Source organism: Ciconia boyciana, chromosome 1 (genome assembly GCF_034638445.1).
Source record: "Ciconia boyciana chromosome 1, ASM3463844v1, whole genome shotgun sequence".
In the NCBI taxonomy this organism is placed as follows: domain Eukaryota; kingdom Metazoa; phylum Chordata; class Aves; order Ciconiiformes; family Ciconiidae; genus Ciconia; species Ciconia boyciana.
Genome location: NC_132934.1, coordinates 92,277,833 through 92,422,011, shown reverse-complemented (window position 1 = coordinate 92,422,011; position 144,179 = coordinate 92,277,833). Strand labels below are relative to the sequence as shown.

The following is a 144,179-nucleotide window of genomic DNA, read 5'->3' as shown; positions in this document are numbered from 1 at the left end:
CCTCATTTCCTGGAATATCCTGCTGCAGTTTCCTGAACCCTACCAATCGAGATTTTTCATGGCAACATTCACTGCGGGACAGAGAAGGAGATACATGGGAGGACATAGGGGTGCAACTGGTAAATGATCTGAGTTTTCAGCTAAGGAACAAAGGAGCTGGACTGATGCTTGCTGTAGAAACAAAGGGAACAATAGTGAAGAGTATAATTTGAAAATTAGGAAAGTGTTCCTATGGGTGAGATCCCAGGAGCTGGAGAACAACCTTCCCAGGAAAGGGGTAGCAAAACAAGCCCTTGGGCTTGTGTTTCACAGCAGGTGAGCAGTTCAGACACTAGAAGGACCTGTACCCAGTGGAAAGTGGGGAAGGAGTTGGGCACTGCTGTATGACTTTTGCAGACTTTCCTTGTGTAGCTGTATTGCCAGGAAACTGCAGACTGCAGAGGATAAGCAGTGACAGTGGCAAGATGAATTGACATGTCTGCTGGTACCAGTCTATGCAAAAATGACATCCATTACGCAATTGTGCCAGTCTAGGAAAAACGCTGCTAAATCCTACAATGTGCTGTGGGCACAACCACTGCTATGTGTTATTGAGATGCCTCCCACAGTACAAATATAATGAGGAGAGCTCATGCCTCTGAATGCCTTTGGATACAGATGCAGAACAAGTTATCCCAGATAAAAGGTATCCCAGGTTAAGGTGTGATCTTTACAGTGTGACAGCACACTACCTGCCCATGGACATACTTTTACCCTACAGCCAAGTGAGGTAGTTTATTTGACAAAGTAAATGGGATAAGTGACTCCACATGCAACATGGAGAAACAATGTACACGAGGGCCATTACGCCAGAGTTGCTGATGCTCTCCACAGGGTCATACCATAGCTTGTTCTGGGCTAACTTCTCTGTGTGCTGGTATTCACAGATACCTGGGGAAGGACTGTTCAGTGTGGGTGGTTAGAAGCATATGGAAAAGCTACAGAAATGGAGAAAAAAATAGTGCCCTTATAAACCATGAAGCTGTCTCTGAAGAGAGGGGACCAGGGAGTTATATGGGGACAGCGCTGAGTGAAACCACTGTTGTCTTGGAAACTCAAAGAGAAAAATTAGCATACAGAAGGATTTTATTTTTCAGAGGCAATCTACACACACACACACTCAATAGATAGATGGACAGATAGATATTCATGCTCTTCTGCTTCTTTGCTGATGACTTTCTCGCCCAAAGCCAGTCAATATAAGAATTCATTGTGTCTGATTTTAAAAGTGAGAATAGGAATGAACCCCTATTCTTTCTCTTCAGTATAATGAGAACTTATTTTGTGTTAGCAATCCAGAGAAACAGCTGTTACATATATGGATGAATTAAAGAACGTATATGGATGAATTAAAGATAGAGATAACAGCTTAGCTTTCTGATCCTCCCCAGAGAAGAAAAGGAAGGAGACCTATCTTGGATTATGAAGATGGAGAGCTGTGGGCATAGCTTAAAGGCTCACTCATGCATCACACTGAAGTCTGAAACAGCCAGGAAGTCACTTCCCTCAGGTAGCTGCTATCACAGGGATGATGGACATTAGTGATGGAGAATGCTTGTGACCATAGCTATCCCTACAGAGTGCTTCCTGGCCAGTGAAGCAATTTCCCCTGTGCAGGAGGGAGAATGGCAGGAGGGACCTGCAGAAGACTCTGGAGTCATCTTTCAGCACTTTGGGAGTACAGCCCTTGCCAGCAGGGACAAACTTGTTGCTGCCTGAGCCCGGAGGTGGTGACAGTGTGCGTGTACCTGAGCATGCACAAAGCGAGGGACACCACTCAACTTCTTTGGCTGAAGGCAGCTCAAGCTCAGATACCTCCTGTCCTCCTCTTGCACAGTTGAAATGAGGTGCTATGAGGAAGAAGCAGTGGAGGATTTGGTCCTTCAGCTCAGGTTTATGAGTCTTTAGACCAGCTTGCCAGAGACAGGCACTGGCAGTGAGAGGAGGAAGAGATCTTGTCCAAGGGAGAAGACTGCTATCTTTTCTGGTTCTCTGGCTTACTGAATGGGTAGAAAAAACATGTTGGATTCTCCCTTCTGAGGAAAAATAGGTGCCCATTTTGTCTCCCCTTGCCAGAATCTCAGGGAAATAGATCTGTAATTTCCCTCTTGCCTTGTTGTGCACTGGTTTGGGAAGGCAGCTAGCAGCACAGATCCAGGCTCTGGCATATGCATGCATTCTACAATGGGCAATGATCTCCTTTCAGACAGATTTATTTCACTGCTTCCCATGCCACCTCTCTTTGCCTACAGCAATGCATTATCACAGCACCCATAACAACTAGCTCCTTTAATCACTAGCCTGTATTTCTAGCTCTGATCCTAATGGCCTGGAGTTCACTCCCCCATCCTTAATGTTCCCATCTCTCCCGATATCAGCAAGGAGCCACACTGTGGTTTTAAGTCTGAATTAAGTCTTTTGGTACCCTGCATTGCCCTCTGTGGGGGTCTGTATCTGCCTTGGTCTATACCACACTGATGTTAGGACCTGGAGACTCATGGTCTACAGAGATGGTCCACTGCAGCTCCAATGCTTGGCATGCCATTCGGCTGTGATTTCCTGTGTGGATCCACAGGAACCTCTTGTCTTTTTAGAGATGCAGCTATTCTCAAACTGCAGTCCTTTTATGACTAGCTGGTTGAAACTACTTCCAGCGTTAGGTTCTCTTCTGCTCTCCATGCTCCAGGTTGTGGTTTGTTTTCCCAAGTGGTCTGGGCCTGGGAGATGACAGACACAGGCAGTGTGAAATCAGGTAGCCTGTTATCAGAAGGGAATATGCAGCCCACCTGGAGTCTAATCTACCCTCAGAAAATAACTTGGTGGAGACAGTACAGTTGATGGTAAGGAGCACAGACATTGGTGTCATGAGTACAACAGTCCTCGTGGCTAAGCCTCCTCTGGTGCCTCCCACCAGGAGATGTGAACAGAGGCTGACCCACTATTAATTTAGAACAGCAGCACCCAGCTCCCCCTAAACCACTGCTGATATCTTTCTGACAGTCTCCTTATCTTGGGAGAAAGGCGCTGATAAAAGCCACATTAAAGCAGTCTGTCATCAAACAGAACTATCTTGCCACTGTAAGTCAAAGCCACTGATTTACTTGTGATGGTTTATGAAGGAGCATCAGCTGCCACAGACATGACCTCAATAAGGAGTGTCTGTAATAACACTTGGGGCATGGGTAGTCCCTTTCAGGAAAGGATGCCTAAATACATGTTCTGTGCCTCGTGTGGGAGAAACCGAGGTGGTGTTGCCCTAAGGCATCCCATCAGTTAGGCAGCAGGGCTGACTCTCCAAACCACTGTTCCTTCACTCTAGCTGCTGCCTCTTGAACAGCTTAAGGAGCAACCCTCCAATGCTCACTGCAGTGTTGAGTATGTGTAAATTAAGCAACAAATTTCATAGCTTACCTAACACTGCACTTGGGCCATGCTCTCTTCGTGTAAAACCGAGACAGAGCCATTGGCCCCATGGTACTAAGTTGGCTTATGCTGCCGAGTGTCTGGCCTGTGCCTTCTGCTGGATTCACGTTAGCAAGTGGATCTTGCAAGCTCTACCCTGGGGAGAGGGAGCTGCAGGGCAAGGGCAGAGGAAAACCTCCAAGAGAAAACCAGAAGAAAGCAGTGCTGGGGGTTCACACATGATTTCTGCTGTGCGATGGGGTTACTGAGTTTCCCATGATATCCTCCCTCAGGGTTGCTGGGTACTTAAGGTAAGGTGAGTCAGAGTATTATTTCATATCCTGTGCTTTACCATGGATCAGCAAAGTGCTCAGCCCAGGCGCTCTTGTGTAAGAGTTTGCTTGTCTGAGAACCATTTCTTACATGACCTCCCTTCCGGCTGCACCAGGGGAAGGAGGGGCTCTGGCTTCGATGAAGACAAATCCCAACTCTAGTCATCTTCACAGAACGCCCCTGGGGACTGCAGCTGGTCAGGGTTCCTGGAAACCTGCTTTGCATCCCTCTTTGCATTTGATGGTTGGAGCCTATGTTCCAGATGTGACCTTTGTGTGGGTGACAAAGGAAGGTCTCCTTTGTAAATCTAATGGCATCCATTATCCAGCCTGCATATTTCCAGAGTTCAGAGATTTCTTTGTGCATCAAGAAACAGAGTGCTATGCTTTCTTCCTGTATATGCTTCTTTCTATTTTGTACCTTTTTATCCCCAACTATTTTATATCAAGGGCTATTCATCATAAAGACTATAAAATGAATCCTCACAGGAAATGGGGAAATGTCTTGGCATCAACAGTTTAGTAATGGGTTAGACAGCCTTTTCATGTGGAGTTTGCCAATATGAATCCAGCCCACACCAGCAGGGACTGCAAATTTCTATCATGTGCTGACTGGCTGTCAGCTGATAGGAAATGAACTCAGTCCCAGTCCAGTTCCTACTCGATCAGTGAGCGTCAGAAATACCACCACTGCTGGAAAGTGTCTCCCTCTTTCACTGGCAAGCCTGGCAGAGAGGCTAGGAAGTGAACAAGCTGCAAGCTACTCTCTCATCTCTGGGGATAATACCTGAGGCATATTAGCATCAGGAGCTGTAGGAAAAAAGCTTACTCAAGCATTGCTAGTACTCAACCTGTTCTGTGTTGAGGCTTGTTGCTGTTAATTTGAAACTTTTCACCAGCCTCATATTTAATACAAACATACAGAGATTCTCAGGAAGAAAGAGAAAAATTGCAGGTGGCGCCTCAATTGGAAAGGCACTAAATGAGTAGCCTAGGCAGAGTTTTAACAGGTGAATGCACTTTCACACAAGAGCTTGAAGACGTCCCAAATGCAACAGTTTTGCATTCTGAAGCTGTGCCAGGGAGAGGCAGAACTGCTCAGATGTCACAGCCCGGCCTGCTTGGGAATTTTTCAGCTGCATTGATTTTATCAAAAAAATGCCAGCTTGCTAAACCCCAAAATTTCTCAGTAGTTCTCATTAAAATTCAGTTAGGAAGGATTTTTCCAGTTTAATGATTGAATTCCTACCCAATGTGATTTTCTGTCTTGCCCTAAATAGAGGCCACTAGCCAAATGCCTTCTGGTGCTACACACAACTTCACATCAAAGAAAGGCACACAAGGAGCTGCAGCGGAAAAGAAGAAAAGAGCCAGATGAGAGTGTTGACACTGTGCCACCCCCCTGGCACAAAGACAGTTTGCTTCTCTCTTCACACTGGCACTCTTGCAATGGCCCGAAGGAACACAGGCTTATCTTTCATCTGCATTTTCTCAGCACTTCCCAGCATATAGGAACAGGTGTGGAAGATCCCTCCAAAGTTTCTTTCCACATTGTTTTAACTTTTGGATTGAGAACTCTTAAAAACCAGACAGAACAAAACTTGTGTCTGCGTAAGCACAGACCATGTGTATGCATAACTGTGCAAAAGTGCATGTGCACCACACACCACTGAGGTTCTGCTCTGAACACTATGAGCAGAGGATGCTTTCACCTGTGGTTTTGGTACCCGCTCAGGGCTTTCCCCCCCCCCCCCCGAAGAATTTCTTGTTGGATTCATTGCTTTGACAACTGGAAATGACAGGAAAGGTGATAGCTGGTTTCATTTGCCACCAGTCTGAGATTGCATTTATGTAGCATAATGCTTCAGAGCACTAGTAAGCATCGCTGCGTCAATCGCTGCTGAGGGAGCCGAGGCACAAAGTCTTGTCCACAGCCATCAGAGATAGTACCAGAACCAGGACCAGGATTCTCCTGGTACCTCGTTCCCTGTGCTAACTGCTCAAATGCTGCTTACTCACTCTGCTTATAGCACGCATCCTGCTTTCATTGCCGCTTTCACATTCTTGTTGATCTGAGCTCTCCCTTTAGCTATGCCTTTCAAGTTGCAGAAGCTGTAATGAATATGTATCAACATTTCAAAGCCATAGATCCTGTGGTGGAGAAACAGAAAGGGGATGGGAGAGACAGACACACATACAATCTAATTCATTTTTAAATGTCTGTAATTCATCCAAGAGCATTATCAATAATTACTAGAAGAAAGCAGTAACTCACATCACGAAAAATCAGTGCTTTGGCAAAAAGCTGGCAGCAGGCCTTACAGATATCTTGCACATGCAAAACCTTTCTTGAGCACGCTAATCAGCTGGGGGGTGGGGGGAAGGAGACCGTGCTGTCTGTTCACAGCTCCGGTGGCCTCACCAGGGAGGAACCCTGCTGTTCTGTCAGCATTGTGCCTGCGTCAGGCACTCTGTAGCCTCCTGCAGACAAACTTGGTGGGTGCATGCTAGATCTCATCCCTGTCAGGAGGTATGGGTTTTCCGATGAGCTTTATGGGAGCTGGATGCATTAACTTCTTAAGCCTCCCTTAAAAGATCAAGCCTGGATGCTCATTGAGTATCTTCTTGGGGTCTCACCACTGCCTCCTCTCAGCTGCAGTCATAGCTGTCCTATGCTCATGGCAGGGCAATGGGCATCTCCGATAACCTCTGTTATGCCATGTTTAAGATCATTCCTCTTAAAGCTGTGACTAGGAGATAAGTGGTGGCCTGGGACATAGCAGTGGAAATGCATCCAGAACTGCATCCAGTTTGCAGTCCCCAGCAGCTACCTTGCGCCTGCAGACCAGAACCTCCACCATAGACAAAACCAAGGTAGGCGAGACAGATGGGGGAAAGGGAGAGGGGCACTCAGAGAAGGGAGGCTGCTTGTGTTAAAACTTGAATATTTTTTTCACCTGAAGCCACTCCTGGCTGCTCAGTTTCCGGACATGAAGCTACCAGGGCTGTGGCATTTAGATCCGTTCCCATCCATCCCATTTTCATGGCCTGCCAAAACCTGCTTTGAACGTATGGCCCCGGCAGGGCTGGGAGTGAGGTGTGGGGATGCTGTGTCATTTTGCAGACTTTTGTGTTAGTCCGTGGTGCTGAATGATCCTCTTCCTCCTTCCCCCCACGACACCATAACTCATGTGATGCACCTCTGATTCTGGGAGAGGGGCAGCTGGGGCCTGTGACCTCTGCTGCTGCCACACACCACCAGTCAGACTGCTTTCCTGACTGCTTTTCTCTGGGCTTACCAGCACCATGGGAGCCGAGATGCTGGCAGAAGTGCCACAGGGCATCCCTGCTGTCATGTCAGACCTCAAGCAGAAACACAGCTGGGACTGCAACGTCCTAAACCCAATGGTTAGATCTGCTGGGGCTCATCAGTCTGAGACTTGAGCCTCCTCCACAGCTAAGGCTGACCAAAAATCTCATCGCAGCACAAACAGTCACAGCATTTGGGTCATCCCCGGTACAGTCCTCTGTGCTGGGCTACAAGTGAGGAACATTTGGCAGTTTCAGGTAATATAATGGCAGCTGCTGACTCTGTGGTGTGTGTCTCATGAAACTGCCAAACACCTGTACTCTCCAGTTGGCATCTAGTTAATTAACGGATAAAATTCAAGAGATTAGCTTTCTGCACAAAGACCTATATGCTTTAAATCCTGCAGGTGCACCTGGCACTTCTAACAGATATGGAGAAGGTATGGTGAAGACGCTTTGGTATGGAGACACCTGCCCCAGTGGCCTGAGAGGGCAAGGACAGCCCATGGTCCATAGATGGACAAACAGCTTTCAAAGGATGCTTAGAGAAGTTGGGATTCTTTTTTTCTAGATGCTGCTGTTGAAGTCTTTATTTGAACCCTGCCAGTGTGTTAGAAGACAGACTTCTTATACACTTGGCAAGATTTCATATCTTTATATGCACCTCACTGGCTTGACAGACACATTTTATTTAATCTCGTCAATCAAGTGTTTGTAGTGGCCCTTGCTGTTTCCCATTTAATGTCTGATGCTCTGTGTCATAAATGGGCCATGTTGCACTGGCCTGTAGCTCAGGACTCCATATGCTATACAGACACTCTTTGCCTTAAGCTTTAGGGGATCAAAACAGGGGCATTTCCTCATTGACAAATATCCATGTTTCCTATGGAGAAGAGACTCGGGGCATATTCTGGGTCTGTTAGGGTTTTGGGTTTTTTTCCCCCCATTAAATCAGGTCTAGTTTAGCACTTCAGCACTTGATCAGCTTGTACCACAGCCTGATGTTTGTTGACGAGAGCACCCAGCCCCGTGATGTCATTGCTGTGCTGGCTAACAGCAGGTGACATCACACTGGAGGGCAAGTCTGACTCCTAGGACTGAAAGTACTGAAAGTACCCCATGCTTTGCGGATGTGCAGCTGCTTGGACAGATTGGATGTGAAGCTCTACCCGGATGCACTGGACAGGAAAATGGAAATCGAGGGTTTGTTATTCCAGCTCTCCTGAAAGCTGTGGCACCACCACCACAATAAAGGCAGTGAAATGCTGCGTGGAAATTGGTTAGATTTAGCAATCCCTAACATTGTTATTGCAGCACAGTCAGAAAGCCAGGCCAGAGCTGTGCTTTGTAAGCCTAGTGAGTAATGATCTGAGCTATAGATTAGCAAGTAAATGAATACTCAACTGGTATGTCATGATACTGTCATTCCTGAATGCATTCCACACAGTAGTATATGTAAAGTTATAATACTGTCTGCATAATCAGTGGGTGGTGTTGCTATTTTTTCCCTTAAGCATATGATGGACAAACAGCTTCTCCACTGTACATTTAAACCACTTCCATCATTTCTATTCATCTGGCCAGGATAAATTATATAGGAAAAGATGTGTAGGTGATGAAATTGCCCTCCATTTTTATCTGTTGTTTTTTTAACTGACAAAGGAGAGACAACAGATGAGGTGTGTGTTGACACAGAAGTGGGTGGAAAACATAAATAACTTGTGTCTCCAGAAGCAAACCCTAAAAGCCAGCTTGACTTTTTGGGGAGTAGGGCTAGGGGCAGTCTGTGCGATAAGATGTTGGCGTTCTTGCCTTCTTAAAGCTTTCTATCTAGCTTTGAGATCTCTCAGCTATTTTTTGTGGGTTTCTTAAAAAACAAAAACAAACTAAGATCCCATTTCACAGGGATTAGAGTTTCCATGGAGAGCTGTAGCCCTTGGCGCCTGTGGTAGGTTGTGGCGTGGCTGTAATGACAGCCCTAGCCCGGTCCCGCCAGTCCTGAGACGTTAGTGTACGCACAAACGCGCACACGGAGGAACACATGCACTTCATCTTTAATGGGTTTTTAATTTTGTGCATGTGGGAAGTGCCAGATAACAACCCTGGAAGCAGAAGTTGATTGATCACAGATCTGGTATGGGATTTGGGTGGCACCAACAAGGCGCTTGGTCCCCTTGCCGGTCTGCCTGTGACGTGCCAGTCTCCACAGCTTGGTTTGTCATCAGCCTCTTCAAGAAAATGACCTCTGAGGATCAACAGCACCAGTGGTTTTTCTGATGTGGAGGTTGACCACTGAAACTAGAAAACCACTCTCTTCAAACTTCCTACTGTTTCTTTCTCTGGCCCTTCTGTGTCCTACTCTCCAAGGCTTCTGGCCAAAATCAGCCCGGAGCCGAAGGGTCAGCAGCTAAATGAAATTACTAGGCTTTTAGAGAGCCCGACTGGCTGGGCACAGGGCCTGGCTCAAAGGAGGAGTGGAGCAAATGGGGTAGAGACCAAGGGACAGGGACCTCGCAGGGAGATGGGAGCTGGGCGCGGGAGAGGAGGGGAGGGGGAGGCTGAGATCAGATCAGCAGGAAGGAGGGGGAGATGGAGACCCAGGGATGGGAGTGGAGAGGGGCTAATGCAGGAGCTGGCTGGGGGGGCTGAGGCGTCAGAAGGATGCCGCAGGAGGGGATCTGCTCCTTGCTCTTCTAAAACCCTGGTTTGTCACACACACGAATCAAAAGGAGCAAAGGGTTCAGAGAGAAGCACCTCCAAGTTAAATACTACCTGCGCAACCTTCACTAGGCTTTGTAGCATATACGTACTAAAATACCATGTTTGATTACATGCTTACCTATGATTTTATTGCACAAGGTGGGCTCTGCCTTGCAGCAGCCCAGGCATACCTTGCTGCCTGTGCTCCAGGCAGCTGCCCTCTCTCAGAACGGCGTTCAAGCCTCACTGGCGGCGAGTGCTCGGCGTGGGTCAGCGGCTGGCTTCTGCTGCAACAACGGTCCCTGCTCGCATGACAAAGGCACTCGAGTGAGAGGAAGGCTTCCCTGCGTTATTGTGCCAGCTCTATAGCTCTAGCATGTTTTAAGGCTAAGAAAAATCCTCAAAGTTTGGACATTGATTTCTGTTTTTTTCATACGTGCTGACTGCACTCTTTGGAGGGAGCCTGCATGAGCAGCTAGGGGCTCAGGAGCTCTGCTGGGCTGGGGCAGCTGGGGGGGCAATGTGAGCGGGGTGCAGCCTCCTTCACATCAAGGCAAGGTGTCCAAAAACTGGACATGGAAACATGCTTGGGCGATAGAAGAATAACATTATTTTACCCAGCCTAAGCTGAACTGGAAATTTGTGGAACCAAGTGACTGAACCCATAAATAACAAACTAGTGACCAAAATAGATAGACTGGATATCAATAGTTAAATAGATAGACTATAGATAGATAGATAGATAGATAGATAGATGCTATGCTATGGTATGCTATTCATTCCTTCTTTTCTCTGCATAGGATTTTCACAGCTGCACCATTACTTAATTTATTTATTGTAGAAGATATACGTATTATCCCCATAACACCTGCAGTCTGCTGTTCTCCTGCTGTGTTGGCTCCCTGCATACAGGCATACCTAGTTCCTGGTAGGAGGCAACGGGGACTCTGATAGAAGGGACTAAAGCCAACTCAAGGTTTATTTTGATGCACTCAGTGTGTATCAGGGGGCATTATTTGCAGCACAATGGTAGTATGTAACTCTTGCAATGTAGGTAGGCACATGTGCTTGGCAGCTGGAACAGCAGGAAAATTAAGACTTGATCGGTTTCCATTTAAGGCAAATGGGATTTTAGTCACTGACTTCAGATGGAGCAGGATTGGGATCTGAGAGCAGAGTCAGTCTGGCAGTTTGTTGTTTGCCTACTGATCTCACGCCAATATTGTCTGCACTGGTGCAGGGGAGCGCAGAAGCCCCGTCTGAGGCAGGGGGGAATAGTTAGCAGCGCTTATTAAAAGCTATGGCGATTATTCATTACAGCTGCTGCTGGCCACCCTGCTTCAACAGCATGAGCTCCGGAGTCGGAGGCAGGGGGAGGGGGAAGGAGAAGTAAACGGGGCCTCCTTCACTCTGGTGTTCCAGTGGCCGTCTCTTTTCCAGAAGACGGATGTTGCGCTCTAAGTACCTCTCCAGAGAGCTAATGGCCGACATGGCATTATTACCAGCCTGCGATGAGCTCCATTTTTTTTTTATGATAGTAATTTGTTACACCGGTTTGCCACATGCCCGCTGCTTCCTTGTTAATCCAATAATCTATATGAGAAAAGCAATTTGACATTCCTCCTTCCCATCTGCCACCCATCACCCAATCTATATCTTAACTATCAGTGATTTATTAATGGTGTCTGCATTAAGCACATCTCCGCTTCATTGGCGCCCTGGATTCCCTCCTCCTAGAGACACTCTCTGGATACATTTAGAGAGCAGAGTCAGCATGGAGATGAAAAGCAACAATGAAAGCAACCAAGTCAGGAGATTCTGGGTGCTTTGGTCAAATGATCCACGTGCTCCCAGGTGAGGGAGTCTAACAGCCCGAAGCCCACTCAGCTGAGACCCAAGTGCATGCTCAGCCCCCCTGCTCCTTGCAAAACATGACGCACTGGACAATGCATAGCTTTATCAAGTTTATGCCTATAATCCCTTTGCCAGCATCAGTTTGCATCCTCTGTGGGTTGGTGTTCACCAGCTGTTAGAAGGGGCTTTTGATGGGGCTTATTCCAGGGGTTGTTGGGCAATGCTTCAACAAGGTAAAACAACCAGATCCGTGATCTGTGGAAATAATGAAGTACAGCATCCAGCATCCTGGATTCCTTAAAGTCTGGAAAGAGTGGGTTTGTTAGCCTTTCCTGTCAGTGGCAGAACAGCGCAGCCTTTATGTGATCACCTATTTTCATGACACTTGTAAGAATACTATACCTTCAATACCTTCAGCAAAGTTGGTTTGAAATCAGCCAATGAGCTCTAAAGCTGTTGGAGGTGAAGGGCATCTGAGAGGCTAACGTACACACACGCATGGACACACGCACTCCTGTGTGCTTACAGAGGCCTTGTTTCCTTAGAAACCAAGCTAAAAATCTACTGGCAATATTTCAGCCTGCTTGCCAGTATCAGTAAGGAGCTCAGGGACTACTTGAGTCCTGCAAAATGAAATTCTCTTTTCCTTTCTAAGGAATTCTCTGCTTGAAATCAGATTTGGGAAGCACTGATCCTCGCACAGCTTGAAGCTCATGCTGCTCCACCTGCATGGGTCACAGGACTGGCATTCCTGGTCATTCACCTTTCATTCTCAAAATTCAGCTGGTGTCCTTGCATATGCTGGCTGGGCACTGCAAACAGGTTTCATTGATTCAATTACTCCCCATACAGCAATTGCATACGCACTTACAATACAGCTCAGCATCTTGCTGTATTTCCGTGTATGCAAAAACACTGCTTAATGACTTCTAATTTAACTCGCGTGGGAAAAACAAAAAAGACATTTGAGTTTACATCGAAGTTCGTCATGCACATCTTTCCTGCTGTACTCCTGGAGATTTAAAGATGCAGAGTGCAGAAACCAGAACTTGAGGATTACATAATTTAACACGACCAGATTTCATCATGTTAAACTCTCTGTTATATAGACAGTTCATACTGCAGGTTGGATACAACACGTTTAGAAAGCATGGGGTGTGGACAACATAGCAGATGACACCTTTATTTCATTTTCACCAACAGCTCTTTTTAAAGGGCCTTCATTTATTCAGAATAGCCTAGCAGAACCTTTTCTGTAATTATTACTATTTTTAAGTTCCAGAGGAAAGTCATTAAAGAACAAAGTGCAGTGAGGAGAGCCAGGTTCCCAGGGAACAGTGACAATGTGGAAATTAAACAGTTATAAGCAAAACTGAAATGGATTTAATTGCTTTTTGAAGCCCAGTGCAAAGAATGGGCAAATAGCATCCGCCTGCTCTAGATGTGCAGGGGCAGAGGATGTTCTGTGCCGGGCAGGGGGAACACACTGTTGGTGCTGCCAAGTTGCCTTCTGAGGTAGCTGGCACTACCTGGACTGTTCCCACCCAGCTTTTTTCCTGGCACAGGAAAGGGTAACAGGAAGGGTAACTGAAGAAAGTTTACATTCACTGGGGTCTGTGGTAACTGACTTGGAGGTCCCACGAAGCAGCTCCCACCTAGCCTTGCAGCCTTGCTACATTGAGCAGTGCTTAGTTTACTTCTGAATTTTTGCCTCTTGGTGCTGGTGAGCTGTGGTTGAGACGTTGCTCTTCCCACTGCTCGGCTCCCCAGCCATTTTCAGTGCCTCAGGATGCCAGTCTTAATATTGTTGAAGGCTCCCAAGGTGATTTTTTTTGCTGTTCCCTTCCCCTAAGGCTGAGATTTTCATTGGAGTTTTAGAACATCAGTTAACCCACATTTATCAAATGTCAGTATCATTTGGACTAATAACTCTTTTAGGCATAATGAAAAATCTTGGGATAAATGGACTGGGAAGAACTCAGGTATAGACTCATTGTTAGTAACTGGGTGATCTTGTTTGGGGGTTTTTTTGTGTTTTTTTTTTTTTTTTAAAACTTTTCCACTGTTCAATGTGTCAGTGTAGTGTCAAGAGGCCCTGATGAACTTTAGGGTTTTAGTGTAGTCCTGTGCAGTGACTGTACTGGATCTCAAAAGTGCCATCATCGATTGAAAGAGCTTAGCATGTAATTCAGAATGAGGCTAAACCAAATGTTTTTGGTGAATAAACTATTTCTTGATAATCATGAAGTCAGCCATGGCCATGCAGTAATTACCACTAAATCTGCTGAATAGCCAAAAAGAGGTTTGGGTTTGGTTTTGGTTTGGTTTGTGTTTTTTTTAAAGGAGTAAGAAGCTAAATTCCTAAACTGGAGGATGACGAGGAAGATCTCATGTTAACCCAGCTGTCTGCTCCAGGCATTCACTCACACTGATGGAGGCACAGACTCTATCCCTGCGTCTGCCTCATTGGCTTGAAATTATATTTCTACCCCGGATTTTCTGGGGTAAACCTCTTTTATTCCCTCCTGCTGGAGCTGTTCCACTTTCTGTTACATATTTAAATCCTTTTTGTACGGGGTTTATAAAGAGGTTGGTTACATGCATTGCATGTGTAGTACAAAGCAGAGCAATGTGAAGATTGTCCTTAACTTACCTAAGAACCTCCTATAGCAGAGGAGGTAGATCTAAAATGGGGAAACCTGAATATTTCACGATCCCATCAGATGGAGAAATCTGCCCCTCTGTGCTTTGTGTTTTTTAACACTGCCCTGTTGAGTAAAGCAATGTCTGCCTCTAGTCTTTTATTCCCATTGTTTGTTTCTGTTAAACTTACTGAAAATGGAAAGGGAACATTTCCTTTTGAATTGAATGAGATGTTTTCTTTGAGCCAAAATAAAGAAAAAAATATAGTTTGTTTGTTTGTTTGTTCATTGATTTGGCAAGGAAAGTCCCCCAAGCATTTGAATTTTGGCTCAGATCAGAACTACTACAATGCTTTGTCTTTTTCTTTTTCACGTTCATCTGTCAAACAGAAACAATAGTTCTCTACACAGGCCTGCTGGAAATGAGATGCAACGGCTCAGGGTACCAAATGACTGGATAAGGGAGGGTGTGATTGTATGATAGGACAGTTTTGGCTCTTCAGACCTAGTGTGTGCATGGCACAGTGATGCCACTTCAGCTGAAGAGAGTAAGGCTGAGTTGCGTGGAAACAAAATGTACGAGCAAATCCACTCCTCTCCCTCCTCCTCCCCAGAGTCATTGCTTGTAGTCCCTGCTGCACTCCCTTCTGGAAACACAAATATTTTGAGAACTTGCCCTGGTTTCAGCTGAGATAGAGTTAATTTTCTTCCTAGTAGCTGGTATAGTGCTGTGTTTTGGATTTAGGATGAGAATAATGTTGATAACACACTGATGTTTTAGTTGTTGCTAAGCAGTGCTTACACAAAGTCAAGGACTTTTCAGCTTCTCATGCTCTGCCGACTGAGAAGGCGGGAGATGCACAAGAAGCTGGGAGGGGGCACAGCCAGGACAGCTGACCCAAACTGGCCAAAGGGCTATTCCATACCGTATGACATCATGCTCGGCACACAAACTATCGGAAAGCTGGCTGGGGGGCTGCTGCTCGGGGACTGGCTGGGCATCGGTCAGCGAGTGGTGAGCATTTGCATCATGCATCACTTGCTTTGTATATTCTATTATTATTATTATAATAAATTATTATAATTATTATAAGGAGGTTATATATTATATATATAGTATATATAAAATATATATATTATTATAAAGGAGGTTGTAGCGAGGGGGGTGTCAGTCTCTTCTCCCAAGTAACAAGCGATAGGACAAGAGGAAATGGCCTCAAGTTGTGCCAGGGGAGATTTAGATTGGATCTTAGGAAAAATTTCTTCACCGAAAGGGTTGTCAAGCATTGGCACAGGCTGCCCAGGGAAGCGGTTGAGTCACCATCCCTGAAGGTATTTAAAAGACATGTAGATGTGGTGCTTAGGGACATGGTTTAGTGGTGGACTGGCAGTGCTAGGTTAACAGTTGGACTTGATGATCTTAAAGGTCTTTTCCAACCTAAACAATTCTATGATTATTATTATTACTATTTTGTTTTATTTTATTTCAATTATTAAACTGTTCTTATCTCAGCCCACGAGTTTTCTCACTTTTACTCTTCTGATTCTTTCCCCCATCCCACCGGGGGGGGAGTGAGCGAGCGAGCGAGCGGCTGTGTGGTGCTTAGTCGCTTGGCTGGGGTTACACCATGACAGAACTGCATGACACCGGCTTCTCCAGCTGACTTCCTCTGCATGAGAAGAACAAACCCCCAGAAAAAAAACCACAGGAATAATCCTGGCAACCATTTTCATAAGGGTCCTATAGGCAAAGATGGGAAGCACATCTTTGGTGTATGATCCTGCAAAACTGTAAGAAGAATCTGTATATTTGCTCTGGGCATTCCCTTAGGCTGCTGTGTCTTAATGGCACAATCTTAAAGCAAACTAATGCTGGAAAAAGAGCAGAGAATAGGGAGTGCAGGCAGGAAACTCTGGCTGAAGTTAGATCCTGATTTCATGTATCCCCTCCTATTCCAGATAACACCAGTTTGCTTGACCGGTAATCATTACAAGTTGGGGCTTTTGATAAGCCAGTGTTTTGGGACCTGGAGTTTCCTGAGATTTTCCCTTTCACAGAATAGCTCTTTAGCAAATATTCCAGAGAAATTATGTCAAACTTTATATCATTATCTATATCTACAGCCTTACGTGAGGAAAAATTTAAAAGTCAGCATTTTGTATTGTAAGACTGCCTGGTGCTGAGTATTTCATGAGTTGCAGAGGGGCCAGGTGATGGATTATTTGTCCTTGCTGCTGTGTATAGAACAGCTCATTTGGCGGTATCGTAGGAAGAAAGATTTCATTAATAGCTGCAGAAAACACAAGTGAAAGCTGAGAATTATTTGGGGTGGAGGAAAGGAACGGAAGGAAGGAGGTTAATCTCGTATTTGTAGCTCTGTAGACCTCTGCAATTACCTTTTTAGATATGAAGTTATTTCCCCCTAATAAACTGCTCATGGTGTGGTTTTTCTCCCAAGGAATATTAAACGTGTGTAAAATCCTTACAATCAAATGTGAAATAGCAGTGCTGAAAAGATAATGGTTTGACAACAGCCAAGCTGCCCCAGGCTGCCATCACCTTGCATATTACTCCATGAGGTGTCTGAAACTTTTTTCAGTGGAAGATTCAATGGAAGATGTAATTACAATTATATAATTAATCTTTTCCTTTGTACTTTCTTAAAAAAAATAAAAGACATAGAAAAATCTCGAAAAGGTATTTTTCCTGTTTGTACTGAAAACGTTTTTGTGTTTGATGAAAGCTCTTTTTTTTACAGTGAGCCTTTAGGTAAAAAAAAAAAAACCCTAGCAATTCATATTGTTGTAAAAATGTTTCCAGAGAAAAATATAATAGTTTCTGACTAGCTTTAGTTATAATGTATTTTCTTATTAAAATCCCCATCTCTTTGCATTCCTGCTGCTTATTTGACAGTCTCTGCTTGTCTTTCCTATACTTGCTCGTCATCATTTCACAATCTCTCTTTGTACTCCACACTTCCTATTTTTAATTGGAATTTTCTTCTTTCCAATTCCTTAACCTTTTCTGTATCACAATTCTTTGGTGGTAGATGATCCTAATAATATCTGAGTTGGAGCTGAACTTTAGACCCATGGTATACCTGAGTTGTTTTGAGCTAGCTACAAATTATTAGAAAGAAAAAAGGAAGACATGAGACATTTTTTAATATTTTTACCTGATTTGTGTAAGCGGAAAGGAGATGCAACAGCTTCCGCTAAAATAGAGTTCACATTTCTCTTCTCTAATAAGGACTAGACTTTGTTATATGGGAGAATATACCTATTTTTAATATATTTATATATATTTATATGTTTATAATGAGTACTTTGCATTCCACTTCTTTTCTTGCCCAAAAATGTGTCAGAATCGGAGAATAAAGGAGGTGGGAAGGGACCTCCGGAGGTCTCTAGACCCACCTCCTGCTGAAAGCAGGGCCAGTCAGACCAGGTTGCTCAGGACCTCATCCAGGCGAGCTGTGAGTATCTTCGTGGAGAGAGATTACACCGCTTCTCTTCGTGCACCCGCAGCAATCTGTTGGGACAAAGCAGAAGACAGCTTGGTTTGCAAATGTGGTCTGGACAGGAGGACTGAAGCTGCACTGGGCTAAGCTTTGGCCTCTCATTTTGTTGTGTTGTGCTCATGCCCTCTCCATCCCTCAGCTCGAGGCAAATCAGAGAAGCAGTTCTGATTTTGGCCTCTCTCTACTGCGTAAGTGATGTTCAGGTTTAAATTAAGTAGATGCAGCTGACATGATCCCGTGCAACAGTCTTCAGAAAAAAAGGAGAAGAAGAAATACTCTCACTGAACCTGCCAGATGGGCTATAATGGGCTATGAGACCTCACACCCTGCCTTTGTACTAGAAAGTGGCATAAGGCAAGGGAGAAATAGTGAGGGAAAAGAGCTTTGGGCTTTTTCCTGCTTTTTGTGGGCTGGGAAGAAAGGCAGCACCCAGGAAGGGTGGATGGTTGGGATGCTGCTGGCATCAGACAACCACGGCCCTCTCACCTTGTGAGTGCAAGCCCTTGTGCTGTTTTCCATTCGGGTGGCCACATGAAAATAAGGTCAGACTCTCATATCACGCATTGAGACAGAGCTCCGTAGCTCCACAGGCTCTCAGGGGAAGGATGTGCTTCTGCCCAAAAAGCAGTGTGTTTTGCTGCATGGGCCAGAAGACAGTGAGGCCAGAGGCCTCGCCCTGCAGGTAGGCCCCAGCACTTGCGGACACCTACAGCGACCTCCATCAAGCCATGGGCCCTCCATTCGGGGGAGCCTTCAGGATCAAGGCCCGGCTGAGACAGCTTTACCATATGGACTTCTGTGACTTCTGCTTTACATCCAACTGGAATAACCTCAGCATACTATGGAAAAAAAACAGCCTTGTCAAAGTTCAGCAACGGAGGAGAGATTTAACAGTCTGGCCACCTTCTCTTCTGATACAATTTATATCTACTCTTTAAATCAGAGTAATAACCAAATTATATATGTTGAAAATGGTGAGGTCTAGAAGTGCAAAACATGTGAAATGAAACCTGAAATGCAGTGAAATCTGACTAGTTTCAGCTGTCGGTACAAGCTTAAAACTCAGGTAGGGCTCATTAGGAAGTTCATCTGACCTTTCTGACTGAACCCAAGGCTGATTTTATGTCTGATCCATAGAGAACATATTTTTTCTTTTTTTTTTCTATTTTTTTGCCTAGATGAAATCTCACTGATTATGTCTGAAAGCTCCTAAGTTTGTTCAAACCCAAAGTTCAAAGCAAGTTCAAAGTACAGGAACCATGTAGCCACGAAAATGGAAAAAGTTGAGTTTTGAATCCATGAGATCAGAGCAGTTGGAATTTGCACTTTGCTGAAGCTGCCTGAGCCAGAATGCTCTGAAAAGATGAGAGTTAAATCCTGATGAACAGAGAAGAATGGAGGAGGCCCTGGCTTTGGCCTTGATCTTCGGCATGGCTGCCTTTCTTAAATGGTTTTGCAATACAGATGAATCCTATCCACTAAATATTTGGGTAGAAACTGTCGTGAAATACACTAGAAATGGGTAAATCAGTGCATAGGAGACGAGCAATAACGTCTTGCCTGTCTGGCCTTTAAGTAGAAGTATGGTACGGCTAGGAGAGGTCTAGCTCCATGGAACAACTAGTTTAGTCAGGACTTGTCATCTCAGTAAAAGTCTAAGCAACACTGTTTGCAATCTGCTGTATGGAGCGTCCAGACTCACACTATGGAGCGGTGAAGAAATCAAGAAATTGCCTTGCTAAGCTCTGAAGATAAAGGCAGAAAACATGCACCATGGTTGCTAGTGGAAGTGAGTAAAACAGGTATGTGTTTGGGTGCAAGACTGCTCCCATTTGGGGAAACAAGCAGCTGGAGGAGGACAAATCTTATGATTCCTTTTCCCCCTTTTCTGAAAACGTTTTGTGTTTATACCTGCTCTAGCACAAAGTATTTTGCATAGAAGCTTCAGTGTTGCATTCTGCAGCTCCCTCTCTTATGCTGAAGTGCAGGGTGAAGCTCCCCCTTTAGCTCCTATGTATTCTCCTGGAATGGGCTGGTACTGGAAAATGGGAGCTGGGACATAATAGCATGGATAGGTCTGCTTCTTGTCAGTTTGTCCTGAGAAAGACTCGTGGGAAGGAGATGAATGCAATGCCGGCTGAAAACACACAGCACAAAGATACCGGGCAGTAGCAAGTCCCGTCAGAAGGAAAAAAAAAAAAAGAGAGGGGAATAAGGAGTGAGAAAGAAAAGGACCTGGGGAAGATCCAGTTCTGAGGGCTGGACAGATCCACCTGTATCATTTTGCCTGATGTCATTCCCGACAGCAGGCATGGAGCCACATCCAGCAACCGACCTGCCTGATACAGAGATATGTGGTTGAACAAAAGTGTATGATTTTAAAAGTCCTCATCATGCAGTTTAGCACAGGCTTGGTGCTGACAACCTGTAGCTCTGGCTCTGTCATCAGGGATATGGGACAGGACTGTACTGCGAGCTAATGTGACACACTGCATTAGATAACTGTGACTTCTTGTGACTAGCATGGTCTGAACTTCAGCAAGAAAGACAAATTGAAACTTTAAGGAAGAGAGCTTGCTTACTAATAATTTTGTACATTTTGGTGATTAAATGATGGTGTTTTCTCCACAAGCTTTTCAGGTCCTCTTCTGTCTGACTAGATTGCTCTCGTCATCATAGTGTTGTAATTCATGCTAGCCATTCAGCAATTAGGCAGTGCTGCCTACAGCAATACCTCATCCTCTCGAGGGATTGGAGGCAAAGGGATAAGTCACAGTGGTCTCCTAGCACACTTCAGTATATATTTCTGGTTCTCTGCAGGTCTCTGCAGCCCCTTGCAACTCATACAAAAATCAATGATCTCTCATGCTTTGATATAACACACTGGCTCTGTCTTTGGCTGTAACATGGAAAGCTGTGGGTGCTTTGAAGGTGGTAGAACAGAGGTGTGGACACAAGTGAAAAAAGTTGTTTTCAGTACCCCAGGACAAGGTTTTCTGATTGTAAACTGCTGCTCCCCCCCCCAGTTTGAGTCACATGTATGCCTGCTCAATGGTATGGGTCTCAGCCATCCAGCACTTGCTTATTCTTCTGGTCCTGCTGGTAATTCAATCAGAGAGGTGCTCTTTCTCCTGCCCCAGGAGCAGAGCGTTCACTCTGGAATGAAGAAGAATAATGCTGGCTCTTCTGCTTGTACCCTGCCTCCATTTCCCTCCTGCTGCTTCTGAACCCTCTGACCCTTTCAAAGGCAGCTCAACAGCCTGCTCCATCTTTTATTGAATTTAATTGCAAATCTGGAGAGGCCGCAGTGGGAGCAAGCCATCCATTTCAATTCTGTGTCCCTGTTGTCCCTCCCATGGGACCAGGGCAGACCCTGAGGAAATGCAGTCAGCATTTGTTGATTGAGCCCTCGGATGAGATTAACTTATCGTTTAGTAAGCAGTCAGTCATATGGTCCCAGCTGTGGTTGGTCCAGCCAAGGCTGAGTCATAAGACAGAACAAAATTTCTGGAGCTCTGCATACCCTAAGCGACTCATGGACAGTGTCTCACCCTTTCAGCAGTGTTACTGCAGAAGCAAACTTGCAAAGCTTGACTCACCATCTCTGCCGCCCATTAGGAAAAATGAGGCAATAGCAGGCAGCCAGCTTAGGACAACCTACCTACCTACCCTATGACAAGAACACTTCTGACATGAGCACCCTTCAGCAAATTGCCTTTCTGCTGAGGAACCATGGAAGATGGATGACCAATGGGAAGAGCACCATGACCTGCAGCACATGCTGCAGAGAATTACAGTGCCCTGATCCTAAGGAAAGCAGCACAGACATCAGCCCCAGGGTCTGTGTCCTTACTTAGAGTGACTAATTCTCCACCTGACTGCCAGAGGTGAGGGGTCAGAGGGAGGGGTCAGAGTGGGTCACAGATCAGTGGAGAGAATACAAATCAAAAAGAAACCCTTGGCCTTTCAGCTTGGTTTGTATTAGCAGTTGGAGCTACCTTTTTTGAGCTCCAGCCTTGATTACCCTTTGGAGCAAACTGCTTTCCTCTGAGCACCTGCAGAAGAGCAGTTCAGAAGATGGCAGCCACACTCACAAGGTTTATGCTTGACATCCCTCTGTGGTGACCCTGTGACAACAGGATTTCACTGCTGTGTCTCCCTGGAGCTGCTCCCACTCCTGTTGACTTCGGTGACAAACCTTCTAGCCTTTTTAAGCCATGCAAGACTTGCAATAAATTGCAACATGTCATTACAGTGGGTAGCTTGGACAAAGCCCTCCTCTGTGGTGTGCTCGGTGGCACATCAGCCCTTGTGTGGTCTGCTCGCCACCCTGCATTCATCTTACGTGAGCCACCAATGCCCCCTTCAGCGCACTGTGGTTATAGTGTCACTTGAGATCATTCCCTTTCACCATTACTGCTGTCCCAAGGGTGCTTGTTACTGACTCTCAGGGACTAGGTGTGGAGAATACAGGGAAAAGGACTTATTTCCTCACTCTGTGTCTCAGCCTTGGTGTGTATATGTGTGTTTATGTTTATCTTTCTTTTAGTGATGATAGCAACTGAACCTGCAATCCAGTTTCAAAATTAGGAGTTGTTTGGGGTTTTTTTATGTTTGGAAGGTCTTTTTCTCTCTAAAGCAGAATACTTTCAATCTTGGGTACTTCTGTGCCACGTCCGCAGCCCTAATTGTGGCTGTCTTGAAAACAATAGTTCAATTTTGTAGCAGATTTGGAGTCTTTAAGATTAGGTTTGATTCCAAAACAGAGAATCAAAAGGAACCTTCTGGCTATTTCTTGATAGAGAGTGCTTTTGTCTCCAGCTGACCACTAGCTCAGTGGGACTGACATGTCCTGATAGCATGGGAGTGCCATGTAATGCAGAGTTTGACCCTGAGCCCACTCCTCCATGTGGGTGGCTGCTCCCTTGTCATGGCACTCATGGCACGCTCTGGCTGGAAGCTGCAGGAAGGGAATGTGCTGCCTCACTTTGCTTTTTTTGTTAGTGGTTCTTTCTGAGGAGATGGTAGCTCCTTCTCCCCTCCCCTCCTTTCAGGTGTGTTTGATTTGGTGGGTTTCATAGGTGCTGTTTAGGGTCTTTCCAGTCCCTTGGGCAAAGATGTCTGGCCCTGGGGGACAAAATTGTCACAGTGCTGCACATTCGGAGACATTGATGGGGACCAGGAGTTGCAGGTTTTGGCTTAGTAGGGGAATGTGTTCTAGCTGTGGAGAAGATAATTGGTTGTAAAAAACATATGGCACATCTCTGTGTGAGCAAGGCAGTTGTTATGTTGACAAACTCAGCCTTGCCGACAAAATGGCTATGGAGCATATTACTGTATGGGGTATTCTTTATCCTGTTGTACGTTTCCCTGTAGCTACTATTAGAAGTTATTATCTTTAATATCCCTCTTGTCTCACATCTGGTGAGAAATAGTAAGGTCAATCGTCCTACAAAGCATCAATGTCTCAGCAAGCCCACTCTTTTTTTGTCTTGACAACAGCCAATAAATCTCAGAAGGCTTCCTTGAAATACAGGAGAGAGGAATCTGTTTATTGTCTGTATGTTGTTACTTAGAATATTCATAGAATCATAGAATCATAGAATGGTTTGAGTTTGAAGGGACCTTTACAGGTTGTCTAGTCCAACCCCCCTGCAATGAGCAGGGCCATCTTCAACTAGATCAGGTTGCTCAGAGCCCCGTCCAACCTGACCTTGAATGTTTCCAGGGATGGGGCATCTGCCACCTCTCTGGGCAACCTGTTCCAGTGTTTCACCACTATTACCTGCTTTTGTTGTGGGAATAATCACTTCTAGCTGAGCTGGAAAAAAACCCAGACTGTCCCAGGAAAAGGTGGCCTTGTTCCCAGGAATGTGGTGGTTTCCATGGCGATAGATTAAGATGGGCTGTCTAGGGCCAAATCAGATCCCATCAAGCTCCAAAGGTATCTGGGGCGTTGGTGCCCACTACAGTCTGTAGGCACAGGACCATGGTTTCTGAGTCCCTTTGCTTAGCTGTGAAATAGAAGTTGACTTTGCAGCTTCTTAGGGCTTTACATTCAAAAGATGCTGCAGCACTGACTGACTTGGTCAACACTGCTGGAAAAAAAAAAAAACAGTGGTGAACTTAGTGGTGAGGGTTGTGTTTTCATAGGGAGAACAGGGTAGAGCTAGTCCTTGAGTCATGGCAGCTCCTCTCTGTCCTCTCTTTATAGGCTGGTCATGACTCTCAGCATGGGAATGTGGGAAAAGGAGTTTTGGGATTATTTGGTCCCATATGCTTTGATACAGGGATTGGAAATTTAATGCTCTTACTGCGTGTAGGTTTTTGCATGAGACTAAACAGAAACTTGAGATAGAGGCATTGGGTTGGGAATGTCAGTCTGTTTTCATTAGACATGTGTCTGCTTTGGACATCTGCAAATGGAAGTAGCTCCAATAATGGGCAGCCAGCAACAAATCATCAGTGTGTTTTTTTGAGGAGCAGTAACAGTAGGAATTGCTTATTTGGAGATATTTTAGCATGCCTGATGTAATCTATCTTCTATTCTGATTGTAGGTTGTTGAGATGAGTGATTCTCTGCATAGGAAGAAAACTATTTTTTTGAGAAGAAATCTGGTTCTAGTTTGACTACTTATTCAGTATCTATGTGGATATTTCTTTTCTGCACAGCTTCACACAGAAAAAGGTAACAAGACTGCTGCAGTCTCTGGCATAAGTATTTCTTACTCGTGACTTTAATGAAAGTATGAGTTTTACAATCCCTTCCTAGACAGGCTGCTTTGGTTGTTGTCCAGAAAGTAACTCCAAACTATGTATTAGCAGCTTGGGCTATTTTTTAACAACAACATCTTTTTTATATTAATAATTTATGTGCCTAAAAATTTCCCTGTCATTCTTCCCCTCAGAATTGGATTTCTTTTATTAGCTCCCTGTTGAGCAGATTATGTTTTGATTTGGGGAGAGATTATAGTTATTCCTTGATGAGAGTTGAGACAGGAATTATTGGGAACATCACTGCATTTCTTACAAGCAGTTGGATGCATTTGGCTGAGCTGATGCTGGATGACATTTTCACTCCAGTGTAAGACAGCACATGTGGTTGAGTGCTGGTGTCCTGCTGTGGGGTAGGACATAACCTAAAAAACCTTTTTTAGGACATAACCTAAAAACTGACACCTTGGCACTGGTAGTAAGATTACCTTGTTCAGTTTTATGTTTTCAGCATGGCCAGTTCTAAGTACTGAGGGAAGGTACAAGGAAGAGAGCAAGTAATGAGCAATCTTTTCTAAGCACACCTTCCCAACTCCCAACCATTAGCAGATAAGGAAATTCAAAAGTGACAGACAGACTATAATGTTGCATCGTCACCAGTGGTGAAACTGTCTATTCCCTTTCTGAATCCATTTCTACTCCTGACCTGAACGACTTCTTATAATAAGAAGATACAAATGTATTTAAACACCATGTGAAAGAACTACTTCTATCTAACCCTGTCAATTCCGATGATTCTTTATTGGGTGAAACAACAACTAATTGTTCCTTAAGTACTCCTGGCTTGTAAGGTTTGTTGATAGTCATGTTGGTTTATCTTTAATGACTTCAACCATAAGCTATTATTTAGGCTTTTGGTTAACACTGTGCTATTTTCATAGATTTGTTGATGGTCCCAGTTTAGCGGGGTCAGTACTTGGCTGCAAACTCACTCCAGGACTTGGCTGCAAACAGTGTGTAAGCCTCCAGCTCTAAAGATCTTAACTGGAAGGATCTTCACATGCCTGTTGCTGTCAGTGTATCTCTGCATGTGTCTTTTCCATTTGCTTTCCTTTTTGTGAGGAAGCAGGAGGCTGTCTCATTTCCCTTAAGAGCCAAGCACCCTGCCAGACATCATTGCTCGTGATGGCTGTGGCACACAGCTGCAATGGTGATGGAATCTCTCTGATTGACACCAGTGTGTCTCATGGGACAGGCAGTCCACCTGAAGACCCCAGTAGGTAACATGAAATAGGAGCATGAGACATTTCATACTGTCATTCCTATAAGACACCATAATGGCACTTCAAACTCAAAATTTTTTTTATTGTCAACCAGACCGTTTTGGTTCTGGGATAAAATAGTTTGGTTTGCAATAATTGATAAGGAAAACTCAAATTGTTTCACTGAAAATTTTGATTAAATTATTTTTCCATTTTTCTCTTTTCATTGAGATTTTCTATTAAAACACCTGACAGCAGAGTTCTGATGTTGCCAGGTTGAATCTCTAAGCAGGTGTTTCTACCTTCCCATAGCAATTTCTTGTATATTGAATGGAAACTTTTGGGCAACTTCAGTTATATTGGTTTTCCTCGCTCCCTTGCCCCACTGTCTCCTTGTCTGTCACAGCTGAAAGAAAAATACAGGCTAACAATTTCCAAAGCAGCCAAGTCCCCTGAGCCTAAGCTTTATTCAAGGCCAGCGTGATTAGTGCCAGCTTTAAGCACAGCTAAAGCAGGCAGTTGCCTAGGGCAGCAGACTGCTGGTGGCAGCAAAACAGTCACTGTTCCTCTGCCTACTTTTCTGTGTCAGAGCCATGGAGACTGAGCTGCCTGCTATTGCCAAGCATGTGAGCCAAGGTGTGTGAGGCAGTGGCTATGCCTGGGTGTGCATTGTCTCCCTGGGAGCAGTAATTGCTGCCCATCCTCCTCCCACTCCCCTGGCATCATCGGGCACCCCTAAGGATGGCAGCTCTCCCAGCTCCAGTTCTGCCCTCTGCTTGCCATCCCCAGGCAGTGGGCACCCATCCTTGCTGCTTCTCCATGAGGTGGCAAAATTGAACTTCATTTGCACCAACAAAGGGCTTTGAACAGGCTCTGGAGGAGGTTCAGCCATGTAAGGTCTGCCTTACTTTTACAAATGAGACTTAGGTTCTTCAGTCACGCATATCCTTTGGAAAACTTTACCACAGAGAGAGTATTCCTACCACTGGATTTTCTATAACTACACATAAGTCGTTTGAATGGTTGTGAGGCATGGCCTTGGTACCTTCAGAGAGCTTTTATTTGTCTACGCACTTGTTTTCCACTTGGATCCATATGTATACTTGTGTGTGTGTGGCTGATGGGAGGAATATATGTTTTACACATGCATTTGTGCACGAGCGTGATTTTGACCAAGTCTGTGCTTATTTAATCATGTCTGGTGACGGTTTACATAGAAGGTTTAAAACATATATGCTGGGTATATATTCTGAAATGTATTGGGAAAGGCCTCTCTGTAGCTGAGTTTTGCTGAGTTCAGAGAACGGAGGTGCAACTCTGGCTCCTGCACTCTCTATTGCGTGCTCCCACTGAATGGAGGAGCAACTCCAATTCCTGACAGGGGCTGTAAGGCATCACACACCAGATGAAGAGGGGCCCACTGTAGTTAAGCTCTGCAGTACCTCTGGCGCATTGCCTGGGCTGGACCTAATAATGATGAAGTTGGTATACGAGGCAGCTACAGAGTCTTCTCCAGATTAAGAGTCTCCCTATTCCAAGAGACACTTGAGGCGGATATTTCTAGCCAGAGTATTATTACTCATGCCACCTGCATGGTGGGCAGTGGCCGCAGCAGGGATGTGTGTAGTTACACAACATGGGCCCTGTTTGGTGCAGTGCCTGTGAATGACAAGTGATGTTGCAGTTCAGCAGCAGTGTTTCAGTGCTGCACAAAAGATGCCCTTGCACTGCGCTGGTGGGGGGCCATGAGCGTGGACGTGGTGGGCAGAACGTGCATGGGGAGAGGCATGGGCCAGCTTTTTATTTGTGTTGCTTTGCGGGGTGGGCCATACGTTGTGTGCGTGCTGACAGTGTAAGTGTGGACATGGCGCCTGCAAGGCAATAATCTGGGCAGTAAGAGGATTACATGCTCGGTGTCATTTGGGTGGCAGGCATTGTGCAGTGCGTTGGGCCTCAGCAAAGGACAATAGCAAGTCAAATGGAAACACTGTCGCTGTGAACACAGCACAAGGCAGAGCTGTATCTTTGCTTCAGTCCTTCACGCTTCTTCCCATGGCTCTTTCCCTTTCGTTGTTTTCAGGGCAGGGAGATCTTCATTTGCCAAGTGACCTCCTCATTCCCTGCTTGCAGCGCTGTACAGAGATTAGCACAGATGAGAAAAGACAGAAGAAACCTGCTGGAGCCAATATGGGAAAGTCTGTGACAAGAGGAGCAATCAGCAAGGTGTCTGAGCATGGCTGGGTTGTCTCTAGGGGACACAGACACAGGATGGTTTCAGGCCCTGGCACCACTGCTCCAGTGGGGAATTGCAACCACTTTAATTGGGAGCTAGCTTTAGCATTTCCCCAGAGCAGCAGGAGAGGGGGAGACAAGAAGCCCCTGGAGAGGAGAGGGAAGCTGGAAACAAGGAGCAAAGAACACAAACTGGAATAGATTTTCTAAAGAAAGTATCACTGTTACATCCATGGATACCCTGCACCTGGAGATCTTCTAGAAGGCCATTGAGAAAAAACAGAAGCAGTTGCAATTAATGCAAAGAAAAGCTGGTGGGGAAAAATTTTCTTGTTCCAAATATCAAGAGTTCCCAAGTCTGTGGATCATCGCATGCTTAAAGCATGGTTGCCTTTAGGCTATGAGGTCTGCTGTGGGCTACGTACCGATTCCCTCACTCGGCATCTTCATTTGCAGTGCAGTGCCTGAGAAATTGCTCAAGGGCCACCCTGAGCCAGTATCAGGCTGAGGTGAAAAGTAGGGCTGGGGGGTGGGGGAGCTGGCATATTATCAGAGCCTGCAATGAGAGACTGGCAGTGAGGACTAGGACCACAATTTCTGAGGACAGAACTGGTTCTAGGCTTGCAGGATGTAAAAGTAGGTGTGGGGAGGAGCAATTGGATCATGCTGGGTGAGCAGGCAAAGAGGGATCTCTGGCAGAATGGGCAGGATATGATTAGCCTTCTCCCTGCAGCCAAATCTTGTCTTTCTATCGCTGGACATAACTTGCATAAAAATGGCTATTCCCTGGGCCCTAGCCAATATATTAAGGGTTAATGCATTGTGTAGTGATAATAAATTTTGCTTGTATGACAGAGGAGTGGGCCGGAAATGTTTGCTGAGGAGAAGCTGCTGTCAGCATCGTGCCTTTTATTAGTCTGTACATCCTTCCTTCCCTCTAATGAAATGCCCATTGACATTTATGGTCTTGTCATCTGGTGAGAAAGCCATCGTCACCTCCACACTGCCACTTCTCCCATCACAGCGGGTCCCTTTCTAGCACTTGAAAGTCATTGTCGCCTTCTCTTAAATGGACAAACCTTTCCTGGATGGATTTTCTTGCCCTTTGAGCTGGCAAAGATTACCTCGAGACAGAGCGGACCTCTATGGCGTTGTTTTCTGTGAACTGCACCTGCACTCTTCTAGGGACACTCGAGGAGCTTCTGTTCATGGGCAGTGGCCATTTTGTTCCCTTACATGCTGTAGCCTGTTGTAAAGGATCCAAATACTCCCTCCTCTCTAGTGACTTACTTTTACTCTCTCTCACCGCTGTCTTTTGCCTGCTTTTTCTTCCAGATAGCTCTTGATCCCGTTGGCTGTTTTTGTGGGGAGTGCAGGTCTCAAAAGACAGGCTTTGTACACTGACCAGGCAGATAAGAAAAACCATCTCAACAAGGAAAGGACAGCAATGTGAGCTCAACCCTTATTAGCCGTCAGAAACTCTACACTAGAGAGAGCCCTTGAAGGTATCCCAGATGTGGAAAAAGCTTCTCAGTTTCCATTCAGTTACAGGATTCAGATGGGTAGCAAACTGTGCTTCGATAGTAGTGGTGTTTATGGAGCTACTTGCTTTATTCCAAAGTAATAGTTCTACACTGAAGGTACATGGCTGCTCTGCGTGCACTGACAAACAGCTACACATTCATTTGTAATATGGCTTGGTCAGACATGCACTCATGGGTTTTCTTAAGATAAAATCAACCCATATTGCTTCTCATTGAAGAGGTAAATAATTAGTCTTTGCTCAATTGTCTTTGGTATCTTTCATTCTCCTTTTTGTTTGTGGGGTTTTTTTTGGGGGGGGGGAGGTTTTTGGCTTTTTCTTTCAGGATTTCTTCAACATTGTTAAATCCCTTAGCATAACTGGGAACCTACTTCCACAGCTGGGAGGGTAAGATCACAGAAATCTTTCATGGTCTCTCAGAGGAACTCCCAGGTTGCTGGTAGGAGTCTATAAGCAAGGAGAAGGCTTGATGCCAGTACCATCCCCTCCTGCATGTGCAGCTCTAACCGTCAAATTTTTCACAACCATGGGGGAAGGTGTTTGATTCTTAGGTCCAAGTGTGCTGCCCAGGCAGCTGTTTCCCACCTCCTCAGAGGAGACATGGTGGGCTGGAAGGAAGGCTGGTTCTGGTCTTCAGGCTGCCAGCTGGACCCCTCTGGTGTCATGTTTACATATGGACAAAGTACAACTCCTGTATGTTCTCTTCTGATGGTTTATTTCTGAGTATGAAAAAGAACAGGAAGAACAACTCCTAAGTCTGGAGGTGCACAGGTCTCCCTACTTCTCATGGGATCTGAAATAAAAAAATCTTTACTCCTTCGTATCATTCCTTGCGACAAAGGTGAGAAGTTTCCTATGAATTTAAAGGCATGATATGCAAGAGAGTTGCTTCATCTTGTTTCAGTTAATAGCATGCATATACTACACTTATGAAAACATAGCCTTTTATTGATTTAATCTTCTGGCAGATCAGTATTTATGTTGTGGCTAAAACTGTCTGCCAGAAAGGACTGTTCCTCATTGCTGTCCTGAATCTGGCTTCAACAGTAACATATTCACTTACATCTTCCTTAGGCCAGTAAAGAGCAGAATCATTTAATCATTTTCTTTCCAGTAACTCAGGCCTTTTCCCCTCTCTGAACCTTTGTCTTATAATAACTGAACCATGGGTCATCATTATTTTTCTTTCAGCCTTTTCTAGGTATAACACTGGCTCTATACCCTTTGACAACACCTTCTTTTCCTCCTCTTTCTCTCTTTTGTTATTCCATAACTAACTTTCTGGTCTAGACATAAAATCCTGTGGTTTATTTACTCAAAAGAATTTTTTCTTCCACCTCTTTTGATAAATCCCATACAAGTAAATCAAAATTAATCTGTAAAATGGTGGTTTAAAAATAATGTAGTCAGAGTTTTCTGCAGGGTCAACAGCAGCAGAAACTTCTAAGACAGTACACTTAAAACAGGTTACCACAATGTTTGAATGTTTGTTCCAGGGCTCTTTGAAGGACTTGAACAAAACTTGCTGCTAGTCCATCTGACAGTAGGTGACAAGCAGGCAGTGGACTGCTGAATTTCTTTGAAGAATAGTTGGAAGTTTCTCAGAAGGTAATGGACAGTCGCTGGCAGAGGCAACATTTTAAACCTCAGCCTTATTGAAGTTCAAGGCATAATTCCCATTGGCCAAAATTTTACCCAGGGTATACAAGCAGGCCATAGGCAAAAAAGCATACTCTCTACAACATCACTTCATAGAAGAGTTGCTTGGTTTTGTGTTTGGGTTTTTGTAATAAAATCTTTATAGTCAAATAATAAAGACAGTGTTTTACATGTACAGGAGTAATTTCTTCACTCACAAACTTACAGTTTTAGGGACAGAAGGGACTAATACACTATCATCTAATCTGACACATGCCAGAGACATTTATCCAGCTGTTTCAGTAATGAGTCCAATAACTTGTGTGTAGTTAAAATAATGTATCATCCAGTAAGGCATCTGATCTTGATTTGAGTACTTAAAAAATGTGCCAAAGCCAGCATATTTTTGTACTTCATTCTTATATTTGTTAAAAAAACAGGTCTCATTTCTTGTTTGAATTCGTCTGCGTCTAGCTTAACGTTGTGAGCTGTTGGCCTGTTTTTCTCTGCCATACTAAAGACCCCGTAAGCACTGGGCACTTCTCCTAAGGTATTGACAAATGGTAAGTTAGACACCCCTTGGTTTCCTCTTTGATATGGTGAAGAGACTGAGCTATTGATATGTTAGTCTCACTGCCTTTGAGATGCGTGAGCTGCCTCATGTCATGTTCTCTTCTCAGTCCAGTTTTCATCCCATGGCTGTGTACAGAAACAACCGGGCAGCACAGAGTCCCTGTGCTTTGCCAATGCCATCTTTGGTGTCTATGCCTTCCCCAGCTGCGACTGGGCCTCCCGTCCGACCCGTAAGATGTGCTCTCTAGAGTCATTTAATTTTGGCTTGTATTCACAGCTTTTTGGGGGGGAATTCCTTCATATAACTGAGCCCAGCATTCTCTGCATGTTCCCATTTCCTTATGTGAACAATCTGCAACTTTTTCCGAGAGAAGGATTCTACATAGCAGCAGGTTCTGGAAAGCTCTTTCACCCAGCTATAAATTTGAAGAGATTTTATCTTTCTCTGGAAAAAAAACTTTGAAAACAGCTGTTCTCTCCATTTGAAAGAAAAGAGCATAGATAAGCCATCTATGAAACTGCGTAAGTGTGGAAAGTTGAAATAATATTTCCAGACATTAATAAACAAATCACTCATTTGTACTGTGCTTGGTGTGAAGTTCTGTGAGGGATGAGGAGGTTGTTATTTCATTCAGACCTCCAAAAATACTGCCATTGGCTTATACAATGTAAGAGGACATCCCTGCAGTAGCCTTCCTCTGTATTGCAACTGAAGACTACTTGAGGCTGACCTTGGATTCTGGTCCATTTAGAGGACCTTTACATACCTTAATCTGTCCAAATTCCTGAAACACCCTCCAAGCCACCTCCTCTTTGCAAGTCCTGTTGTGCAATCTCCTTCTTCACTCTGTGAGTCTCCTCGTAGGAATTTCTGAACAAGTTTGTCTTCATTTTTACCAACAAGTGATGCTCTTTGTGATCCCCTGTGGAGCTGTGAAGCTCAGGGTAAGTACTTGCTAGAGAAATACAGGCATCCCTGGAGCAAAGGACATTGGGAAGAGGGCCAAGCAACTCAGATGTGATGCATTTATTATTACGGGGCTGTAGGAAAAGCCCTCTTTCCTTTACCCACCCCAATTTTCTTTTTCATTAGCCTCCTGATGCTAACCTCTGAATAACTTCTAAAGTAAACAGCCCATAAATATTGCACAAGTCTCCAATACTAAAAGCTGATAAAGTTTATAGCACTTATAAAATAAATAGAAGGAAATGCTTTTCAGTTTCCTATTTATAGGTCTCAAGAGGGATCTCAGGTATGATTTATCACTTCAATTTTAACTGTATTAGTCTCCCCCTATCACATACACACAACTCTTTTCCTTGGTCATTCTTTTTTTCTCACACACAGTTGCTTCCTCTTTTCCCTGTAGATGTGCTCACACCCACACAGCCATTTGCCCTCCACATCCTTTGCTAACAGGCAGGAGACTGTGTGCTCTTTTACAGAGCGTTGAGTGCCATCAGTTTTCACCAGAGTCAGCAGGCGTTGAGGGTTCTCAGCATTTAGCAAAGGGCTCTCAACCACACGTAATCCAAAGGAAAAACTACTTTTTTGAAGTCAATGTGGCACAAGGCCAAAGAAGGATTAAAAAAGAGGGAGGCAACATTTTGGACGTGGGTGGATCATTAAAGCACAGAGAGTATAGTTAACATAGGGTATGTTTCTTTTTAGGGCATTCCTATATGCTTTCCAAGTGTTAATGTTTCTAAATATGTGGTATTCATCCTCAATTGCTAGTGCACTGCACTTGAGCAGATAAATGGACGGTGGCTAATAATACCCTTCTTCTTGAAGCAAATGAATATCATTTCTTCTATTTTATAGTAGGGGAGGCACACTTAGGGCCACATATCATGTGTCTAAATTAGCATTTTATTTTGGCACAAAGATGCACTTCTGAAGTAAATCTCCTGGTTGTCCCCATTTAGTTTGTTTCCCATTTAAATGGAAACACTTGTTTCAGAAATGTACCTGCTAATGGGCATTCAGCCCATGAAGCCAGACTACAGCTAGACCAACTTAAACTGCCCAAAACACGTAAATGGGGACATCAGATCCTCAGTGCCAGCTGTTTGGCTTTAGAGCTCCATTCCTATTACACTGCAGCATTTGCTAACATGGCAAGGCACAGCACCACCACAGCTTTGACACCACTGCATACTAACTGCATTTTCCTGTCCTGGTTCTGTATTAAAAAACAAACAAACAAAAATGCCTTTCATGATTGTGATTGAAATAATATCTTTATGTTTGAAATTCCCAGATACTGTACTTCAGGGTTTTCCTCCCCAAGCGCTCTGATTGATACTAGAACATGAAGAACGGTGAAAGAGAGACCGCCAAAAACAGGAGCCCACAGAGCTGGAGTCTAACTTGCTCCAAGGAAATAAGGGAATTAAAACTGCTGCTTCTGATACTGCTTATGTTAAGCTGCCCACCTCCTCATCCCAGGAAGGAAACTGCGGTTTAGATGACATGAACCTGCTTGCTAGAAGGACCCACACTGGATGGTGTAGGTGAGGGGGAACGGATAATGGAAGAAAGGTTCAACAGAGGAGGAAAAGAAAATGACAGCTGCAAACGTCTGGGTGCAGGGAAAGGGGAATTCTTCAAAAGACACAGAAAAAACTGATGTGGGGTGAAGAGGACTCTGCAGACACACAGAGTTTCTCTTCCCATGTGTCAAGAAGTGGCATTTCTGTTTGGAATTTGTAAGGCCCTTCTTACAGCTTCTTCATATATCCTCTGATACCAGTCTCTGCACATGAAAGGCAACTGACATAACTTTACTCTCAGTGAATCATGCTCAATTGCTTTGGCTTCAGTGCCGAGGGTCTGCGTTGCTGATCCTCCCTGTTACGAAATATTGCCTTGTCAGCACTGCCATTCTCCAGGGCCTGTCCCCTTCCTTCTCCAGTCCCCATCGCTCTGGCTAGGGCTATGCTGTTCTTGATGCATGAGCTCTCCCCTCAGCCACATCTGATCAAACTATCACCCTTTTGTTATTCAGCCTATTAGGTAGCATGAATAAACCTTTCATCATTTACTGCTTTATACCCCACTGACCATGCTGTTGTCTCCTATTGACAGCAACTACAGCTGCACATTTTTATCTGCTCGGGCCAAAGGCAACTAGTCAATTAATATCAACTCAATTCCCTTCCACTTCAAAGCTTACTCAAACTCTGTGGTCCCAGAGAACTATTTCTGGACACAAAAAGTCATATTCTTTTTGTGGTTTAATTAATCTTTAATCTTATTTGACAAATTTGACCTGCTGGATAATACTGAGATATATTCATTACCTTCAGGAAATATTAAAGCTGTAAGAAGGCACCTGTAACTTCAGCGGACTTACACTTCCACCATTTAAATCACCCTGTTGTCATCTTGAGACTGTTAAGCATGGGGTTTGTTTCAGCTGAGTTTAGCCACCTAAAAACCGGGTATATAAGCATGAGTTCAGGCTCCCTCTATAACCAGTGGGGAGATACAAGTAACTACACATGATATTGCTTCCAGCTGTTAGAGATACCTCTCAGGATGAGATGAATGCTGCTTAGGTTAAGAAGCTCGTTTGTCCATGTGGCCTATATCGTTAATGAAACAGGAGGGCTCCTGCAGAAGGGTGATTCAAAGCCATATTTTGCTGCTTTGGGATGCAGGAAGAGGCTGGAGAATGCATCGAGAAGGCCAGTCTGTAGTCTCAGGTCTGGCACGCAGCTAGCTTTCTGTGCAAATGCTTCTCTTGCTAAAAGATCCTGTTGAGCATCAGAAGGGTAGTGTGTTTTGGTTGTTGTCCAGCATCTGGTGCATGAGTTATTGAGGATTTTCATGGCAATAAGGGAATTCCCGAGCTTCTTAGACAGTAGCTGCTGGGCGATTCTTCCATTCCCAACCTTGCTGTCCATGGCTCACCCTCTGTCTTTGCAAGGCTTTTCTACAGCGCATACAGTCCTACAGCAGCAAAGAGGTTAATGAAAAAGCCACTTAATACAGTCTGCCTAGGATAACAGCAGACTCGGATGTTGAACTGCCTGGCAGATACTGCAAGGCCAAGTGCAAATGAATATAGGAGCAAAGCAGAAGATGTGCTTGCTCGCGGAGGGAAATGAACAGGGCCTGGAGATGGTTGGGGGAAGCAGCCTGACAGACAGGCATCAAAAGCCAGGTGGATTTATTAGCCTGCCAAGAAGCGATAGGAGGAGGGCAATGTGGTGAAAGCAATATGTAAAACATAAATGTCAGTAAGAAACATGAGCTATGGAGCTCTGTGAATAGCCTCTAAAGACCAAGCCTGATGTGCCAAAGAGCCTTTATTTCCAGAGGTCAGTCTTGTTGCCTGTCACTGAGTAGGGAGGATGGAGTGAGCTTTCCAAGTCCAGAAAATGACATGGTTCCTACCCAGCCATTTTATTCTGTGCATCCTTAGGGTGACTCATGCCTCTTGATGACCGTATCTCTGGCCACAAAGAACTGCAAGCATTACAGAAGAGCCCAGTCAAGATGATAACTCCTTTGGTCCTGCAGAGGAGATTGCTGAAGATCACAACAAACAGAATTTCCCTTCCCAAAGCCTGACAATTTGGGAACACGAGACCAAGCGCTAATGTAGGGCTTAAACCCTCCCTGGTTTCTCTCCTGGAAGAATGGGCTTTTGCAAGCTCAGTAATCTTCCTTTAGCCCCCTTGCTCCAAAAGCTGAAAGATACTTTCTTACTCTGGCTTCAGAATAGATAGGAAGAGCAGGCCACTGAGCCCTGTACCTTCCTTACTGTGCCTCAGCACAGGACTAGTGCAGCTTCTCTGCAGGAAGAAATATCAGCATGGAGACTGCTCCACGCTCTATTCAGCCTCTCCACTGAGATTGCCAATGAGAGTGAATGCAACTAGCTCCAAAAGAGCTGTGGTTTTAGTGGTATGGGCACCTGTCCACTAGGAAGTGCGCTGAAACCTCCGACGCATTTCATAGGTCCCGCCAGAGACCCATCAAACACTAATAACATTCAATGACTGCTAACCAAGGCTGATTTTGGACCAGATGCTTGGAAGTGAAATACTACCTATCCCACCACCGGTCCCTGCCATAAGTCAATTATACATTGTAGTATTTGAAACCAATAAAACAGAGCTTTTTATTATATGCCATGGCTTTCTTTGGAAGGTATTACAACCACAGTTGAGTTTGGAAACTTCACACATAGCTTATTTTATTTTCTTTAATGACTTTATATATATATATCTTGTTACCAACCCTTTTATCCACATGATGTTATTATTTTTTTAAAATTGCAAAGAATATTTTGTTTCCGTCTATTTCTGTTCGGCAATGAACTATATAATCTTATTCTTTATTTAGATGCATTTGTTCACTATTCAGACAGCATTAGTACTGCCCACAATTAGAAGTCAGTCTAATTCAAACGCCATCGCTTACCACACTCCAACCCACACAGTGCGGTGGCAGAGACATTGAAGCATCTTTGGAGAGAACCTAACGCCAGAGTCTGAACCGTGGTTTGGACCCATGCAGAGAGCTGTAATAACTCTAATGGTGTCTAGTCACTTTGGTGGGCAATCAAATGCCACCAGATGCAAATGTAAGCCACATGTCTTACATATGAGCTATGGGCTAACAGTGTTTTGTATTGATTTGGACTAATCCAAATGTTAGTTTCATGTGAGGACAACCTGCTGCTGGGTTCAGCTGGCTTTGAAAAAGGCCCTTAGGTGAACAAACCAGATCTTGACTGGAGCTTAGGTAGCTCTGTATGGTGAATAACTGTATAACACTGATGTTTCCCAGAGAGAGATCACCTGTCAGCACCCCATTAACTCCACAAAGAAGGAAAATTTTGAGCAAAGAGACAAAAACCCTGTTGTTTTAATTTCATCTGAATTTATAAAACAGGGTGCATCCACAATTTCAATGCTACAGTGGAAAAGAATAACAATCCCTAAGAGTGAGGAAGAGCAAAAATAAGAGTTGTAATTTTTATTACAAGAGTGATGGGGGGGGTGATAATTAAGTATAAAGTATCATGTGAAAGCACACTAAATGAAGAGAGAGATCCTGTCTGCCCCCCACCCATGTTAAAAAAATAAAATAAAATCAAGGGAAGCCGTTTTAAAAAAAATGCAGTCCTGACAAGGACAGGGAATTGTTGCTCTGTGGCAAGATGGGAAACAATTCCCACCTCACACTCTTTGGTCCTTCCTTTCTCCTGACTCTCTCACCTCCCTCCCCCCTTCGCCTTCCCATTCAGCAGCCTCCGGCCTGCCATCCCTCAGAGATGAGCTGCTGCTCTCCTCTCATCCTTTGCTGCCTTTTTGACTTTAAGCAGTTCCCTAGCAACAGCTGTTTTCAGCTGAGAGGAACAGCCGTGGACATTTTGCAGGCACAGCGGTGGGCAGGGCTCGGCCTCGGCTCGCGGGTGATGGCTGACCCCAGGACTGAGTGGGACATGGCGCAGCTCCAGGGCAACAATTTCTGCACCGATCTCTGCTTACAGCCTGAGTCAGGGGGGCTGCACCTAACTCTTACGCTCCCCCCGTTCTTTGTGTTGGTTAGCAAAAGGTTGCTCATTCTGCTTCATTGGAAACACTTACTTCCCCTGACCAAACGCTGGGCCTCGCCCGACAGAAAAGCCTCTCAGACATCATCAGGGTGGCAATCCTATGGTAGGGACATAGGTATTCAGACATGGCACGAGGGTCCCCATTCTTCTGGCTAAAAATAAGAGCTTTGATTTCTATGGGCCGAATGCTTTCCGGCTGACCCCCTTGCTGTCCAGCCCACCTCGCTACTGGAGGCTGTTATCTCCGGAGCAGAACAGGGAAACGTGTGCTCACACCTCAGCTGCTGCACTTCACAGCGGCACGTGTTAGCTGGAGCCATCGTGGGCTGCGTGCAGGGACAGCCAAGGACCCAGGCATGCATCCCCTTCCACCCGCTCTGCTTCTGCGGCAGCGACGCTTTGGCAGATGGGAGGATGGGCAGCTGAGGGCAGCAGCATCACTGCAGTAGAGTTACCGGAGCTCAGCTAAAAGAGTGCTAACTTATAATTATTACTGATGTTGTTGTTACTATTATTATTATTGTTATTATATTCCCTATTTAATTTGCCCCAAAGAAACCAAACCTGTGTTACTTTATATAGCAGTCATTCACTCATCGCCCACAAATGTCTCCCATCGTAAGTGCTGAAGTTACTCTGGAAAATATGATGCAAGTTTTTAAGCCATTTGGTAGAGCTTTTGAAAATTGGACCCCAAGTCATGACACTGCAATAATTTAGTTAGTCTAGAATAGACTAGTACACTAGTCAAATTTGTCAAGTGGGCACGTACTCACATAAACCTATAATGCCAAGTGATAAAAGCATCTGACAAGACCCCACAGTATAGTTATTCCAGTTGAAAACAGAAGAAGAAAAAAGACAAGGTTTTCTCCATTATCCAACAAAACAAGTGGACAACGTTTTTTATTGGGTGGCCACTGGTGTTTGAATTCTGTGATAGTATCTTGGTCATAGGTTTTTTTCCTCCTGTTTATTTCCAAGCTTCCCAACTATCATGTTGAATAAAGGTGCAGAACTGTCTTGCATGGTGGAAATTATATGTCTGGATGTGCTGTGAATCTGACCTCACTCTCAGTCTTGCCTTTTTTCAGAGTGGTGTTTTGTCTGTGCTTTGCTCATCCCTGTATGGACAAGGGCTTGGCAGCCCTGCCAGCTGGTGTACCTTATGTATGAGACACATCAGTTACCCACTGTTTCACCCCACCTCCCGCCACCTGGCACAGTGTCTGCATCTTCTACCTTGCCTGTTCAGCACTCCTAGCAGTGTCCCCCTCTGGCACCCTGCGTGTCTGCTAGCCAGCTGTGTCCAGGGTTAGGGGTCCCACAGCAGGAGAGAGGTTGCAGCCCTGCACAGCTGCTACGGAGTATGTGTCTTCTAAGGGGGTCCCACAGTCACATGTGCCCCATGAACGCATGTTTTTGGTAGGAGTAGACCTTCCCCTGCCAATTCCCATGTGACTCGACATACTACAGTGACTTAAGACTGCTGTAAGGTAGAGAGCAGTATTAGGGTGAAGCCTCGTAAAGGATAACTAGGTGCCTTGGCTCTCCTAGCCTGGAGAGGCCCAATCTGTACCCTGGCTGTGCTGTCCTCTACATCAACAGCAATCATCCTTTGCACTTGTATCCCCTTCTCCTTCCTCTACCATTTCCACTTTCCTAGCTCTGCCCCTGTGCCTCCATCCCTATGACAGAAGTCTCTGCTGCCTGGAGGAGCTGTTGTGCAGAGCAGCATAGGATGTGGATGGATGATAGATGGGACGGAGGAAGTACATGTGGGCAGAAGGCTGCTCGGCTAGAGAGAAGGGATTGTGGGGTTTAGGGAAGGGGGCAAGTTGGAAATAGAGCCCATGTACTCCAGGGAGTAAGGAAGGAGTAAAGGGCATCAGGGGGAGAAGAGGCAAGAGAACTGGAGGAAAGGTGACAGACCCCATCACCTATCTGTAGTCTCTTATACATCTGAAAATCCCACTGCCATCCTCTCTTGCCCACACTCCTCCTGAAAGCTACTATCCTTGCCATCACACTGATGCCACTCAAAGTACCACTGATCCTTCCCACACTCCCCCACTTTTCAGCCTTTGGAACCACCTTCCTTGCCCTTTTCCACTGTTGCAGAAACTCACTTTTCTTACCCCAAACGTGCCGGCAGCAGGAAAATTCTCTGAGGCTGAAAACCCTTGAGCTGCCAGGGCTGTGACCTGATGCCTGGGAATTTATCTCCCAGGCACCTTCACACCAGCCTCACAGGAGCTGAGCTGTGCCTGCTCTCACACCTCGGTGAGTTGCAAATGGCATCTCCTTCTCTGGTCCTACCCCCACCCCCAGCTGAGAGACCTCTCTGCTGGGGTGAAAACATGCCCACTTCCTACAGCCACACATTTTTGCCTTTTGTGTCCTTTCCAAACCTCAATTTTTTTTCCGGTCCCTGCTCTTCTGCACGTCTCTGCTCCTTTCACTCTTTACACATCTCCTTCTTTTTGGCAATATTCGGTTTTTGTCTTATCTCCAGTCCTAAGTTTGTCTCTTTGTCAATCACTGGGGCTTAGCAGCAAACTAGTTAATTCTGACTAAGTGCCCTCATTAGACTTAAAATGAGATTAATGGTAGAGTACAGGAGTTTGCACTTCTCAGGCACTGCTTTAAGCTATCCATTGTCTCAGGCAGAGACCACTGCTTTAGTTATACCAGCTCATATTTGATAGGTTCTCTCCCAAATCAGAGGCAAATTCTTTTGTTTTCAAAGGAATGCTTATATACTTAGAACTTGAATATGCCATTTGGGCCACATAAACGTATGTTGGCCAGATGTTTAATACCCCTGTTTCAATGTGTTTTGCTGACAATAAAAGAATAATGAATGTTCCTGCAGGACAGTTTGATGTAGATTAGGATACAACAAATGCATTTTGACATTTGAGTGTGTAAGAACAGCAGAGACAAACAAAAAATGAATGAAATGTAAATTCTGTTCTTATTTTTCCTCTGTGAACGTGACATTTTATCCATAGGTCTGAGTATAACATACATTATGAGTTGACCAGCAATATACTGTAAAAACAAGACAAACAAACACCCCAAGCCCAGTCACAATGAATGCCACATAAATCATCCCACATAATGGGTCTATGGAATTTGCCCCTCCTGGCTATACTCAGTGGGTATCATCAGCTGCATTCCAGCAAGACTGAATTTGGTCAAGTAAGTAACAATCTGGAGTGTTTATGTGTTCCACCTATTGAAATGATGAGCATTAAAAAATACTGACACTACAAGGGATCAAATTCTGCTGTAATTTATATATCTTTAAATCCTACAGGAGTTACTGGGTGTGCTTTGGTGTAACTGAAAGCAGCATTAGGCGTACGATTTATGGAAGCAGTTTAGTACAGCGATAAGCCTATCGGAGATTAACACACACACAGTTTCTGCATTTTGTAAACTGCCATCAATCCCCAGTACTGCCACCAGAGAAGATAATATCTTCTCGTCTACAATAAAATATACTCTTTCTAAATTTGGTACCAGAAATGTTTATTCCTTGCACAGCTCAACCATATGAATAAAGAACTCAGAATGACTAGATCAATTCCAACACAAATCTGTTGGTATGCAGCGTATTTTATGTCATATGGAGCACTTCAAGTTACATGCTCAAATATGACACCCACCAATGTATTGGGAACTTGGAGTATGAAATCCTGATTCTGCTAAAATCATGGTCTAGTTGTGCTAGTGCTTCCTATAGAGTTTGTCTCTGGGCAAGCCTCAGTTATATCAGTGCTGGAATCCTTTCACAGGCCATGGACTACAGATGAAACTGGTGGGTGGACATGGACGTGCTTGAAATGTATTGTGCAGCTACGACTCGTCCCTAATGGTGTATTATCTTCTAACTATTTAGCTCCTTTGGTCCTTAATGGCATTGCAAAAGGGAAGAAGATGGACACAGTGATACAGAGCTATAACCACCACCAAACGCTGAGCTGTTGTCCATTATCAGAGAGCAGTGCTTTTCACTAGAGGAAAGGGCACTCAGCCATGAAATCAGGTAGCACTGAAAATAGCAAAAAACAGCATTCTGAGCTAGGACTTAAAATAAGCCTGGGACTGGACTAGGTGACATGGCATGTGAGGTTTGTGGGGCTTCTTTTGGGAGTTAAGAGATGTGAACTGTTTTTCCAGCAGTTCCAACGGGACCAACATCTCCCCAGCTTGTGTTCCCTCTCTGTTCTGCTGTGCCTCTTCTTCTGTTTTTCTTCTTTTTTTGGCATCTAGTTCTTTTGAGGAATGATTTCTCTCTCTTCTTATAGGGTACTGCAGCGCACATTATAATAAAGACCTGATCTCTGTTATGACACTAAGATCATAAGGCAAATGAAATAATAAACGCTAAATGGGTGAACATGGAAGTGCCATCTCTGCAATGAGCTATAGAGATCCAGTGTCACTAAAAGCTGATGTCACTAAAAGTCTCTTTAGAAAAAGCCTGTTTCCCAAAGGTGGTATTTCCCTGCCAAGTGTGTAAACCCAGAAGACTAGTCTCAGCCTGCGTTATGTAAGAATATATAGAAACAGCTATAGCCGATAAAACCATTCTGTGTAGTCTAGAGTCCTGCCTCTGATAGTGGCCAACAGTGGTGCCCTGGTAAGAGTATAGAGCGGGGTCAGCATACAGCAACCCTTGCCCTGTATACTCTTCCAGCCTCCAGCAAGTTTTGGCTTAAGAACTCCCTGTATAATACAGCAGCAGAGCTGCATCAGGTAGCATCTGACGTTTGTTTCTTCCAGGACTGTATTTGATTACTTTTGAAACTCATATGAACTTCCAGTATCCATAAAATCCTGAGAAAAGGTACTCCAGAGCTTAAACGTGCATTACATAAAGGAGCTGTTTCTTTGCTCCACTTTGAACCTGCCACCTGCCTGCCTTGAACATGTGCTGTACTGTGATTCCAACACAATACTTCTGGCTTCTCCTCCAAGCTGAGGTGTAGGAAATCATGTTTGTAGACTCAGCAGCGTTATGTAGCACACAGCACATCAGAGAGACACACAGGAGATGGTGTTATTTTCATACCACTCCTCTTGGGCTTTCAAGAAGCGAAAGCCTCCTGGTCTTCTGGTCCACCTTATTGACTGGATCTGGTTTTCTGTTTTTTATGGATGGATGGACACGATGGCAAGCCTTCCTGGCATAAGGAGTAGCCTGACTATCAAAAAGGAATTTGAAGAGAGTCTGCTATGATTTTCTTCCTTCCTCTGATTCACAGTCATGTTTCATTTCACCAGCTAAAAGCCCTGAAGTGACACAGGAGGTTATTCAGGGCCATTCCATGGCAGTGCAGCTGAGTAAAAAGTATGGTTTCCAACCTTACTAGCAGCTGAGCATGTTAAATACACAACTGTCTTGCCAGCATGAAGAAGTCACGTGGCTCCACCAGCTTTTTCACTGTAAAGAGGATGGAATAGATCTTCCAAGCTGTGCACAAAACTGTGCCATACAGCCTTCTTCCTCCCACTGTATTGCTCTGCAATGGGTGTAAAGTAACACATTAAACACCTTTATAGCCATGTTAAGGCCCTTCTGATTTTCTGATAAAGCTTCTTGGTATATAAAAAAAAGCCCCTACATGCTTTTTCAGACCGGAGTCACTGAGGTTCAGTACTGTTTATTGCACAAGTGCAAATGCAAGCTCAGGTCTGCCAACACTGCTGCAGGGCTTAATGAGACGAGCACATTGGGTTGTGCCCTCCTATGTCCGCTCCTGCTGCCTGCCTCAGTACAGGCAGGCCTCTGCAGTGACCGCGACAAAACATCTGATAGCAGAAATACTAGCAACAACAGTGCATCCATTTACTGCTAAACTCTCACTGTTTTTTGTTTGCCCTCTCCCAAAACCCTCTCTGTTCCTCACTGAGAGAAATAATGCCTCATCCCCTCTTCCTCCTGAATACACTGCTCCATGCAGTAGAGTTGTTCCTATTGCTTCTCCCTCTTCCCTCTGCTTCTTGGAGTGCCACCATCCTACAGTAGGAAGGGCTGTCCTTATGCCTCACCCCTTGTGTCTCCTGTCCTCCCCTTCCCTTGCAGGAATGGGCTGTTTCTTCTCCCTCTCCCTCTAGTGCCTCCCTAATATGTCCTCTGCCCACAAATCACTGAAGCAGCACAAGTGCAGCACTACCTGTGTTTAATGTCTGCTGCATTGCCTGATGCTAGCACAAGCTGGATGTGGCAGGCAAAAGGCTTGTCTCTGGCTTATGGGTGAGCTTACAAAAAGAATATGACTGTGAGCTGTTTCTTCCCTGAGCACACTGTCCATGCCATGCGAGAGACTGTCTCAAGCTCCTTCAGCAAACTCAGATGAAAAACAGCTCTCATCTGCATTGGGCATGGGGTAATTTCTGCATTTTCCACTGTGTTAGGCTAGCCTGGGTATTAAAACAAGTCCTTCTTAGCAGAAGCACAGTCATGAGTATATTTGCATCTTACCCGCACCTCATATGCACGGCTGCTGGTGTGCAAAAGTAAAAGATCCTTTTTCTAGGAGTTTTGGTCAGTGGCTTTTCCTCTGGTTGTAGCCCAGAGAATACATTCAGGAGGCAGCTGGATCTGGCCACTGGCTTTCCAGAGACCTGGAGCCAGTCATCTCTACACAGCAACATAAAAAACAGAGAGTCACCAAAGGGGGGGAAGGATGTGTAGTGGGAAAAAAGCACTGTTAAGGGACACTTGAGGTCCTCTCTGTTCCGGAATATTTGGGAAAATATGTGAATATAGAATGAATAAGGATGTTCTACAGGTTTCAAATATAACACACAAGATTGCTGCACAGAGAGGGAGTGAGAGAAAGAGGGTTGTATATTTGATGGCTGAAATACTGCCAGTCTCTCTCCCCCGCCTCGAAATATGTTCATGACGCCTAGACATAAAGTTCAGTGTTTCATTCCATCTCAATAGGGATTTTATGACTAAAGTGCCGAGGATAAGAAAAGACCAATTTGTAGTTTTATTGATCAGGCTAAAGGTCAGGGGCAGACGTGTAGGTCATGGTGCTTCCTCGGAACACAGGACCAAGCGCCTACCTTCTGAAAGCTGAAGAATGAGGCAGGGGAGGGGGAACTTACACTGATGAAACATGACAGCTGAGATGTCAATCATGACCAAATTGGACAGGCTCAGAGATGGGAGGCCTCACAACAACCGTAACTTTGCCCCCATGCCTGCATGCTCTGGCAGAGGGGCTTGTACTATGTTTGCTCAGGCTGTGATGTGGTGTATGGGTAAACGCCAGGACACAATTTAATATAATAAAAACATAATTCATGCTGACGAAGTTTATGAGATCAAGTTTCCCAGTTCTAGCTGAACCACATAAAGCATATACTGTCACTACGGGCATTTTGGCTGAAACGGTAGGGGCTTCTGCTGTGTGGAGATAGCCTGGAAGGTATTCGTCATCATGGCCCACTCTGGGCTGGCTGCAATAGTAGAATAACACAAAACTACATTGATTCATTGTCAGGAATTTACATTTTAGACTTAAAATGTCATGAAGTGAAATGGCTTTCACAGCAATGTCAGTTTTTCTCCCCTACATATATTAATTTTGTCCTCATTTGCCCCTGTGAATCACCACTGAAAGTGAGACTTGGTCTCTGTAGTATATTCTGTTCCTGGTCTCTCTGTGTTATGTTTGCAGTGTAAAGCTGTTTATGGCTGAGACTGTGCTTGCTGTAAAAGACAGAGGAACCAACACAGCTTTAATTAAAGATGGTTTAAGTTAACTTTTGTTCCTGCTGATTCTGAATTATGCCAAGAAGCTGCCAGTGTAATGCTGATGGACCCACGTTCTGTCCTTAGTTTGCTCCTGCCTCCCTTTGGGGACTGGCTCATGTGTTCCAAAGCCCTGAAGCCAACATGATCTTCATGATTCTGGAAGACCTCCCTCCTCTGAGAAGGTCCTTATTAAGCAACTTGTGGCCTTCACAGCCCCTCCACATTGTTCTCATCTCCCTGCCTACCCCACCAAGGGTAGCAATGGAAGGAGGCCTTCATACTTTCCTATCATTTAGGATATGTGCAGGCCAGGTAAACATTACTGTAGGTGGCTTAATTTAGGTATTGCTTTTCCTGACCTTACTTCTTCAGATTTAGTCTGTACAAAGCAAAAACGGGGTTTTGTTTTATGGTAAACTTAATCTTCAGGTACAAAGGAAGAAGGATTCCTAACTCATAAGTGACAGGCTAACACAGCTAAGCTCTTTGAAGGGGATCCAGAGAGCTAAAACCTCCCCTTTAACTTCCCTTCCCTACATTAAGTAAGTTGAACGCAAACTAAGCCTGAAAACAGGCAAGGCTCCAAGTCCCTGAAGAAGGTATATAATTGCATGTACAAAACAGCTCTTAAGTATTTGTCCCATCACCCAGACTGTCAGATGGCTTCATTTATATCTCACCATTTTACTAAATTTGTAATGAAGGAAATAATAGTGGTCATTTCTTGGTTGTGGTGGGGAAGGCAGATGACAAGGTGTATTGGTATCCCTTTGATGCCTGTTTTCTCTGAATTTGGAATTAACAGAGAGCCAGTTAAAGGCCCTGGGAAGTACAAGTTCAGGAATGGTGTATGTTACACATCAGGGCTATCAGGAACTCAGATGGTCTAGCATACACACTTGCAAAAACTGCATGCCGAAACGGAGAACAGGCCTACTTTCATTTACACTTTCTTATTCCAGATCTCACATCGGATGAAGTTTTCTCTGCCTGCACCATCTTCATCCTGATGGTTTCAGAGCTCCAAACAAAATCTGGTTTTATCACACACACCCCCTCTTGCAATCTAATTCCTCATCTTTCTTTTCATGTTGTATTTTTTCTTCTACTTGTTGATCAGCTGAGTAATGAAGTTTCATGGTAGGTTCTGGTGATCATGAGTCCTGAGGTCTAATGTCTTGAAGCAGTGAGTTACTTAGCTAGTTACATAGCTAGCTGCTACACAGCTTGGTGGCTTCTAGATGCCTGCTGCACCAATTGGAGCTGCTTCTGGCCACAGCAATTTCATGACTGTGGTCAGCTGCAAGAGTTGTAAAAACACGTCTTGTCTAAGAGTTCATTCTAAAGAAAAAGGTGCAGTCCTATGATTAGACAAAATCAAATAAAAGTTATCTATACCTCAGTAGCAATCTTTATGCCTGGCAGACTTGAGGAGTCCAGTATAACTCTTAGCACTCATCTCCCTCTGATCTATACCTCTTCTCTGGACCATGGAGCTAGAGAACTGTCCTAACGTCACATAAGAAGGATTGAATAGCCTAAGCTCTGTGTGTATTTAAATTACAACCTCAATGCTCCATTAGTGTGCATTTCTTTTGCCTTCACTACTTATATATCTGAATGTCTGGTAAATAGGTTGTTCTAGTAAGGAAGAAGGAAGGGTCATATTTACTTAGTGTAATAAGAAAATATGAGAGGAGCAGAAAATAGAGAGCTGCCAGTGACTACACCTAGTGTTTTGCAGCTGAGAGGGTTTGCATCTAAAAGCCATGCCTATTAGACCACATCGGATCTTATAATTAACAGCAGTGGGGGAGAGACATTCCCTGGGTGAAGCCAAACAGCAGCTGCAGTGTCTGTGCTGTACCATATTGGGGGGTGACCCCCCAGTGTGAGGGTTTGGGAGGACAATATCAAAGAAGGAGATCCTGAACTGCAAATCGTTCGGTCTATGGAGGAGATGGGTAAGAGGCAGAGATCGTTAGAGGGAAAACACAGGGAGGGAGAGCTGGAGGCCACAGGCATCAGTTTGATTCAGAAGAGCAGATACAATAGGGTGGCCTCATGTACACCGGCAAAATCTTAGTCTCAGAAGCAGCTTATGGGTATGGAGAAACGCTCCTTTTGATCTCTGATGTATAATTGCTGGTTAAGGACACAGTGAAATATTACAGAGAAATTGGGCAGAAAGATTTCAGCAGCCATATAATCAGAGACATAAGTGAGAACACGATGAGATCTGGGAGAGTTTAAGATGAGGGCAGAAGACATGTTTGGGGCTAGAACAAAACAGAGTTATGGTCAAGTCCAAAACGGGGGCCCTACTTTGACCTTACAGGCAGGATAGGTGTAATGAGTCTCTCAGAGCTGAAACTGGAGATGATGTTTTGCTAGCCAGGAAGGTGCATTTGAGATAAGGGTGGTAAAAAAGACATGATTCACTATGGATAGTAAGACAGCAAAGCTGAATTTCCTATTTTGTTTCAACCTACTTTCAGAACATCCTTTGGCATATGTTTCCACCACCAGGCTAACTCTCCAGGCTGGCATGCGTATGAAAGCAAAGCCTGACCTGTTCCCACAGGATCTGCTATCACCTGTGCATTTCGTGAGGGCTTCTGGAGCAACTTCCCACTTGTTCTGCATGGCACAACTCTTCCCCAGGGAGCTGTGGGCAAATTTGCCTGTGCACGCACACATGGAAACTGTGCAAAGGGAGCTGGGGTCTGAAGGGGCTTGGGTGGCTAGCGCCAACTTTCACTACAAAGAGCGTGTGTTACAACCCCAAGCAAAAGCAACTTCCATGTTCTGGTCTGTATCTTAGGTTAGGTCAACTCCACCCAATGGAAAAAAGAGATTAATGTGTGTGAGAGGGGTTTTTTTCTGTGGATGAAGGACAGTTGCCACACCTGAGGAAAAGCCTGGTTTATCTCCCCAGGGAAGAGAAGCCCTCACCAGAACAGCAACCTCCACAGTGCAGCGGAAAGGGGGAGCCGCGAACGTTGGCAATTACTTTAACGTATTTGTGTCAGGGGCTACTGGTAGCAACGTGTGACGGTTCTGGAGAGCTTTTTAATCTGAAAGTCTTTCTCTTGGAGATCAGCAGAAAGGAGAACGAAGTCAGCTCAGCTCCACATCCCACTTCAGGGCCAGCAGCCATGCAGCCTGCCTCGGGCACACCCACCTCACCTAAACCTCCATTTTCAGGGCTTGATCGGGGACAACAGCACAAGGGTGGAAAACGCTGAGACATGAGCGTTCTTCCCAGCCCCGCCAAGGCAACCCCACTGCTCCCTGCTGAGCACAGACAGGGTGACCGGGCCCGTTTAGCAGCAGGTAAGGGCGGGCCCAACCGCCCTGCTTGCCCCAGCCACCACTCCCCGGTGCAGCGGCGGGACACGCCGCCTTGCCCCCTCTCCCCGAGGAGGGGCCGGGCCGCACGGCCTCCGCAGCCCCGCAGTGTCCCCGCGCGGGGAAGAAAATGGCCTCCCGGGGACAGGTCGCGCCGCCGTTGCGGCCGTTGCTGCCTGCCACCGCCTTCCCCGGCGACGCCGCGGCGGCCGGGGCGCAGCCGGCAGCTGCTCGGGCTGGTTTCCATGGTGATTCCGGCGGGGGGAGGGGGAGGCCCTGGCGGAGGGGAGGGAGGGGAGATGTCTGTGGGGACGTGAGGGGGGCGTGGGGGCGGGGAGAGATGGCGGGAGGGAGCGGGAGGGGAAGGCGGCGCAGGGGCGGCGGCGTTAACCCTTCGCTCGGGAGGAAGAGACCTTCCCGCAGGCCCGGGGGGGAGCCTGGGCTCGCTGGCTCCGGGTCATCTGCGGCCTCCCGCTCCCCTCAGGCAGGGCAGCTGCCGCCCTGAGGCGAGGCGCCTGAGGCTCAGCCCACCTGCAGCCGTCCCCACACACCACCCTCTCCCTGCCTCCCTCGGGCTGCCGCAACCTGGGGGGACAGGGGAGTTGGCCCCCACCCGTAATTCAGGACAGTGACAGGGTGTGCAGGGGAGGAACGGGAGGATGCAGAGAGGTGGGGATGCCGCTGCGGCAGGCTACCGGCAGCGCTGGCTTTCATGGAGGTTTGGCCTGGTGACTGCTCTATAACGGCTCTGCGGCTGCATCCTCTCCTGCAGCATGCTTGGGAAAGCCACCGGCCATTCTCCCTGTAAAATATTGAGGAGATCAGCCCAGCCGCATCCTCTGGTGGGAGCCCCAGTGGTGCCGGTGGTCATCTCGGAAATGCTCCAGTGCTGGGTTACCGGGTGCCGGAAGGTGCTTGGCGAAGAGTGGAGCTTGGGGTAGTCGGCAAAGCCTCAGCTGAGCTGCACAGGCAAAACAAACTGCGTGTGTAAATACACGGACTTGGTCTTCACACAGGAGTGAACTCCAGAGTTCAGGACGGTGGTTACCGTATAGAAAAGTGCTTGTCACCATGGTGACCGAGCAATGCTGCATCTTCCTGGGAGTGGAAAGCGCCAGTCCCGTTAAATGCAGCTGTCTTTACCTGTTGAAGTCAGGGATCACAATCTATGTTACAATTGTATATATGACCATGAAGTGAATTGGTTGGAATCAGCCTGGTACCCACCTGATTGCTACATGTACACAGGAAGGACACCGTGAGTGTCCACTGGAGTCCCTTGCAGGCGGTGTCTTCCAAAAAGAGCCTTGCAAAAACAAAGGCAGCAGCAGGGAGTGCGGCAGGGCAGGAGGGGTATCTATCCATCTCCAGGTGTACCAAGAGCTTTCCTGGTATTTTGGTTTTTTGTTTATTTTGGTTTGTTTTTTACCAGCAGCATACTGTAATCTCATAAAAGTTATTACTGCTCTGTAAAAACTTTGGTCCTCTTCAGGAAGTCCTAAGTATTCACTCCAGAACCCTGGAAAAAATCTCTCTGAAAACCCTAATCATAGGTGGCTTCCAAGAAGGGTGGCAATGAACCTCCCTGATCCACTAGCAAATTGCTCTCTTACTGCATGTAATAAGAAGAGGGTAGCTCTAAACATGGTCTAAGAGACTCATTCCCTGGTTCTCATACCTGGGAGCTCAAAGGCTCTGAACCAGGGGGCGGAAAAGAAAGAAGCTCTGTGGATTCTCCCTTATCCAGCACTCCTTAAGGTCACCATGAAAGAAGCTTGGCTGATGGAAGTAGTGTCAGATTCCGGAAGCATTTTGAGAGGATTTTATTGAAGGTGAGAGGGGCTTTGAGTCCAAGAACTGCTTGCACTGCAAAAGCCAGTGCCCATGAGGGAGGTGAAAACAACACTCATGGATGAGCTACCCAAAGTATGTTCAGATGGGTAAGGCAGTGCGGTACTGTGAGTACTTGAGCATGCACCAGATGAGCCGGTATATCTGTGCTCACCCATGCAGAGACATGAGCCCTGGAAGGAAATTAGCCATATCAGCATAGCATGACATTGAGGTTAATTTCCCCCATTTCTGAGCAGAATTCATTGGGTCTGGAAGCACATGTGGCTATATTGTTGCCAGCTCTGGAGTTATCTGGGGCAGAAGTACTCATGACCAACTCCAGGCAAAGTAGGCAGTAACTACAAGGGGTACTCAGATACCTCCAACCCTGCTGTCAGCTCTGCCAAAGCCAGGCTGGAAGCATCACTCAGAGAAAGGCTGAGTTGTGTAAAACAACATTTATGGCTGAGGGTACTGGCCTCTCAGAAACATCCTTGTTGCCTCTGTTCTCTTCCTCCTGGATTCTTGTGGGATCACCATTCCAGTTCCTTTCTGCCATCCTTCCCTTCCCAATCCTTTTTCTTTCTCTTTCGTCTCCTTGCACAGGAATAGTCCAGCTGAAATCCCCACATCAAAACTGAGTTTTACCTATACTCCTGAGAATCCGCCAGCCACCTCTGGCACTGCGTTGGGGGATTGCTGCTTGGTGTAGCCACATCCTTTGAGATCCTCCAGGTCAGATATGTTTGCCGTAGCTAAACCTGGCAGAAAGCCTCCCTCCCTTGTCACCCCTCCTCCATTCCCAGGACACTGTGGGAATGGCAGCAGCAGCAGAATTACCTGGCTGCTTTTCAGAAGAACATATCCCAGAGCAAAGTAAGGCAGTGGCCTCAACCACTCAGTGTAATTAAACACAAGCATCATTTTTGTGTAGCCTGTGCCGTGGCAACCGCAGCACTTATTCTCATTCAGCTGGAAGGTTTAGAAGGCAGAGCCATGGTATTTCACAAAAGATCATCCTTGCAGGCAGTGCCTTAAACCATTTCATTGAATGAAATACACTCGTGGAGCAAAGAGTGCCGGAAGGGGGAGAGGGGGTGGGAGAAAAACACACTGTATAGAACCACACCATTTCTGGCCGTGGTTCAATAACAGCTCTTGGGGCAGCACCTGATACACTATTAGCATGGAAAAGGCTTTTTATACATAGTGCTTTGGCACCCTGATAGCATCTCTGGTTGTTCTCCTTTCTTGAGTTCCCCAGAGAGGCAATATATTGTCTTCCCTCTAGTTAAAGGGAGAGGGGGCTATTTGCATAGACAGGTCACTGTTTCTGTTGAAGGTGAAAGGAAAGGGCTAGCTAATTCATGCACACAGACAAGAGGATATAGCACACTACTGTCAGCCATTACAGGAACCGTCAGTAAGACAGGGTGAGGGAGCTCAGCACAGTGCACACAGCACTTGCCAGAGCAAACCTTTGGGTCAGGGTAGCAGAAAGAGTGATGCTCATAAAGAAAAGCCAGTCAGAAAGGAGGGGAAAAGCAGAATAAAAGACAAGGGGTCAGATTTTTTGGCTGCTATATATGATGACCCTAAATTCTTCTGGCACCATGGTGGGAAGAGAAAGGGTGTGGCCACAGTACTTTTGTGTCCCAGCTATTCCGGGCTCTAATACACTTAACATACAGCCAGGTGGTGACATTGCCAAGGGCAGAGTAGCAAGGACAATCTGGGACGTCCCAAAGGGACTGTGAGATCCCTTGCCACCGAGGATGGGCTCTATCTATTATGCTGGAGGTCCTGAGACGGACAGGCAGAACCTGGGTCATGATCTGCTGAGGGGACCAGCAGAATTGGAGAGCCTAGCATTGAAGCTCCTGCAATTCAGGCTTGGACTTCTTCGGAGCTTAAGGGTTGGATACTGCTGCCAATGAATGCAAAGGAGATTTGGCAATCACCCTCAGCTACTGCTGAGAGAATAATATCACCTGAGTCTTACATAGTGCTTTTCATCAAGAGATCTCATGTCTATGTCAGTACTGCTAGTTTTTTATATCTTAGGAAACAGAGATGTGGAGAAGGCGAGCAGAGTTGTCCAAAATTGCCTGGTAAACTGGTGGTAAAACAAACAGGAGACCTGCTGCCTCACACTCCAAACTGAATTCACGTGTCACACACAAGGGAATGAAACATAAGGCTGCTGTCTTCCTCTCAGTCCTTCTGAGATAAAGCAGAAAGCTCTCTCTGAGGTTGTGGATACTGAGGTCTCCTGTGCCAGGATAGCAGATGCCTGCGCTATGTGGGTCCCATGCCCTATGAGGATCATTGTCCAGACAGCATGTCTCACTCTGCAACTGGTCTGAAGTATTCGTTCCTCACGTGGGATGGCAAATGGTGGGGAGGTAACTAAACTGATCTCCCTTGTAGGCCTTTGCCTGGGACTTGGTACACAAGTTCCAGATGGTACAAAGCCCCTGCTGCTTGGATCTGCACAAAAACCTGTGTCTTCCTCAACCTATTTCACAACATATTTGGCTCGCTCTCGGTTGGTTGCTATTTGTATGAATTAAGCTGAGCTGCCAGGAACGTTTGCAAACAGTGAAAAGCAAAGTGAGATGCACAAAGCAAGTCAAAATAGGTCTCAAACCTGGCAAAATGCCTGCAGGTGCTTATAACATTTGACTTACTCTAGCCCATATATTACACACCCAGGCACTCATTCATCCAGCTTTCTCTTGCCCTCACGCCCACACACGCTCACCCTTCAGATTCATTCACCTTCTCTTCTCCCTCCCCACTTTCTCTTCCAAACACAGTCATTCCCACACACAAGTCTACCTCAGACACACTCTTTGTTCCGCATGTACAAGCACACACACATTTATGAGTGCTGAGTGCAGTGTCTGTAGGTGGTATATATACATTCATATAGCAGACGATGCTGTAATCTTATACCTATGCTGTGAAAAAGCCTTCGGATTAGTGAGCTGAGAGCTCTGATTGCTCTCACTTTCACATAAAATACCACTGATCCAGTTTATGTGGCTGGCTGTTTCCATCCTTCCCTGCCTCAGCCTGAACTCTGCCATCATTTTCCACAGAACCTCCCTTTCTGCTCATCTTCCCCTTGCTCCCCTTGACTCTTTCTCCCTATGCTTTTCCTTTCCCATATTGCTCCCCAAGATCACGGTGTTTCAGGGAGCCTGGCCATCCCTGTCTCTCTCCATGACCTAACGCTGGCCCTGATTATCTCATTGGGAGAGCGAGCAGGGATGAACAATGAGGCTGCCATGCAGTGGTGGGGCACAGGGCAGAAAATCCTGCAAGGTGTGGTGAGATCAGAAGCAGAGACGGTAAGCGGTGGGGCAGACTGTGCTGCCATCCGAGCAGCGCTGAGTCTGCCTGGCATCGAGCCTGCCTCTAATGGAATGTGACCCACCGCTGGGAATGAGCTCATCTGTAATCCACTTAATTGAGTTTTATGCGCAGGGCTCTCACATCGGGGAGCCAGCCTGCCTTCTTCCTAGCACTCGCCCTCCTTTGCTTGCCGCCTGGGGAAGAGAGGGGGAGTGGGGAGTGCATGCATTGCTCCACCGTGCTGTTGATCATCTGGTTTCTGATTTTCTGCCTGCCCTGGAGAATGTGCAGGGAGCTGGACAGACATGCTCTTCAAGAGACCCACTGCCTCATGGTCTAATGTTGTTCACTTTTGCTGCAGGTAGTGATGCTCAAATTTCCCTGTGAATATTGGTGATGCTGTCAGGACTGCAGAGCCTTGAGTTCTCCCAGCTTTTTGGTCTCTGTGCCAGTGCTGGGTACTCAGAGGAAAGGCTCTGATGTGCCGTACAGATCTAACGTACGTATGAACCATCTTACCTGGGAGTCCAAGTGGGATGGGGACAGAGGCATTCTGATCTCACTCCTGCTTTCAATGTGCAGTGATCTTAGTGGTGGAGCTGTCAGGATCCCATAAGAGCCTTTGTTTACACTGTAATGTCTTGCCATCTTTAGCATCTGCATCATAATTTGTTTGTACTATGTGAATTGGTCACATAAGGGCCAGCAAACAGAGAAATGTCTGCTGTCTGCCAAAGGATTTGCAGACTTGACTCTGCTTGGTGAAAGATGCAGCCTTCTCTCTTGGTGAAGCAGAACAGGGGGAGAAAGAGAAAGTGAGAGAGGGAGCCTTCTCCCCAAGGGAGTATTACTCTCCTTGGAAAGAGCTAGTAGAGACCCTCTGGCATGCGTAATTTGGGATGTATTCCTTCCACTCCTGGCATAAATGCCTATATTTGAAATAAATGCTGGGTGCAACTCCTGCTGCTTTTCTATCGCTTCTGGTCTACCTTGTAGGAGCAAACTGTGACATGGTTTCAGATCTAATGTTGCATACACATTGCAGAGCAGTAGCTCAGCAGTTCCAGAAATCCATAGCTTTAAGGAAAGGTCATGGCATATGGAAGGGAAAGTGTCCTGACACATTAACACAAAGACATAACAGACCTCTGCTGGGAACAGCAATGTCACCACTGTGCATTGAGTGATACTTCAGGTGTTTCTTAAAATCCCTAGACACTGGAATAATGGAAATACATTATAATAAAATATTTCATTTTTGTACATGCGTGCTTCTAGTCTTCACTGTTGCAGACAATACTAAAAAATTGGACCAGGTGAAATCACAGAATCACAGAATCGTATAGGTTGGAAAAGACCTTTAAGATCATCGAGTCCAACCGTAAACCTAACACTACCAAGACCACCACTATATCATGTCCCTAAGCACCTCATCCAAACATCTTTTAAATACCTCCAGGGATGGTGACTCAACCACTTCACTGGGCAGCCTGTTCCAATGCTTGATAACCCGTTCATTGAAGTAAAATTTCCTAATATCCAGTCTAAACCTCCCCTGGTGCAACTTGAGGCCATTTCCTCTTGTCCTATCACTTGTTAGCTGGGAGAAGAGACCGACCCCCACCTCTCTACAGCCTCCTTTCAGGAAGTTGAAGAGATCAATAAGGTCTCCCCTCAGCCTCCTTTTTTCCAGGCTAAACAACCCCAGTTCCCTCAGCCGCTCCTCATAAGACTTCTGCTCTAGACCCTTCACCAGCTTCGTTGCCCTTCTCTGGACACGCTCCAGCACCTCAATGTCTCTCTTGTAGTGGGGGGCCCAAAACTGAACACAGTATTTGAGGTGTGGCCTCACCAGTGCCAAGTACAGGGGCATGATCACTTCCCTAGTCCTGCTGGCCACACTATTTCTGATACAAGCCAGGATGCCATTGGCTTTCTTGGCCACCTGGGCACACTGCTGGCTCATATTCAGGCGGCTGTCAACCAACACTCCCAGGTCCTTTTCTGCCTGGCAGCTTTCCAGCTGCTCTTCCCCAAGCCTGTAGCGTTGCATGGGGTTGCTGTGGCCCAAGTGCAGGACCTTGCACTTGGCCTTGTTAAAACCTCATACAATTGACCTTGGCCCATCGATCCAGCCTGTCCAGGTCCCTCTGTAGAGCCTTCCTACCCTCAAGCAGATCAACACTCCCGCACAGCTTGGTGTCATCTGCAAACTTACTGAGGGTGCACTCAATCCCTTCGTCCAGATCTTTGATAAAGATATTAAACAGAACTGGCCCCAGCACAGAGCCCTGGGGAACACCACTTGTGACTGGCTGCCAACTGGAGTAAACTCCATTCACCACCACTCTTTGGGCCCGGTCAGCCAGCCAGTTCTTTACCCAGCGAAGAGTACACCCGTCCAAGCCATGAGCAGCCAGTTTCTCCAGGAGAATGCTGTGGGAAACCGTGTCAAAGGCTTTACTGAAGTCTAGGCAGACAACATCCACAGCCTTCCCCTCATCCACTAGGCGGGTCCCCTTGTCATAGAAGGAGATCAGGTTGGTCAAGCAGGACCTGCCTTTCCTGAACCCATGCTGGCTGGGCTTGATCCCTTGGTTATTCTCTACATGCCACATGATGGCACTCAAGATGATCTGCTCCATAATCTTCCCTGGCACTGAGGTCAGGCTGACAGGCCTGTAGTTCCCTGGGTCCTCCTTCCGGCCCTTCTTGAAGATGGGTGTCACATTTGCTAACTTCCAGTCAGCTGGGACCTCCCCAGTTAGCCAGGACTGCTGGTAAATGATGGAAATCTGAGGACTCAAAACCCAGAGAGGAAATAAAAAGAACCCATATTATATGGTTCAGGTTTTTTTGAATGGCATGATTTTTAAGCCAATCTCACACAGAGGTGCAAAGACTTTCCATTGACATCCTGATGCTGAGACACTATAATGACTATTCAGGATGGTTCATTGCAGCCGTGCTATAGCTGAAGTGCCCTTTTTCTTCCCTTCAGCTTTCTGAAGTTCAGGACTCCCTAAATCAGCTGTTGCTTTTGAAGAGGAAGTCTTTTTGTCTCATGGGCACCTAAAACGTGAATCCAGCTGGGTCAGCAATTGTCCTGTCTTTCTTTTTTTTTCCAGATTCTTGCAAAATGAACATTGCAGGACTGCAGGGTTCTTCCAGTACCTAACACTGCACCTTCACCTCTCCCCTCTGTCCCAGCTCCCATGTCCACATATGTTTGAGGAAGGGTGTTAGAGCAATGACTGTACTACTCTACTGCTAGCAAAGTAACAGACAAATCTGCTGGAAATTGATGCTGAAAGACTGATATTCAGCTGGACAAACTTAGAGACTGCCTTGGAGTGAACAAAAATACTTTCATCTTTGTTTCCCCTTTCGTACCATTTACTCTAAAATCTGAAAACAATCATCCCAGCATTACATGAAGTCCCCAAATGGCCATGCAATCTGGATAGACGTAACACTTCTCCAGTGAATCCAATGCTGGAAATCTCTTCTCCCAACTTAAAAACATTCTTCTGCCATGTCCTTTCACTGCAAAACTTCTGACATCATGTTTGATACTATTTTATCCCTTGAGTAGTAGTTAGCTTCAAAAATGGCAGGAGACCCTCGGTATTGCCTCCGGCTCTCTCTGTTTATGGGATCCGCACACAACATATGGTACATGGAGAAAGGAAGAGCTGTTAAAAGGATGAAAGCTGTTCCAGTAAATGTGGTTGTTAGGAACCAGTGGAGTATCTGTCATTGATGAAAGCAAAATATTTTAGGATATTTGTACTATATGACACAAATGTTTTTTAGAGAAGTTTTGTAAAAATGATTTTTTTGAAAAGTAAACTGTCCAGCAAATTGCTTCTATCGTATCTCAGAGCACTGAAAATGTCAAAGTTTCTGCAAAGATCTGCACAGTGTTTCACTCCACTGCTGCTTCCAACCCAAAGAGAAGCTTGTGTGCATCTTTTCCTCCCTGTCCATAGTATTTGGCCTAATAAAAGATACTGACCCTCTCTACAGCATTTGCCTCATGTTTAGATGTTCAGGCAGTAGTGGGGGCTATCTTGTTTATCCAGGACAGGCAATCTTGAAGTAGCCAAGTCCGAAATAACTACTGCTCTTTCCTCTTCCCCACTAAATCTCTTCCCTCCATGACGATTGCCCAGATTTACTGGTGGGGCTGAGCTAAAAGCAGGAGAGAGAGTGCTGACAAGGGCTGTGCTATGCTGTGGAGGTCCATACCGCATCAGCTATGGAAGGTCATGCATCTCTCCACTCTCAGTAATAAATACACAGCTTGGCTCTCCAGCCTACCCCTCCCCTACGGAGCTCTTCACATACATCTGTAAAACACCCACTCACATGTATGTGTATAAACAAGCAAACAAATCACGCCACCTAAAAACTAATTGAACAATTCCTCCTACAGCCTGGGAAGGAAAAGAAGAAAGGAGGATGTTGGTTGTTTCTATTTCTGAAATATTGAAGAGCTACTTAACTACTATTGTGACAGAAAGATAGATAACTAGGTTGATTAGATGGTAAGAAAAGAAGAGGGAAAGTGTGGAAGACAGAGAGAGAGGAAGAAGCTTTGTCACATGGCTTTGTCAGCTTGATTAGTGGCTTTCTCCTGAATCCTCAATGGAGTGGCCCCCGTGGGTCAATCTCATTAGAGATAAAAATGGAAGAGCTGCAGGAGCCCACACTGAGCTTTACCTAGAAAGTTTGACGGCAGGGCCTCTGCTCAGGCTTGGAGGAACAACAGCGAGGTCAGGAGGCGACTGAGATGGAGATGGCAGTGACAGCAGCGCCGCTGACCAAGCGACCTGTGGAAAACCATTTGTTCAGCAGGGTACGGAAAAAAGGGGATTTTTCCTAGTGACAAACCAGTGGCCAAGACACCATGACAAGCAGATGCTGAGCAGACAATTTTCCAGGTGAGCTGACTAGCCCACAGGTGACATTTCCCTGCAAGTCCTCGGAGACTTGCTGAAGTGCATCAAAGGTGATTCCAAGAAATAAATCTGTCTCACAACCAGCAAGTAGGGTTTTAAGGTCAGCAGCCCTCATGGGGCAGGGTAGCGTGAGGCCTACCAAATTTTCTCAAGCAGGAATGACATCTAAATAGCATTCAAAATGACCAGGATCCCTGATGTTAGGGTATTTGATGTCAGGGAGAAGTTGTCAGGGAGAAGGAAAAGAGTCTGGAGCTGCTGAGGGAAGCTGAACTAGTCTCCTAGTCCGTTTTCTAGAGAATATTCTCCATGCAGCAGATGACCAGGTGGCTATCAGATATCTCAGGAAAGGGGTCAGGAAGCCCATGTGCTCTATTAGGCGTGCAGTTGCTACACGTAACTGCAGTGGGTTTATTACTGTAGAAAGGGGCTTAGTGATGTTTTCCTACCTCAGGGGCAGAGTGAGATTAGGTCCTGCTTGTGAAATGCTCTCTTATCCTCTAATGCAACAGAGCATGCCAGTGCTGTGAACAGCCTTACAGATGGGATTGTGGACACTTGGCATCTGTTCCAGGGGGCAAGAGGGGAAGAGGCACATGAGGGTATGTGGTGCGTGTGGGAAGTTTGCAGTGCATCTGCTCCCGCTCTATCAATTCTGTGGATAGAAAGAGGCTGACATTAACACTCACTGTATGGATTTTGCAAGATCTGTGGTGATATGTGCTTCCTGCAGTAGATTAGAGTCAATTTCTGTCTTGTCGAAAGTGGTTAGAAGTAGTCTAGTTTTGTCATGTGCTTGGCTTTAGGTATTTGTGTGGTAGCCGGAGGCTGGGCTGGCAGTGTCAGGAAACCACTGCTTCAGACTTGCAACGGGATTGTAGCCTAACAAGGGCCAGAATGCTGCTGGGCATGGGAGTTTCCCGTGATCTCTTCAGTGCTGCTGACAATGCACCTGTGCTATCTACAGGTGTCATAGCCAGGGGTACCACACTTCCACCCTCCTACCCTCTGAGAGCAGTTCTTCAAGCTCCGGGCTTTCATGCTCCTAAGATGGGATCTGGTGTCTCTCCTATTCTTTGCCTTCATCCCTCCACTGCAGTTGCCTGTGATCCCAGTTGGTCCTGGCTCAGCAGTCTTTCTGTTGGGAGCTGTGTGGCCCTGTGCTGATACAGGTAACCAGACAGTGTTCTCAAAGCAAGGTATCGTTAATCAGAGCAGTATCATAGGTCATAAAAGGAAAACCTTTCTTTTGGTCCCTTCTGGTAGTAGGACAGCTGCTTTTGCTTTTCCAGTCCCTCAGTGGATCAATTATTTTTGTGAGTTTGGGCTCCCCAAAAGTATTCCATTTCCCATGTCTCCAAGGAGGTGCTCTTAAAGCCATATTGATGCTTTGGCCCAAATTCTTAGGCAAAATCCCCTGTATGACCTAAAAGTAGCATTTTCCCAGGGATTGCCTGTTAGTGACCCTAGTTGTGTTTAGCCAAGGGAGCTTATTCAGAGCTAATACAATACCTTTGAAGCTGGTTTACTCAGATTTTATTAAAAAAACTTTTTCCTCTGCAGTTTTTCTTTAAAGCCTGCTCTGTGGAGGTAGTAAAAATCCTTGTAGCCCAACATGGCCCTGCAAAAAATTTCCTTTAGCTACTCTGTAATATCACTGATCAACTCCAGGTCCTTCACTGTATTTTCATTTTAATATTTGTTTCTGTTATGAGGTAATTCAGAGACTGGAAATCAGAGTGAGGATATGAAATTCACTTTTGCAGAGGTCCCCCCAAAACTATCAGCTAACTACCCTGGCTCCAAATCAATGATGTGCAAGAGAAGTGCTCCATGTTGCATCCTCTAATTCTTACTGTTACCACTCTCCATTGTGTAAAGGAGCTCGCAGAGGCAGACATTCTTCTAATATTCCCATTAGAACAATCCTGCTAATACAAGTGATTTAAGCGTAGACTTTTGTTGTAGAAATAATAGCTTAAGTGGAGGTGGAACCTCCTCTATACATCTTTCTTTTTTCCTTTTGAAATCTCAGGGCCTACAGCATATTATATGTCACAGGAAATATCGGTGTAACTGCATATTGTAATTTGCTTGCAGCACGTATCGTGGAACGTATCAATGAAGTGTTTGACAATGATAGCAATACAGAAATAATCTGTTTTTATGATCTAGCAGACATATTTTTATCAAGCTGTTTAAGACTCTTATTATTTGTTGGTGGTGTAATATCATAACAAGAAGCACTGTGTAACTAATACTGCATCCAAAGTGAAAATATTGCTTATAACATCTTCTCCCTTGTAAAACAGTCTTGCCAGAAAAGGCCTCTTTACCTGAGCACACAGGCGTTTGCGTGATCAAGGACTTCCCTCCGCATCCCCACATCTCTGCAAGCATTTGTGTAGTTGTGAGTGATGGAGTCTACAAATGAAAATGTCAGGCAGAAAGTGTTTATGCAATTTTGAAAATAATGTAGATACTGTAGTTGAATCTGAGAGAGATAAGATTACACTGTATGTGTCTGTTTGTGTGTCTGTGTATGAAAGAAAGTGAGCGAGAGAGAGATTACATTGTGTTAGAAAAAGGAATGACAGTATGTATTAGAGAGAGATAAAATTGTGTTTTCAGGGCCTCTGTGTTAGAAAGATTTCATTGTGCAGGTGTGTGTGTAGCTGTGCTTATGCTAAAGAGAAGACTTGTTTGTGTGTGTTTAGAGGGTGAGATTACGGTGTATATGCATTTTAGGGATGCAGCGTGTTATAGTATGTATGCATGTGTATGTATGCATATGAACGAGAGAGCCTACACTGTGTATGTTAAAGAGAAGAAGGTCATACTGTGTGTCCTTGGAGAAAGATAAAGTCACAATGTATGCCTGTTTCACAAAATGAAAATGTAAGTGTAAAAATAACACAGCGTTTATGTTTATATGTATGCATGCGTCTGTATGTATTTTAGATAATTTGTAAACTCTGTTTCAATTTTATTTACAAAAGGAACCGCTGTTAGTGTTTTAGAAACATTTTTCCAAAATTCTGGAATTTCCTAGAGCTTTTTATACTTTTTCACTCAAAGCACTTAGGCTTTTAAAAATTCCTATTAAAATATTTGTTGAAGATGCAAAACTATATCTAGGGAAATATGACTTATAAAATTCCCCCCTGAAAAAAACAGTCAATTGGAATAAGTGTTCATTTCATTGATGAACAGCACTTGGAGCAAACAGAAAAATCAAAAATTATCAGAACTTGTATTTTGCCCAAAGCAAATTTTAATGACACTTGTTGGGTATTTCATGATAAATTCATTCAAAACAGTAAGTTACCAAAAAAACATCCTTCCCTGCAGGAAACATGAACATGTACTGGTGATTCAGAAGCTGAAAGTTGTGATATAAACATGCATTTTTAAAAAGAATGCATTATATCTTTTTTCACGAGTAATTTGTGAATCTCAACTGCCTGCTAAAAGCACTCCTTTTTTATTCAGAAAGTAGTCACCTGAGTGGTGTTTTTATCTGTGTTGAGGAAAGGTAACATTTTGGATATGCTAGAGAAAAAGTATGACTGAGCCATATGATGGAGAATTAAGATACTCCTTTTTATGTGCTGAAGAGAGAAAAAAGACTTCTACTGTCTTCTCCCTGACTCAGACCTCCCCTGCATCTTGACAGCAATGCCTCTACTTCCCTATATCTTACCCATATTTAGCTCTCAGCTCCAGGCACCCCCTGTCTTTACAGCTCTCCTGGGGTGAGATGGCCCCTTCAGATGTGCCCACACTGTGTTCTGCTTCCATGGACAAGGGCTGAGTCTGCAAGGCAGCTGGCACTGGGACACGCAAAGCAGAGGCCACTTTCCATGGCCTTCTGTTTAGTCACTCCAGCTGTTGTCACCTTACTCAGGAGCAAAGTTGAAGTAGGCCACTGACAAATGCTTAAAATGTTTTAATCTGACCTTGGCTTCATCATTTAGGTGATTTAGGCTGCTTGTGTTCCTGTGGTTTCATATTGCTGCATACACATGAGAGGTGGTCTCCCTGTCCTCTCCTGCTTACAGTCCCTGAGGTGACTGGATACTCCAAATTGCTTCATGCAGTAAGCAGTGGAGAACTGGATGGTCAGGACTTGCTTCTGCTAATCTAAATGCAGCATCTGCACGTAGGCTGGTGTTCTCCACAACTGTGATTCATATGCCCATCACTTCCATGTCATGGCAACCTTAGGAAAAGCTGTCGGACTGCCAGGACTGTCACCACACAGGTTTGGAGAGAAGCACTTGGCATCCTCCTTCACACCTGCTTCTAGGAAAGAAAATCTGCCTCAAAGTGGGTAGAGACTTCTCAGTCCTGCAAAGGTATGTGCAAGGGGCAGGGAGAAGGTGGTAGGGGGCACAAAGGGAGATTCTTGTTTGGCCAGCACTGGTTCTTCTTTACCTGGGATGGAGTCCAAACCTTACTGCTGGCAGCCTTTTACTATCAAAGAGACAAAAATCATTAATTCCATGGGTATTCAGCCTGGATGAACTCCTTGGTATTAATGGGGATCCCTCAGTGTCATTCTATAAGACCCTTACTGTGATTCAGCAATAGTTAACTTCTGTCTGTAAGTTTGCCTTTTTGGCTGACAGCCATCTCACCTCTGGCTGCAAACTTGATGACAGGCTCGAGGCGTGAAGAAGGGTGAGACTCTGTGAATACTGAAGAGAAGAAAGTGAAGATAGAGCTCTTTCATCTGTTTCAGCACTAACCCAAATGCAAGCCATACTTCTAGCCATGCAGGATAGCCATCAAACATCTGTGCCACCTCGTGCTATCATATGATAGCATATGTCTCCCATGTCTCCCATGTCTTCCCTGTCTCCCATGCTTAAGTAAGATGATAGGCAGACATTTACTCAAACAGTTAATCTTCTCTGTGCTCATTCCCCAAGATAGCTAGTGTGTCTAATTCTGGATCATGCTCATTTCAGAGCTGGTGGAATCTGGCTCTGCTATGTTTTGACAACAGCTGTACACCTTGTCTTGGTGGATGTGTCTCTCTGCACAGAAGCACCCAACAAATCCTCACCTTTGTACTCACTCATGCACTTTGTAGTAGGTGTATCTGCTGGTTCTCTTATGTGCTCTTGCATTTATGTGCACTGCCAGCCTTGCCAACTCCCAGCACCTTCTTGAGATTCTCCTTATATTTGCTACTTTTCTGCAAAGCCACAGCTCCTAGAGTCAGGTGGTTGCATGAAAATGCTGGCTGTCATTTAAAAAAGGAGGCAAATTCGTAGCTTTTTGGTTGGGGAGAAAGCTTGTAAATGTAGCGCTATAATGGGTCAAAAGAAACGAAAAGACAAACTTTTTCTTGTTTAATTGCTTGATTTCTAAGTAAACTTAATTATTTTTGAGGGGTTGCGCAACTCAGGTTTTTGACTATCCAGTGTGGATTTAGATATATCTTTGTATACACATGTGCCTTCTCAGCTGCATATATAAAAATACACATGCATTTGGGTGTAGATATGCCTGTGTACACCCACACCTGCCAACTGCACATATCCCCTTCTCACAGAAACCTTCACTCCCACTCTGCCTTTCTTCCACATGTTTCTCTTTCTGCAGCTTCTGTCCACCACCTTTCTCTGAGTTATGGAATCTCCACTGTTACTTGTACTGAGTAACCTTCTCCCCCGCTCTCCCTCCCTCCTCTCCTTCACTCCAGGAAAGCTCTTTCTGATTCTCTTTTCACTGATGTCTGGCATTCATACCTCTGTAGACAGAGAATGGCAGGAAGACAGTGACGTGAGCAGACAGAATAACTGGGGAATAAAAAGGAGTTGGTTGAGAATCTGTAATTAGAAGCCCAATTTCCATTTCCTTCTCAGGCACTTTTAAAATCCCTTTCAGGGGTTTCTTGACTGTCTCAAAATTGAATGTCATTGAGATTTTTTTCTTCTTTTTTTTGCATCCTCTTGTTTCCTTGGCAACAAGTTGGTGATGCAGGAGCTAGAAATGTGCTGTGTCTCCCTGGAGATGTTGGCGTGGGTGTGCCATGGTGACATCCACGATGGACGCACAGCTCTACCAATCCTACCCCACCCCTTGCAATAAGCACAATAGGCCCAACCTCAGAGGTGACGCTTTTATTTTTAGCTTCATAGGTGTCAATCTGCTCTCTTTTCATTGCACATACACCATGACGATGGCTCGTAAGATCCAGACGCCTCATTAGTTACATCAGCACAAACTGACTGACTTGAGGAGAGCTTTTAGGGCCAAATCTTCAGGTTTGAATTCAGGAACTTCTTTACTTAGAAGAAAGTACACTCATGTCTTGGAGGGGCACTCATTGAAATGACTTAGGTCTTTCCCCTTCTCTTAGAGCAAAAAGAGTTACCAGTCATTAATGAATAGGACTGTGAATCAGAGCTCCTATGTTTCATTGTATTCTAAATGAAGTAGTTTCTCTCTTTCATATCTCAAGGGCTGCTCATTTGGAATGCAAGGAAGCTACTATGGCTCTTGGCCTGGGGCATGGGAGATTAAATTTTATTGAGATGTTCAGCTGGGATGTTCCAAAGCAACTTGTATACTCCCATAAGACAAAACTGTCTCCTCCAAAGAGGCTGTTGCTCAGATTGCTTAGCCCTTGTTTGGGTCTGCCGAACAGCATGCAGGTAGCCTATAGAACTGTTCATAAAGCAATAGTAAGTTGTGAGGACATCTTAGACTAGGCCTCCCCAAACACCTCAGTATAATGCTCTCTCTCCCTCTTGTCCCACACACTCAATATATTTACAATATTTGTTTTTATTGTGCATACAGCCTGATCAACCTTGTTATTCTGTATTTTGCATTCATCAATGTTCTGGCTGCAAGCCAAGACCCAAACTCTCCTTTGACTTAGCTCTTGATACATACAATAGCAGAGTAAGGGCTAGCCACAGTCTCATCAAATATCCAGAGATCCTATGGCTTTTTTTGTTTTCTAGGAGGGTTTATGACATCACACAGAAACTGTGATGTCAACAAGGAACCCTCTGGGTAGGCTTTTGAGAGGTTGCTAAGGATCTTCTATCTGCCAAATGACTGTAACTTCATCCCAATGGGATTTGCAATAGGGCTCATCCATGCAGCAATAAAGCCAAGTATTGAATTCTTCTTGCCAGAAAGACCAATTAAAGGATTAAATGTGAAAAGCTGAAACCCATAACATCCATGGTGACAGGGTTTTCTTTTCTTTTTTAGGCTGTAATCATCTTTGCAGCATATTGTTCTGGGATCAGCACCCTTGGGGATACATTAGTATGGCGATTGACGGAAAGAAGCTGGAGAGGGAAACCAAAGTGAGCCCAGCCAAGACAAGATAAGCTTCTCTTCCAGCCATGCTGGCAGATTTCTTTTGCCTTCTTTCCTACACTTCTTCAGCAGTTCAGGCACAGACAGAGTTCATTCAGCTTCCAAAATGGCAAGGTGCTTGTTCAAAAGGTGTTTTATTGTGTGAAGCCAGAGGAAACATGAGGAACAATCAGACACAAGAGGCACATTAAGAAGATGTGTCATTGACACATTATGTCAATGAGAAGGAGTGAATCCAGGTTCTGTTTTTAGGGACATTATGTTCCAAGGCAGGCACATAAATCTGACTCAAATGTCTTCCTTGTTGGATTTGAATCCAGAGTTTATTCCTGACTGCCACTGAAATCTAGGTCAGATTTTTCTTTTTATTTGCACTTGTATTAACAGATGAAAGGAGCTGACACATCTGCCTAGCTCCAGAAGTATGCTCAGCATTGTATCTAATGTTGTCTAAAGGAGGTCTCCTTCCTCAAGGAACTAGCAGCCCATAGGTGTGATTTGATAAGATGCAGAACATGGTATAAGAGACACTTCTACTAACTTTGATGGGGAAAAAGGCTGCATGTTTACTGGGAGTGGAAGTGACACAGCAGTGCCCCCAGCTTAAAACCTATTATGTGATGGATTACCTGGAATCAACAGTAAAAGTAGGGGAAGCTGTTGTTGGAAGACTTGGTAGAGGGAATGTGTCTAAAATCATGTGACTAAAACTAAATAGAGAGGAAGATGAGCTCAAAAACTTAGGCAAAACTTTTCTATGGGATTTGTTTTTCTTTTTTTTTCCTAGATGCACTAACAGAAAGTATCTGCACTCTGCAAAAATTTGAATTAAAATATTGCAGTGTTTATGTTTCCAGCCCAAGGATTGTTACTGATTTTGCAGGAAGAGTCACATTTTTCCCTAAAGAAAAAAACCTCTTCTTCCTCCCCCTCTTCCCCATCTTCTGTCTCTGGAGCTGCGGGAATGAACCCTACACTTATGAGGAACACTGCAAGGAAGATCCTACCACCTCAGGTTCTTCTCCATTTGGGAAGTCACAGGGAAATCCCAGAGCAGCTTTCCTCATACTCAACAGCAATAGCTTTCCCCACGTCATGTGAAAAGCAGGTATAACATGAAATAAAGCTCAGTCCAGATTCTTCTGGCACCTTCTTCTGCTGTCTACTTCTTGTGTTTGTTAGCACCCCTTTGTGCTAGGTGCTGTATGCACAGAATATATGAGAGACCTCACCCTATCTCTTGCCCCCAGGAGATTAGACAAGCATGCACCGAGTATGTGACTGCTTTTGATTTCTCTTCCCTTCCCCTCCTTCCTCTGACTGAGATTCAGCGGCTTTTGCAATATGACAAGTTCCTGTCAGCTGTCAGGGCACTAAAATAAACCTTTATCTCGTCTCCACAGCCCTGAACGACGGGGCTGGCAATAGGTGCACTGCAGCCAGGCAGCCATTTCTGCCATATGCTCTTTCAACCTCACTGCATGCTAACACAGCAATCTGTAGCCTGGCAGATTTGCTGTTTTTCCTTGCAAGACCTATAAAAGGAGGCAACCCTGGTTCCTATCTCTTCCTATTGCAGTATTTTATTATGCTGGGTTATAACGTTATTTCTTTTGCCTTCTTCCTCCAGCGTTGGGTGAGAGTCAGAGCCAGAATACCAGTCCAATGCTAGAGAACGAAAATCCTGCTAATTCTCTTAAATTAGAATTGGCTGCAAAAATGGCCTTGGGGCGCACATCATAAATTGAGTTGAAACCATGCACCATGCATTTGGAGACAAAAAAAACCCCCTATCTTCCTTTAGGGAGAGAAGACATTACATATTCACACTTCAAGCATGCACACCATTGCCAACTAATCCTTCTTATTCCACAAGGCTAATTTCAAAATAGCATTTATATGGCATGGTTTGCTGGGGAGGGCACTGATGAATCAGTTAGCTGCCCTTTATAATAAATCTTGCACAACTGCTTTTTAGGCTGCTCTTTTCTACTGCCTTGTCTTCCAGTCATCTCTGTGCCACGTGCTCCTTATTCAAAGGGCACCTGTTGAATAACCATGCAGCAAAGTTACTGAGCAGGGGCAATAAATAAGGGGAAGCACAAATACACAGTACAGTTCAAGGCACTACTTTTCTATGGTCTTGCTGTAGGGACATAGGGATTCTGCTGAATGACTGTGCTGATGCTTGAATGAGGAATGATAAGCCTGTAATTTACTTGCATGGCTGTGCAACTGCTTCCTGCTGAGTAGGAAAGCCTAGAAGAGTGTTGCTAGCCCTAACACTGCTGCAGCTCAAAGCAGTTCTTTGGCACCACAGGCACCACACACACCATTGGCTAAATGAGCCCTACACTACAGCATTTGGTTAAATATTGCTGCCCAACAACAGTTGGGAAGTCCAGAAATTGCAGAAGAAATATATTTGCAGCCAGCTGCTGTAGGAGTAGCTTCTGATGAGTCTGAAATGCTGTATTAATTGATTTGGAAACCTACCCATGGAGCAAGTTATACTAAAAGTGCACTAGATTAGCAAAGAAACCTACCCAATATGCTGGTGGTTTCGCTGGCTTAGAATGTCGGTCTGTCCCAGTCATGAAGAGACTTCAACTCATTATCTCATCCCACCCATGTTTGACAAAGAGGTGGAAGCTACAAAGATAGTTCGATTTCCAGAAGTTTCACGAATATCATCTCTGTGTAGAGGACAGAGAAAGATTCAAATTAGTGAAGGAGAGGCAGGGAAACTCAGGCATTACTCAGTCTGTTTGGCAGCTTGAGAATGACCATCCTTGAGTAGACCAAAGGTCCATCTAGTCCATGCTCTTTATTCAGGAGCCAAAACCAGGGACGGAGAGCAGCAATAATAGAAACAGCAAAGATGCTTCCCCCAGACACTCTTCCAACCTCTAACAGTTTGCAGCTCTGATACTTTCTGAGGTAGAGAGTGTATGACTAATCAACAGACACGTAGCTCTGAAGAAGCCATGGGAAGTTCTGTTTCTTCCCTTATGGCTAGGTCAGAAAAAGTTATTAGGTGCTACAGGAGTCAAATGAGGGGGCCATGTAGGTTCAAGGAGATGGCTGTGTCAGAGAGAGTTTACAGAAAGTATAGTAGAGAGGAAATTTTAAGAACATGGGGTAGATTTTGGGATACTGTGTGCCAAGGTGTCAGAATAAGAAAGAGTTTTGCCTCATGTGACTTCAAAAGGATCAGATTTGAGACATTTCAAAAAGTGTCATCACATACAGTGATGTTAATTACCTTAACCATGGATATGTTCACCAGTGACTAATAATAAAGATGAACTATGATGTATTTCAAAGGGACTTAAAGAAAGATGGGTGAGGATTTTCATTCTTATTTAGGAATGTGGTAATTGGGGAACTGAAGTAAATTTATCAAGGTCCTAAAGCATGTTAGGAGCAGTAAATATCTCACCGCAGTGAAAAACAGATATGGAACTATTTGAAATTATAAAAGAAAGGGGTGAGTACTTTTTAAACACTGCAGCAAATGTATACATCTTTTAAATAATATGAACTCTAGGCTGAGCCTTAGGAAAATAGATAATGCTGTTGCCAGTGTGTAAATGTATACACATTGAGAAAGGGTTTTTTGTTGCTCAGCTTTATACATCTCCCTGTTAAAGAATTGTTTCCTAAAGCCTATGAAAACATCCATTTGCTTCAGGAGGTGGTGTTGCTTTACTTCAAGCTTTACTTAAGAGCAATTGAACACTGGGGCCAGAACAAAGCAGCAGATCCTGTTAGGTCCCTGACTGGGTGATGCAGGAGAGAAAGAAATGTGCTCGAAGTCAAGCATAGTATAAGTGGATCGGGTTCAATAGGGTGTTGCAAAGAAATCTGAAAAACTGAGAGGAAGTGGTTCTGCATCCAAATTTGAAAAAGACTTATAAACTAATGTTTATCAAGGCATCTTTTTGGCAGTCTGAGGAATCCTATCTTTGATCCTGCTACAGTTTTAAGCTCTAGGAAGAAGGAATAAGGATCTTAGAAGGACAGAATTCACAGCAGATCCAATAATTTACCAGTAAAACAAACAAAAAAAGGATATAAGATTATTATCAGAATGCTTGGATAGATTTTACAAAAACACAAGATTGCACTGGATATAATGAAAGAATTTTAAATGCTCAGTAAAGTTATTAAGTTAGGGCAATTTTGCTTTTGTGGTTCAAAAAGTGGAGTGTGACTATAGAGTAGAATTTCTGTTCTGCTTAATAACATTGCAGGAGAGGGCAGAAAGATTTACCATCTCTTATGCCTTTTAATAATGTCTTTGTAAAAACTACTGTGAAATTCTCAGGATTAAGTGAAACGACATGTCCAGCACAAACAACTTTGATATGGAGGTGACCTCACTGCTACAAGAGAGACAGAAAGGCTTGTACAATAGGAAGTTGGAGGAAGTGACAGGAAAGGTAGGATTTAAGATCAGTTTTAATATCAATGAAGGTAAAATGAATGCTTCCTACATTTTTTGTGTGCAGAGGAATAGAGCTCTAGTCTAATGCTGAGCATGACTTAAGTTTTCAAAGTACAAAACCATCCTCTAATTTTCCTGGGATGTGAGACCAGTGTACTTACACAGAAAGGACTCATAGATGTCCTGGAAAATAATGAGACAAATTTCGGGCCAGTGAGGTTGGACTGTGTGTGAAGAAGACCTAATAAGAGACTGCAGGAGTTTGATTAGATGGTAAAAAGGCAGATGCAGCAAAGTCCCATTATTCAGTGGGCACAGTATGATCAAAATTAAGTCAGATACAGTAGCTCAATATCCCTTGGGAGACCATTTTGACTTCTTGGATGACTAAACATACAAAGGAGGCAATATTCACCAAAGATCGAAGAATTAATAACCTTCACTGGCTTCCAAGCAACAATACTAAATGAGCAACGTGTTTCAGTAACTTTCCCCTCCCTGTTGGGCTCAGTTTTAGCCTATTAATTCCCAGTGGTTGCAGGAAATGCTGGAAGACCTTGAGGGCATCACAGTGCCTCAAACCATGGCTTGGTAACTATTGAGCTTAATGCAAGAACAAAAATGACCATGCTGCTCTCTATTCAATGTTAGTGGCTAACAGCTAAGCAGGGGGGTCTGGTGTGTATCATGTGTAATATGGAGATTACCTGACACTGTAGGGTTGTTACCTCTCTGTGCTTGGTGTTGCCTGAGGACTCAGTGTTTTGTTTTCTCTGTTTTGTTTGGGGTTTTTTGGGTTTTTTTGTTTTTTAGCTTTTATCCTTAAGAATGAAATTAATTACATTTAAAGTTTTAGGCAGAACTTAGGACTGTTCTTGAACAGAAGGGCCATGCCAGTCTTATCTTTGTACTGTGACTAACTTTGAGAAAGCTGGACATACATCATTTGCTTTTCTAACATTACAAAGACTTATTTCCATTTTAGAAAGTACCCAAGGAAATGGCATGCAAAAAGCTATCCTGAGAAAACACAGATCCCTGACTTGAAAAGAACTCTAAAATGAGGAAGCTCAGAATTACAGTTCCTGAAGCAGCTGAAATTGTATTCTCTTGTATCTATTCTTAACAATAGAACCTTTCAATATATGATCATACGATACAGATAAGATTGTCAAACTCTCCGTCATTTACTATGGAACATTGTTCATACTTGAGCTTAGCTTTCATAACAAACAGAGAATGAACTTCTTTTTCCTCCTCTCTGGCTGAATAAATTAGGGTAACAAGGAAGAACTACCCTTCACATTTTATAGCATACAATATTAAAATAAATTTTAACTTGACCCGGCTGAGATGAACACACATGAGAAGACCATCAAGATCAGCATACTTGTCTTCTCTGACGTAGGCAGTAAAGGAATGCCTTTTTCCTCCTTTTTCCCTCGAGCTGAAGGAGACCTTTCCATCTCCACTGAGCACTGCATCTCCTGTGCCATTACCTGAGTAGGCATAAAGCTCCCTGTGTGCTTGGCTGCGGGTCCTTGTCACCTCCCTTGCTGCTTCCTGCTGCCTTCTTCAGGCTAAGAAACTCCCTCTGGCCTCTGCTGGTGTCAGGTTGTGCCTCATCTACTGGATAGAGGGGACTGACAGCTGTGGTTGGCAACTACACCAGGAGGATGGGACAAGCTGGGTGAATTGTGCATGCAGGTTGTAGGGCAAAGGAAGGGGTGCAGCAGGCATGAAACAGGACTGGCTTCTCTAGCATGTTGCAGTGCCAGGCATGCATGGTATATGCCACTTGTGTTGTATAATACAGTTCTGTCAGGTAGTGAGGGGGGCTGTATAACAGCCTGGAGAGATTAGGCTGCCCCTCTCCAGAAAGCTTCTCTTTCTCCTTGCCACCAGAATCAGTTGGGGAAGGAGCTAATCCCTCAGATTTACACAGTAAGAAAATTCACCATTATGTTTGGAGCGGCTTCTGAACCTCCAGAAAAACATGCTCCAGAAACACAGCTCTGTATCGTTTGGAGCTGAGCTAAAATAGGGCTTTTCACTGCAATGCAATTTCCATGCATGGGGCAGCAGGTTTGGATTCCTGCCTGCACAGTCCTGGACTCTTAATAAAATTCCATCTGTGTTTCCTGCCCTCCGGGGTGAATTCCTTTGGCTAACAGTGGGGTTTTGGAAAAGAAATAATAATTGCTGTACCAGGACACTATTATGAAGGCTGGGCATGGTGTGGCTCTGGCAATGTAAGAGAAGTCTTTTTTAATGCACACACCCACCAAAGCACAGCTCTGATGCTGCTGGAGTGAGGTGATGATAATCAGAGCTAGGGGAATCTTAACTATGAATTTCCATTCTCCAGTATTGATGATTTTATGGACCAAATAGAGCACTTTTTAGCTTCTAAGAGTGTTGCAGTCCCTACCTGCAATTCATATAGGTTTGATACTGGATTGCATCAAAATCACTATGGGTCCATCTCCCACTTCTAGCAGGATTCTACTTAAAGGGAACTGTACCAAGACTTTGGCCATGGTGCGACCAAACTGCAGACCCGTTGTCTGTCCAAGGCCTGTGCTCTGCATTTTGGACTGGGGAGCTCTTCCACTTTAATTGGATGCAGTGAGTTTTGTGTTGAGGATCTCACTGCAAGGGAACAACCCTCTCCATATGCCATGCCTGCCTGACAGACTGAGGGATATGGGCTTTCCTCTTTCCTCTCAACGTGTATCTTGTGGCTAATCTAAATGAAGCCAAGGCAAGGAGAGATGCTTTTTGGAGCCTTAAGGCAGGTGGATGTTTACAGTTTTCCTGCCCATTTAATTCCTAGTAGATCTTTGCTGTTCTAACTCCCCCATGTACAGCTCTAAATAAGTGAAAGTGTCCTGTCAGCTCACTCCACCACCTCACACTTCTCCAATACAAATACTCCTCCTACGTCCTTTAACCATCTCTGTGGTTTGTGGAGTCTGCTGCTGTGATCCTGATCAATGCATGGCCTGGTCACCATATGCCTGTGAGTGAAGCATGGCCATGGTTAGAAATTCTTAATGCCCTTTCCTGAAGGGCTGAAGGCTAGGGCAGATCTGATCTGTTGGGTGCTCTTCATGCCTGGAAACTTCACCCCATAGCTGACACTGCAGTGCCAAGTAAGGGCATAGGAAGATCTTCTTCAGCTTTTCTTTCCTCTCATCCATTTCCTGGGTCCAATATACCCCATGTACCTTTCCGCATGCAGACTGGTTCTGCTCAACTCAGCTGTTTTGCTGGAGAGAAGGAAGGGTCCAATCAGCTGAGGGGACAGGAAGGAAGGAGGATGAACCTGTCCCTGCCCACCCACCTTCCCAGTGCTGGAGCGGCCAGATCATCATCTCCACGCTGGCTTGAATGCGGGGCACTGTGGGCAGGTGCGGAGCAGGGCCAGGTGGTCCAAAGAAGGCTCAGGAAATTGTGACTCACACCATAATACTGTCATGTCATCATACAGGGCAGCTGCCACATTCAGCACTGCAGTGTCAGGGAAATGGCAATATATCAGTGAAGAAGCCGTGAAGAGTGTGAAACAGTACTGGGATGAACTCTTCTTCTCCAGTCATGCCGTGAAGAGTGTGAAACAGTACTGGGATAAACTCTTCTTCTCCAGTCATGCCCTGAAGTTAGTGTGTAGGACTCACCTCAGCATTTGTCTCCATCCCAGTCCCATCACACCCCACAGCATGGAGCGGCATAGACATCCCCCATGTGGCACAGGAAGGTGGCCAGCCTGGATGCTGACAGCAACTTGTCATAGCACTGCAGGACCTGGAGTAAATGATGGAGCCGGCCTGAGAAGCAGGGTAAATTGGCCCATGCAGAGCTCCTGGTTGCCACTGATTCTTGTTCAAAGCTTGCTTTGCTGAGCCTGTGCTCCAGTGGAAGGGGCTGCTGCATATACCCAACAGCACATATTGAAGGGTCCCTGGAGAAGCAGGAAGGGGCTTCCTGGGTCATCCTGTCTCATATTTGGTTTGGTTTGTAAAGTATCACATTCCCCCATGGCAGACTATAACTACACTGAGAATAATAGCTGATAGTCTGACTGCTTTCTGTGATGACATTTTTCTTTTTGACAGACAAGTAGATGAGATTTCATTTTATTGAAGAGTTACGGTCTTCAGCACTAAGCTGTGCTGGGATTTAACTGTTGTGTTTGCATTTTTGATGATTCTGAAGCTCAATAATAATTAACATTGACCTGGGGGTTGTACAGACCATTCTTTGTGCATGTTAAAAATCTTTCTACCCTTGCTCCCACCCAGATATTCCAGTTTGTGTACACCACACAATTCACAGAAAATGTGGTTTTTCTAAGAATGATGAAAACAGGGAAATTCTTAATGCCATTTCTTATTATGTTTCCCATTGTAAAGTCAGGTGTGTTCAGTGCTGTGAGCCCAGCTGTGCAGGCATGGGGAAAAAAATGGAAATCAGGGAATAAATGCAGAGCACCTGTGCATATGTCTTAGACTAGCACAATGGCAACAAGTGCTAATGTCATGTGCGTTCAGTGTCGTGAGGATGAGCAACCGAGCAGTCATTAAAGGCACTGAATGAATTAGAGCATTCCTGGATTGGCATTTTCTGAAGCCTTCTCTGCAAGAGTAAGTGGCATTGTGGCTTTTGAAAATCATGGGTTTAAAGCCACTTATTTCAGCCTGTGGCATATGGACAGTCTTAGGTCAAAATAAACTAGGCTCTCCTTTTCTGTTATTAATAATTCAGGATTAACTGAAATCCAAGGTAAATTGACATAAGTGATCCTTATACTGAAAAATGGGTACTCCTCCAAGGAGATTCATGACTATGTCTAAATCATTTAGAAAAGGAGTTTGGTCATAGTGTTGCACTGCACTATTTTGTGTCATTAAGTCATAGATGACGGAAAGTGAGGCCAAATGAGACCAGAGCCACAAAGCTACTGAGGAGACTAAAAATGCAAGTGGGCCAACAGTGGGATTTTCAGGAATGCCTATTCAAATGAGGATCCTAAAAAATCTTTATAAAATTGGCTTTTTTCCCTTCAGCATGAAAGTTGGCTAACAAAAGGCGAGGCTACCACTATATGTGGAACATATGAATAAAGAGAAAACCCAGTCTATCTCCCAATGAAAGCAAGTCGCTCACTTCAGTGCTGTTTTTACTGAAGCTTTAAATATACCTAGTAACGGGACTTTCACAGTACTTCTCTCGAAGAGACGCCTCTTCAGTTTAGCATGCTTACCACTGTGACAGCTCTTATAGGCAAACTATCTTCCTTCTTCTTGGTTTTATTTAACTGCGTCTGCCCAGGGAATCAGCCTAATTACAGTCCCAGAAGCAGGTTGAAACTAGGTGGTTCTTCAAACCGAAACTGAATCGAAGCTGTTACTATTGAACCTAAATTAGCAGCTGAACTGAAGATGCTTTTTCCTTGAACCAGTATGGACCTCGAGCTGCTGGGGTAACTACAGGCACTGCTAAACCTTGCAGCAGAACTGAACAGGGAAAAAGCACTGGTTTGTGTGTCTCAGTCCACCCACCCCACGTTGTAACAACCACCAATACGTCTTGTTACTTTGAAATGATCTGGACCCTTTTAAATCAAAGACATAGCTTTGAATTAAAGGAGTCATCTTAATAATTACTTTATACAAAACATACCCTCCTTCACAGTGAAGGAACATGCAGCATACACCAAACAGTGGTTTATATATCACTCCAAATGATTCGTTTCCCTTCTTGAGGCTTATGGCTTTTGAAAATATCATGCTTCTCCACCTCTTTAGCGGTCATTTAGTCAAGTCTCACAGATGAAGCTTTTAAAATTTATGGTCATTGTTCACCCCCTCCTTCCAGCCCCCTTCCTTAGCCCCCCATTCATGTTTGGAACTGCTCTTCCTTTTATTTGTGTAGCTTCAAAAGCCAAGGTCAAAGGGGCCTTCCAGGGCATGTCTGCACTGTGTGATGCAGTGTTACCCAGAAACTCTGAAGGAGTGCTGAATGAGCCAGTGTTGGCAGTGCAGTGGAGAGACAAAAGTGTCATTTGGATGAAAGCATCCCATCTTGACTTGGTGACTTCAAGAAATGGAGATTCACCTCCTCTTCTTCCCTTGAGTTTTGCTTCTGATGTTGAGTAATACCCTGGCTGAAGTTTGTGCCCTTAATTCCCTCTCATTCCCTTTGGCCTTTTCATTGCTGTGGACTTGTCCTTTTTTCCCTCTGTGTAACCACATAATTTACCTTACAGGTTGAAGTAATGACATAGCCAAAATGGCAGGGCAAGGGATGCCGGGATATGATTTTCAGAACCATATAATTGGCTAAAGAATTTAAAGTCCAACTTTTAAATATACTTAAAGGGTCCTGATTTGAAAGAAAGGGGTGTTAGGAACTGACAGGCCCTGAAAATTTGGGTCTCAGCTTATGGCTCTTCTACGTAAGAAGATTAATTCCAAGGCAACTCAGATGTGACTTGCCGTGGACTGGCTACTCACCACTAACTCTACATGCATGGGGAACCTATTAAGGGGTTTTTGTCTATGTGGCAAAAGAGGTTTGCAATAAGCTGGAACGTAGAGTGCCCATGGAGCCGGGCACGAAGAGAGGTGGCTCTGCCTTAAGGTGGTGAGCAACTGTCCCAGGTGTGCACAGGAAGGTGGATTGACCCAAGCTGGCTGCACCAACGCAGCCCTTCTGCTGCCAGCCCGCTCCCCCGACGGGTGGGTGTCTGGGAAAGATGGGGGCTGGGAAGGGTTTCCTCGGCAGGGCTCCCTACAGCAGGGAGGTTCCCTAAAAAGGCCTTGTCAGTGGGAAGACAAGCTTCTAAAACACTTCTAAAGCGTGATGCGTCTGACCTAGTTTAGGCTCCTGCTTTTGGATGATCTGAATCACACCCTCGAAGTTCCCATTTCTCTTCATTGCCACCAAAGGGAGTCCAGGGTGACACTCTCAGATGGGGACATGCATGCTTGACTGAAGGAGTCCCATCTCCCAAGGGCACCAGGAGCAGTCGTGTGGGTTAGCAAGTGCCCACAAGCTCATGACACACTAACTTCATTGTGGAGATGAGCCCCCAGCAACTCCTGGGGCCATGGCAGAGGCTCCTAAGTCCCATAGGCATATTCCAAAATGCCATTGCACTGCTCCTCAGTGCCTTGGCATGGTGTTGTCAGCCGTGGTGTGTGTCACAGGCACCCCTTCCTTGAACTTGATGCCCGTTGCCTTCTGCTGCTCCACTTCTTACCTGTCGTCTTTTATGGTTGCATAGTTTGCCTTCTTTTTCTCTGCATGCATTTTCTGAAGCTCAATCTGATTTTTGTTATTTAATCCTTTGGTCTACTTCTGTGTCAGCTGGTGTTTGCAACTCTTCCCAGTTTAGTATCTTCTCTGAATGTCATTATCATATCATTATTTCCCTTTTCTAGACTGTAAAACCAGGACTAACACTGATACCTGCTTGACCCTAAAAGGCACTTCCCTTAAATTACATACAGATGTAGATAGCTAGATAGATTCTCTTTGAAATGCTGTTTACTTTCCTTAAAAAAATATGGGGTACTGGGAACTGCAGTGATGTCATAGCAACTGAATATGATTATGTAGGAGTCTGCGCTGAGGGGTATTCCAGAAACTGTATCTATATATGTATGTGTTTATTTGTATAAGCGTGCACGCATGTGTGAATATTTGTGTTAATAATGTATTTAGATATATTTAAAGAGCAAAGGCCTTAATAATAACCTAAGACAATTTTTTTCTCTTTTGCGGGCAGTTTTACATTAAAAGTAAATCAGAAGTAACTCCATGGTGTGGCAGAGAAGTTGATGTAGTGACATTAGTGCTAAAAAAGAGAACAGCATCTGACTGTGCCTCCCAGACACAGTAAATAAAATAAGCTAAATTTGAATTTTGGTAGATGAAATCCTAAAAATCCAGCAGTCTTTTTATATTTTTATCATTGACATACTTTGGTTTAACTGTTGTCTGGAATATTTTTTCACAATGACAGCTATAGCTATCCTGCAGAAATATATTCTGAGAAAACACGGTGTTATAACTTTCAAGACGTGTGCTTGGGGGTGTGTGTGCGCATTAATGTTTGCTCAGGCTCATGCATCGCCATGATCTTCTATGCATGCAAACCCATACATTTTTGTTCCCACACGTGCACGGGGGGTGGCTGTGTGTGTGAACATGCACATCTTCCTCATAACAGTTTACAGCAATTTGCAGGCAGAGATAAATAGACGTAGAAATTACTTAGGCGCTCAAATTAATTGAGATCTATACAGAAGGGAAAGGGATGATTTCTGCAGGTTTTGAAGCTGTTCTAAAAAAAATAATCTGTTGCGGGAGTATCATTTTCTGTGCGTATGGAAGATCTATAGGATGGACTGAGGGAACAAGGGAGAAAGTTGTCCCGTTCAGTGCTGCAGGACGTCACCACGCAGGGTTTATGCCTGCACATACGAAGAAGGCAGCACGTACATGTATGTTTGCGAGTGTGCTGCTGAGGGGGAGGGGGATTTTTAACAGCCATTTTAACATATTTTCCGATTCCCATTTAGCTCGCAGCTCCCACCTACAGTACGTCACCTGTGCATGGCATATACCGCCTGCCATGGCAATAACCCCGCTCCCTCTTCTCCCCTCCGTGCCCACCCCACCCCACGCTTTCTTCACGCACAAATCCCACCCGTGGCCGGGTGCTGGGGGCTTCGGCTGCGCCGGTGGGAGCGGGGCTGGGGGCTCCCCACCCGCCCGGGCGCCCTCCTCGGCCGGTGCCTCCCAGACACACCCCACCCCACCCCACCCCTCGCACCCCCTCCACGGTCTGCAGTGTCCCCTCTCCCCTGTCGCCGCTGTACAGTGGGAAAGTCGTTGGGTAATTGGGTCCAGATTGGAGATTTTAATTATTCATGAGGCTGGCAAGGGACTTGGGGGTGGGTGGGGGGGGCTGCTGGGGTGGGGGTGGGGTGGGGAGGTGACGAGTCAGGGAGAGCTGGTGAACAATTCTGGGAAGGGTAGGGAGGGAGGCAGGGAGAGGCAGCGTGTGCATGTGTGATGAGCAATAGCTGTGGACCTTACAGTTGCTGCTAACTGCCCTGGTGTGTGTGTGCGTGTGCGTGTGCGTGCGTGTGCGTGTGTGTGTGTGAGAGAGAGAGGGGGGAGAGAGAGAGGGAGGGAGGGAGGGAGGGAGTGGAGAGGGTGGGGGGGAGAGATAAGAGAGAGAAGAGGAAAAGGAGAGAGGAGAAGGAAGGAAGAAGAAGGAAGGAAGGGGACAATACGATCATGCTGTGCTGTATGAGAAGAACAAAACAGGTAGAGCTGAAGATTTTTATATTTATTTCCGTTAAGAAATCTCCCAGGCTGCTGGGTGGCTGTGGGGTGCGTGTCTGCCTGAGTGTGTGAGGGGCTGGGGTAGGGGCTGGGGTGGGGGGGAGGAAATTTCAGCTGCTTTCAGCAGACGTCTCTTTTGCAATTCTTCAGCATCTTGCGACTGAAGGCTCTTTTCACACCCTTCAACACGACTGTTTTGCCTTTCTGGGGCTGGTGATGTGGGAAAGGGGGGTGGCCTACGTCCACATTTGGGGAGCTACCAGAATCTCCCCTCTATTCTTCTTATTATTTTTTAATAGTGGGCAGATGTATTGCCTAGGATTTTCTGTCTGTGGTTCTGAGGGTGTGGATGGGGGGTGCGGCTGGCAGGAAATGTGATGAGATCTGGCTCTACCTTGGAGATAAAGGAAGCAATTCTTCATCTTATGCCAAAAAAGAAAGGATGCCCAGTGAGCCTTGATCCCTGGTCAGAACGCTCTCTATTGCTCCTGGCTCCGATGAATGGGAGATGCTTTATGTGCATATGCTGTGAGGTGGCTCGGAGGACAGGTGCATTCATTTTTTTGTGTCACAAGGATCTGAGCAAGAATTAACCTGAAGCTTTTTTTTCAACCTATGCTATAGTGAAAAATGCAATTAATTAATAACAAAAGCATTAGCCAGGGGAGGGGGAGAGTCACCCTCTTCGCAATACCCTTCATAGTACAACCAGTTAGACAACTGTGCACCAGCTGGTAAAGAGACAGAGGACCACGCCTCTGTTAGCTCCGAACTCGGGTGGGATAAGAGAAGCTCACAGTGTGAACCTGTTGGAAACCAGTTCATTCTCCTTACTGGTACCACCTGGCTTTTCCTGTCACGGAATTGGGATGATGAGAAGGCTGATGGCTAGTTTTCAGTGCCAAATTTTTAATGTACAAAATGATAATGAAATTGAAAAAAAAGCTACTTTGGTCATTCCCCCCTCACTCTTCCCCCTTTTATGTTGTGTGAAAGCCCAAACCCGCTCCTGATTAAGAGAGCCTATTTTGGCGGAACCTCTTGGACTTCCTCGGGAGGATGCTGGATTTCTGCAGTTGGAACTTCGAGGCAGGAACTGTCCCCAGATATCTTTGTAAGGCATTTTGGAAACTTCCCCAAATTACGGATTTGTAGGTAGCGACAAAGAGCTTTGGTCCTTGTTCTGAGCACAAAACTCAACTGAGTCTTAGGTACAGCACCATACTGGTTACTTTATATATGCGTACATTTATATAGCTCTTACAATATAGCACTGCAGTATTCTGGAGCAATAGCCTAACACACTGATGTGAGTAACTCCAGTTACTGTAGAACAGCAGTGTTGAAAGAAAATCCAGGTTAAGGTGTGTTTCTGAATGTGTGTGCTATCAAACGAAGGAGCAATTTTGTAGAATAATGGGGAGGGGCAGGTGAATGGGATAGAAAGACCCTGCGTCATCCTGTGTTTTTCCCCATGCAGGTTTTTCAAATGCTTTGCAATTAATGATACGTTCACTAAAATCTGGAGGGAGGTGGTGATGGCTGGGGAGGGGAACACGTTGCAGCCAGCCAGCAGAGCTCGTTCAGCTGGCAAATATGGGATAAAAAGAGCAGAGGAGGAGAAGGAAGGCAGACGGGGAGGCAGAGTGACAGAGCGGTGGGCAGAGGTGCACAGCAAATTTTAAAATAAAGTAGGTAGCTCTGGGATTCTTTGGAGTCAGAAGAGAGCTATTGGGGGAGGGGGATAATTTTGCCCATACCATCACAGGTTGGGCATTAAAGCTCCTGAATAATATTCTGATGTATCTGTTCTTTACGTCTCTATGGGCTTACTCCTGTCATTTTGTATTCTGACATATTTAGAAATGCATGGCATGCAGGTATCTTGATCGCACATAGTCCTCTCTTCCCACTCTGTACATTAATCCACTGCATGGTACACACCCCTTTGCACGTGCATGTGCGGCACACATCTCCACTCTCCGATCGCTTGCATCTGTACTACACATGTATGCACAAGCACACATGCACTCGTTCACACATGCTTTCTGATCCTTATGCAGCCATATAACCTGAATGTGCCTGTCCGTGCATATTTAGTGGATGTTCCTGGGCTCAGAGCCCAACTCCTGCTCCTGTACCTGAATACACACCACAATTGCCAAACTGGCAGTATAGCAGTTCGCTCAGCAAAGCTGGTGATACACCAGAGGAAGCTTTAATTTGGAGAAGAAAAAAGACGTTGGTTTTCAGCTTGTGCTCTTCCTCTGTCCCCACCCAGACCTTTCACAGAGAGAAAAAGATGGAATGGGTTCTTCAGCACAGGCAGGAGTTTCCTTCCCAAAATAAAGACAGCTCTCCTCAAATTATTTTTCAGGGGAAGCCCCTGGTGTCCCGCCTTTCTGGCAGCTAAAGAGCAAAATGTTGAAATTACAGGCTTGGGCGTGGAAGAAATCTCTTCTCATTTGTGTCTAGGTGTGCCTGTATGTGTCTGTCCTCCCACCCCTCAAAGACAAATATGTTCACACACTCATACCTTGCAGATTATTCTTTCTTGTGGGTGCGATGCCAATGTGAAGAGTGAAGTATCTGACTGACTGTGCCCGCCCATGAGCGATGTGGATAGCTTGGCGTTGTAATTTCTGCCTACAGTTGATTGCAGCTCTGAATCTGTGCCCACAAAATATTCAGCTAAAAGGTGGCATAACCAAAGGTTGGGTCAAGCAATTTCTGAAAAATTGAACTTAACCTTTACTGCCGGCAAGAGATGCAGTCAGTAATACGCAGAGCTGAATAGTTAGATAGGTGGCTAGAGATGCAAGTGTTGCATGCACCGCATACTAGAACAGATGGACGTTATGGGGGTATGTGCTCAGTATTGGATTGCATGAGTGATTAAACAATAACCCGCAAGCAGGTTTCCCACTTGTGGGTGAGATGAGTCTCATTCATCACCAGCCATATCTGACGGCTTCCCTCCCATTCTGTCCTCTCCTCCTCACCCCAGTGCTGGAGAGCCAGCGGCTGCAAAGGTTTAAACCTGCCACACCCATCAAATCAAAGGAGGGAGGGGGGAAGAGGCAGCCTGCATTTCTTTCCCCTTCCACATGAGCAGCATGAATAAACAGGGCTGTACCTCTAAAGATGCGGTTTAATGCAATTGGAGAAGGAAGGTAGCGTTAAGGAACTGTTCTAGCAATTACAGCCAGCCAGTGAGGTGTCTTGTCATTCCAGGAACTGCAGATGTGTGCAGGAAGGAGGAAATGGAGAAAAAGAGAGGAAGATGCACACAGAGTTAAGGTTTTCTTGCCTCAGGATATTAAAATCTCACGGACCTCATTTAGAATAACTTAATTATGCCGCACAATCCAGATTCAAAACTTGCAAGACACGGTCTTACCTTTAAACACCAACGTGGAGAGAGGAAAAGGGGTATTTTAAAGGCAAGGTGTCTGTCCATGCCCCTCCTCCCTCCACTCGCCAGCGTGGTGTAAATCACCACAGACCATTGACTTCAGGGCAGAGGCACTTCTTCTGCACCTGGGGAGAGTCTAGCCACTGCCTCTGCCTTTCTGAGAGACACTGGGCGGTTTCTGTGCTTCTTCCAGTAAACAATTGCTGCATGGAAGTTTAATTACTCCAGGTCCTTACTATTTCTCTTCCTGGGGCGATACCCCTGGGATTTCTCCCGAGAAGGGTGTCTCCAGAGAAACGCCCCTCCCATCACCCTGTCCTCCTCCGCTGCCTTTGCTGACTATTAGAGACATTGATTTCTCCTAGATCGCGTAATGTAACTGTTCTTAATGGCACAGACAAGCCCCCTCCTAGGGAACTAATTGCAGGCAGAGTTTCCAGGGGGAGGACAGCGGTAATGCTTACTGGGAAAGAAACCAGTCCGTTGATCCAAATTGCCTATTGCCACTTGCTCCTGAATGAGAGTCCCAGCACAAACCAGTCAGGCAGTACCCGCCAGTACATAGAGGCATCCCTGCTGAGAGGGCTGTGTTGAATCTTGTACCTGCCTGTGCCAGGCTGGGTACACGTATGCAGCCTGAGGAACCAACATGTATTGTCTGAGGGCTTGTCCTGGCCCAATGCTGAGGGCGTCTGAATGATCTCAGAGCTGCTCCTCCCTCAGGAAAAGAAAATGAGCTGTAGCTCCAGACTCTTCCCATGCCATGCTGAGAGGGTGGGCATTGCTTGGGGATGAGGGATGAGAGGGACCCCTCCTCCAGTCGTGTGGCTTTGACTGACTAGAAGGAGAAAGCACAAAGAGGTTTCACCTCAAGTCCACTCTCATTTCAGGCCAGCTGTCATGGATCCTCTGATGCTGTTCCAGGATCTAGTAGCCACTCTGCACAGACATTATATTTCCCTCTCCCCATTTCCCAGAGAGCAGGAATTCCCCACTGCTGGCAGCTGTCAAGTTGCAAGGCCTTGTGCTAGTGGGAAGGTGAACTGGGCCTTTTGCCCATTGCAAGATGAAAGCAGGCTGGTAGGCTTGCATGGTGTAAATCAAGGATGTGTATATCTGCTTGGGTTCACTGGCCTCATGCTGTGAGGCACGTGCTCCCCTCAATGACTCTCGTCTGCTCCACATCCAGAGGACATGGGCCATAAGTGTGCTCTGCCTAGTCTGTACTGAGCAGGCATGTATATGCTGAGAGATCGGTGTATCAACAGGTAAAACAGCAGGCATAGCCTGATGATTGCCTCTGCTTTTGGCTGAGATAGTATGAAGCACCAAGTACATATAACCTGAGACCTCTGCATGCTCCCAGCAGGCTGGTGGTGCACTACTGACTACCATTTGCTCAGTCCATGCATTGCTGGCCCATGCATCCTTCCCTCTGTACAACTCTCCTGTTGTCCCCTCCTCCTGCACATAAATGACTTGCATCTCTTCTGTTCCTTTGGGCTTCCTCCCTACACAGGGAGGGCTTTATCTGGATTTGAGAATGAATGATAGCTCTGATGACAGTTCCTGGCTAAAGACACCTGAGGATGGGAAGCGTTTTGATGGCAGCTCTCTGTGTTGATGTCCTTTGGAAGTCACTGTGCGATTCCCCTGTTTGCTGTGAGTCTGACAAGTCTCAGGGATAGACTTGGCCGCGGTCCATACCTGGCTGCATCTGAGGTTTGAAGGCCCAGTGTCCAGCTGTAAGGCAATAACCATAGCCCAGTAGCTCTCCACAGGGGAATGCTGGGCTGGGAAGAGGAGGTCGGTCATCTAGAAAGGCCCAGTGGAAGGTGCACATGCCTTGCTGGTGGAAATACCAGAATATCTTGCTGTGGGAATACCAGAGCAGGTATCTGGGTGAAACACCTTTCAACATCTAAAGTCCAAAGTCAAAGTCTGGAATCCATCCACATTCATTTAATCTATAATTCGAAGATCCTCCTGAGCACGCCAGGAGGTGACATGTAACCTCAGAGCTCTGACGGCCTCATGTGGAGAAGGTGTTTATATTTCCTTAGGGCTCTCTGTATCACCTGCTGAGTGTGTGTGTAAAACTCCATGGCTTTTCACGGTTGCAAGCACCACAGGCCAGTAGTTAGTATATAGGAATTGGTTTCGGGAGAGCTGGTATCTCTTCCTAGCAGTGCTATTAACCTGCTTTCTGACTTGATCTAAGCACCGTCTCTCTGCCTGTCACGGCCGTCTCTGCAAGATGCTTCTTTAATTTGGAAACTAAATAATTAGTGTGTGAAAAAAAAAGGATTTAGATGCCCTCAGGTGAAAGGTGCTTTAGACAGGCAAAGCATTGCTTTATCCATCCTCAGTCACTCCTGCAGTGCTGGGATGTTTATTAGCCACTTGAGTTCCTTTAACACAAACCATTGATTTTCTCCCCAGACCCAGGCTTTATTACTATGAGCCAGAGCCTGAGAGTAGGGCTACAACTTAGTTTTCTCCCTGCTATTCACCAGTGTGCTAGCTCCTCCCCTACCACCATAACGATCCAGCCTGTAGCAAGTATGGGGTGGAGGAATAGTGTAATGAAAATAGTGATTTGTTTTTAATATAACAAAAGGAATTTGTGCTTTTGGAGTTACACTGATCCTGCTGTCTCCGCCTGTTGTTCATTTTGTCTCCTCTCCCCATCTGTTCTGCTCCTCGCCTTCCTCCTGCTCCCTTGACCATGCAGTCCTCCTGCTGCTTCTCTCCTCCATCTGGGTACCAGCCCTCCATTAGGCTGTGCGTCCTGGGGACTCCTGCTGACAGCATCAGCCATTACCACCAGGGTCTTATTCCCTTCACCCTTCCTGGCACTGGTATCAGAAGGGAAGCTGGTAGGAGGGAAAACTACATGGGTTCTTCCTTTGTGCTTCCAGTTGCTTTTGCAGCTTCCCCAGTTCTCCTCCACTTGGGCAGCTGTTGCAGCTACTGCAAATGAGCACCTATAGACAGAGACAGCAAAGTGGTGTATCATCACCTATCACGTTGCTGTTAGCATAGGTAAAAGGTTGCCAACCCCCAGCAGGCAGCTGGGGAGGGGTATGGCTGCCATAGGAGCAATGCATGCAGTACAAGCTAGTATCACCATTTCTGCTTTCCTGAGGGTTCACACTTCTTCTGGGCTTGTCCCTTGGCTAGTAATGCCACTGTTGGGTGGCAGGCTGTCCTCCAGCTGTCTTGTTGGCCCAAGAAAGGATGTCCTGAGCTTGCCTTCCTCCCACCAGGGTTGTCTGGCTTTGATGCCTTGAAAGGGAACCAGGATGTACTTATATTCTTTTAAATTATAACCAATAAATGTCAGTCCCATTCATTACTCATCTTACTTCTGAAGTTTCTTGAATTAATTCCAGCCATAATCACAGTATATCTCTATTTATAGAAAGCTGGGACATCTCAGAATATTTAAACATTCTCTCTGTAGGAGACACCTTTCTGTAAGGACTGGTAATTAGTAAAGCTAATAGGCTCTAAAAGAATTCGACTCACTTGGTTTGAATGCCCCTAAAATTTAGGGGTGCAGGGGAGTGTGTTTGGATTGGAACCTAGCTCTGAAGCTAATTTTATTCCACTCCTCATAATTGTCTAGGAGTGAAACTGTGGTCTCAGGAACTTAATTTTTTTAATGAAATGGGATGATTTCTAATAATTGGTCATGTCCAGAATAATTTACAGTTTTGATTACTCTTATAATTGTTAAGACTATTATCAATTGGCATCCAGTTCATCAGACTATTGAATGGAGTCTAATCCATTTATTTTCTTAATAGTATCCAATGACCTTATAAGTCTGCAACGTTAAGTACTCGAGGGCGGGCAGGTTGGGGCAGCATGGTACCATGCTTTGCTCTTTTGCACAAGATGTCAGTCATTTATATTACTTCAAATTGAAACCAGCAGGATGTAAACCACAACGGTTTTGAACTGACCATTGTTCTCCTTGTATCATTCCTTCTTCTGTCTGCCCACAGCTTTTAAGTTTATAAATAATTTAACAAAAATAATCTAGGTTTGGAGGGGTAGACATAAGAAACAAGTATCACTTGCTGATTTGCTGACAGTAAAATTTGCAGCCATTTAGTTTCATGTAAGAGTGAAGTCCACTGCTGGAAATCACCTGCTGAGAAAATGTGAGGAGGGCATCACCTGCTCCACTGTGCCTGAGGAGCGTGGTGCAGCTGGGAGGCAGTATGGGAACGATGGGGAACTGAGGCAAAAAGGCTTTTAGAAGCTGGACCAAAAGTTTATCCTCAGCAGGGACACTTCACTGTAGATTGGAGAGCTGCACTGAAATGGCACTTCTGTTCCTCAGAACTGAGGGCACCTTTCTTAGGGCCAAGATTTTAATACTTAGCTTGTTATGTTGGATTAGTCAGGCTGGCAGCTTGAAAAGACCTGGATTACACCGGCTGAATTGGAATCTGTCAGAATGAAGACTTTGCCTGATGGAAGATGTAAAACAGTGATTTTAACCCCTCCTGCTGTTTGCATTTCCAGTGGAAGACCCAGAGGAACTTCAAGCCCTACATAGAGTTTTGAGGACAGACACCCACAACAGAAAACTGATGCTTAATGTTGACCACTAAAATTGCAGTCAAAAGCATGATAAGGACACAACCGGTCCCACCTAAAGCACAAGATCTGGCAAACGGCCTTTCCCTTGTATCCTAAATTCCAGTCAGAATACCAGCTAGAAGGGATTAAATCCTAAGGAAAGGATGAAGGGAGCAAAGAAAAAAGATCTCCCCCCAAAATAACTGAAGAACTGAAGCTAACTGAAATCTCCATGAAGTAAACAGAAGTTGGATAACTTCCAGAGGATAGTTTGCAAAGTTAATATGTGAATCAATACCTGAAGCTCCCTCTTTTATGATAAAACTAGATATGCAGCAAAAAGAACCCTCCATTATGATGCCAGTGTACAAGACTCTGTGGAAGACAAAAGAATTGACAAATTAGTGAAAAATGAGCCCTAATGGCTTATAGGAACTTTTAGCAAATCTTCCTTTAAAGTTCAGTTAATTCTTCCTTATGTTCTTTGTTTTATTCCTTTGAGTTATATGATTCCACAATTCAGGTATAAATGCCATAAGACAATGACTTATCTTGTAGAATTTCATTACTGTTTAATTAGGGTGTGGCTGGCAAGAGGAGTCTGAAATGTATCACAGTATTTTACCATTGTTCTGAACTGAGAAATAAGGGATTGTTGTAAGTTGAGCTACCTTCTTAGAGGTGTCTGTCATCATAGACTGTAGAACTTTAGAGCTTCCCTGCTTCCTAACCGTGGAGGTGCCTGAAGTCCTAAGATAATTACACTTACACCTGTAAAGTCCCCTAAACATTTGAAGGCTGCTTACTGGCATGCCTAGATGATCCTTAGTTTTATAAGCAATAATCAGCTCAATACCTACTTAACAGCTAAGCCACCGTGGGATCTACAAACCAAGTATTCTTCCAGTTGCTTTCCCTGCACAGGCAAAATGGGTAAGTTTGTCAGAGCACACAAGTGAAGTGTCCGCACAGAATGTATCCAAGAGGAAGGGAATGTACTACCTTTTATCCAGAAACACTTTCATTAAGTATTTACCCAGAGATGTGGTGAATATACCAGCTCTGCCTGAGTAGATCTGTACTCCCACCTCCCAGGACAATGTGCTATTAGGCTATAGAATATACTGGGACCAGTGTTTCCTGGAGAAGCTGATCTATTTTGCACAGACAAATAAAATATTAATTGGGCTAGAGCAAGAGAGTGAAAGAATATCATCCTGACTCTCTACCTTAGTGTTTATGATACTCATGGAGGGGAGGGAAGAGCTTTGGTTAAAGCTTTACGGCATACATTGTCAATAAGGCCAAAGCATTTTATGCCCATTTTGCATGTCTCCAGTAACGTGATTAACTGCAAACTGATGGCTAATACAATTAATAGGAGCCACAAAGGAGGAAGATCAGGATCTAGAAAAAGGGCAGAACAAGTCAGGATGTACTGATGTAAGATGGTTGTTTCAAGTCATCCTAGCTTATTTACAAAGCTGACGGAAGCAATCTCTGAACCATGAGCTTTGAGTGCTTTGAAGACTCATGAGGGCTGGATGAGGTGTCAGAAGGCTGAAAAAGAACGAGGAGAAGATAAGAAATTACAGACTACTCAGTTTAACTTCATTCCTGGAAAAAAAAATGGTGGGAATAATCAAATAAAGGAGATTATTAGGAGCCAGCACAGATCTGTCAAGAATAGATCATGTCAAACTAATTTAGCTTTCTTCTATAACAAGCCTTGTGGATACAGAGAAAGTAGTTGTCGTACCTTGTCATTTGTAAGGATTTTGACATTATCTCACAGGCTTTTATCATAAGTGAAGCAAAGAAACATGGTCCAAAGGAAAACATTACAGCAGAGATGCAGAACTGCTGTAGATAATCCTACTCAATGAGCAATTCTCACTGATTTCCTGTCGAAACAGAAGACTCTATCGAGCGGGTTGCCACAAGCTTGAGCTGTGGCCTGTTAGTGCTTCATGTTTTCATTAAATATGTTGTACTTTATATTTTAATTTCAACCTGGATGACTGTCTAGAAGAAGTATTTTTTAAAATGTGCAGATGGCATGAACCAGGTATAGGCTGGTGGAAATTACTGGAATTCAAGACAAGCTTGTCAAAGCAAAGACCTGGTTTGAACGGCATCAGAATGAATGTAAAGTGCTCTCCATGGGAATGATTAATAAATTGCAGCTAGCTGTCCATGGGAGCCAACAGGCCAGCTAGCTATCCTTCAGGAGGGGAGACAGGGTCTCTAGAGGACCACAAGTTCAATGTTAGTCTAGAACATCATTCTGTTGTCAAAAAGGAAAACATCATCTTACGAGGTTGTGCAAATGGGAGTACAGGTGGTAAGACACATCTAATGAGCCTTCAGCTCTGATGAGCACATGTCTCAGCTGAAATGTTATGCCTTAGTCTTGTACTGCACTCTAAGAAAGTGTGGTCCAGTGAGAGAGAGTGCAGACTGGGATAGTGAGAATTGCTGGAGGTCAAGGGAAATATAATTTGTGAGGAAAGACTGAAACAATTAGGGTTGTTTAACCTAAAAGGAATAAGGCTGATAGGGGTCAGGATGCTAGTCTGGTGAGTGCAAGAAAATGGGAATAATCTGTTCTTCTTGTCCAGGGTGAATAAAACAAGGAGTAATGGTCTTTAATGGGCCGTCAGAGTGATTCAGACTAGACTTTAGGAAGAGTCCAAAAGTATTGTGATGCACTGGAATAGATTGTCTTAGAAAACTATGGCATCTCCAATCACTGAAGGGCTGTAGGAGGTACTTCTGGACCAGAGGATGGACTAAATGGTCTCTTGTGCTCTCTCAACACTTTTTTGTATGATTAGTATCAAATATTCACCGAACCAGGAACTGGACCCAATCTGTCCTCTTGCAGAAGAGTGCTTAACCAGTAGGCTACAAAGCTATATTTACTTCTGTGCTCTCTCTGTCTCTGGCTTAATGCTTATTTAATTCTTCCATGAAAAAAGCCTAAGAGCTTAAGCAGGAAAAGCTAGGAGCAGCTTACTCTAAACAGTCTTCTGTAGGAGGAAAGTAAGACTTGAGATCTTTTCAGGTACAGTAGAGAGTTGAATCAACATCCCCCATAATTTAGGGAAGCTGGTCTCTCCACTGAGATACTAGATAAATACCTATCTACTGCTTGCTGTCAGAGAGGAACTACAGTTGTTGTCTCTTTCTGGGCAGGGATTCAGGGCTTGGAATCCAAAACAGAAGACGCCTGCCTGATAACCAGAGCAAGATGCCTAAACCCAGACAGTTTAGATGTCGCTCTGTTTTCAGCATTTGCTATAGGCAGGTTCAAAAGGCATTTATTTGGTGTATTGTGATACTGAGGTGCCTAGTTCTCCCCACATTTTCTAGTGGACTTAAGACTACAGTTTCTGCAAGGCATCTCACCTTCTTCCTAGACTTAGCTCCAACGTCCGTCTTCTGAACATGGACATCTGCTGGAACTCCACACTGAGGTTCCCTTTTCATCATCCTCAGGAGAGAGTTGATACAAGGGATTTATCAGTTGGTGGCTTCTTCTACCTGCCTGACATGAATTTTCTCAAAGCATTTATATGGCAGTCACTCAGAAATTCCCAACTGGAGTGCTGTGCCCTTACTAGCACTCACCTTCAGTGCTTAATCCCCTCTGCTCCCATTATGATGTGTCCCAGCAGTTGCTGGGAATACTGAATAAAACATGCTGAGATATAATATTCACCTTCACTGGATATATTCTCATGCAGCAGAAGAGCTACTGCTGCATGAAAATATAGAAGAACTAAAGCTGGCCTGTGGTATCTTCCATTGTCACGTGCTGAGTCCATACAACCCTCAGAAAGATATCCTTTCTTAGGTTATTCCAAAGCCTTTACACAACAAGAGGGGGAACAAGACACCCTGCCTATAGTCAGGATTACCCAACTTCTGGCGGATGAGATAAATTGTAATAGTCAAAGACAATCTTTTCGACTACATCAAATTTTGCTGAGCTTTCCCTGTTTGGATAAGAATTTTCTTGGTAGGGGTCTTCTTCAAATAGACACTGTGTTTTTTTAATTTGTTATTGGGCTGTATCTGTTGAGATTAGAGGAATAAAGCTTTGAAAGTGTAAAGAGTTTTGCAACCATTTAATAAGCAACAGTTGTGCCTTTATAATATAAGGAAAGAGCATGCCATTATGATTTCAAATTATGAAATTTCCTATTTTGTTCCTTTTTAGTTTATGTTTTTAAAATAGATGAAACACTTTTGTTAAGCATACATTGAGTTTTCAAAGAAGTCAAACACTTAGAATATAGAGAATTAATTAAAAGGGTTGCCTATCCATCTTTGTCTTCTCTCACGTGTAGGCATAATGATGTGGTCCTTAATTATAAGATCAAATACTGGTATATATTTTTTCAACAGGATCCCTGTCTCATTCAGTGCACAGAATGGAATATACTTAGGGACTGAATGAGTCTTGCCGTAAACGAATGTGTTTTCTATAGATCTCCTTTTTCATTTACTGCCAGTGATGAAGGTTATGTGTTGAATTGGGCAGGGGGCTGTTCAAAAACAGAAGAATGGTCTCATGTTTTGGCAATTGAATACTGCCCTGAAGAATTAGGCTCTTTCCTGCCTTTTGCCACGAGTTCCTCTGTAATATGAAAAAGCCATATAAATGAGGTTTTCCATGGGTGGCCACTAATTGGTGTGTTCTCATTTTCTGGGTTCTCATTTTGAGACACCTGGGGTCTGACTTGGAGAAGTGCAGAGCCGGTATTGTATGGAGTTCTGCTCTCAACACACACAGAGCTGGGGAAATGCTAATTAGGCATCGCAAATTAGGGACCCAAAATTAGTGGGTGCTCTGGCCATTTTGACCTAAGCATCTTTGTGTCTGATTTCACTGTCTGTAAAATAGAGATAACAACCCCACCTACCTCCCTGGGAGAACATCCGTTAAGGCTCGTGAAGCACTGAGATATGGCAAAATAGCACCACAGAAAAAGACCATGAGGAAATTAGTATTCTGCATTCAGTGATGGGTTTGAATGATGTGTGGCAATTAGGATAACGGGAAAATACTGAATCACTACCCACTCAGTGAGCTCTGTCTATCCTTTGTAGTAGCTGGGGTGGGGGAGACTTGCAAGAAAAAAAAAAAAGATATGATAAAGATATGATAAGGCATATGCACAAGGGAGTCAAAGCGAGGTTTCAGAATTAGTCTCCATTTTACATTTTCTGCTTCAGCCTTTACCATGTGCCCAGAAAGATGCTTGCAAGACAGGCTTTTTATGTAATGTATGAGTCACACTACTTTGTACTTGTGCCTGTGAACGATGGGTTGCAAAATAATTGGGCAAAAATGGGCCAAATGTGTTATCACTGAAACTAGTACTACACTTTTCACTGGTGTTGGAAGATGTCAGCTTAGATCCTTAACAAATCAAGCCTGGAACACTCTTGTTATTACTCCCTTTGTATGTGAGGAAACGGAGGCACAGAAGAAAATGGAATTATCTGCTGAAGTCATTCTGCCTGTTTTCTCTATATACAACCAATAGTTTTTAAACTAGTATTCACGTGCCTTGCATGAATTAATATAGAAATGTCAGAAAAAGTATGGGTTTGTTCCTCTCTTCTTCCCCTCCCTTCTCCTCACCTGGAAGAAATAGCTTGAGTAATGCAAATTATTTGTTTGCTTTATTTGCCAGTGCTTTATATTTGTGTCTGTGGGAGTGGGGTGTGTATCCCCACAGGGCTCCATGGGAGGATCTCCTGAGGAAGGGCTGAGCTGGAGAGTTGAGGAAGCAAGCAGGTCTGTGGTATCGCAGGTCCTATGTCCCGACCTTGGTGCTGTTTTCACGAAGTGCAGGCTCTCGGTTGCTGCACTGGAGGATCTCCAGGTGGGGAGGTTGTGCTCGCACCAGGAGAGGCAGTCTGTCTGGAACGTAAGCTCTAGACCAGGATGGGCTTAAGAAAGAGGTCAGAGCCTTCAAACTGGGCTTAACAGGGAGCCCGAGAAGAGGCAAGAAGCTTGGTGATACACGGTCATACACTTTTATTAATGAGAGCCTGCCTGGGGTTTCTTCCTAGTCTGAATATGCTATTGTTACTGTGGAGACTATGAATGTCTGTATTGCCTGCCTCAAATCTCTGGTGCATAAGATGGGACACAATTTTCTGGCCAGGCACAGGTGGGAATTTTTCCCACCATTGCTACATATGCTGGCTGCTGATGAACTGATATGTTGCCTCCTAGGCTTCTGTGTCCATGAATTGGACACAGTCGTCATCCCTGGAGGTATTTAAAAGACGTTTGGATGAGGTGCTTAGGGACATGGTGTAGTGGTGGTCTTGGTATTGTTAGGTTTACGGTTGGACTCGATGATCTTAAAAGTCTTTTCCAACCTATACGATTCTGTGATTCTGTTAATTATCTCCAAAAGAAAGTTTACTTCTTCCAGGGGGGCACAAAGCAGCCTAACATGCTCAAGGGAGAGTTTTCCTTAGCAGAGACTGAAATGGAAATACAGAAATCCCAGTACAGAAGTTCAGAAGTCTTGGAAAAAAAGCAATTCATTGGCACTCCGTAAGCATGGAAGAAGAGTTGTGCTTATGTCTGTTGTCCTGAGACGTGCCAGCATGGCATGACACTGTAAACCCACCAAATATAATCACTGGTTATGGCTTGAAGCCTATGCCTTATGAGGATACTCTGTCTCCTATTTTGAGGACCTTCTGCTGAGATTGCCCTCCGTGGGAGCTTAAGAGACCCTCCTCCTGCTCCTCTGGAGTTAAACCTCTGGCTGTCAGGACTGATGCAGAGTTGATGGTCAAGGTGGAGTGATCCAGAGAGATACTTCATGGTGGCAGTGTAGGTGGCCAAAAGAGAAGGTCCTGTTGGCAGGTGTGGAGGAAGGACACTGTCTCTCTGCCAGTTAAGAATGGAAGCGGAGAGGCTGTCAGTGTAGGGAAGAAAGAGACCTTGTGGCAAAGTGAATGTGTGGTTGTTTCTCTGGGCCAAACCTGATGCATGTTTGCCAAGAAGGTAGTGGAAATGTAGGTCTTGTGTTAGCATTTGTGAGGTGGTGGGGATTTTGTAGTCCCTACTGCTCCCAAATCAGATGAGTTTCAGCCTACCCCTGGGGCAACCCCTGCTTCTGGCTCTGTCACAGAAGTGTACACTGCCACAGCACAGAAATTAAGGGGGAGGCAGAAGAGGCACTGGACTAGGTCAGGAGATAATTTTGTTGGAAGCGTCTACAATCATGTGGCTCCACTGGCTTCTTCTCCCCGTAGAAGGAGAGGCACTGGACTAGGTCAGGAGATAATTTTGTTGGAAGCGTCTACAATCATGTGGCTCCACTGGCTTCTTCTCCCCGTAGAAGGAGAAGCACTGACCACAGCAGATAATACTGCAACTTGTAAGCACCCACTCCAGAACTGAAGGGGCCTTACCAAGCTAAGGTCAGCCTTCCCATCTTGCAAAGTGCAGTAAGTGGCCCCACTGGCAGGGCTTGCTTTCTTCTCTTTCTCTTCTGTGGTTCTGACCTGTGCCTGCAGAGAGCAAAATGTGCCCATCATTGCTCTGCCTCCTTATATCCAGCCCCATTCAGTTCCATCTTTCACATATGATTCATTGTATCTCAGCTTCACACAGTATGGTATCATTGATGCTGATGTCCCCAACCTGTAATTTTTCAACTTCTCTCTTGGGTACTTGTCTCTAAGCTTTTCCTGCCGTCAGGTGCAGCAGAGTACGCTGAGTACCTCTGAGGGTACCATACAGAGCAATTCTGCTGTTTGGAAATTTGTTTGTGAAAACTCTGAGTGGCACAGAAATGCCTGGAGAAGCTAATCAGAATTGGAGATGGGCACAGTTTTTAAAAAACACAAGTTTCAAGTACTGAGGTGTAAACAGGAGGTCAGTGTGCTGCCAGCGGCAGTGAAATAGCACTCAGTTATACAGAGCACAGGAAAATGCTGAACAGGATTTCTGTCATTCCTTTGCTCCACTTTTATCAACGCCCTGTGCTTCTGCCCTGCAGCACCCCTGCTATTCCAGCTCTGATGCTGCAGGGTAGCCATTGAGTTGCTGAAAACTAGGCAAGGATATAACTGATCCTTTGAACAAAGTAATTCTCTGTTCAGTAGCTTTTTGTACATATTAAATGATTAAATCTTTAGGGGGCTTTTCCCTGATGCAGTAATTGTGCACTCATTAAATTGCCAGATAAGACTTAGCTTCTATTAATTTATTTTTTGCTAAGAAAAATGTTTCATTTTCCACTGATAATCCTGCCTCACCTAATTCAAGGATGGCCAACTTGTGGCCTTTAAGCCACAGGCAGATACTGAGCGATGAAGTATGACTCCCACAACAGGGATGCATCATATTACTGACAGCACACTGCCAATGTTAGGACTACTTTTTTATCAGTATCTCCGTGTGGGAGGAGGCTCTCAGGGCCTTCTGAGGCCAACAGCTCCCTACAAACTCTGGAACTCAGCTGGGCACCCAGCCTCACCCCATCCCACACTGGGTGCTGGGACCCCGGGGAGCCATTGCTGTTTTCTGCCTGGGAGCTACTTGTTGAAAAATCCCTCACCTCGTCTAAGGTATTGGGTAGGGGTTTGACACCTCTTGGACATTGGAAGGGGGTTTTTTAAGATGCTCATGAGGTGAAGAGGTTTGAGCTCCCATGATTTAGTTAATTGCATTTTAGAAAGTGATATCTGGGTAAAAGTTGAATTAACCCCCATTACTAGGAGTGGAAATAGGTTTAGGCTTCAGCTGCAACATGAGCTAGTATATGTGTGAAAAAGACCACAGAGAAACTATATTAGAAGAAAGGTATTAAGGCTACTAAGTAAAGTATTAAAAAATTAGCCAATATTGGAAATGCAGTTGCCTGTGCAACCTCAGCATGGTGTCCTCCTGTGAATGTATTTCAGTACACTTCTAATAACAGGAACACATCTTATTTTTCTTTCCAGGGATTCCCACTGCATTCAGATCACAGAATGGACAGCACTCACTTAATGAGCAGTTATTCAATATTTTGTTCTCTCATAATAAGGCAGCGTGTGACCCCACAGCTTTGCTCAATAAATACTATTCAAGCTCTGCTCTGAAATCAGAAATACTAATTTTCTCCTGGGCTGTCTTGTGATTCTGAGCACATCCCTAACATTACCTAGTAAATCGTTGCAACACCCATGTGAGATAACTGAGTATTTTTACTCTACTTTGGCAGACAGACAACTGAGGCACAAAGAGCGAGTTTGGTCAGCAGGACTCCCTAATGTTATGTGCTAAATTTCAGAAACAGAGGACCTGACTTTTATTAGTAGTTTTTATTTTCAATTGCACATATCCGAAAACATCTCCCATTACTGTCAGCTGCAGCTCTGAGTGCTCAGCACTGCTCCAAATCAGACTCAAGGTGTCTGAAGCCAGCTACTCAGAGATGCAGAACACGCCACTAGGAATCACCCTGTGAAAAGTATGGGCCACAATAACAGGGGAATTCAGCAGCAAAGGCTGGGCAGTGCTGTAGGACAGCCGTCTGTTGGCCGCCCTAACCCTGAGACCCTCTGTTCTCCTTTGCCAAGCCTCTGCCTCCTGCATTTTAACTTTCCAACTTCCAGCTGCAAAAAATAGGACCAAGTTTTTAGTGTAATCCCTTCATACCGCTGAGTTTCCTAAGCCTCAAATATCCAGATTTCCTACTAATGCTCTAAGTCTTCTTTAAGCTCCTTTGTTTTACTTTGCAATCTTTCAGCAGATATTTACAAGCCTAGTTCCAAACAGTGGCAGGGTAGTATCAGGTAATTTACAGAACTGTCCTAACAAACAAGATTTATACAGGCAGGAGCCTAGCAGGATTTTCAAAGAGCCTTGGTGCCTAATTCGCATTGGTTTCAACAGGATTAAGGCAAGTAGGCATTTGTCAAGATCCCCCCATTCATTCCTTAAAACCTGGCCCTTTAATTCTTCTTTCAATCAAGTTTATGTTGACCCACTACAGCTAAAGCATAGGAATGTATACTAAAATGTTAATAATTCATGAATGTTTGTAAAGTCCTGTGAGAGTACAATCTGGAAAGCAGGCACCTGGGGGGTTGTGTTATATTTTCTTCAAGCTTCAAAATAATTGCTTCTGCAACCAAAGCGAAATACAGGTGGAAACTGTTTTCCTCTGCTTTGCACTGAGATCAAAATGTTAGTTACCTGAAAGCCCCAACAGGTGCTCCAATTCTTCACTGAGTACTCTCAGAGATTACTAAGGATTAGGCAGATCCCAAAACCTTGAGTTAGTGACTGGTTTGAAAGAGTACAGAAAGTGTTTGTGCATTCATAACTCATTCTTTCTGGAAGGGATCAAATGACTCCTGTTGAATTTAATTTGTTTGAAAATATTCTGTATCTAGGCTTCATTTCTGATTTCATTTCAGCAGGATTTAGTGAATTGGTTATGCAAACTGACTTCAGGCGGTGTATTTCTTGCAAATTACTCACTTACTCCACTATGTTTATATATGTGTGTGTGTGTGTTTGTGACACGCAGTTTGTGATATACAATATGACTTCCTCTCTCTGACTGGGAAGGAGGAAAAAGAAAGAGTTACTGAAAAAAAAAAGAAAAAAAGGGAAAAAAAGCCACACTCACTGCTGGGCTAAAATTTTAGATAGGTAGTCATTCACTATAATGGAATTTGCGTGATTTGTGTCTATTTTCATGGCTGAGGGACCAGCTCATCTGAAAAGTAGAGTACAACTAATGACATAACCTGGCTACATAACATAGACATTTGCATACCATAATCTTTGCTTCATTTGAGCAGACCTACAATTTGCTTAACTCCAATGATGTGTCTTATGAAGGACTTGACTTAGTATTTTTATTGTTAATGGTCAATAAATTTGACTGGGAAGAACCAACCTTGTCCTGTGACTTCCTGAAGAAGCAGGAATTACGTCTTTCTACCAAGGAATGGCTCTGTATTTTAGATGGTGCTAGGAGAAAGCAAGCTGGTTCCTATAGTATCTGAATTGTTTTTCCTCTGTAAACCAGCGTACTGCCTGTGCCCTTTCTTGTGTTCAGCATATTCCCCTTGTCTTTACTCCTGTTGTTTGTTTCATTGCTTCCCTTCCCAGCACCACAACGGAGATATATCCCAAGGATGTAGAAATAATAATGGTTGTCATCATCATAAATCCTCATGCATTTGTCTCTTCTCACAGTAGGCACCTCTTCCTCCATCTGGAAGCTCACCATTAGGACAATAGGAGCCCGGATGGAAACTCTTGGAGAACCTCTGAAAAGTGTGTGACATCCTTCCACTCTATCTTACTTGTCCTAGCCTGCTCCAGCTACCCAACTTCTTGACATCCTCAGAAAACTCCTAAATGTGCTGAATAGCATTTGGGGGTGGCTGACAGGAAATGGAGCAGTCAGACTCAGGACTGTGTTTAACAATCTGCGTGGATTGCTATCTATCTATAGGACACTCGGCCATTCTTAAGTTCCCCTAAGCTTTCTTTCTCTTCTTTTTTTCCCTAAGTACTTAGCTATTTTCAGCACTATCTATGTTCATGGCTGCAGCTTTTCCTACTGCCTTTGGGAGTCTGATCCACACATTGATTTATTTTTAGCTATATTGCTAATTATTATTTTTGTGAGTATAGTGTTTCATTATTCATTAAAGCTGGGGAGACATTTTAGTCATTTCTCAATAGAACAAATGTGAATTCAGTAACCAAAGTAAGATCTCTGAGAAGGGCTTAAGAGGGCTAGGAAGAGTGATCTGGCAAAGAAGGATGGTGTGACAGATGAGAGCTATTGATATACAAAGGAGTGTTACTAAGAAAGCAGAAACAAGCTATTCTCAACATGGACAAGACACAGGGGACTGGCTGAAACTCTGGGAGGAACTCTTTAGTTCACCAAAGGAATAAACTGTCAGAGAAACCCAGAGAATCATCTTTGGGGGAGATGTCCAAAGACTGGTAAAAACCACTGCTCTTGCAGGGTGGGTTAAAGATGAAGAAAATCAGCCCTGCTGCGGTGCAGAGGGAGGGTCTAGAGGACGCTGGAGATTTCTAATTATTTGCTCTTCAGTGTGTGACAAACCTGTGCAGTGTGAACTGGCCCTTACTAACAGAAGAGGAAACACTGCACATTTTCTGGTGTTAGATCTTCTGTGCATACTTCCCAGTGTTTTCTGTCTGGCTTTGCACAGGATCCTGAGGGAAGAAGGTTCCTATTCCAGAAACTCAGAAGTCCTTCTCAGGATGAAAACTCTCTTTCCCTATCACATCTGCAGGAGAGCAGAAAGAAGTGGAAGGAGCTTTGTGCACCCTGCCCACCCAGCCATCCCCTCGTCCTTGCCAGGGGTCCCTTTTCCCTTGACTTCTTTGCCAGGGGGGCCACTGAGTAAAGCCCTCCACAGGGAGGGCTCCAGGGGTGCCTGGATGTACAGTATGGTTGTGCTATAGATGGACCAGATACAGAGAGATCTAAACTGTGTGCCTGGGGAAAACACATTACAATGCGCAGTGCTTTGAGGCTACTGCCATGCCTCCTGACTGAAGAATGGAAAAAAGCCAGAAGACTTTAGGACCAAGATGTTTAAAGCTTATTGAAGCCCTTTTTTAATAACAACTTAAAGATGGGAAGTCCAGGGAATGAAAAAAATTGAAAGAAAGAACAGCTCTCCTACAGCAGGAAGCTTAGGAGAAGCTCTGGGTAACTACTTAAATGTGGCTGTGATATACTAGCCCTTATAAGTGGCAAATCCAAACACTTGTGGCTTTTTTCCCTAGCACATCTATTCAACATGTTCCTTTTGGCTGGAGGTCTTTATAGCAGTAGCTTAACAGTGTCCACAAAGGGTCTATCGCAGCATGCATGGCAGGCTTGCCTCCCCCCTCCCCCTTCTTCAATAGGGCTGTATACAGTAGAGGAGCAAAGTAGGAAACAAAATGGCTCAAAGCCACATGTGCATTTCCCATAGCTCAGTGCCAGTCTCTAGAACAAGTGATTAAGCCCTGCGGCTACTGGGTCTCGTGTTCAGCTGCCTGTGGCCCCAAAGGATCTTTCCAATCAAAGCCATGTCTGTGCTCTGGTGACAACCCTACCTGAAGGATGGGAGAGGGGTATGGCACAACATTATGCCTTTGGCGCTGTGCCACTCAGGAGTGACAGCTGCAATCACAGGCCCGATTCGTCAGTTTTACAGACCTTGGAAAGCACTGAAGTTACACAAACTGGGCACGGTCTCAGGCAGTCAAGCCCAGGTTCTTGGGTGAAAGCAGCTGTGTCATACAGGTCCCCTCTGGAGACCTTTTCAGGTTCTGACAGACACTTATGCCTGCTTTCAGGATGTTCTCATCCTGCACTGACAGGAGGGAATAGATAAGAGCACAGCCTAAATATTGCACAATGCTTTACCTTGCTACACCACCATGCATTTGAGGCTCTTGCAACACTACAAATACTAATTCAATTAGGTTCAGAGTCCTTCTGGAACATAACAATGACTCCTCGTGCAAGTTATTCGGAGCAGCAGATCACAGAGGTCTTGTAAAAATTATCCCTAGTGAAAATGTCATTGAAATCAATGAAATTACACTCCACTTTCACCATCCGACATTGCATCTGGCATTGAACTTCCAATAAGATCTCAGTACAACTGTTTGTTAGTAAGCTGTACAAACTTTGGGATAGGAGGAATAGAGAGAGATGGTCTAGGTCTTCTCACACTTTGCTGTAAGTCAGCAGTATCTAAGAGCTCATAGTGGGACCAGTGAACAGTCTCCTATATTTGGTATCTTAAGAGTAGGTTTAACTGGTCCTGTTCTCACCTGAACTAGTGACTAAAGAGGGAGGAGATACGGGATCTCTCCTCTTCTTTCTCGGCTTGTACTTTAAACACATAAAAGGAACAAGAAAAAAATGTAGGCCAAGAGTGATTTCATAGACTGTTTTCTATAAGGTCTCTGGCATCCAAGACATGCTGTTGCTGTGAAGAATTCAGATCCATAAGAGGGGTCCATGTCTTACCCATTGCTTGTGGAGAATTCGTACACATGCTGTCATGAGATCCCTATCAGCCACCTTGCAGAAGATCTGTGGAGCAAACATCAGCACCAGTGGTACCACTGAAGTAAAGGTGGGTGGAGAGAATGGCCAGAGCAAGCCAGAGGAACAAGTACATGTGCATGCATAAGGGCAACCTCTGGGTCAGTCAAGCCCAGATGGGCATGAAGATCCACAACACAAATCAATAAACTGAGCTTCCGTGAAGATCAGAGCCAGCACTCAACACCATCATTCTCTGCCCTCAGCAGCAAGGCTGGCAGCCTGTCCTAGTGGAGCTGGGGCTTGTGTTAGTGGGGTGAGGCAATCCCATGGAGCAAGAAGCAGAGCCAGCAGAGCTAATCTGGGACGGTAAGAAGAGGCCATGCCCCCGAGACCCGTTGAACCCATCAGAACCAGAAGCTGAGAAAAAGCCAGCTGCCCCAGTGAGGAGATGGAGTCTATACCAATAGGTAGAAGCCTTTGCTATGGATTCCTGCTCTTTGGGGTTACAAGATCCTGGCACACACACAGTTCAGCTCTGCAGTGGGGATGTGGGATTGCTCTATCTGGAACAAAAGCTGAAGAGGTTATGAGAGAGGATATCTTAGGCAGAGCTGTTGCAGAGCCAGTTTATCAAACTATGTAGACCTGCAACTCTGGTTACTTGGGTTTTGCTGGGGACAGCTCTGGTGATTTGAAAGATTGTACTCTGCTCCTTGTGGAATGGGAAAGCTGTTGGCTAAAGGTGGTGCAGTGGGTTAGGCTCTCTTTCAGGAGATTTGAAAAACAAAAGACAAAGGTCTGACCAGGAGGATAATGAACAGTGAGAAAGGCAATACTGACTTTACTGTCCTTGCCAGATCCTGATCAAGAATCCTGGTTGCTACCTTCTTCAGGTCACCCTGTCATTTCAGGGGGGATACACACCCCTGTCCCCCCTGAAGTTCAACTGCTGTATGTGGCTGTGGGCACAGGTGGCAGCTACAGGGTTTCACCCCAGCAGTAGCTGCAGTTCAGGAGGAGAGAGACCTTTTCTTCTTTGTGCAAGTGCTAGGTGTAAAGCAGTGGGGGGTGAAAGGTCCTGTAGAAACATCACTGTCCAGATGCTCTGTTGGAGCAGAAGTTCATTGTAGAGCAGTGTGGGAAGACAGAGGAGGCTGGTGCACAGCCAAAGCATTTTCCTCATTGAAGCCTTAGTTGACATGAGTGTGGCTGATGGGATGGTCTGTGATAATTGAGTAGGACATTCATGAGAGCACCTTGCCTCCCTTGCAGCACCACAGCAAAATTTCAGGTTTCAAGGGCAGAGTAAGCATTGCCCTTTACATTTTACAAGGAGGGTGGCAGAGCTACAGAATGAAGGACTGAACAACCTTCATTCCTCACCTGGATTTCCTCTCTCATACCTCCCTGCTGCCTTGGAGAAGCTGCTCCATCTCGCTTCCCCCCTCCACTGTCCAGGGTGGGGAAGGAGCAGGAAAGGCTCAGCCTGGAGCTGTCACACATTAACTCACCCACGTCCAAATCAGCCTGCTTACTGACGGGGCAGCTCCCCAGCAGGGCCCTTTGGAGAGGCTGACGCAGGATCCTCCAGACCACTGCTAGCCCAGTGCTCATGGAAATGACAGCCAGGGTTGTGCAGCGAGGTGGCATGGGCCGGAGAGAGCACTGCCAACACCTCTTTCAGTTGTGGTACAGTCAGTCATGCAGATCTGCTCCAGGAGACCCTGCTCGGCTATTTAGCTGCCTGTTTTTTCTTGGTATTTCCCGCTGTCACACCCTTCAGATGTGGATCAGTGATTTTCTCTCTCTCTCCCTTGCACTCTCCCTTCCTCTGTATTGCATCTCTGTCATTGTGCCTCTTACTTATTTGCCTCTCTTCCATTCAGTGCCTTGGCTTTGGACAGGTTTTACCTCTCTCCCCGCCTTTCCTTTTCTCCTCTCCATTTGGTTCCTTTGTTCAGTCCTCTCCTCTACTCTCATTCCTTTCCTTCTCTGCCTTGAGCTCTGTCTTCCACCTCCCCTAGCCTTCCGCCTGTTCAGACCAGCTCCTCGCAGTGCCCCTTCTACCCACCCAGGGTTTCAACCCCACACCTCCCCTTCCCTGCCCACCCCTGCAGCGGCAAAGCCTGGGGCTGTGCTGGGGGGGAAGGTCGCTGCTGCAATAGCAGAGCCTACCCTCTAAGCAGCTTCCCAAGCCACTGGGAATTATTCCGTGCCTTGCTTTCCCTAATTGCTGGGGATGTTTGTTTGACTTCAATGAACTTGCAAATGCTTTCTCAGAAGGTACTTGCACCCATTTCCAGTGACATAAACTAAACTAATAATAATAATAATAACAATAATAATAATAATAATAGAACAAATACAGCCCTGAGCTTACCGTCAAGCAGGGAGGGAGCTACTTGATGCTTAGCTCTCTCTCATCACTTGGTTGAGAGATTTCATGGTGTTGGCAGTCACTGCCGGAAGGAAGTACCAGAGGAAATTCAAGGTTAACAGGCAGGTTAAAAAGAAGGTTCAGAGATTGGATGGACTTGGGGCTTGAGCCTTTCATTGTTATTCTGCTGGCTGAAAAACCCTGGGCAAACCAGCAAGGAGCACAAGCGGGTGCTGAGCTAGTGACAGGGCCTCAGTCTAGCTGCCCATGGACTGATGGTCCCAGCATGAAATTCCTCACAATTTCTAGGTGCAACCAGGAAAGGTCAAGGTAACCTCAGAGACCAGCAGTGGAAGGGCTTGTAGTATCCCTGCTTGCAGTTTACTCAGGTTGGAGGGAAGTAGGGATACTTGCCATCACCAGAGCTGGGTGCAGCCCTGTGTTCCCATGGAGGGAATGGGGCAGGAGCTGCAGGACACAAGCTGCTGCTTCTTGTGGAAATGGCTCTAGAGACCTTGCATAACCCTGGACTCTGGGGAGGCTCAGCAGCTGCCTGCACCAGATCTCAGGGAAGCAAGTCTGAGTTGTAAATTAGCCTCTGGCCCTTGGCTGCAGCTAGAGCAGAAGCAAATGTGGCCAGCCGTCATGGGGGCAGGCACTCTGAGCCACTGGAGGTTAATGACAATTCCCTGAAAATTTTTGTGGAGTCCAAAACTAAGCAAGCAAGAAAAAAAAGAGAGTGAGAAAGAAAAGGTGGGAGGGAGAGAGATCAATAATTCAGGGTTTCATTACTTGCTCATGGTCAGCAGACAATGGGATTCAGAGTCTGAAAGTGTTACTTTAAAATGATTGTCGTGGTTTAGCCCCAGTCGGCAACCAAGCACCACACAGCTGCTCGCTCACCCTCCCCCCCCGGTGGGATGGGGGAGAGAATCTGAAGAGCACAAGTAAGAAAACACGTGGGCTGAGATAAGAACAGTTTAATAATTGAAATAAAATAAAATAATAACAATAATAGTAATAATAAATTGTATGAAAAGTCAAACAAGGAGAGAGAGAGGAACAAAACCCAAGAAAAAAACAAGTGATGCAACCACTCACCACCCACCGACCGACGCCCAGCCAGTCCCCAAGCAGCGATCGCTGCCCCCCGGCCAACTCCCCTCAGTTTATATACTGAGCATGACGCCATACGGTATGGAATAGCCCTTTGGCCAGTTTGGGTCAGCTGTCCTGGCTGTGCCCCCTCCCAGCTCCTTGTGCACCTGGCAGAGCATGGGAAGCTGAAAAGTCCTTGACTGGTGTAAGCACTGCTTAGCAACAACTAAAACATCAGTGTGTTATCACATTATTCTCATCCTAAATCCAAAACACAGCTCTATACCAGCTACTAGAAAGAAAATTAACTCTATCCCAGCCAAAACCAGGACAATAATTCACATAGTAGCAACCATCCTTGCCCGAACTGCCCTGAACAGGACCACACAAACCACATAGTTTGAGCCTGGATAAAATTTCTCTTTAGTCCAGTGACATCCAAGCTTGCGTTTCTGTTTAAGCCCTTCTGCAGCAGAAATCACATATTCTTTGAATGGACTTTTCTAATCAAAGCATAGTTCAATGGAAATTTTTCACCTGGTCCTTTTGCTGAATGTCTTCAACATGGTCTGTTTTGGGAGTGGCTTTACATTGTCAACTTGGATACCTTCCTGCTTAATTTCCAGGCTTTGGTCCCTTGGTCTGAACGCCTGCTGGCTGGCTCCTTCTGGAGCGACACAAGTATTTCCTTCCAAAAAGGAGACTAGGCACAACTGACAGCACAGTATGTGCCAGGATCCAACCTGAAGCAAGAGCATAGATGTTGATCGTGCCAAACACCCAAGGCCTTCAACACAGTCCACACAGACCTTGTGCCCTCAATGCCCTCACACACCTAGGTCATACCCCAGGTTATACACATGCTCTTGACATTAACTATAAAAGCACCGCCTTGGCAAGCTGCAACCCAGTCCTGTCTCTGAGACTGTGGGTGCTTTGAATTGAAAGATGAGTGAACGCATCCTGTGCCCCACAACCACCGAAGTGCTCCACAGAGCCCAGATCAGACCCATGGCAAGTGCTTTTCCCCAATGACATCCACAAGCCACTCTGCTCCAGAAGCCATGAGTCCTGAACATCAGCCACTTTGCACCAGCTTCAGGGGCAAGGCTCTTCTTTCTTTCACCCAGCCTGCAAAGGCAGCATAGGCAGTACTGAGTGCCTTTCTCCATTTAACCGCTGGAGCTCTAGGAGCTGTCAGGTGGTAGACGACACCATGGTTGACCACCAGCTTAACAGAAACAGGGTGACAAACAGAAGGGAGAGTCACAAAACAGGTGAGGAGAGTATAATGGATTTATTGAGAAGGCACACTGAAAATATGTAAATAGGTCTAGCTTAGATTATTTTCTACCTCTCTTCTCAGTCACTGTATAACATCCGTCCATCTGCCTGACCATCATTAGCTTATTCCATTCCGGGCACCATAAAATAGAGGGAAGATTTCCTACATGTGAGTGGACCTTGTAGAGGAAAGGATGGAAACTCCATTGTTGGAGGATTTGAAACTGGAGAGCTTAAGCCCTGCTAGTTATACCCTGGGGAACCATCCTGCATAAGCCTTCAGAGAGATGAATTAACCTTTTCTCTCTCAAGGGTGTTTTACCCACCATCACCATAGTTATCCTGGGAAAAAAAGGAATTCTGTTTATTTCCTCGCCTTGCAGACAGGTTGTGCTGAGAGTTGCCATCCTCTAGCCAGGTGTCTTCACACCATTTAACTGGGTTAAAAAAAGCTGTTCTCTGTGCTAAATTGCTTCCTCACTTCACAAGGCGTGAAAGCCTTTTCTCTCTCTCATGTGTCCATGTTTCACTCCTTCTGGGGAGACAGCTGGTCTTTTTTTTTTAATGCATTCTGCTCCTTAAATGCTGTCTCAGAGACAAATCAGGTCATGTAGAGCCAGGCCCACAAAAGCATTGAGGTGACTCAATCCTGTGAAATCAATGGGAGTCAGGTGCCTAAATTTCTTTGTGAGTCTGGGCCCAAGTGACCTTGAATAACATCAGTAGGAACATACATTGTGCTCTAGTCAAGATTAGAGCATGGGCTGAGATGCACCTTAACCCTACAAGTACCACAGGCGATTAGTTGATTCAACGCTACTTCACCTAGCTAACTGAAGGAAAGATTTCCACACGTACCTTAGCACAGGTGTCATGAGAAAGGAGTGACTTGGGGTCCCTATATCTTTGCATGGAGAACATGGGTTGGGTTTTTTTCTTAATCAGGTATCATATTTCCCTTGGGTTGTGAAGTGGGTTATTGATAACTGTCACTGGTGCTTCAGATGTCCAGGCTCTGGCCAGTATTGATGCCTTCTCTGGTGAAAGCTGTGTAAGTCCTAAATGTGGACTCACGGCGCATGGGTTTCAGAATACCAGGAGAGAGCAACGTGAATCAAAGGGCTCTGGGATTTGGTGTCACGTTAAACAGGAGCTCCTGTCTGACAGAAAGGAGTAGGATACCGGGGCGATGACTGAGTGTATAGCAGCCTTATCCTAGGATGAACATTAAGGAGGCTGACACATGCTATATATTGGTGGGCAGAGAAACATCAGGAAAGGGAGAGCTATAGAGAGGGGCAGAGGAGACCATATAATATTGAAAGACCTTTTAATGGAACAGTAAGTTCTTTCTTGATCTCTCCATCCCAGCATCCAAAATACAAAACTATGTGATTATTTTTCCAAGGCCAGGCAATGAGATACACCATGAGAGACAAGTGGACAAACAGCAAGCATGGACCAAAGCACGTAGTCCCCTCCTTTCTTGCTCTTTGCCTATGCATGGCTGCAAACACATGGAACATCTGGAAGACATCTGGTTTCTCCATTTCTCCTTTCCTGATGTGAAAGCATGTGGGACATTTAGAAAGGCCTGGAGGTTATAGTAACACTTTCTTCATTCTTTGCCATATTTTGACCCCTCTGTAAGCTGTGGGTTTGGAGATGGAAGGTGGAAAGGTGGCCAGAGATTAGAAATCTTCTTGGGGTCACGGCTCCATGCAATTTCCACATTCCTGGTACCTAAGAACTAACCTCTGCCCTACCTGTGTCTTAAACATTACTTTCTTGTCTCCTACTCTCTCAGCTATGTGACAGCAAAGAAAGTCTCACTTACAGGAACAGTCTGCCTGGGAAGGGATGTCCTAGAAACCGGGAGGTGTGGCAGACAAGCAGATGGAGATGGTGAGAGGATCATCCCTCTAGGACTGGAAGGATGTTGTGGGCTGTGTAGATAGAGACATAAAAGCTTAACAGTGTGTTTCATAAAGGCAAAGCTTTGCATACTGGCTTCAGGGGGTATGTAGGGATGGTCCGAATAAAAAAATGGACATGTTTGACTGTGTGTGTCCTTTTATACATCCATATAGCTACGTATCCACCAGCCTCAGTGATTTCAAGTCTTTCTGCCATTGAAGGATCTATGATTTTTTTCACATTAAATGAAGCAGAGGACATTTGCTCTGTGTAAAATTACAATACATTGCATGCACACTTACAATATCATGAATGTGTCAATATTAAATACTAATATGAGTTTACTTTACACATAAATGTGTAAATGAAGGGGGTGTGTGATGGAATACTAATATATGAAACCTATCCTTACCTGACCTGATTCCTGGCTAGGAGCTCTAGATTCTGTACAAACACTAGTAATAATAGTGACTTTATTCCAGCCACAATACTACAACCAAGATGTCATACAAGCATGGCAGATAGATAAGACAGACAGATTTCTTGTTTTCCACTGAGATGCTTTTGAATACATCCTGGCAGGGCTGACTCACCCTTTTAGCTTTCCAAGGAAGATAAACTGCTTTCCAGGAGCTTCACTGTATACAGGTTATTTTTGAGCAGCTTCCTTAATTAGGGTTTATCTGCTGTGTGCGTAATCCACAGATGAAGAGCCCTTGTCTTTTTTTTTGTGAACAGAAGTTTCCCTCTGAACAATCTGTTTCTCACCCAACCTATTGTTATAGAACATGACACACATACTATATGGATACCATGTCCTACCCCAGAAGTAGCTGCAGGCCAGTAGCCTGAAAATAAGTCATTTCAAATGCCTGGGATGCTTCACTGGGGAAGGACTGAATAGAAATGGGATTCCTGAGGGCCACAGTTGGCACAGAAAAACTATTAGTACACTTCTTTCATCCATGACCTTAAACTCCACCTCTGCCCCAGCCTCATGTTTCTTATCTTTTATATCTGAAATTATGCTGAAAGCACCCTGTTGGAAATACATTTTGCAGTTGCAAACCTTGCGATCTGGCAAGGACTCAAACTGATGTCATCCCAACTGGGATAAGAGGACAATGATGTCATCGGAATAGCAAAGGAGCCTTTTAGCTCTGTAATGCGGTAGGTGCGGGTGAGAGGTTTCAGTCTGAGCTCCCTGGAGAGAAAAAGTGCTCTCCCATTCCCTGCCAGGTAAAGGGCTGGCTGGCAGTCACAGCTCTCCGTGAGTTCGTCTGTCAGAATAGCAGGAGAGCCAACCCTGCAGCCTCCTGCTAGCAGTGGGAAGGAGATAAGCCTTCGCAGGGCTGCGTAGCCCAGGTAACAGGGTAACTCCTCTGAAGCCAGAGGCATACATGCAGCAGGCCACACTTCATAATATCTGTCCTGGTTGGCGCAGGAGGTACATGGGATGTGAGAGCAGCAAGGCCAGTGGCAAGGGAGATCTCCCTTCAGTCAATGGTTTTCATCCTTGTCCAGGGATTAACAATTTTGTCACATTCACTAATGGTTTTGCAGGAATCAGGCATATGGGACTGGACCTTTAGGGTCTTGTAGTTATGTCTAAATTGTTTTTCCAGTCTCCCAATCCTGCTGCTGTTTGAAATTGGCCACAGTCCTTAGGGAGAGGGAGTCAAAGCTAGGGCATCTGAGTGTTGTACAGTGCTATAAAGGAGTACCTAGTCTATCTTCACGTTGCTGTGGCTACAGCGTAATGCAGGCATACTCAAGCTCTCCTTAAACCAGCCAGTCCAGGTATTAGTAGTTAAGTTGCCACAGCAACACAGGACTTACTGCAAGCTGTAAAACTTGCCTAAGGAGCAGGATGGATGAGCCTGTGCAGAGCTCTGCACTACCCTAGCTGGATCACGGCTGTTCTGTGAACATGCTAGTTTAAAGATACTGCCGACTTGTTTCCATCCCCTTGTGCTGAAATGGGCTCAAAAGCTTACCCCAGACGCTGAATAACACAGTGCAGAGTTAGCTATGCAAGCAAAAGACATACATGAATGGTTACAGCATGTTAACGTCTGCACCGTCTTTACACATAACCATCACCTGCTCTCTGACAAGCTGAGATTAACATGAAAGCCCACTTTCCATACCAAGTCACTTAATGCGCTTGGGGAAGTGTAGATGGAACTGCTCAGCTGTGCCCCTGTGATAGGTACAACAACCATTTTGTCCCTGGGCATGGTCAGGAGCACAAAAACTCCTTGTGCTGAATTCTGTGTATTAATATCAGTTGCATATTCATTCACAGGCTTTTCCACTCACCCCCTACATAAGCATCCTGGCGCCTAGTCTCACTCCCAGCCTTATTTCCTGCTGTGTACAGACCCATCCTCACCCCTCCACAGCTATGTGGAGCAGCTCTTTTCCTTGATGATTTGGGGCTGCTTGTTCCTTGGCCACCATACCCACTCAAGCTCTCCCCTGTTTACCTGGGGAACGATCCCAGGTGGGCACCAGTGCTAGGGTGGGGGGATCCTGTGCTCACTGGGGAGCCAGGGGGAGATAGTGGGTCCCACCTCTGGCATGCCCGTGGCCAAGCGTTTGGTTCACTGGCACGGCATCGCTCACAAGTGTGTGCTTGACCCTGTCTCACGCTGTGGAAATGATCACTTCCAGTCTGTTTCCCAGTGATTGCTGCCAGTGTGGCCAGTCCTGTCTCACCCTCTTCGCAGGCATGGTGTTTCCAGTGCCACATGTGCATGCTGCAGCGGCTTCTTCTCCCTTATTCCTGCTGCACGCTTTCTGAATGTGTTTATAGGCTGTCCCCTCTCTCTGTTCTTCTGGTCCGGGGCCTTTCCCCAGATGGCACCTCTCAGTTGCAATGGCCTAAGGAGTGGTTTCCTCTTCCCACCCAGGAATAAACGCTTGCTATCTTTCTCAGCCAGCTCATTTTCTTTCCTTTGTGACCTGAGCCAGTGTTGGAAACCAGGTACAGACAGCAAAGAGGCCAGTGGCTCTACTTCTGAGTAGCTCTTCTGAATGCTTCCCAATGGGAATATTAATAGGACGGTGTCCTTTCATCAATATGCAGCTGAGCTGTTACTTGCCCAGGGGCTGCTAAATTATTGGGGTGAAGCATGGTATGTCCTGTAGATTCAGTGGGGGTTTACAAGCTGAGCATTATCTGTCTGCAGCAGACCAGCATGAGGCACAGGCTGTTTTGGTCCTATTTAAGACTCTAATGCATGGCTTAAGTCTAAAAAACATGGGGAATGCCTGTTCTTTGTTGCAAGGCTGAATTCCCCCCAACAATCAGAGAAATAATAATCATCTGCTGAAATTGGAAAGACTGATATCTATCCACCTATTATTCCTTCATTGAAACCATGAATGGGGAGCAGAGGCAAAGTGCTTGGAGTGCTTGCAGGCAGGGCATTTATGAGGAGTATATCCTGTGAATATCTGTGTATGTCTGACAGCATGCATCTACAGTGGGGCGGGCAGCAATGCTATTCTCTGTTGGCAGTCCTGAGCCAAAAAGCTATAAAGGACAAAACACTTGGTGTCATTAGACACACCTGTGAAACAAGGTGGCATTAAAAAGAAACAAAGACTTAAAGGCAAAGGTGGATTTGGAAAGGCTGTGAAAATCCCCCTCGGGAGAGTGTTTTGAAAAGGAGTAGGGGAAAAAATTGGGATATTTCAAAATGGATGGGAAAATAAATCATGGGAATAGAGACAACCCAGGCGGTGCAAGCCTTTCCACACAGCCAAGGTGCTCTCAGCATTGCTGATGGAGATGATGAGGTGCTTTAAATTCCTTTTACACCCCCCTTGTGTCTGTCCAGCCCTAGGATGAAATTAGAGCCACCTGGCTTCAAACCCATACCAAATGGAAAGGCTGCTTTGAAACTTGTCACTGGTTAGCAGGAGGGGAAGGTGGGACATTCCCAATGAAACCAGAGCCTGGGCTGCACCTGGAGAAATCTTAACTTATCTCCCTGTTTTCTCCTCTGCCCTCCTCCCTTGTTCTTCTTCAAAGGTTGAAAAAAATGAGGATGGGGACCAAAAGATTGAGCAAGATGGCATCAAACCAGAAGATAAAGCTCATAAGGCAGCCACCAAAATCCAGGCCAGCTTCCGTGGACACATAACAAGGAAAAAGCTCAAGGGGGAGAAGAAGGGAGATGCCCCAGCATCTGAGACTGATGCCGCCGACAAGAAGGAGGAAGGCCCTGCTGGCGGAGCGGCCGAGAACAAAGAGAGCGAGGCTCCCACTGCCACAGAAGCGGCCGCCGCTGACAGTGCCCAGCTGGAGGAGGGCAGCAAAGACAGCAGCGCGCCAGCAGAGGAGAAAAAAGGGGATGGAGCTGCCGACACGGGCTCAGATCAGCCAGCCCCGCAGGCTGCCACTCCTGCTGCCTCCTCGGAGGAAAAGCCCGCTGCTGCCGCTGCCACCGAAACGGAAAGTGCCACTAAAGCTTCCACTGATAACTCGCCGTCCTTGAAGGCTGACGAAGCCCAAGACAAAGAGGAGCCTAAACAAGCCGACGTGCCTGCTGCTGACACCACTGCCACCACCACCCCTGCCGCAGAGGATGCTACTGCCAAGGCAACAGCGCAACCCCAAATGGAGACAGTGGAGAGCAGCCAAACCGAAGAGAAGACAGGTGAGTGAATGCTTTGCTAGGGAATGGGCCTCTCCAGAAATGGATACCTCCCTTGGTCTCTTGGGGACGCATCTGAGGTTGGCCAGCAAGAGCTGGTGTGGGGGTTAGACTGAGGGTTAACAAGGGAATCCCCTTGCTGGGTTTTAGGGGTGGGGGGAGTTGCATGTTCTTGCTTAACACCCTCTTCCCTGCTTCCTGGCAGCTTTGGAAATACTGCACCTCCTGTTCCTCTAGCTGGAGATGCCATCCAGCCCTTTTTTCCATGGTGGCAGGAGAGTGTCAGCCAGATGGGAGGCTTGGAGGTGCCTGGGAGAGCTCCCCAGGCTCTGCATATGCTAAAGAGGGTGATGAACCTTCCCAGTCACACTAGCACAGGCAGCTCCAGTGGGGCAACAAAACAGCCCGAGCTGATACCAGCTGACTGGAGGCTGACAACTTGAGCTGCAAATCTCACAAGACAAAAGCGCTCTCATACTGCAGGAGACCATTTAGCCTTGCTGGTGGGATGGTCAAGAAGGAGCCAAAAGGGTCTTTTTTCCATCTGCTTGTGAATGGATGAGATTCCTGGTACAACCACATCCTAGTCAGGAACATCTTGTTATCAGCATTGCTTATAGTTTCATCCACACCAATACTTCTAGCCTCTGTACTTGGAGTAGCCCATGACAGCCATACTTGCATGAAGCTTTTAGATGTGTCAGCTGGGTCAGACCCACATGGTAAGAGGATCAGGTAGGGAAAGGGAAGATTAAAGGCCCTGACAGCTCAGTAAGTGAGGACAGAAGAGCAGGTTGAATGCAAATGGTTGTTCTAGGAGGTGTTTTCAATTCTTTTCTCTTGACCGAGTGTAACTCTGCTTAACTAGTTCCCCTGGGAAGAGGTGAAAAGTTTTGAGAGGCAAAAGTGAGCATTTTTGACAGAGGCATAGTGTTTACAAACCATAAAGAAGAGATGTTTTTGAACTGTGATACTGACCTGGGTAGAAAATGCATCAAAGATCTGAGGATAGTTTTGCTCTTGTTCTTTACCTTCCTTATATTATCAAAGAAAGGGAACATAAACATAAAAAAAGGTAACATCAGAGGTAGGCACCACATGAAACTCAGTCAAGAGGCAGTGCCAAGCATAACTGGCCTCCACATTCATGAGATTCAGCTGTACAGGGCATTCTGCATTCATTAGCTTGTGGGGGCAAAAATGTGGCATATCACCTTGATATTCATAAACAGCCTGATGCAAATGTTACGGAGCCTCAGCATCCAGTCTTGCACTTACTGATGTTTCTGCATAATTTCATTTGGTCCACTACTTCTCTTCCACAAATCACAATTCCCACTCTCTAATTAGACTTCCCAGCTTCATAGCTAACTCTATTCCTGCTCAACAAAGTGGACAGATAGGAAAGCACAGATATGAAAAAGGACAGATAAGTACTGGGACAGATAAGTACTGGGATAATGTTCTGCTCATGCAGAACATTTATGATTTAAGGTATGGACAAAGGGAGTGGCCTTCAAGAGTGTGAGTCTAAACTAAATGTACACAACAACAAAGGGTTCCTGGTTTTACCTTCTTTCATTTAAACATTTCTAGAGATTAGCCTTGAAATTGCATTGTCCAAGTTGGCTTTTTGTTGTCCAGGTCTCCAGCCCTTTGTTCTTACTTTGTGTGATGAGTTGAGTGGCAAAATAAATGTCATGTGATTTATGAAATCTAATTTGGTATGTTGCATGCTGTACTTGCGTTGTTTTTATAGTTGGGCAAAGGTATAAACATCAATGGCAAAAATAGGACAGAGTGAATCAGTGTTCTGGGGTCCCCTCTACGCAGGATGAGTGCTAATTAACTCTTATTTAAGACTTGGGTTGCCTTATTCCTAAACAGGAACAGTGATTCTGCTTTGAATTAACATTCTATTTTTATTCAGATTAATATGCTCTAATGGATAGAGGTAGGAAATTCATAGTAGCAGGCTATTGCATTTGCTTAATTTTACCTGTTTTGAGTCACCAGTGATCAAAGAATGGTTTATTTCTATGCAGTATTCTAAATTATTTGCAGATATCTTCCCCATGCTCTTCTTGGCTTTAACATCATTTGAAGTGGCCAACCATTCATGGCCACATCATTCAAAGTGGCCATTTAAATGCATGATTTAATATGCATTTGTACATGATACTGTTACTTATGTAAATATCTAGCCAACAGAGTAAGTTGGAAAATCTACAATCAAATATATATTTTAAAATGAGTTTTCAGTGATTGTTTGAGTGCTCAAGACCAGTATGTGCATCTATTTATACTTTTTCAATATTCAGGCAGTAATACTCAAGCTTACCAATGTTTGCAGAAAGCAAACATGGAAGGTGTGTGGCCACAGTCAAACTGATAGTCTCTTTAAAATGTTAATGAATATAGATTTTTTTCTAAATTCCTATTCCAGTATGATATCAGCCTTCCAGTCACAAACTCGAACAGCTGGGTAAGTGCCCCCAGAGCCATCCAAGAAAGAAATGCAAAAAAGATTAAATAGGCCTTCTTGTCCATCTCTCTGAGGGTGCTAGGTTGTCTTCTGCAGTACACTCTATAGCACAATGTGCAGAATAATAAGAAGCTGCTTTCTCCTTAAACAGTATTCCACAAAAGAGCATCATCACAGTATGACAGTTCTCACAGACAGGAAATATTTCATGACAGAAAGGCTATGTCTTCTTTTTCCTATCTTCATCCTATTACTCCCTCTCATCTCTTTAAACCTCTCTGTTTCTCTCGTGGTACTTACTCTGTCCGTAGACTTAAAGACATTTGCCATGTCTCGACCTTTCTCCCAGTCATCCCCCAGCAAACACAGCACTGGTGGTTGCTTGCATGGCTGCGATGGTCATTCACGAAAGAGGGAGGGCTACCAAACATCTGCCACTCCAGTAGTCCTCCAGCCTGGGGACAGATCCTCTTTCAGCTTCATCCGTCCCCTTCTCCCAGAAGTCATCCCCTTGGCTTTCAAAGGTCATGTCTTATCGTTTCTGTGATCGAAGATTGGCACAGTAGTATGTGGTGTCAGGCTGCCAAAAATAAATCAAATTGGCTCTTAGCCAGTGTCATCGGTTGGCTGGTTGCCATGGCATGCTTGGCTGCTACTACCGTGAGGCGTGCCGACCGTGCTACTTTTGTGCGGTGATGTTCATCTGCTTTGAATTTTACTACAATGGCTGTATTGTGTTATCTGTGGATATCTTCCCTGGTGCAAACACAAACAAAGGGCAAGGGCATTTCATTCATATCCAGAAGAGAGTCTTGCTTTCATCTAAGGGCAGGACAAAAAAGACAGGAAGAGGGGAAAGGAATAACTAACCAGTTAAAGACAAGTGCACGATTTTTAATGCTTAATATTTAATGTTTCTGGAGTGGGGGAGAGGCTGAGTGATTCTTCATAACAGTTACTAATTCCCCTGACAGCCCTCAGCTCTCCTTGTTACTCAGTTCCACATACTCTACCTGTCTGTTGATAATGGCTTAGGAAATGGCTTCAAAAAACTGTCCTGTATCCAGTATTAGTTGATCTGAAACCCCAGGCATTCCCAGTGGTACAGTAGGGTGGTTTCTAAGCAATCCTCAATGTATCAAAAAGTAGATGGAAAAAGTAGGTGGATTCCAACCTGGGTAAGGCATGAAAGGAGTCAGTGGGCTTTGTTCAGCAGCAATGAAGGACTGATGTAAGAAGGACAATCTCTTAGTTCTCTTCATGTCTTTTGGTGGGTGACTTGCAGGCCAAGAAAGAGTTCTCTTATCTGAGCATCCTTGCCAAGACACATGTTTACAGGCTTTCTTGTTATGATCCAACTTTTGCCTCTTTGGTGTTGGTATTATGCTTAGAGAGGCTCCTTTAGATGCCAACCTACTCAACAGGACAAAATTCAAAAGTGGTAGGAGGGAGTTTATACATTACATATGGATGAGGAGGTGAGACTTATTCTAATCTAGGTTGCATTGGCTTAAATCCAGAGAGTCTCCATCAAAGTTACTGGAAAGAGTCTACATTAGTGCAGCTTTGAAGTGAGACCAGCATCCAGCACAGCAGACTATAGAAGAAGATGGGCTACTGTGTGCCTTACGGGGAGGAGAGGAGGTGAATGTCACACAATGTTAGGTTCTCTTTGTACTTTCCCAGGTTTTCGAGTCTCACCTCCAAATTTGGCTAGCTCTCACATCAAAAGCACTCTCAGATGGTCAGGTAAGAATACAACAAAGCCCAGAAATGTGAAAGAGTAAATTGTGCCTAAGGAAACAAATGGATCTTCTTTTGTTGGGAAATGAAGAATGCTTTCTCCCGCTTGATGAAATAGCTTTACAATGGAGCAGTTTCACAGCTGAAATGAAAAATCAGCCAGATAACAATTGCTTCACATGTAAGCGGGCCAGCAGTTCCCCCAGGGCCCTGTGTCCTGCAGGCAAGGAGCACTGGGAGGCACCATCTTCTCTTCACTTCCTCAGAGGGAGCAAGTCCCTACGGATGCTTTTTCATGGTTTAATGTTGAATCAGTTCTTTGTTTTCAGTTCAATCAGTGTATTGATGGAAGGACAATACTTGCTGCACCTAGGGAGCACTGGCTATATAAAGATTTGGAAAGGGAGACTGTCTATTGTCATGTACCAGCTAGAAGGTACAGCCTCCGCTACGCAAGAGGATTGCAGTTGTGTAACTGGAATTTTAGTCTTGGCCCATGGGTAGCTGGCATGAGGCAGAACACCCTCCCTCACTGCCATTCCTGTTTCACTGGAGCTTATCTCTGCTGCTACACCTGGCAGCTGAGGAAGGCAATGCAAATACAGTAGTCTTCCCATGACTGCCCCAGAGGGAACAACTCTGAGCAAGTGTGCCAGCATTTTCTTGTCTGTAGTACTACTCCAGCAACAAAGTAAGAATATAAATGCAATTTAGGTTACCTGCAACATGTGAAAGGTGTCAAAGTATGTGCCTAGTCCTCAGTTGCTCTGAAATTTTTAATCTTTGCATTGTGCCTACATGGGTATAAGCATTGCATATGTCACAGCCTGCTTTGCATTGGTGCAAATAGCCATGTGAGGGGCAGGGTGAGGAAAGTGGAATGTCACAATTTTCCAGAGAACAGGAAACCTACACACTACCTGCTGCAGGTGCAGGATTTCCTTCTCTGTTGCAATGAAATACTGTCTCTGGTCCCATGTGTGCCTCAGGTCTGCTATTTTATGAGATTCAGCTTGCCCCGTATAGGTGCGAACTGCGCTAGTGGGCTAGAGGTGAAGCAGGACCTGACCACTTTTAATGAAATCTTAGGTGGCACTAAGCATATTTACCAATGACAAAGTGTGGGCTGACTCTGGAAAAGGCCTCTTGAGGACAGCAGGTTAACCACTGTTTTGCACCAAGGAGGTACCAGTTCTTTTGGGACCTCAGTAAGAAATGCATGGACACTCAAGCCTAGTTAACTGGTTTATTTTGTGAAGGGTGGAAATTATAGGAAATGTGACAGCAATCTTTCATCCCTTCCGATGTTGGGAACCACAGCTGTTGCAGTTTCGGCCGAGCCCCTCCTCATTGATCAAGGCATGCTGCACAGAGTTCCTGTTCAGGGGGAGGTTGGCCAGCCTCGCTCTTCTTCACATCTTTATAGTATTCTTCCAACTGAACAAAGCTATCAGTCTTGAATCTGTACAATACTGAACTTTCTAGATGGTATACCAAGGTTTGCTGAGAGCATTACACTCTTACACATCTCCGTAGGAAGGAGCTCTTAGAAGCAGTACATACAGGTGGTATTGTTTAAGGCAGCACATACTAATATCATGGTGTGTGCTCCTGTTGTATAGTGGTTGCTCACACTAACACACAGCTCTCTACAGCCAAGGCCGATGGTTAAACTACACCTAGATTTTGTTCAAAACCACTGTCTCCTCGTCACAATGTTTTCCACAGTGGCCCACTAGAACTGCACTCAGATCATCTGTAGAAAAGGCTCCAAAATCCCCACATGGGAGGAAGGCTTTCTGCCATAAACGATAACCAAATTTTCTGCTGAGAAGGGCTCACATAGCAGACCAGTGGACAGAATAGACAGACAGACAATGAAATTTAAGTGGCAGCTGTTTGCTGTAGCTGCCAGCAGTGCTCTGCACCACCACCAGTGTCACCTCTTTACAGTAGGATCAAGTAGGCTGAACTTTTCAGATAGATATAAGCTTGCAGAGTATCAGCTGGGGTTTACAGCTCCAAGGAGCACTACTTTAAAGGTAGCAGTACCGACTCTGTGGTAGAGATGACTGCCATGTGCAGAGGAAAGGGATTGGAAAAGTTCACCAGGTCAGCACGATCAGATTAGTTAGACATTCCTCGAGAGCTGTATAATAGGTGCATTAATACTGGATTATCAGTGGCAGTGCAGTGATCACTTCCAATCTCTGTGGCAATTCCATGGACTCTGGCAAGGTGAAGTTGTACTCCCAAGGGTCCACGCAAATAACTGGTAGAGGAACAGAAATTGCCAAGCCAGGTCAGACCTAACATCCATTTATTGTACTTCTCACAGTGGCTAGCACGAAATGCTGCTATGGGCAGATTTGGGGTAAACTGCCTCTCTACTACTAGGACTCATCCCTGTCCTCTGCTGCCTAGGGTTTGGTTTAACAGTTAAAGCATTATGTATTATCTGTTTTGATACTAATTATAACTGTAGCTTTATATGGCATATATATAAATGCACAATATCCGATTGACTGTCAACAGCTTCCCCAACTCCAAGCAACTGTACAATGGCCGGAAAGTTCAGCCATGAATTGGCCACCATTGCCTTAAATATCTTTCTGGACTTGTTTTATGTCACAGAAAGAGCAAAAGCTTCTGATAGCCCTACTTTATGCCATTGATTATTGTATATAGCATCATATAGTATGCACATATGCACAGAGGGCATAGTACCATAGCCTTTGCTGTTCATCTCTTTCCTGAAGAAAACACAAGGAATGCTTTCAACTGCTTTTTATATGAAGTGATTCCCATGCTTTTTAGCATCTTTGTTGCTTTTGTCTGCATTCCCTTTGAATCTGCAAATGTCCTTTATGAGATGGGGTGCCAAACACTGTACACTTTAGTCCAGAAAAGGCTCTATCTGTGTACACACATTTCCAGAAAGGCAATATTTCTTCTGTTTTGCTCCTCATCTCAGTCCTTACGCACCAACATCTTTGCTTTTTGAAGACAGCTACCCAAGGAGCACGGATGACTGCAGTGACATCTGAGTTCTTGTGGACTTGGAAGTTCTGCTCTTTGTAAAGGCACTGCACAAATATTTTATTCAGCCATATGATGGTCTGTGAGTTTGGGCAGTGGCCAAGAGAACCAAAGAAAATGTAGGCCATGACAGGAGGCTTACAAGTCAAGCCACTGGCATCAGCTCTGTGGGATAGGTTCCACCTCCAGGTCTGGACCTCCAATAGACCTGTGAAAGACCAACTTATGCAAGCTCAATTTGAACAGGTCTCTAGTCACAATATATTACTCAAGACTACATTTGTGCTGCGAACTTGACTTAAATGAGGGCTTCCTCATTCCCTAGCTTTCCTCTCTGTTGGTGTTGAATGTCTTTCAGGCAGAAAATAGAGGAGGTGCTTAACAATAATGTATGGGGGAAAACTGAATGATGGAGAGTGCTGCTATTGTGTGCTTAGCTGTTCTCTGAAGGGGACTCTGGTCTGGTTTTGCAGGTTACTAGAACTGTGGCTTTCTTCCTAGTTCTGTATTCCCTGCTAAAGGCTCCCTTTGCATATCCTTTAGCTCTAATGGCCTGTACCATATAAAGAGCCTTGGCTTTATCATCACCAAATGTGAATGTGATCTGTGGAAATGTTTCTTTTTTTCTTTCTGTGTCCTTAGCTACATCACTGTCAGCACGGGACACTGGAACAGAGCTGAAAATCTCAGCTGAGGTCCTGGCAGCCAGCAGCCTGTGTTGGACACCTGCCCTTTGCAGGGCTGCACAGTAGTCAGGAAAAGAACTATGGAAACCTGGACAGGGCCCAGCGATGTAAAGGAAAATGCTCTTGTCCTAATGATAGGAAAAGTGAGACTCAAGGCTTCATGTAAATAAGTCTTAGATAAAGGTCATAAGGTCCCAATTATCCAGTGTTCAGAGGACCACACACTTTCCAGCTGTACCTTGAGGCAATAGCAAATGAGTCCTCTTTTCATTATGAAAGAAAGCAGAAGGTGGAAGACACTATTCAACCTCTCCATCTTCCTTCAGCAAAACACAGTAATTGGGAATGCTCGTAATGATAACCAGTCATTACCTGTAACCTACAGGGCTTAATGAAGAAGAAAATCTCTCTGACATTTGGAAGAGCATCCAAATCCCAATGCTAAAGTGATGCAGTGCTGCAGAACCATAGCTGACAATGCATTGCACGTACAGGGAAAGGGATGGGAGGGCAGGAGCAAGAGCTGTGGCCGGTCAGCAGGAGCGCTCCCCAGTGCTGCTGACTTTGGCAGAACCATCTTAGCAGCTGTGAAAAATGTTTCAAAGACCTTACTGAATACCATGTGAAGAGATGGAAGATGGAATAAAGTAAAAGTAATTTAAAGTTGGCATGGTGGTGGAAAGTACCCTTTGCTGTTCTTAAAGGCTTCGGGCACCGATTGATTTGGAAATGACACAAGCCTCTAAGAGGGAGGTGTGAATGCAAGGTCATGTGGACTAAGTCCATAACTGCCTAGTTTTTAGATGAGTGTAGGACTCCATCCCCTCACTGGGTGTGGGCTTAGAAATGAAAGAGTATGTATTCCAGCTTAGAGACCCTGTGTTACCTATCCCAAAATTTCTCTTCCAAGCTCCCCTTCTTTCTCCCTCCTTCCTCCCATCTTTTACAGCCTGTTTGGAGGCAACACTCACCAGCTGTAGCTGCAGCTACAGGGCTGAAATCTAAGCCTCACTAGCTTCTAGGATTTCACCTGTGATTTCAGCATCAGTGTCGTAAGCAATTCAGAGTAATCTTCAGTCATCAGTGCTGAAACAAGGGATATGCCACAGGAGACCAAGCCCTGGGCTGGAGCCTGCCCCGCTGCACTTCAGAAAGACATGTGAGTTGAAGGAGTCTGTGGTCTTAATCTTAAATCTGCTCACAAATGGTCTGTATGTTTCTTCCCCTGGGAGGGACTCGGTGCAATATTGTAATATTGGTCTTCTGCTTTCCCTTGTGCTCAGAAGGGTTGGAATCATTCACAGGGTCTGATCAGAGGGCTGCTGTGAGGTTATTTTCAGTAGGGCTGCTACAATTTATATGAGCAGCAATTCTGTCTGGACCTTTGTCTGCATTCACAGTCCGTTATTCAACTGGTACACCAGGGATCCAGATGGTGAAAGCACAGCGAAAGGAAGTAACTTCTTTATTGCCAAACAGTGAGCAGGCATGACTGTCACCTAGATCTCCTAACCCTGTACCACACCTGCTCAGTCCTGCACCTGTCCCACGGTGCAGCTCCTAGTGTTCGGCATGGACATTCAGGCTGCTGCAGGTTTGCAAGTCAATGGGACTGGTAGGTGTTTGAGAGATCCTTCAGCAGCGTAAACAGTTTTGGCACGTGCCTTTAAGCTTATCTTTGGGGTTGAAGGTACTCTTTGCACAAACCTGTCCCAGCACTACTGCCAAGCCTTCAGTGGGAGACTTATCAGTTTGGTCAAACATGGTACCAGGCACAGGGACTGAACTTGACCTCTTGTCCATGACACAACCTCTCCCAAACACACCTGAGGCCCAGCAGGAAGGCAGGGGAAGAAATGCACAGCACTGCTGCTGAGCAGCACCACTTCTCTGGATGAACAGCAGACTTTGGTCTCAAGAGATACTAACCCAGCACTGTTCACTGCACTCAATAAAGAGACACAAAATGAGAAAGAAAACGTTTCTCTGTGCCTCAAGCTAGAAACCTTCTTCATGGCTGAAGCCAAATGACTAAGAGAAAGACGGATGGAGTAACTGATTTTTACATCAGGGAACAAGGAGAAAATTCCATCCGTTCCTAACTGTTGTAGCATGCAATTACTTCTTGTCCTCATTTCTAGCAAAACACATACACGTGTTTCTACCAGAGGAGTCAAGTCTAGTTGCAGTTCAAACCATCTCCATGCAGGGCTTCTGAGTCCTGCTGGGCTGGAATTTTTCTGTGAAACTCTTTTTTTCATTAAAGAACCCTTTGATTTGTCAAAACCAAACATAATGTACCAGGAATGATGGGATTTGTCGATTAAAGTGGCAAGAGAAACCTTTGCCGGCTTTTAGAGTAGCTAGCACGTGAGGGTCAGGTACTCCCTGAACTGGACAGAAGACAAGATGGGCCCATGCCTTACCCTAGGAAGTTGAAATCCAGTGAGCTTTGCAAGCAAGCCATTGGACTGTTGGATGAAGTTTCCCCTGATCCCTCCTGCTGGAGCTGTTCCACTTTGTATAAATTATTTATTATTTGCTGGAGCCAGGATGTGGAGTTTGGTCTCCCCCCATTCCAGATGAGTGCCCTCATCACCGGTCTACAGAGCCAATGTTTTCCTCTGGCCCAATGAATATTTAATGATTTATGGAAGTGGAACAGCTCCAGCAGGAGAGGAAGAGTAAGAGAGACGTGTTCGCTCACACGGATATCTCACGACATCACTCTGTGACCAGCAGGCAAGACTCGAGCCAAGGACCTTTGCAGCGAATAAAATCAGCCGCAGGACCAGGGGAGACAACATGAGCATGAAACATTGGGGTGCCACTTCCTATGCCTCAGTGCAATTTCAGAGCAGCTCAGGCCTGGTGGGTTCATGCCTCAGATAGGGCCCTCTTCTGTGACAGCCATTGTCAAAATGAGGGTGCCCAAGCCAAAAGTATGGGCTGCTCCACCTTGTCTAAAAACTTAGAAACTCTGCAAGTGGGAGCTGTGGTAACTCACAGCCTCTGTGGACCTGTGCAGAGCTGGGCTTCATAGCAGACTTTGGCTACACATGAGATAGTGGAGAAGTGACTACTGCATGGCCCCACAGCCGAAGCAGGGCCACCTTGGGCTGGCTGTGTTAGCAAGGGGACAGCCACAGCATTGCTGAAATGTCCTTTGATGAGGGAGAGAAGCCTTGTCATTGTAGGCTAGCTCATCAAAGGGCTGTCTTGGCATCCCATAAGGGTACTATTTTCCACCATAGTGGACAGTACTGAGGAGCTTTGACTTTGCCATTGACAACTCGGGCATACCGGCCGCTCTGGGGTGTTAGGTGATGCAACCTGGCCTCGTGCCGCCACGGCACGGCTGGCTGCACACAGGGCATGGGGCTGCTTCGCTCTGCCCCTGCAAGGTCTTCCCAGCATTTGCAGCTGCCCCGCCGCGTGCCCTCATGTCGAGGCCGAATTAATTACCTGCCTGATTGAATTGTTATTGCGAAAAGCCAATTAAACCGAGATGGCTACTGTGGGACAGCTGCATCAGTTCGCTTGGCGCAGTGCTCAGAAAGTTCAGAGGCTGGGAAGTCCCTCCCGAACTGGGAGAAGGTTAGGGTTTTTTTAAAAAAACAAAAACAAACAAAAAAATTCCCAGATATGAATTAAAATCAGAATTACGGATGCTAGCTGCTGCCACCTTCACAGGGAAGACTGCCACTGGCAACAAGAGCGCTTGTGAAAGGTTTTCCAGGCAGCACCCTCCTTCCTTCCCGCTGTGCAGCTCAGCCCTCTGAAAATGGCCGGCGGCAGGTGCAGGGCTGCCCTACTGCTTCCTTTCCCCTGGGGCTGAGCACTTACTGGGCAAGCATCGCCACACCTCTGGTCACAGAGGTTTCTTGGGGTGGAAGAGACGACCATGCAGTCCGAGCTCCCACCTTAAGTCAAGCTGTGGCTTTTCACCTCCCAGCCCTTCGGCTTTCTCATGGGCACCCAAGGGATGAGGCAACAGAGCGAGGAGGATCTGGCCTTTGCAGTGTGAGCTTGGGAAAGTGTCCAGCTGCCCACCCAGTTTTGCAGAACGGGTGCCGTGACTCCTGATCTTTCCAGCCCTGGGAGGGCTGTGATTAAGCAGTCCCAGGCAGGGGATTTTGGGCAGAGGGGAGGGTTGCTCAGCACCAGCAATGCCACTCCGCATTGTCTCGAAGTAGGGGTTTCCCCACAAGTGCTCATAGTTCAAAATGTCTCTTCTTATGTCCGGGCTGTCATAACGCATGTGATGACCTCCTCCTGTTGAAATGAAAAGCAAAGGCTCCCAGGAGCTTCAGTGGGTACAGCATTAAGCCTGAACTGCCTCCTAGAGAGCAGCAGCTGTGTTTCAGTGCCCATTCTACACAAAACAGATTGGGGTCCTACGTGTGTGCACACCAGCTGTGCGTATGGGAAATATTAGTAATATCTTTGATGCAAAGAGGTGGTGTTGTTGATGTTGCAACTGCTGGGGACAGTGATCAACAAGATGGCTGTGGAAGGCCTGGCAACAGGCACTTAATTCATTTTAGCATCCAATTTGCAGAGCCTTGGTGTGTGATGATGGACAGAAACAAACTAATGATCTCTAAATGAAATTTCTCCTTCGTTTAAACACAAAATGGGAGGATGGCAAAGGGAAGAAAAAGAGACATTTTATATCCTCTCCTTGATTGTAATTCCCTGCCTTCAGCTAGATCAATATCATTTCTGCTGGAGATGGAGGCTGCCTCTGGTTTCCATGGCAATCTGGTTGTTGGAGGCTTGCAGGCTCCATGAATCCCCAATTTATCAGCCTTCTAGGCTTTAATAATGGAGACCAGCAGCCAGGCAGCTTATGAATGGCACATGTCTTTTGGGCTGGGGGAAGGGAGGCGGGAGCACAGTTTGTAGTAAGGGCTGCAGCAATTTGTTTTCCTGCCACCGACAGCTGAAGGGGGAGGAGTACGAGGGGAGGAGTGGTGCATTAATTCTGGATGCAGTGAAGGAATTTCTAGACCTTTTTGCTGCAATTACAGAAGATTTCCTCCTCTGGCCTCTTTTTCCTGGCCAACTTTGCCGGGGCAGGGGAGGAGACCAGCCTCACAGCTGCTGCTGTGTGATGAGGTGGGAGCTGTAGATGAAGAACCCCAAGGCTCTAGCACTCTGCACGTTTCCTTCCTCTCCTTAACCCTCTTTATTTCAGGATCAGCAGTGCGTGAATGCCAGCAGTCTGCCATGGTTTTGGGTTCATTTTTATCCCCCTACTGATCCTACCACAATTGCCAGGCTGATCAGCAGAGCTGATGGGCAGACCTCTGAGGATCTGATCTGTCTATCAAATTTCTGTCACTTGCTGTGCTATTCTCTGTGCATCTGCCAGGCCTCTCCAAACCCAAACCTCCATCCCCAAAGTGCTGTAAGCTTCACTCTCTGAATTAATTACTTTGCTAGAAGTGTCCTGGCTGTACAGGAATCACTATCAGTCACTTCAGTAAGGCTGTGTTTTGCTCACTTGGCCATGATCTACTCAGGGTATTTCCATTTCTTCTTATCTTTCCTCAGATTTTTCCCCTATGATCTCACAGGGCAGCCACCCTAGAGAGGATAAAGAATAAATGGATATGTCTTATCAAGACCTTGTTCTTCTGTCCCCTCACATGCCCTCTGTTTCTAAACCATCCTCCAGAACTTAACCCAGAAAAGGGGAAAAGATGGGTGACACAAAAGAATACTGTTGCATGAGATGGGGACGTGCTGTTTTCCAATGTGTATGCCAAGAGCAGCTGCCAACTGTTACATTCCACAGCTGGAAGCAAGTAAAAACCTCTATATTCAAGCTGTTAGAATCATAAGGTATTTAAGGAATTAAAAAGAGTAGCCTTTCTGGTCTGCAGGACCTATGTGAAATCAACAGGGGCAGGGGAGGAGAAAAGTAAAGAACAACTTGTGGGTTATTTCTTCTTAGGTTTTCCTCAGGTGGAGTAATGGATGCCTTTCTTCTACCTGCCTTCCTGTGATGGTTGGCGGGGAGGGGTGTTGCTGAGATTGCTACACCTCCAGTTTTGGCCTGAAATTAGGATTTTGTGGAATTTCGGAAGTCACAGGACCAAGGCGTCACACCTATGAAAGTCCTGCTGTGTGCAGAGTGGCTGGTTGAGATGCTGGAATGAAAAGCCAAGGCAACTCAGCCTCCTGGGTACACCACAGGCTTTGTGTGACCACAGCCCAGTTCTTCATACTTTGCTCACTCTAAAATACAGATAAAAGCCTTTTCTTTCTTCACTGGGATGCCACAAGGATAAAATACCTCCATGATTGTGAGTTAGGCCATTGTTGTGGTGATGAAGACCAGATAAATACTTATATTGCTGGCTGCCTGTAGCAATTTGGGAAGGTCACAATGGAGGCAGCTCTTGACGTTCACAAAGGTCTAAGTTCATCATAAATGTATGATCTGGATATTATATCCTGTTTTATCTTATATATTTGGTACGATCTGGATATGGTATCTAAAAAGACCAGTACGCTACCTTGCTGGAACGTCAAGCAGTGGATAATGAAGAACTGTGGTCTGAGCGTCTGCAGAGGCAGCTTTGGCTCTGGCTCACCCTTTTTGGGGCGATGGAGAGGCTGGTAGCTTTGAACCTCTCCTGAAGGGAGCATTTCTGCTCCAGCAGGGCAGCTGAGCAGCTGATTGGGAATCAGATCAGCTCTAACCGCAGCTGATGGCTGGGGAGACCCTGTGCAAGTCATTTCCCATTTCTCCACTTCAGGCTCCCTGGCTGTAAAGACTGTGGAGCCTTGGTAGGAGTCTGTTGAGGTCAGCACCTTTGACGCTGTTTGGCAGGAGGCCACTCAATACCAGTGCAAACCATCTGCCTCCAAGGTACCCTCATCCCAAAAGGGCTCTTTTACCTCCCCATCAGCCACTGTACTACACAGCCTCCCACTTGCCCACCACTTTCTGGTGCAACAAAGCGTCCCCACAGAAGCACTGTGACAGATCACACTGCTGCCAGGTGGCAGCACCCTGTCCTCCCTGGAGCTGCATTTGCTTGTAGCAGTGACAGTGGCCGAGAGAGACATTGCTAAAGGAGATCTCACTCTCTGAAAACCTAACCACTCTGGTAGGCTTCTTCCAACCCCAGCTGGGTTGCAATTGCCCAGTTATAGGTACTGTACACAGGAAGTCCGGGCCAAAAGTGCTGGTAATAGGGAAGAATAAAGGACCAGCCAGCAAGTCAGCATGTCATTTGTCTCAGCCTTCAGGCCTGGCTGCGTCCATGGGCGTGGGAAGGAAATGGCAGTGGAAAGAAGGAGAGCTGCTTCTTTCCCGTTCTTCAGGAAGCAAAAATATTTGCAAATGTAGCTGTAACAGGGTTAACACCTCACATTCACAAGGAACATCCTCCCTTTTCTCTCTCCACCCTCTTCCTCCACCAGTCCCATTTCTCTGGAGACCTCACTGCTCCCTCCCATCAGCTAAAGTTGGGGAGTTTCCATGGCAACCCGGCAGCTGTTGTCTAGACACTGTGAAAGATGCTTTGCAATGGAGCTGCAAGCCTGACTCCCCTCGGCACCCCCTCCCTACCGCAGTGCACCCTGAGCATCTCTCCCACCACTCCCTCCCTTTCCATCTACTGCACACACGGATGCCGACGCAGGGTGGTTCCGTGGTGGTGCTGGGGAAAGAAAGGCAGGGGGTGGGAGGAGAGGGAGAGGAAATCCCTAAGCCACTGGTTCTGCAGCCTGACAAAGCGCAAAGGCAGCTGGGGCAACAGAACTGGGGCTGGCGGTCCTTTGAGGATTCAGCAGGAGCAGAAAAAGAGGCAGCCGTCCAAGCTTGGAGCAAAGTCATCAGCCATGGGACTGGCAGAAGTTGTTTTTTTTCTCTCTGCTAGAGCAACTGAGGTTGGCATACATGGTGCTGAAACAAAGATGAGGAGGCCCAGGAACAGGAGGCCCAAACTACTGGTTGTATTCACCTTTTTGTTTTAACCTTAACAGGCTGCTTTGCCTGCTTCTTTCCAGTAGTTACTGGGCAACTTCCCTGGCCCTCCTGCCTGCTACGTGCAGTGGGGACATCCCTCCCCACCACCTTGGGTTTGCCAAGGGGATGCAGATCTCCCAGGTGCCATGTGCCCACCAGGACCCCCCAGGGCTCACAGGAACCAGGTGGTACCCTGGGTCCCTATGTAGTGAGTGAGGGATTCACCAGGGGTTTGTGAGACATCATGCAAATCAGTCCCCTGGACCAGACAGAGCCACTCACCTGAAATAACCAATTCCTTAATTTCTCAGTGTTTTGCTCGGCCAGCAGAAGTCTGTCAGTTTTCAGAAGCAGCGAGCAGGGAGGGCGTAGGATTTTAGCACTGCATATGACGCATCGTAGGGCTAACTGCAATGGGCTAACGTGGATCGGGAAGAGTACTGTATAAGCAACAGCTCTGAACCTGAACTGCATCTCGTTTCAGCAGTCTCAGACCTACCATCGTCTGCCTGGAATTGGCTTCTGGCTGGCTAGAAGGACAGATGGATCGAGACAGATGACTCAAACTGTGAAGCCTGGATCCAAATCTGGATCCAAATGTCATTAAAACTAGGAGAGGCTCAGGTCAGGGATTTTAAATGGGGCCTTCCAGTGCTCCTTGCCTTCCAAAAAATGTCTCTGAACAGAGTCATCTCAGGGACAGATGAGGTCTGTTTATAACAGGGCAGCAAAACCCAGATTAATATTTGGGAGCAAAGAGGAGAGCAGACGAGGCACAGGTTTTCAGTTCCATCTCTGACCAAGCTGTAGTTGGCAGAGGACAGAGGGAGAAAGGAGTGAGCATGACAAATGCTAGAGAAAGAGCAGCGGCTGGGTAGATCTGGTCAATACTTTAGCACGAAGACATGGGAGAGTTCTAGCCGCACAATAAATATCAGCAATAATTATACAAACAGTGGGAAAGCAGCAAAAACAAAATCCCTGCATCTGTAGTAGAATCCCAGAGTGTTTGTGCAATTTCTCTTCTCTTGGCATCGGCTGTGGTAATTTAAAGATCTGCAGTGGAACAGATACAAAAAGAAAAACAAAACCCAAGCCACCAGCCACAAAAGAAATGATCAGCGGAGAGGTTGCTGCTACTATGGTCATAAGCTGATGTCTGCTCTGATTTAATTAATCTTGGCAAGTCAGACGGGAGCTGGGCAGGTCCCAAGAGACAGTGTTTTACCCGGAAATCCACTCAACCTAATTTCACTAATGTAGGGCAGTGGAGAGACTTGGAGAGGAGCCTGCACGCTCAGCCATTAGAGCACAGCATAGGCAAAGGCAGCTGGAAGTACCACCATCCAGCAAAACTGCTGCTTGCGTGCCTGCTTCAGCTTTACAGCAACCAGAGCAGCATATGTTTGAGGCGTTTGCTCCCCAGCAGGACTCACAGACATGACTCTCACCCTTTCCAGGAAATAAATGGAGTGCTGAAGGGCAGGAGCTCTCTAAGACCCTATTTCAGCAAAGATCTGTAGTTCATTTCCATATTGTTTCTCTTCCGTGGGCAAGGCAGTACCCTAGCAGGTACCACGTGGAGCTGTAGGTATGAAGCATGTCTCTGACACAGGCCCTTCAGCTGGGAAGCAAACGCACTTCAGGCTCTCCCACCATGCAGCTCTATCGCTTAAGCAATTCTGCAGTCGCAGCTTAAGGTTTGTCTGAGGCTGCCCAAAAGGTTTCTCAACTTGGCTGCCCCGTCCTGGGTGCTAGATTCAAGTGAGGTTGGTGGCAGCTCAGCTCAGCTCACAGATGCCTGTCTCTGTGGCAAAATTATCGCGTACTATAGGATGATTTGGGCTGCAGCATAGATTTCAAAAGACTGAAACAAAAGGCAAAGCTGCAAAACAAAATAAAATCTCAAAGCTGTGTCTGGGGGGGACCACAGGGCTGGAATAACCAGGAACAGAGCAAGTGATGACTGATGTGCATTAAAACAACTGCAAGGGTGATGATTGCAAGCACAAACTAGGTGGGTTTTGTTGTTGGTCTTGGTTGGTTTGGGGTTTTTTTTTGCTTTTTTTGTTTGTTTGGGGTTTTTTTTAGCTTTTTGACCTAGCCATTCCTGCTTTATCCTTCAGGACAGATTTTATTTTTGGCCCCTCCTCAAGCTTCTTTTGCTTCATATTACAGCTCAGCCTCCCCTCCTGTTCTGTTTTCTCCACACACGCACATGTTGTCTTCTCATTTTGTGAGTTTGGGCCTTTCTTTTTGCTTGGTGGCTGGAATGCTCTAGAACAAATATGGATGTCTCCACCTTGGCTTGCTAAAGATGTAGGTATTCCCAGGCTGCAACTCCTCTTGTCCTAAAGTAGGCATCTAAATAGGTCAGGTTAACAGAGTCCTAGAAATGTCATATTCATTTCCACTAATTAGAAAGGGAGCAGAGGGTGAGAAGATCAACTGGAGATGTCTCTGTGTGGATGTCTGGAGTTAGGTGAGATGTCCATCCACTCCCACTTCAACTTTCCCATTTCATGATCTCTTCACGTGCATCTCGGTGTTGCCCCAGTCCAGGCCTATCTTAAGAATTAACTCACTGCCTCTTGCTTGTTCTCTCCCTTGCAAGTGGACACAGAGGACTGATCTTGCAGGAGGAGATCTCACAGTGCTAGCATGTTCAGAAGGGAGGCAGCTTTAGACAGGTGGAAATTTGGCCACCAAGGATGAAATGCTTTTGTTCCTCAAGCAGGGGATGGACATTTTGCCTAAATGCCCTGAATTCTCACCTGCTTTTTTGTCACCTTTTACACCTGTTCCAACAAAGTGCAAAGTGAATGTAAAATGCCAAGGCTGTGCAGTTCTGTCTATATCACTGTATCTGTCCACTACAAACCAACAGGTGCCACAGCCCAGAGTTCAAGGAAGTGGGAAATCAAGGCTAGTATTGGGCTAAAAGCAATGTAAGAAATGCCAACTCTGATGTATGGAATCCCCAGGATAGCTATCTACTAATCTCCCCAGGGATACCTTGCCCTCCTTTGCTGCGACACTGAAAACTAGGCTGGAGAAAACCCCAGAGAACATACTGCAGAAATAGCCTGCATCAAACAAACTGGTGAAGGGTGAGTCAGATAAACCATCTCACCTCTCTTTGTGAATCAGAAACTGCTATTAACTGGCCCTTGTGTCAGTAGGGTTGTGCTGCATCGCTCCCATTGCACAGAGAGAATGCTCTTCTTTTCACTGCTGTGGTTTAGCAGTGCCACAGCTTGAACTTTATTTTTTGTGCTGAATTTTTTATCTTTTGTGATATTACTTCTTGCTAAAGTCCATTATTGTGTAATAACACCAGGTTGCTTCTTTTCCCTCATCCCAAAGATTGATGAAATGCTGCTAAAGCTGCTAGGAAATAAGACATAGCTTAGCAGGATGTAGCAGTGCATAGGGTATTTCCCCTTATTGCTTCAACACCATGCAAGAAAAAAGAGGGAGAGTGGCTGAATTTTCTGTGATAATTCCTATTCAAAAAGGTGGACCTCTTGTTTATAGTTGGGACATCCACAGTCATGAAAATTTGCTCTAGTTTGCCATATGTCACGCCATTTGGTTTGTATAATTCCTCTCTGTTGAATATGTGATGAAGTGACTTTAAATCCTTTCTGCTGCTCCATGACCTCAGAGTCAGTCCAGGATATTTCAGCCATGGCAGAAATCAGTGCAGTCTCTGGGCTGCTTCAGCAGGGAGTCATCTGCCTACCACTAACTGCTCTCCAGAGAAGGGCAATGGGGCAGTGAGTCACCCCCACGCAATTCCTCTGCCAGCCAGGGATCTCTGGGTGCCACAGGCACTCCCTGGAAATTAGATTTGCCACTGTGGCGAGCCAACAGGGAACAAAACATGGCAGAAAATTGTGTTTCAACCTGCCTGCATATCCTAAGAGCAAGAATGGCACAGGGAACTTTGTGAGCTACTCCACGTCACCGACATTGCCAGCTCCCCCACTTTGCATGCAAACAGATTTCCTGCCCATCTTGCTAGGACAATTGTCAAGAGCCACTGTAGGAGCTGGACCCCACTTTCAGCTGCTGATGTAACAGGGGCATCTGTGCAACTTAGCACTTTGTGTGTCTTGGCCAAGGCACTCAGTATCACAGCAGGTATGCAGGACCTCCCAGTGTCTATCCCTGTGCTTGCTGCATTACGGGCCCTTCTGTTGTGCTGTCCTGAGGAGGCTGTGGGGACTGCCAGCTAAAATCTGTGCATATTTTCAGTAGGAAGATACAGAAAGTTTTAAACATAATTAAATATAGTATCAGGGCTTGTGTTCCTGAAGCCGCATTGCCTATCCTTTGTTGCTCTTTCATTCATCTTGCCTTTACGTGCAGAAAAAAACAGATATTCTGCCTTACTAGGATCTATCACAGCCTTATAGCAAAGCATGCTTTGCTGCTGGCTAATGATAGTCTTTTGGATCAAATTTAGGGGTAGATGGTTGTGCATTGGGTTTCTACTCTTGGCTCTATAATTCAACATGTCTCCTGCTATGAATGCCTTGGAGAAGAGCAGGATTAAAAGGACTTCCCTGCCTCCCCAGTGGAGTGTGATCAAATCATTCAGGAAAATTAACAAAACTAGGGCAAGTTGGCCTGCTTTGCCTTCCAACGATACTTACATCCTATTTTAATCAGTAGCCTATTTTGTCTTTGGTTCATGGCTGTGGCTGTACCATATGTAGAAGGAGTCCTTGAGTAGCACTCTGTTTAGCTGTTCAGTATCAAGGGAAAGCAAGCCCACAGATGTTTTTGCTGACTGAGGGTTTGCAGGTGCAGAGGCTCAGGCCGTGGTACTGGGCCACGGGATTGTTCCCACAGACTTTTTCCTTTTGGAAAATCAACAGTCAGAGTTTACTAAGACAAAAAGTATTTGAAGGTCCAGAAGTGGAGCCATGAAGATGATTCAGGATGGGAAGTTGCACACAACTTAAAGGTGATCCATATGGAAATGGTGAATAGGAAGGAATTTAAAAGAGAGGCTAAATAGCTGATGGGGAGAGGGAAGCAAGAATGCAGCATCTACTGCCAGTGTTGGAAGCAAATACAAGTCTGCCATCTGATGGCATTGAATGGACCAGGCCAAAATGCATGAGCGGTGTCAGTAAGGAAAGGTTCACATCCCAATTAGCATTCTCACTAATGCTAAACATGGATGTGAGGATGCTAACCCTCACAAACTAAACATTGGCATGTGAACATCCATATTGTTAAGCTGACAGCATGGGCCATGGCGTGATTTTTGAATACGCCGACTAGCTTTGCCCCAGACAGGTCCCAGGCACAGCCACCCTGTTCTGGAGAGTAAGAGAGTTTAGCCATATGGACATGAGCTGTGTGGTGCCAGCTGGTCTCAGAGCCAGAGCGCAGTCCCTGGCCCATTTTATTTGCTGGTGTAGTGTAATCTGATAGCCCATCAGAGAAGCCAGGAACCGTCCAGTTCAAAGGGACCCCACAGTCCTCTGTGAGTGACCACCGGAGATAATGATACTACGGAGGTATGTCGAGTGCCAGCATTGAGGTATGTGACATACCAATCTTGTGGTCTGTCCCACACCACCCAGCCCTTCAGCACTTGTTTCTTTTCTCTGTTCTTTATCCCAAATCCAGAGTGATGCTGCTTGCTTGGCCTCTCCATGGTTTGTGTGCATGTGTGTGTGTGTGGGGGGGGAGTCAGTGAGGAATGGGGAGGAGGGATGGGGATGGAGTGGACCAGCTGCTACAGTGCACTAAGACCCTTGTGCATTATTCTATCTTACAGACCTGCAGCCCTGGGTGAACCATCACCTTCACCTGTAAAAAAGCAATCCACATGGTGCATAGCAGGGGCTGTTCCTGGGCTTCTGAAAGAGGCCCAGGAACATGTTAGTGTACCCTGAGCTAAAGATGATGGGAGCTGGTCACAGCTGGAGAGCTGGAGACAATTAAATTCATCCTCCTGCAATGCATAGTATCTTGGGCTGGATGAACCCAGCAGCAAAATCACTCCAGCTTGAGGGGCGCGCCTTTCATTTACCTTGTCCCTCCTGGCTGCCTCTGCCCTGCCTTGGGTTCTGATCCCCTGTCTAGTTCATTGTTGTGGGATTGTTCCTAGTGTTCATTTTAACTTCTCATGTGCATGGTGTGCCAGAACAAGGTGTCTGATTGACAGGCCGACCCAGCCTCCAGTTATACTCATTGCATCCCCCTGGGGCAGCTCTGGCCTTGAAAGGAGAGCCCAGAAAACTGGAGAGATGTGATAATCTCCCAGTTGAAGGCTCCCGTTCTTGAAGGCTTAGAGACGTTTCTCTAGATCTCTGTTCAGTGTAAGAGAAGTCTGAGTTACAGGTTATAAAATTTTTCCCTCTGGGTCTTGCAAGCTTCAAGTGTGTGTAGAGTTTTTTCTTCATGACCTCTTTAAGACTTGGCTAGAAGGATCTGTAGGACTAATTAGGGGACAACAATTCAACAGTGGTTGGCACCGTCATTGGGTTCAGTAAAAGGGTAATACAGGTGTCTGATCTAGCTGGTAAGCCAAGAGTCTAATCAGTGCACCTGATTAAATGAATGATGGTTGCCTGCCACATCAGGAGCGAGCTAGGCAGCTCCTTCCAGTTGCACATGCTTTCTGATGGGGCTGGAGGTGTTTCATGAGAGCTACACACTTGTCTGGCTGGGCTGAACCCTGGCACGTTCTTTCCATGCCACAGAACTGCCAGGGACTTGGACACCTGGGTCACTTTGGGGAGAGAGAAGCCTGAAGCCATGCAGTCTGTCATGCGATGGCTGTGTGCACGTGCAGGATGCTCTAGATCATGGCTGACTAACCCTGGACCATCTCTTTCCCCACTAGATGCTGTAGAAGAAACCAAACCTACTGAAAGTGCCCAGCAGGAAGAGGTGAAAGAAGAAGAGAGCAAGGCGGACCAAGAAAATGCCTGAACATTAAGAAATGACTCCCCATTGCCCCTCCCTCCCTCCCCCTATCCTCTATCCTTCCTTCCCACCCCAATCTTGATCTCCCCCCTTCCTGCTCACATCTGTGAGCCTGTCCATCCCTCTCCCATTCCCACTTAAACCCTTTTTCTCTCTGTGTGGCAAACATTTAAAGAAAAAAAAAAAAAAGCAGGAAAAATCCCAGTCAAACAGTGTGGCTTAAACATTTCTTTGTTTCTTGGTGTTGTTATGGCGAGTTTTTTGGTAATGATGATCCAATCATTTTGGGAAAATTCTTGCACTGTATCAGAGTTCTTTGACCTGGCGCGTGCGTGTGTCTGTCTGCCCACCGCGAGCGCGCTCTCTCTCTCTCTCCCCCCCCCTCTCTTCTCCAAGTGTGTGTGTGTGCAATGTTACGTTCATCCGAGGAGTCCAGACTTACCGAGTGAGTTAAAACAAAAGAGGAAAAAAAAAAAAAATCCTTTTCTTCCTTTTTCAATGTGATGGAATGAACGAAAGAAAAAAAAAAAAGACCAAACCCAACAAACAAATGAATGAAAAATCATACTAAACCCCAGTTTGTTTTCAGAACTAAAACAACAACAACAAAAAATGTGCCAATTAGCGTAATGCTTGGCTCCAGGCTCCTTTTTCAAACTGAACAATAATTATAATAAATGAGAATAATGATCATTAATACCACCGTGTCGCATTTCTATGCTGCCGTGCATCCTGCTGGCCTGCAGTCTTTGGTGGGCCACTTCTTGCGTGGCCCCGCTGTGCTCCTCGGCCACCGGTCAGCAACTGACCACGCTCCCTGGCACTGCTGAGGGGATTTTTAAGGGAACCAGGCTTGGATTTTGAGTGAGGCGTTAGCACCGACTAACACAAATAATGAAAGCAGCAAAGTCAGTTTTCGGAAAGAACAAAATAAGTGGCCCTCTAAGAGACCTGTAGGCCCTGATTTGGAGGAGCGTGGTGACCTTGGAGGGATGAGCCCCGGCAGCCCCATGGGTCCCAGCAGAGGGACCAGCTTTGGTCCATGCTGAAGGTCCGACCCCTGCCGAGGGCCACACCGAGGGCCATGAGGGGACAGGGTCCTGGGGCCTGAGCTCCCCCCGGCAGCAGGGTGATGCTCGCCCCACCGGGCTGGGGTTGGAGAAGTTGTTGAGTAACGCAGTGTGTGGCCCTGCAAAAATGTTCTGTTTGGCAAAATAAATTGGGCCAATGCATTGAGTAAATAGGCACGTGGGCAGGACAAGGTCTGGTAGCGTAAGAGCCAGTCGAGAACACTTTGAGAACTATCTCGTTCCTGCTCCCCAGCAAAACCCGGGTTGGTTCACCCAGCTCTAACGAGGGCCAAGGCTTTTAGCTGTCGTTTACGGCCTTCCCCTGCAGCCAGCCAGAAGCGTGGCGCAGGCTTGGCGCCACGGGCAGAGCACCACCTCGTCAGCCTCCACTACTGCTTTCCACGGGGTGTGGGATTTTCCCTGGTGCGTGCCAACCGCACACCCACTAGACCCAGCCTGTCCCGTGGGAGGACTGACGGACACCCGGCCCTGAGGCTGAATGGCCGTCGGGGTCTGCTGCTCTGTTTATGAGCTGCGAGAGTGAACACTTAAAATGTACTAAGTAAGAACTGGGCTTTCACGAAAGCCCAGTTATTGCTCTTTCACTGCCGTGATTATTACCATGCGCTTTCCCACCAGCTTCTGCATGATTTCCTGGCCGCATTGGCAATGACAGCCAGCGTACCCTGCAGGATTGCCGTACGATGCTGCAGGGCCACGGTTGAATTGGCCTCACAGCAGTAACACCACAAAGATGGGTCTGCTGACAGCCCCCACGTCCCTTGGTGGCTGATGCTTGGAGTGGCAGCCCCGCGGCCTTCAGAGGGCTGGCTGGCCCTCCCTGCCCTACTCCTTTGTTCACCTCCATCTCTGTGTTGGAAATAGGGAGAAAAGATGAACGGTGTCTCCTCAGAGATGATCGGTTTGAACGTAGACCGCTCACTGGAAGTGCCATCAAAACCACATCAGGATTAATTTCCATGCACTTCCTGGCATTGTGTAGAAATAAGAGAGAGAGAGAGACTGGGAGGATTTGTTTTAAAAGAGGGAAAGAGAGAGTGGGAGAGAGATTGGACAGAGATTTTTAAAAACAGGGATTAGAGAGATGAGGGGGGGGAAGATTTTCGAGTGGATAGATGGATGATAGGGAGAGAGAGGGGAGTATAGATAGAGTAAGAAAGATTAGAGTGAAAAAGGTGAGAGAGAGACAGGAAGAAATTAGATAACATGGAGCAATAGATGATTGATAGAGATAGTGAAACGTAGCTAGCTAAAGTAGATTAGACAGACTTAATAGGTAGAAAGATGGGCTGACTGACAGATAGGTATTGTGTCATACTTCATAAATGATATATATGCTAATATTCCCATGTCATGATGGGTGGTAAACCCTGAGACACCTTCCAGCCTGACCTCAATTCAGCAGATGTAGCGCGGACATCAGGCATTGCTTGGACCGTATGTCAGGTCTCACCACCTTGCCCGTTTCTGCCGTGGCAGTGGCAGGGGGGTGCATGGTGTTTGGGGAGGGAGAGTGCTCTGACGGACATGGGGGGCCGAGGCGCAGGGAGGAGAGGTGTAGAGTATGTTTGCTGTTCGTAGCACACCAGGTGCCCAGCCGAGCTCAGACGTTGCAGACGCCCTGTGTCTCTAGCACCGAGTCGAGAGAACTGAGGTTCAGCTCTCAGGATTTGTGGGAGAGGTGTTTGGGAGGAGGCAGGAAGGAGAGAGCACGGTTTTTGTTTAGCCTCAACTCCTGTCATGACCATTTACAAGAGTTTTCTTAAGGACTGTCTTGCCTGTTTCTGCAAAGACTGTGTGGTCCCCTGCTCTTCTGACTTCAGACCCCAAACTTTTCATCTTGCCTCCACTTTACTATTACTATTTTTAAGTTCATAAGGAAAAGAAAACTGCCTCTCATGTCTTCCTGGACATAGGCCTTCCTCCCTCCTCAAAAAACAGAAACATTTTTCTCTCCCCAGGGATGTTTTATCTTTGTATTTCGCATGTTGCCTACCCCTTGGCTGATGGTTGGGGCATCGCGAGTGTTTTGTCACCGTTTGTAAGAACATACTTTGCCATGTTGCTTAGAGAACAAAGGGTTGGGTTTTGTGTTTTGGTTTTTTTCCCCCACAAAGAGAACGGGGTATGTGGTTACCAACTGCAAACCTAAATAATTTAAATACTAATTCCTCTCCCTTGGTTCCAGTTTAAAATTACTAGCTGTAACCAAGCACCACCCTATCTTTCTTATTGTACCGTGTCCTGATCCTGCCAGAGAGTCAGGGCAAAGAGAGCGTGAGAGAGAGCACACAGACAAACCCTGCCTTGAGCAGGCAGTGGTTGATGTGTAATACACAAGATTTGTATAGGAAGCTGGGCTGTCTTCAGGGCACAGGAAGAGAGCAGAGAAAAGCATTTGGATTTCCTTGAGTTGCCTCTTCAGCCAGATTTTAAAAGGCTAAAAGGAAACAGTATAAAGGATGTAGCATGGGATGGAAACTGGAAGGAGAACAGGGGTATTTGAGGAACGATTTTTTCTAGCAGGATATCAAGTGAGCTGAGAGCAGCACAAGAGGCAGGAGGTCCCAGAAGTAAAGACTGGAGCGAAGAGTATCCAGCAGAGTAGTTGGAACTTTTCTACTACTCCTGATGCAACAACCAACACAAATTCCCCAGGGAGTATATCTAATCCTCTCCCTGAGGAGGATATAGCTTTGCCTGGAGGTGTCTGTGGTTGTTACTTTATGTATGGAGAGGGAAGGGCATGTCAGAATGACTCACACTGGGAATATGGTGCCTGACCTCACGTACAGTGCTGCGGAAATTCAGAGTCCAAAAGGGGCTTTTTCCATGCCTCTGTAGTAAGATATGCTAGTGATTCACATCTATACTGCATGCTCGTATCAGCTGTAGGCCAGCTCTTGACATTTCACCTCATCTAGACTAAGCCTTGGAAAAGTATAAAAAATCCCAACCTAACACCCCCTGTCAATGCAGTAGATCATTCGCATGAATTCGGTCTGCTTTGCAACGCTTGTGGCATCCACAGACTGTCCGCATTGATAGCATAGAAAAACGCACAACCCTTGCAATAGTTGCATCAGCCAAGAAGCTCCACCGTGAGCCACATTCCAAAGGGAGGGGAAGGGCATCCTGCTGAGATCCCTTCAGACCCAGTGTTTTCCAACCCCAAACCCTAATGCAGCCCCGTGAGAGGCCTTAGCTAGTGGTGACACCTGTGGTGACCTGTGGTCACCTGTGGTGACAACGTAAACACCATCGCTTGGGGAACGTGTTACTCTAAATGAAAGAAATGGCCATGACCGGAGGAGAGGGGTTTAGAAAGAAAGGAAAGAAGAAAAAAAGAAAGAGGGAGTTCATACCAAACTCCCCACAGGAGTTCTTTCTTTTTTTCTGTCGTCTCTGAATGGCAAACTAGCACGTGAGGCTTTTTGTACTGAAGGTCTGGTGTTTGTCATAGGTGTCTTAGGAAGGAAAGAGAGAGGCTGTGGATTGCAGAGGTGGAGGGAAGGGTCTGAATGAATGTTTTTGTGGCCCCTCTTGGCTAAGAATTCCATTTGGTGGTCACCTGCAGCTCAGCGACGTGGGGGGTGGTGGTGGGGGTCCTCTTCCAGGCCTGTGCTCAGATTCCCTGCTTTTCCGCATTGCCACATTAGCACTTTCACTGGATATTTAGAGCACCTCAGGACTGGTTCTCCTCTCGCTCACACTGGGGTAACTCAGGAGTCGCTCCACTGGAACCAGTGGTGTTAATCTGGTGTGAAAATAATGCGAGAGGAGGATTCAACTCCTCGGGGGGGAATTTTCCAGGTCCCCGAGGGGGAAAAAAAAATCAATGGGAGTTACATGTCTAACTGCCACTTGTGCCTGTGAAAGTCTGCCCCTTATCTACCCATATGTATATAGGGTACAGTTTTCAGAATAACCTAAGTGACGTGGGCACTTGAGAGCACACATTTCACTGGCTTTCAAAGAGACGTAAGCTCCTAAGGCCCAGATGCTGAAGGATGTCCAAACTCCTCTCTGCAGCGAATTTGGGGTCTCAGGCCTAAAATTCTCCAGTCATTTTCCAAAATGGAACTGAAGTTCATGAGTCATTTAGGTGGTCCTGAAAGCACTACCCTCTATCCATTTTTCAGGGTGTTGATCTCAGGTCATGTGCGAGCCTGCATTCTTACCTACAATGCTTTATTACTACATTCCTCTGTTGAGCAATACTTGGAAGAAGAGGTGAAGGTCGAGATTTGCAGAACAGGCTAGTGACTCCAGTGGCTCACATCTGGAGTGCCCAACTTGAGAGACACCTCACTGGGGCCCAGTCCACAGGTCCCCTGTATACTCTGAACATCAAGATTCATGTATTACACACCCAGAACCACTGGTCACTTAAAAAAAAAAAATTATCCCAGCCTGAGACCTAGACTACTCTCACAAAAGAAAATCCTAGGTGAACTGTTCACCCAATAGCTTGGTTTTTCTGCTCATGCCTGTTCCCAATGAATGAAACACATCCCTGTGCATCACCTAAACCCTATTTTGAGGAGTTACACTGGCATACAGCTGAAGTAACACAGTAGTAAATCGGGGCCTGAAGAAGGTGGCTACAGCCTAGAGAGTATCAAGAACTGTGACGTGTCTGGAAGCTAATAAGAGCAGAACTTGACGATTAGAGCGGCCCATTTCCGATGCTCTTGTGTGAGGATCTGGAAAGAGTCTCTCACTCATTGTACTTGTGCATTATGAATGTGTCCATCTGCAGAGATCTAATGTACACATATGTCCTGAATATTGTCCTAAGGTTGCAAGCTTAAAAAATGAGCAGAAAACATTTCCGAGAAGTGAGAATAATACAGATGTCTGTATTTGAAAAATTGGTTCAAATAAAGTCTCTCACTTATAGATACGTGTAGTTGTGTGTAATTATTTGCTCCTGGAATAGAAGTTTCCCTTGTGTAGGATTTCAATGCTTTTACGAAAAATGTCACTCCATTCTCCCTTGACCTTCTCAGTCAAGTCCTATTACTGTGGAAAGAAATACTTTCTACTTATACGTCCTATTGCTGTAGAAAGAAATACTTTCTACTTATTCTGTCTGGGTAAAAAGCCGTGCTAAAATGAAAGGGTGAAGTAAAGGCCTTGTACGTTTTTACTGTTGTTAAGTATCTGTTGAGGTAGAAGATACAGGCCTGATGCAAGATGTGGCCTCCCTGTGCTAAAGTACTAGGTATTTATATAATAAGAAACAGACATCACTGCAGATGCTCTTGACCCAGGAAAGGCTAGCGTGTGGCTGTCTAGACAATGCCTGAAACCAGGCTGAACTGAGGAAAGCTGTGCTTTGGCACCATGTATCTGCAAAATGTCCATGGCAAAATGCTAGGCCTGGGATGTTCCAAGTAAGGGAGTCTGCTTGGGTGTAGAAATGGTGATGTGGGTCACCGTTTGGTAAAGCACTTGGCACATTTAAGGAAAAGTGAGTATAAAATGAAATAATTTTTTTCAGACAATTAGGCAACCTTGTGCAAGTGTATCTAAAGGTATCAAATTCCTAATTGGATTTAAAGCTTCAGTAGTTCACTGAGAAACTCCAGAAGTTTTTGAGATAGGAATATATATTTCAGCACCTAAGAAGTCCCACCAAGTTCTTTCCCTCAGTATTAACTTTGCACTTTGCCAAGTGCAAATTAAATATGAACAGAGCAGCAATCGCTGCCCAAGCTGTGCTAGGCTGCTGACTTAATGCTGTGCTGTATCTGTCAGCAGCTCAAGAGCAGAGCTGAAATCAAGCATTTTTGTCGCATCTATTCATCCCAGGAAGCTTTGCAACCACTATTTAGAAATCACTTGCAACTCATTCCTGAAATACAGCAGCTGGCTTAGCAAGGGCCCAGGAAAATTCCTGATGAGGCTCCAAGGAGCTGCCTGGGAAACAGAGCAGACCTCGGCACCTCACATGG

At 45.5% G+C, this 144,179-nt stretch overlaps 1 protein-coding gene and 1 long non-coding RNA gene across 3 annotated transcripts; both read left to right on the top strand.

Moving 5' to 3' along the window:
* The first annotated feature begins 31,087 nt into the window (after positions 1-31,087).
* LOC140660800 (uncharacterized) lies at positions 31,088-36,880 on the top strand. Its single transcript, XR_012045485.1, has 3 exons — positions 31,088-31,158; positions 31,629-31,751; positions 34,026-36,880. It is a non-coding gene; the product is annotated as an uncharacterized lncRNA (long non-coding RNA).
* A 30,022-nt stretch (positions 36,881-66,902) lies between these two features.
* Positions 66,903-137,784, top strand: GAP43 (growth associated protein 43). Of its 2 annotated transcripts, none has more exons than XM_072882006.1 (3): positions 66,903-66,967; positions 113,610-114,237; positions 137,046-137,784. In XM_072882006.1, exons 1-3 carry the CDS (start codon positions 66,929-66,931, stop codon positions 137,132-137,134), a joined length of 756 nt encoding a protein of 251 aa, XP_072738107.1. In that variant the 5' UTR covers positions 66,903-66,928; the 3' UTR covers positions 137,135-137,784. The 2 variants fall into 2 exon arrangements, with proteins under 2 accessions (XP_072738107.1, XP_072738115.1); XM_072882014.1 differs by lacking the exon at positions 66,903-66,967 and adding an exon at positions 80,683-80,775.
* Positions 137,785-144,179: the final 6,395 nt, after the last annotated feature.

Excerpts from the sequence above, each read along its gene's own strand:
- GAP43 (XM_072882006.1), top strand. The coding sequence starts at position 66,929 with ATGGCGATTGACGGAAAGAAGCTGGAGAGGGAAACCAAA. Across the intron at positions 66,968-113,609 it reads AGCTGGAGAGGGAAACCAAA|GTTGAAAAAAATGAGGATGG; the intron begins GTGAGCCCAGCC and ends TCTTCTTCAAAG. Across the intron at positions 114,238-137,045 it reads CCAAACCGAAGAGAAGACAG|ATGCTGTAGAAGAAACCAAA; the intron begins GTGAGTGAATGC and ends TTTCCCCACTAG.